This window comes from Gadus morhua, chromosome 8 (genome assembly GCF_902167405.1).
Source record: "Gadus morhua chromosome 8, gadMor3.0, whole genome shotgun sequence".
NCBI classification, from domain to species: Eukaryota; Metazoa; Chordata; class Actinopteri; order Gadiformes; family Gadidae; genus Gadus; species Gadus morhua.
The window spans coordinates 4,602,452-4,715,061 of record NC_044055.1 but is presented as its reverse complement, the minus strand read 5'-3'; the positions used below and the strand labels follow the sequence as shown (position 1 = coordinate 4,715,061).

The 112,610-nt window shown below is 42.7% G+C and overlaps 2 protein-coding genes and 2 long non-coding RNA genes across 5 annotated transcripts in view; 2 read left to right on the top strand and 2 right to left on the bottom strand.

Moving 5' to 3' along the window:
* The first annotated feature begins 10,580 nt into the window (after positions 1-10,580).
* LOC115548203 (neoverrucotoxin subunit alpha-like) lies at positions 10,581-84,937 on the top strand. 2 transcript variants are annotated; one of them, XM_030362671.1, is made up of 2 exons: positions 10,581-10,688; positions 82,894-84,937. In XM_030362671.1, the coding sequence occupies exons 1-2, from the start codon at positions 10,589-10,591 to the stop codon at positions 84,891-84,893; spliced, it is 2,100 nt and encodes a 699-aa protein (XP_030218531.1). In that variant the 5' UTR covers positions 10,581-10,588; the 3' UTR covers positions 84,894-84,937. The 2 variants fall into 2 exon arrangements, with proteins under 2 accessions (XP_030218531.1, XP_030218532.1); XM_030362672.1 differs by lacking the exon at positions 10,581-10,688 and adding an exon at positions 77,874-77,978.
* An 18,253-nt stretch (positions 84,938-103,190) lies between these two features.
* Positions 103,191-103,951, bottom strand: LOC115548238 (uncharacterized). The gene is made up of 2 exons (XR_003977559.1): positions 103,336-103,951; positions 103,191-103,235 (listed from the first exon to the last, which is right to left on the bottom strand). It is a non-coding gene; the product is annotated as an uncharacterized LOC115548238 (long non-coding RNA).
* A 5,877-nt stretch (positions 103,952-109,828) lies between these two features.
* LOC115548228 (uncharacterized) lies at positions 109,829-111,966 on the top strand. Its single transcript, XR_003977549.1, has 2 exons — positions 109,829-109,925; positions 110,968-111,966. It is a non-coding gene; the product is annotated as an uncharacterized LOC115548228 (long non-coding RNA).
* Positions 111,967-112,096: 130 nt separating this feature from the next.
* LOC115548215 (uncharacterized) overlaps positions 112,097-112,610 on the bottom strand; it is a 3,366-nt gene continuing 2,852 nt past the window's right edge. Inside the window, exons 5-6 of the mRNA XM_030362691.1 lie at positions 112,595-112,610; positions 112,097-112,502 (exon numbers count right to left, since the gene is read on the bottom strand). The exon at positions 112,595-112,610 is cut by the window's right edge and continues 298 nt beyond it. Of these exons, the coding sequence (XP_030218551.1) occupies positions 112,284-112,502; positions 112,595-112,610 (235 nt within the window). The 3' untranslated portion in view covers positions 112,097-112,283. The remainder of the gene's footprint in view (positions 112,503-112,594) is intronic.

The following is a 112,610-nucleotide window of genomic DNA, read 5'->3' as shown; positions in this document are numbered from 1 at the left end:
ACACACACACACACACACACACACACACACACACACACACACACACAGACACACACACACACACACACACACACTCACAAATGCTCACGCATGAAACCTTGTGAACAGACTGTGACTGTAATACATTTTAACACAAATTCGCCACATGACCCCTGCTAGATCATGAGGAGCCATGGAAGAAGCCCACAGCTGCCATGGTAACTGTGGTAGTCATGGCGGCACTCCTGTTTGCCGTATTCTGGTCTGTCGGCCGCTGCAAGGCAGAAGGCTGCCACGCCCACTTCCAGAAAGAGCCCCTCCCCTTCTCGCTGGTAGGTCAAAGATGGTGAAATAAGTGTTTTCTGAAAAGCAAAGGTTTTATGATTGTGTCACTCAGTGCCACACTCTATGTGGGAAGAGAAAACAAGTCAACCAATATGACCCCTGTTGTCAGGGTAGATTAAAAGTACACTTGACTTCATGAAAACAGTCTGATGGAAACCGACCTAAATGAGTCGAAACTAGGGAACTTATGCTGGGTACCCAAGAGACAATATAAAAATAAATAATTAAATAAAATAATAAAACAAAAATAGCGGAAGACGGTCAGCAGGAACATGCTATGCTAGCTTCATTTATCTTTTTTTCTGACAATTTTACAAGCTGTTCCTCAATTTCAGATGACCAACCCACTTCCGCCATGGCTTCAGTTATGGTGATTTAATGAATTGTTGGTAGCCTTAAGTATGTTATGTCCGGCTCCCAAATGGCTATCGATTGTCTGCGTCCACGGCTTTCATTGGGGTTTCCCCCACACTACAGGATATCGGATTGTAAAAAGTGAATATGTTGCAAAGTAAACCAGGCTAATTATCCTGATGTGTGAATCCTGTATATTGAAATAATGGAACATAGATGAACAGAATCACTAATTAATACAATTGACAAAAATGTCACTAATGACACAAAGGAGAAGTGGGTATTGACGCTGTTGTGGCAGGATGCTACAGGTCGTCCTCAACCATGCGACCAACCCCACACCTTCTACATTCTAACCCGCCCTGATGACCAGTTTCCCTCAAATGTCACTACAGAGGCGAGACACACTCAGAAAAGTGCTTCCATTGCTTTTGGCATTAAACCAAATACAGTAAAGTGTGGAATGTTTATTAGCAGAAATACTTTGAACAGAGCTGCCACAGTACCTGTTTCAAAAGAATATCCCTTTAATATTGTTTTGTACATAGTTTCACTGCAAACATAACAAAAATCGAATGTTATTGAAATGAGGCTAAACACACTTTTATTAACAAGGATTTTAACTAGATGCTCTGTTGGTTTTCAGCGGCAACCTAATCGGCCGATGGAGCAACTGCCGTATCCTGAACAGGGGGAGATATGTGAGCCAATCACAGCCCTCTTTCTGTTGGAGCTCACGTGAGGACGTTCCAGTCAGTTAGCGCCGCAGCCGTTACCACCACAGCTCCCACAGATAAAGACTACATAAAGTATTACAGCAAATCCATGCCAAAATCCACCTGATTTAACACATCTGTTGTACTACCTGCTGTACTTACATCACATAACAAAAGGAAGAGGAAGATTTCTGAACAACGGTAATGTTTTACCACCAATGTAAATAGCGAATAAGCTACCAGGAGTTTGGCTAGTAGGCTAAGTCTTTAATGTGCTTGTTAAAGTTTTTGATAGTTTCTGCCTCAATAACTGAGGGATCTTCTTAAGGCCGCCTTAAAAACAACTCGGAGGTTGGGAAGCTCTTACGTGTCTTTACGTAATCCTTCCCTTCTTCCGAAATAAGAGTGTTCAGGAAACACCCCTCAGAAGTTCTTAGGCTATGACATAAAACCTGAAAACGGATCGTTCTGGAGACAAGACTCATAACAACTACAAGTATGGATGCCCGCAGGGACCTCTTGATGATGAGTGACATGAGTGACAATTTATCACGTGATGTTTATAATTGTAATCTATAATGTATAGTAATGCAAATGTTACAATGGTTGTTAAGTTTGCCTCTTAGTGCTAGCTGTAAGTTCACTTTAGTCTATAAATGAAATGGGCAGCCATTGTTGTGGCATAAACTTGGTGGACTCGGGTAGCTCTCTACATCCGCACGAACCTCGAGCGAAAACTCAGACCCAACGGAGTGTTCAAAGCACTTTCCTCTGAGCTTAAGGTCTGAACCTCCAAACCTCCTGGAAACTCATACCGTTTCGAAGCCGGCATACGGCTCAGAACCTGTGATGACCACATTAATGAAGCTGGTAGTGAAATCAGTGAAATTGTACACCTTGTTGTTCATGTGAATATTCGTATTAATCCATATGCTTTCTTACATTTCTGTTATAAATATAAACACATATTAGAATGATAGTTAAGAGGTCGGTCATAGTTAAGGGATTCAACAGGAGTTTCATCTGTTTTGGCCTCTGCAATATTAAGCATCTATGACATGACACTCACAACAGCTGTTTTACTCGAATGCAATGTAAATGTCAATGTCTGTGTTTATACAAAGCTAACAATAAACCCCTTTCTAACTGTTGTTGCCCCCTGCTGGTGGTTTCATGACCATGTTTGAACTGAACCGAAGTGGAATCTTTTTATCTATTTATCCTGCAAAGGATAAATAAACCAATATTTAAACAATAGATCACGACAGGCTGTGGTATGTGCTCATTATACCACTGTTAAGGGGCGTTGTCCGGCCCCGACGCACAGCGGAGGGCCGGCGACCCCCTTCACAGTGGTATAATGAGCACATATGCCTCGGTTATAGTTGCCGCAGTCAACTATAACCGCCTGAACAATGCCTGGATTATTATTATTATTATCTACATAACGGACATTTATCATCGCCCTTCATAAATTTAATTTCAACCTGTATTGTAGAGTTAGGCAGTTGTAACTCGGAAATAAGTGAGGAGAGAGGATTCCAGCGTGTGCTCTTCAAGCTCGACTTTATTCAACTGCTTGTTCACAACCTCCACCGCCTAACCACCAGTGGGCGACATCACATCCTGTGTCCAATAAATCCATTAACACTACATCCCCCTTTCTAGGATCAGTTGTACTGATATCTGACTAACAACACTAAACTGTAACAGACTATAATGAAAAGGTTAACTGTTCCCAGTCTCGAATATTCCTGTAAAGTTATTAAACGGACTATGTTTCATGAACAATAAGCATATGAACATTTATTGGCAAAACTGAACTAAGAAGGTGGGGTAGACTGCCCAAACCTCCTACTGAGTGTTGGGGTTTATTCTGCCCCGTAGAAACCACCCAGTCTTTCCCGGGGTACCTCCTATTTAACCACAAAGTCCTTCAGGTACCCTGGGGTTTGTCTCTCTCTTGCAGGGTAGCGTGCCGGACTCTCAGGATTGCCTGGCCCCGCTCTGTTTGATCTGGAGTCACTGGCTGACCAGTGGGTTGCTCCGGCTCTGGTAGGATGGTCTGCGCTGCTGGCGCCACTGGAGTAGTGACGAGGTGATTTTGATTGTGGCGCAGGACCCCTCTGGGAGTGTCAATGACGTATGACCTTGGTGCTTCCGCCTGTCTTATCACTGTCCCTTTCTCCTTCGTATCCTTTATCCAGACATGGTCCCCTGGTGCCAGGCTTGTGACATGTTGAGCTCTGTGTCTTTAGATCCAACTCAATCTCTGTCGCTTCATCTGCTCCTCCTTTTTGAGTTTGGTTATGTCAGTCCAGCCAGGGTTCAGAGATGACAGAGTGACCGGAACTGTTGTTCTGAGCTGCCGGCCCATAGACAGCTGGGCTGGACTGTATCCATTGCCCTCATGGCTCTGTAAGCCATGAGGGCTAAATAAGGATATTTTTCCTTCTGGAGGAGGTCTTTAACTGTACGCACAGCGCATTCCGCCTCTCCATTGCTCTGAGCGTATCTTGGGCTGGACGTTGTGTGTGTGAGAACCCCCACAGTGTAGCGAACCTAGTGAAGTATTCAGACGCAAACTGGGGTCCATTGTCTGTCATGACCTCAGACGGTATGCCATGCCTGGCGAAAATGGACTTGCAATGTTCCACTACTGCTACTGAGGTTGTTGATGTCAGTTTAGCTACTTCAATTAAACGGGAAAAATAATCTATCACCAATAGGTACTTGTTATCATTCCACTGAAACAAGTCAGCACCCACCTTTTCCCATGGTCTGTCAGGGAACTTTGTAGGAAGCAGTGGCTCTCTGGGGTTGACTCTTTCCTTGGCACATGTGTCGCAGCCCTCGACCACTTTCTGGAGCTGTGTACACAGTCCCAGCCACCAGACAGATTGTTTGGCTCTTTCACGACACTTTACTACGCCTTGGTGTCCTGCGTGTAGTTTCTGAAGTATGTCTGTCTGTAGTGGATTGGGAATAACTAGCCTACTTCCTTTTAGTAGTAAGCCGTTCTCCACTGATAGTTCCTCCTGGACCTGTGTGTATGGAAGGTAAGCTCTGTCTATTGTGGATTTGTCTGGCCAGCCCTGACTACAGTACCTTTTCACTTGGCTCAGTATTTCATCACGTTCTTGGTGTTCCCTTATTTCTTGTAGCCTCTTTTCTGTAGCCGGGAGGGCTGACATGACCATGGTTACATACAGGTTGACTTCCTTCTCCTGCTCAGGCTGCCCTCTGTCCCTCAACGGCGCCCTAGACAGCACATCCGCCGTGGCCAACTTCTTGCCGGCCACAGTGGAGATGGAGTAGCAGAAAGCCATCAGTCTCATTCTGAGTCTTTGAATGCGTGGGGGGAGCTCATCCAGGCTCTTTGAACCTAGTAACGGAACCAGAGGCTCGTGGTCCGTTTCCACATGGAACCTGATGCCCACCAGAAAGTCTGAGAAACACTTGCACGCCCATGTGATTGCTAAGGCCTCTTTTTCAATCTGGGCGTACCTTTTCTCAGTGTCTGTGAGTGATCTGGAGCTATATGCGACTGGCTTGAGGTGGCCCTCCTCCTGTCTCTGGAGTAGCACAGCTCCTAGTCCAAACGATAACGCGTCAGCTGAGACGACTGTCTCCACCTTTGCGTTGTAGAGCGCCAGCCCTGGTGGTGAGCTCAGCACCTCTTTGATGTTATTGAATGCTGTTTGTTGATCATGCCCCCACTGAAACAATGTTCTGCTTCTTCAACCGGTCCCGGAGTGGCCGTGTCTTCTCTGCTAGATGAGGTTAGTACTTCCCCAGGTGATTCACCATTCCGAGGAACCGTCTCACTCCGCTCACGTCGTCCGGCTCCTCCATGTCTGTCACTGCTCTCACTTTGTTAGGATCTCACGCCGGCTGCATCTATGATCTGTCCGAGAAATTTAAGTTGGCTTTTTGAGAATTCCCATTTCTCACCTCTCAGTGTGACGCCTGCCTCTTGCTGCCTCCCCAACACCGCCAGCAGTCGTGTGTCGTGCTGGGCCTGTGTGTCTCCGTACACAAGCACGTCGTCCATTTGGCACAGGACACCGTCAAATTCCTCCAGTATCTGGGACATTCTTTTCTGGTAATGTTCAGGTGCAGCGGATATGCCAAAGCAGAGGCGATTACAGCAAAATCTCCCGAAGGGAGTGAGGAATGTTGAGAGGAGGGCGGACTCCTTGGCAAGGGGAATTTGCCAAAACCCTGAATTAGCATCGATTTTTTTAAATACTTTGGCGCCCTCTAGCTGTCCAAGTGTTTGTTCGACTGACGGGAGCATGTGTCTCTCCCTCTTGACGGACTCATTCAATCTCAACAGATCAACGCAGATGCGCACCTCATCCTTGCCTGGCTTCGGCATAGTGACCATTCCGGCGCACCAGTCTGTGGGTTGTTCAACCCTTGATGTCACCCCTATCTCTTCCATACGTGAGAGTTCCACTTCCATCTTCACCTTAGACATGAGAGGCAGCGGGATTCGACGTGGGGTTGATATGGAGAACGGTTTGGCGTCTGCTTTAAGCTCTATCTTGTATTCCCCCTCCATCTTGCCTAGCCCTTTGAACAGTTTAGGGAACTGCTCCCTGACTCTTGACTGAATCCAGTGCCACTGTGTCTACTCTAGCCACTAGCCCATGTGCCTGAATAGCTAGACGTCCCAGCAGGCTAAACTTCAGACCTGGGACTACATACACTTCGTGTGTAGTGTTTCTACTGTCAGTTCCTTCCCAGGCGTCTGACCTGGACCTTGCAGCACTCTCTTTGCGCTCTCTAGCTCTGGAAACTGCCCCTTCTTAAATTCATCTTCTGATAACACTGTTACATCAGCCCCCGTATCTATCTTGAATACTGCTGTGTGCTCATTCACATTAAGGTTCATCAGCCAGGGTTCACCCTCTGAGCTGACTGTGCCTAGCAAAGCGATTCCCTCCTCATCTGACTCAGCTGCGTTAACTTCGTTGAGGACCCCTGATCTGCACACCTTTGCATAGTGACCCTTTTTCTGGCACTGGTTACATGCTACATCTCTAGCTGGGCACTGGTTTTTGCTGTGTGCTGGCGTTGTACCACACCACATGCACCGTGTCTGGTTACCTGGCTGCGCATGATAACTGCTTTTGTCATATGTTCTAACCTGCATTTTCTGCTGTCTCCCTCTGCCTATGTTGAACTTGTGGTTTGTTTGAACACTGTCCACGTCTGTGGTCTCTGCCTTGAAGTTACTCTTCAACAGGTCCTGTTGCTTTTTCACACTGTCGATCTGATGCGTGCGCATCACCGCTCTCTCCAGCGTCAACTCCGAGTCCAACTGAAGTTTCTCCGACAGACTTTTATCGCGCAAGCCTACAACCAGTCTGTCCAGAATCATTTCGTCATGCAGCTGCTCATAGCCACAGTGCTCTGACAAGCAGTGAAGTGAAGTGATAAAACTGTCCACCGTCTCTCCTTGTTCCTGCTATCTCTGGTTGAATTTAGCACGCTCAAAAATAACATTTCTTCTCACCACGAAATGTCCCTCCAGCTTCTGCTTCACAGTGATGTACTAGCTTGCTTCTTTCCCCGTCATACGAAGTGAAGTGACAATGTCTTCCGCGTCATCCCCCATAGTATAGATTAACGTGTTCACCTGGTTCTCCTCCGACTGAAGCTCCAGATCTGATGCAATCCGAAATCTCTCAAACCTCCGAATCCACTTGGGCCACTCTTCCGGCTTTGTGAAGTAAAACTTGGGTGGCGGAGGAATCTGGAAGCGCTCCATTTTAGTTTCCGAACTGCCGCAAACGTTAGCTATGCTAAAAACATAAAAAACTCAAAACTGACTAAAACGGACGTGAGTTCTCTCCAGTTAGTTGGGCTAAACCAAATCTCATGTTCACCCGAACTGAGAAACCGAAGTCTTCTGACACAATGTAGAGTTAGGTAGTTGTAACTCGGAAATAAGTGAGGAGAGAGGTTTCCAGCGTGTGCTCTTGAAGCACGACTTTATTCAACTGCTTGTTTACAACCTCCCCCGCCTAACCACCAGGGGGCGACATCACATCCTGTGTCCAATAAATCCATTAACACTATACGTATCATGCGTTAAATCTATGTAATCAGAATAATTTAAGTCAACTTCGTTATTTCTCAGTTATAACTCCAGAAACATCTCCTTAGAATAGAAAAAAACCTCTATACTTATTCCCGTCACTCCATACTGTCCACTGACGACGACGCGACTGCATGGAATAAAGCATCTGTCCAACATGTGTCAATAACATAATATTTTTATGTGACACTGTAAACACATAATCAAATGTCAATTAAATCCCAAGTGTGGAAAACCAAGCCACACTCTTCATCACAATCGTTGTCCGTTACTCTTGATGCTTTTCATGACAAATCAGGCATTAAAAAGGGGTGATGTTCAAGAACATTTTACGTGGGTGATTACAAACTGATTATCCAAGGTGTTCTCGGTCAGTCTTATTACCGTAACCCTATGAATACAGAGGTGAGCGCCGTGGTGCACCATATGGCACTTCTGGCGGACCATGCAAATGGCAGGATTCGGAGGGAGAGGGTCTTTAGGGACCATAACGATTTATTATTATGTCAGACCACTTATTTTTTAATTCTGGGACTGTGTGCTCCGTGCTACTGACAGAGTTCACTGCTGCAGCAACATGTTGCCACTCACCCTGCTTTTTGTTGTTGGCGATCCCAATCCCTAAGTTGACCGCTGAACAAAACTACTTTTCGGGCCTCCATCTCACCCACAAGTGTCTCCACTTCCACCTCCGTGAAATTTCGCTTTTTTGCTTTCTCAGTACTTCTGCCATTGTTTCCGACAAGACATAATACTTGCATCTGAGTCTGTTTTATATGCAGATCGCATTCATGAGGTCATTTGCATTGACCATTTATGGTTAAAAAGGGGCGTGTACAGGGCGGAACGTGAAGCTGATTCAGCTGCCCGCGCACACTTGTAGGCACTCTGTGATTTATAAAGCAAAGATTGCGTACAGTGTGCGTAGGCAGGGTTTTATAAATGAGACCCCAGAGCTTCCTCCCTGACTGACCTGGTGACTCACTACAATAACTGCCTCTCCTCTTCCCTCACCACCCTGGCCCCACTGAAAACCCGCTCAGTCTCATTCACCCACACTGCTCCCTGGTTCACTCCTCATCTGCGCCAGCTCAAAGCCACTGGTCGTCGACTGGAGCGACTCTACAATAAGACTCAACTCACTGTGCACCGCCAAATGTATTCGGACCACCTCCATCACTACAAGAATGCCCTCACCACTGCCAAAACCTCATACTACTCCAACCTCATCAACACTGGTACAGGCAACAGCAGAGTCCTCTTCTCAACAGTCAGCCACTTACTTCAGCCTCCTAAATCCCTCCCTCCAGACATTTCCACCACCCAATGCACTGCGTTCCTGGACTTCTTCAGCTCTAAAATCAACACCATTCACCAACAACTGGCCTCATCTCGCACCCCCTCTGATAACCCACCGTGGATCACTGGCCAACCTCTCATCAGCTCCCTCTCTGACTTCACCCCAGTAACAGAACAGACCGTTTCAGAACTCATCCGCAAAGCCAAAACCACCACCTGTCAGCTCCTGTCAGATCCTCTTCCCACCTCCCTTGTCAAAGCATGTCTACCGTCCATCTCCCCCATGATCACCAACATAATTAACTCCTCCCTCACTACTGGTACTGTACCCCCCACTCTCAAGCTGGCTGCCATCACTCCCATCCTGAAAAAACCTGGTGCTGACCCAACTGACCTTAACCATTACCGGCCCATCTCCAATCTCCCTTTCATCTCCAAAACACTTGAAAGGGTGGTTGCCGCGCAACTACAGTCCCACCTTGACACAAACAATCTCCACGAACCGTTCCAATCTGGCTTCCGTCCAAAACACAGCACTGAAACAGCCCTAGTCAAAATCACTAACGACCTCCTCTCCTGGACTACTATGTATCCCCACATCACGACTCACTACAATGGGTGCCCGGTCATTCAGCTGTTCAGCACCCAGGCTCTGGAACTCCCTCCCCCCACACATAAAACAGTCAGACACCATTACAACCTTCAAGTCACAACTCAAAACTCACCTGTTCAAAGTCACACACAACGTCTAACTGATCACTGTTTTGATTGTTTGTTTGTTTTGTTTTGTCTTGTTTTTTTAAAATTAATTAATTTAATTTATTATGTTTTTTTTTTTTTTTTTTCACAATGTCTTTTTATTTTATTTTTTTAAACAATTTAATAATGACTATATGCTCTGTAAGGTGACATTGGGTGTCTTGAAAGGCGCCTCTAAATTAAATGTATTTTTATTATTATTATTATTTTTATTTTTACGACACACTAGAGAGCCTACATAGTACGTCCAGCAGAGGGAGCTCCAACACTTGATATAGGAATGTATCCTGTTGAAGATGCCAATGTATACATACTTACGGGTTTTCTGGCGAATGTTGGATGTACTACCTGATAAAGTAGGAGAGCGGATTTATTTGACATTATGTTGTTCGGATTTTGCCCTGCAGGAGTTTATACAATATAGAGTTACATTGAGGTTGAGCAAAGGCCTGTTTATATGATTTTGTTGTTTTATTTTTTCTATTTTCTTTCGAAGTTTGTATAAAACAACCTCCTAGTTGTGTTATTATGGGCTATGGTGAGAAGTCTCACTAAATTAAGTTTTAATTGTATTTGAGAAGTAAGATCATCCAATGAAAATAAATGTAATGGAGTTTATTATGTTGAAATAATCTGGAAAAAGGCTTTTTTGTATTTTAGTTTATATCCGTCTGCGATCTACTGAAATCATTAGCAGCAAACTTAGAAATGCTTCTTCACCTCCTCCCAATTTCCCTGCTTTGAATAACACCTTCAGGTAACTAGGCTGCTTCTCTAAGCTCTGGGCCATCTATGCCCAAGTTGCACATCTATCGTTTGTACGATTGCATTCTCAAGAAGCAGCCAGAAACCAGTCCTGGTTGTAAGCTACTGTGTGGCTAAAATATGTGTGTGTGTGTGTGTGTGTGTGTGTGTGTGTGTGTGTGTGTGTGTGTGTGTGTGTGTGTGTGTGTGTGTGTGTGTGTGTGTGTGTGTGTGTGTGTGTGCGTGCGTGCGTGCGTGCGTGCGCGTGTGTGTGTGTTTTCAGATGGCTGGGGAGAGTGGTAAGACCGTAGTGCTGGCAGCACTGGGCCGGCCCTTCAGTCTGGGGATGCTCTACGACTGTCGCAACGACTCACTGATCCCTGGTAAATACAATGTAACAGAGTATTTGTGAGTGGTGTTTTGGTTGAACCCTATGGATCTGGCAAGATGTTAACTTTTATTCATCCTGGTATATAACAGATTGAGATTAAACATTGACATTACATTCACATTGAAATGTACATTTAGGGCATTTTGAAGATGTCTTTAACCAAAGCGACTTACAATAAGTACATTTTTCAGAAGAATGAGAAACAATATATCGCTGTCGGTACAGTAAGAATGTTCATAGAACCAAGTGCCAAGCACTAACAATCATTAGGTTAACCCATTCCCCAGTGCAACAAAGATAGCTATGATTAGATGCTACACAATGCTAAGTACTATGTTTGTACTTTTAGTATTCTAGTACTCAAAGGACAATTCCTGTATTTTGAACATTGAGCCCCCTTTCTGGTTTGTCTAGGATGAAATAGAGTGGTTGACACCGACATTTTGACGATTGTTCCTGTCTCGGGTATTTGGCTCATTTAGAATCACCCCTGCTTGCTCAGACTGTCTGGCTACATGCATTCACAAACCTGTCCTTAAAACAACCCTAAACTTTAGTTTTCAGAAATGTGCCACTCACCGAGTTCGGTTGGAAGACTCATTGCTCGTTGGCCGGAAACGGAAAGTGGGGCTGTTGACATTTGGTTGTAGTCTTTTTGCTCGGTTCTAGCCCTACTGTTAAGATGGAGAACCGAGGGAAAAGAATCAATGGGATTTACAAAATGCTAAAATGTGCTATGAAACACGATATAAACTGTATTTCGCTACGATATTTCATTTGGAACATCAACGAACACCACTCAGTGAGTTGCACATTTCTAAAAAACTAACGTTTAGGGTTGTTTTAAGGACAGGTTTGTGAATGCACGTAGCCAGCCATTCTGAAGCAGGCAGGGGCGATTCTAAATTAGCCACCTTCGCAGGTGTCTGGTCACTTTACGGCTCCACAGTAAACATCACAAAGCGGACCAGTAGATTGTCTCTGAACTAGCTCATTGATGATTTTGTGATGATTTTTCAAAATGAAACGTTGGTTAATACGGAGCAAAGAAAAGACAGAGAGGCCAGCGGAGGAGGCAGAGAGGCCAGAAGAGGAGGCAGAGAAGCTAGAGGAGAGGGCAGAGAGGCCAGAGGAGGAGGCAGAGAAGCTAGAGGAGAGGGCAGAGAGGCCAAAGGAGGAGGCAGAGAAGCTAGAGGAGAGGGCAGAGAGGTCAGCGGAGGAGGCAGAGAAGCCAGCGTTGAGGGTAGCAGAGGAGAGTGGAGGATCGCCTTGGCCATCGACCTCTGGCGCGGGAAGAGGTGCCCGCCATAAGGGGGTCCATGAGCAGTCGGATCAGCCTTCCTCCAAGTGTCGCAAGTATCGAGAGGAATATTTACAGTATGGATTCACATGCGTCGTTGTCAACGAAATACAACATCCCCAATGTGTAGTGTGTACAGAGGTGCTTTCACATGAGAGCCTAAAGCCCGTATCAAATTGTGCCCAGCTGCTTGTTTTCGTTAATAATAATATTAATAATAATAATGAATGAAATTTATATAGCGCTTAATATGGTACTCTAAGACGCTTTAAACCTTTTCGCTAGACGCTAAATATATATGTGAGGAATAATGTATTCAGGCCTTGTATAATGTAGGCCTACAATAATGTATTGTAGGCCTAAGTAAAAAAATTGTACAAAGTTACACATGTATTATGTCGGGTTGAAATCGGGCTCAGGCTCATAATTACAGTTAATGTGTCGTGCCGGGCCGGGCTCAGACAGAACGTGCACGGGCTCGGGCCAGTGCTTGGTGAATAAGTTCCAAGACGATACAACAGTGATAGGCCTGTTCACAGACAACAACGAGATGGCCTGCAGTCTGTTTAGTAGCTACATAAGCCGAAGTACAATCCACACAAAAAGAATAACCGGTTATTCTAATCTCAACTATTTTCCACCCATCTACTTGTGGCTACTTCCTTCTACCTGTCAGGCCATTTCTCAGAAACCAAATTGTGCTTGTTGAAACTGGCTTTGAATGCGGATGTTTTTACCTGTCACCGTTTTCCCCTCTCAATTAACCCTGAACAGGCCGGCTGATAAGGGGCCAAATCTTTTGGAATTCTTTATTATGCCATCATTATAAAAATCAAATATAAAAATTAAAATACACCAGCAATATTAAGTTTACGTAAAGTTGAAAACCTTCCATTACCATTATAGTCACTTAAATTGACCCAGAAGACATTTAAATTTTTACAACAATAAAGACTGAACATGCTTTCATGAACCGTAACATATTGGCCGCCGTTTTAAAGTTATTTTTGGTAACATAAGCGCACATTATCCTTAGGCCTAATAGTCAAAATATACATTATAGGATTACTGTAAACAGCTGCATACAAGACAGCCGAATCTGGTGCCCTCGTTACTGAGATGCTTCTGCCAGGAAAGAGTACCATCCGACTCCATAGGAAATGGTAGTGACCTTTTTACTAATCGTGGCGTTTGTAGCCACGATTTTGGCTACAAACGCCAATGAGTTGCATAGTACAAATATCGGTTTATGTGTGTACTTGCCTTATACGTCCTTGCTTTGTTTACTCACAACCGATGCTTTCATCGATGTGAGTGTATGTACAAATCCAGGACATTTGGTCAAAATAGAGATAAGGCAAAATAGAAAGGGAACAGACATCTATCTAAAATTTTGTTGGTCAAAAACATGCATTGGTTGGGTGTGTGTCATCCTCATTTTTATCGTGTAGCCAGGTCCGTTGTCACACTCCACCTAGGTTGGTTTAACTCGGCTCCTCCAGAATCACGATATGTGATGATGAGGTTTAAATCGGTTTATTGCAGAGTTCACGGTGTGTGAAGACGGCTGATTTAACCTGTACACATTGATTGCCATAGTAGAGGCATAAAAGGTGACCAGACGTTTTATTTGATCACTGAAGTCTATTAAACTTATAATTCAGAAGAGTAGTTACATAAACAGAATCCCATGCCACACATAAAGAATAAACGGTTAATCTAACATCAACTATTTTCCACCCATCTACTTGGGTGGCTACTTCCTTCTACCTGAACCAACTTGGGCGTGGTGAAACTGGCCTTGAATGCGGATGTTTTTATCTGTCATGGTTTTCCCGTCTCAGTTAACCCTGAAATGGCCCGCTGATAAGGCGCTAAATCTTTTGGAATTCATTATTATGCTATATGTATGAAAACAATCAAATACACCAGCAATATTTAGGTGATGTTTAGTTAAAAATATTCCATTACCATTGCAGTCACTTAATGTGACCCAGAAGAAGTTTTCATCAGTTTTCAGCATTACTGTAAACAGCTGCATACAAGACTCACGAATCTGGTTCCCTCGTTACTGAGATGTTTCCCCAGGATAGAGTCCCATCTGACCTCCCCGGGTCCTATGTTCCCCACTCGGGGAACATAGGACCCTTTTAAAAAGTCCTATATTCCCAAAAAGGGTCCTATGTTCCCCTGTAGCAATACATACCGAGGAGCATAGGACCCTTTCTCTGAAAAAGGGTCCTATGTTCCCCACTGTTGCGGGGGAATATAGGACCCTTTTCTGGAAAAGGGTCCTGTGTTCCCCGCATTCTATCAATCTTTACGGTAGACTCTCAGCATGGCCAGCAGGCCTAGTGTCGCATGGCCCACCTTAGCTCAAGCAGCCCAAAACAAATTTGCACAGCAGCTACTTTCTGGTTACCTTGCAGTTCATTTTGTTGCTTTCAAAATCTTGCTTTTTAAATCGAGGATTGCTCATGTTTGTATATTCCCACTCCAAGTCATATTGTCTTGCATCGAGGCTTTGCTTTTACTTTTATTATCCTACCTGTTCTCAATTGTATTGTGCACCCTTGTGGAGAGTTTAAAACGAAATGTCATTATACATTCACAACTAATAACCTTTCATTTAATTTTTTTAATTAGATCTGTTTCAGATATGAGTGCTGTACGAAATGTATAAATATCTGTTTCAGATATAAAGTGCTATACAAATATAAATATATATAATAGGCTACATCAAGGCAGAACAAGAACCCAACTACCTTCATTAGAAAGAAACATAAAGCGACCAACGACCATGTATGCTTATAGGCTAAAGAACGGAAACTATTGAGTCGCTGATCTATTGAATAATCACTGGCACACTTTATTAACAAAACATATATTTAATTGTCAGCTTAGTCTTGTATTGGACTTCAGGAGGGGGATCCTTAGAAATGTGGGAACATAGGGCTTCACAAGTCGCGAACCTGCCACCCCATCAACTACAACACACCCATGGCATGGAAGACAAACTCTAAACACTGAGCAAAAAGCCTAGGTTTCCAATTCAACCAAGGTTTCCAACTTGGAGTAGTGGTTAACGTCCTCGACTGACATCCGGGAGACCGGGGTTCAAAGTTAATTTCGCTTTCCCAAAGCGTCTGCTAAATACCTGTCTTTAACCTTTTAAACCTTTATTTTTTGAGCGTTGTGACACACCTCAACTATTGCACATTCAAAGCAAAAGGAACCATGGTGGAGCCTGCTCTCTCTGGGTGTGCTTATAAATTAAATAATGAGTTTGTTATCCAAGTTTTATCATTACTGATTGAACTAACATTCATTGAAAGGATCCCTTGGTCCAAGATAAAGTGACATAATTAACAGAGCTCCTGCAGCTCGAGACCTGCAGGTTTGCCACCCCTGACCTAATCTTCCTTCCTCCACGCCTATTTGTATATGCGTGTCAAACAGCCCGTAGGCAGTGTTGGGAAGGTTGCTTTTAAAATGTATCCAGTTACAGAATACATGCTCAAAAATATAAGATGTAACGTATTCCGTTTCATCACTCAATCTGAGTATTGTATTCTGAATACTTTGATTACTTCCACATTGAATTGCATTTTATAAGTCTAGGAATGCGGCATCAAATCCTGCTTGCTAAACAGGCAGGCCTATTCTGGTGTGTTCTTCTTCGGTGTTAGGCCCAAGTCTACCTGAAAGTAAACTATTTTATATAATTTGCTGTAGTGGAACAAAGACTATAAGGGTATGTTCATGAGAAAGATATTTGTTATTACATCACTACATTCACTGAGCTAAGTGCATAGGTGTTGCCTATAAAATCGCAGAGAGAGAGAGAGAGAGAGAGAGAGAGAGAGAGAGAGAGAGGGAGAGGGAGAGGGAGAGAGAGAGAGAGAGGGGGAGAGGGGGAGAGGGAGAGAGAGAATCGTTCAACCATCTGCATTTTTATGTGTGTTATCCGCGTACATTTTACGTGGGTGTCTGTCCAAATTCCCAGACGGTCCGACAATTTGCTGCTAGTCTTGGAGTTACCGCTAATCAAACAATAATTCCCATAATCCGCACGGCTGAGCGGGTGCCTGTTACGTCCAAAGAGGCATATGCTTTGTAGAACTTGGTCAGACTGAGGTGCGTTCGCTTTCACATCTCAAGCGAACCGTACCAGGGTTCGTTTGGAAGCGAACCGAGACCAGCTGTTCAGGGAGGTCTCGGTCGGCTGATTTGGTTCACATCGAAGTGAGGTGGTTGCATTCACAACAACGCAAACGTACCGAACCAAGGGACCAAACTCGTTTAGTGCACACTAAATGCTGTTGGTGTGAAAGCACGAATAAACTGCTGAAACAGAAGTATCGTCATGTAATCCATTGATTTCAACAATGTAACTGTATTCTAAATACCAACTATTTAAATTGTAACTAACGGAATACAGTTAGCTATAATTTGTATTCTGAATATGTAACGCCGATACTCCCCAACACTGCCCGTAGGCCTACATAGGCCTATTTGCCATGGAATTTGGCAGTAATGGTGGAAAAAGTAACAAACCGGGGACCAAAGGACCCCTTTTTTAAAAAAGGGTCCTATGTTCCCCGGTCACATACATATCGGGGAACATAGGGCCCTTTTTGGGAAAATTGGGGAACATAGGACCCGGAGAACATACACGCTCCCCTTCCATCCATGTAAATCAATGTAAAATCTTAGACAGTTGGTCGAAATAGAGATAAAGCAAAATAGAAAAAGTACAGACTTCTATCTAATAATTTGTTGGTCAGTATCTTGAATCAGTTGGGTGTGATTTTTATTGTGTAGCCAGGTCCGTTGTCACATCATGCCATTTAGGTGGCTTTACCTCGGTTCCTCCAGAATCAGGACACTTGATGATGAGGTTTAAATCGGTTTAGTGTTAGGGGCTAAAACTTTTGGGATTCATTATTATGCCATCAGTACGAAAACAATAAAATAAACCAGGAATAGTAACATATTGGCTGCCATTTTGAAGTTATTTTTGGTCAAATACGCGCACATAATCCTTAGGCCTAACAGGCAACATATCAGTTCAAGGATTACTGTGAACAGCTGCATACAAGTCAGCCGAATCTGGTGCCCTCGTTACTGAGATGCGTCTCCCAGGAAAGAGTCCCACCCGGCTCCATAGGAAATGGTTCTAACCTTTAACTTTTGGCTACAAACGCCAACGAGTTGCATGGTACAAATATCAGTATATGGGTGTACTTGGCTTATACTTCCACCTCTTTGGGATTGGACCGATATGCTAAGAATAACCGGTTGAATAACCTGATGATGTATGCAAGAATAACCGGTTATTCTAACCTCAACTATTTTCCACTATCTACTTGTGGCTTCTTCCTTCTACCTGTCAGGCCATTTCTCAGAAACCAATTTCTGCGTGTTGAAACTGGCTTTGAATGCGGATGTTTTCACCTGTCATGTTTTTTCCCGTCTCAGTTAACCCTGACCAGGCTCGCTGATAAGGGATGAAATCTGCAAAGTTTTACAGAGATAATCAATGAGACAGGACACACATTGAGTTATTATCTCCAGCAAAGTAAATAATTTCTGGTAAAGCAGTTATGGGGTGAATGTGCTGCATCCAAGATAAATCTCCAACAAAGTAAATAATGTCTGCCAAAATATCCTGTGGAATGAAATGTTATGCCATAAGAAAGAAAACAATCAAATACAACGACAATATTAAGGTCATGGATAGTTAAAAACTTTCCATTACATTGTAGCCACTTAATCCAACCCACCCATCTTGAATTTAATAGACCACTTCGTTTCTTCAAGGAGGTCTGGTGGTCTACGTATATAATAGATAAATACATTTAAATATGTATGTATATATATATGCATATATAGATACCTATTTATATATATATGTATTTATTTATCATATACAGAGACCACCTCCTCGAATTACCAAAATAAATCAATATATTGGCCCATTATGTATAAATATGTATGTGTGTGCGTGCATATATATATATATGTACACATGCATATTTATAGATATTCATTTATTTCATCATTTTATATATTTATTTATTTATTATAAACAGAGACCACCAGACCTCCTTGAAGCAACAAAAATGGTATATTAAATTCACGTATGGGCGAGAATAGGGATATAGTGCCATACCATCAATATGAATTTCATCCATATCTATATATATATATGGTCATTTCACGGATCCCTGTGAGACCAGTGCCGTGTTCCAGTATCCATACTATCCGTACTTACTAGCCTTAGTTTGAGTACGTAGGGCATTCCGATTCAGATCTGGCGAAAATAAGTGTACTGAAAGGACCCGGATGGTGTACTCAAAACGGTCAAATCACAAAGTGTGGATCGCCGTACACTTTTCGGACTCAACGGCAGCCATCTTAGCTGAGTAGCGGAAGAAGGCGGAGCCAGGCTGAGCCAAAGTCGCATTTTCCACGTAGCCTGCATTAATAGAGTCTTTTTGTAGTTTTTATAGCTTTTATAGCTTTTTATAGCAGCTAGGCGTAAAGTTTTTACTGTTCAAAGCGCAATGTTTATTGCGGGAGAAGAGCTGCGGCGGCAGTCGTGATCGTGATTTCCGGTTAGTGCACCACAAAGTATATGATTTTGAACAACACTGACATCTGAAAATTAGCGCACGTAGTGAGTGCAGATAGTGTACTTTGTTTAAGTGTACTCAGGCAAGTATGGATATCGGAACACGGCACAGGTTGACTCGGTCGTTGAAACGGGGATCTCTGTGTGTGCAACGGAATATGAGTGTCAATAACTTTCTAGTCCCTCGCGAGGGAGTTCACTCCCGTTGGTGATGCCATCCCGGTGATTCGTGCCGTGTCGGCTCGCGTCGTCCTGGCGTGCGGTCCTCTCGTGGCCACTGGAGAAAGTCTGTTATATCCACGAGCCCGCCTGTCCGTATCGGGTCCTGGAGGTACTCTGCTCCGCTTGGACTCCCGGTCTCCGTCTCTGGGAGAACAACAAACAGCCTTTTAAAGGGTACCTGGTCTTCTGCCGCAGGTGTTCTCCATTGCGTTAATTGGGGTTACGCAAGGGATGCTCTCGGCTCCGGCTGGTGGATATCGGCGGTATACGCCATCCACCACCTCTCCCTCTGGCTGCCTGGCAGCCAGAGGGAGTGTGTTTGGGTGTTTGGGGCCGGGTTGCAACATTGTGTACTTGCCTTATACGTCCACCTCATTGGGATTGGACCGATATGCATTGTTTGCTCATAATCAACATAGTTTTTGCGTTGTTCACTAACTAATTATGCATAATTTAAATCCCCATAAATGACCCAACCTCGTCTCACAGGAATCCGTGAAATGACCACGGACGCTTAACTCGAAATCCGTGGCCACATCATGGAAACACGCTGATTTCCGTGATGTGGCCACGGAATTCGCTCCAATGCAAGTAAATTACACTGATGTTCCTTGGGACACACACGGATCCCCGTTTCAACGAGCGAGTCGACCACGGGCGCTTAACTCAAAGTCTGTGGTGGTCTCACGGAATCATTTAAATTGTCCGATGTGGCCACGGAATTTGCTCCAATGCAAGTAAATTACACTGTTATTCAGTGGCTCACACACGGATCCCCGTTTCAACGAGCGAGTCAACCTGGTCGACTCGATGTGCTCATGCGCACAACCGTTCATTTTTTTAATCGTGTCCCAGAGCACGGTTGCACCTTTTTCGTCTTCCACAGAACGGAATGTCAAATCATTCATTTTGAGAGAGAGAGAGAGAGAGAGAGAGAGAGAGAGAGAGAGAGAGCGCTTCAGAAGGGGTGTGCGCAGAAAGTACAGTGCACCCTATGTTGGCTATGTGTCAAAACCCCAAATGCAACAAAGGGTCAATGCTTTGTTTTATGGAATATGGATTCTACAATTTTGGCAGCAGATAGTGTGGTACACATTCTATTATGTATCGTGCTCATGCTCACGAAAATAATCTATTGAACTGTGTCCCAGAGCACGGTTGTCTGACATATTTTGTGCTACACAGAACACAAACCATAGCCTTTCAATTGGGATATTTTATTCGACTACAGAAGGGCTGTGCGCTGGTACAGGGCACCCTCTTATGTATGTGTCAAAACGGTGCCATGCCGTAATTCCAACGCCTCATTGTTCCGAAGTCTCAATGGTCCGAAATATTTCCCATTAGATCGACATGCCACTATGCCGACGGTTCAATGTTCCGAAAACAGAACCCATTGGTCCGAAGGTCCGTTTGTCCGACTTTTCAAAAAGGAGGCGCATTAGGCCGACGGTTCAATACACCGAATAGGGAAATGCGCGATTCCACATGTGTGATTATGAAACCAAAAATAAAAGACGATAGGCTAAGTTCCAGCAGTGCACTTCACCAAGCCAGACTGTTGCTGTGGGCTTGAACGGTCACAAGAGGTGAATTTATGAAGCGCACGTTATACAAGGACTAATACTTTTCCCGTTGTGTGTGTGTGTGTGTGTGTGGGTGTGTGTGTGTGTGTTCGTGCCCGTGTTGAGAATTAGACCTACGCTCTCTGTCCATGGGGCTGAAACACCCTGTCGAAATGAAGTGAAGCGTTGTCACTTTGCTCTCCAATATTCATTGGAACGTGATAGGCCTATGTTGTATTTCGGAGAGAGAGTGAGAGAGCGAGAGCTCGAGCGAGGTATAAAACTCTTTATATGTAGGCCTATTCGTTGCCATGGCACCGTCGAGGGTGGCTGCCTGTTGCAGTAACTCTTGCAGTTCCTACTTATTTTTTCTTCTAATTGCTACTATTATTTCAACTTTCAATCTTTCTGGTATTCACTGGAAGGTGCCTTTAATCTTTTAAACATATTTGATCATTAGTTTAAGTTAGTGTTAGTGTCGTTTTTAGCGTAATTTGTGATACTTGTGGACCAAACAATGATTACCCATACGAGGGAAGGGCTGCTGATGTACCGGCCGGGACCAACGGCCGGGGCCGTTGGAGCCCCACCCGCGGGCATACCTGCGGAGCTTAGGAGACACCGGAGGGGAACGAGAGCCGGAACGAAGGCAAGGTTGAGACGGGAGACGCACAGGAGATTTAAACCTTGCCTTCCATCTATCGTGATGGGGAACGTGAGATCGTTGGCCAACAAAACGGACAAACTAACGGCCTTGGCGAGCGGTCAGTGTGTGTATCGGGAGTGTAGTTTGTTGTGCTTCACGGAGTCAGGGTTACATAGGAATATACCGGACTGTGCTATCGAGTTGGCTGGCTTCACGCTAGCGAGAGCGGACAGGGGACGACTGAGCGGAAAGAAGAAAGGAGTGGGTCTAGCCGTCTTTGTGAACACAAAATGGTGTAACCCCGGACATGTTACCGTGAAGGAGAGCATCTGTACTCCAGATATCGAACTGTTAGCTGTGGGATTGAGGCCATACTATCTGCCTCGGGAGTTCTCTCACGTCATCGTTGTTGTTGTGTATGTACCACCGTCCGCAGTGGCAGCGCGCGCCTGTGACGTCATCCACTCTACCGTCGCGAGACTACAGACTCGGCACCCCAAAGCGCTCATGATAATCAACGGAGACTTCAATCATGTCTCTCTCTCCAAAACTCTGACCAGCTTCACACATTATGTGAAATGTAAAACCAGAGGAAATAAAATCCTGGACTTGATTTATGCCAATGTGAGGGAGGCATACAGCTCCTCTCCCCTCCCACCCCTCGGCCAGTCTGACCACAACCTGATACACCTTACACCTGTGTACAAGCCTGTAGTAAAAAAGCTGCCGGCTACCACCAGGACTGTGAAGGTGTGGTCTAGAGAGGCTGAGGAGGCCCTGCAGGACTGCTTCCAGAGAACAGACTGTGATCTGTTTCTAGGAAGACCACGCAGAGGACATTGAGGGACTCTCCCATTGCATTACGGATTACATCAGGTTCTGTGAGGACAGAGTTGTACCCATCAAGAAGGTCCGCTGTTTTCCTAACAACAAACCCTGGATTAATAAGAACATTAAAATCCTACTCAACAGGAAGAAGAGGGCTTTCATGGCAGGAGACAGAGAGGGGGTAAAATCTGTTCAGAAGGAGCTGAGAAGGGAACTAAGGGCGGCCAAAAACCGCTATAAGGAGAGGCTGGAGGGCAAGCTGGAAATGAACAGTGCCAAGGAGGTGTGGGATGGGATGAAGCAGATTACGGGAGACAGACTGCCAGGTCCAGCTGTGGGGGGCGGGCACGAACGCGCTAATGAGCTGAACCTATTCTTCAATAGGTTCGACTCAACCCCTGCCCCAGTGAGCTCAGCGAGTCAGTCTGTGCCCCCCTCCTCCACCACCCGTACCCCCAACCCTGTCACCTTCCCTCTCTCCCCCCCTCCACTCCCCCTTGCTATCAGTCTTTTCATTACATCAGGCCAGGTGAGGCGGGAGCTATCTAAGCTCCAGAGGAATAAGGCAATGGGTCCGGACAACATCAATCCCAAGGTGCTTAAAGCGTGTGCCGGACAGCTTGCTGGAGTGTTCCAACACCTCTTCAATCTCTCCCTGAGGCTAAAGAAGGTGCCCCAGTTGTGGAAGACCTCCTGCATTGTTCCGGTGCCTAAGATAGCTCGTCCTAGCTCTCCCAACGACTACAGGCCAGTGGTGTTGATCTCGCACATCATGAAGACCTTCGAAATACTGGTTCTATAGCACCTCAGGCCCCAGGTGTGTGACTCCATGGACCCACTGCAGTTCGCGTACCAGGCCCAACTCAGCGTGGACGACGCCATCATTTACCTGCTGCACAGGGCTTACTCACGCCTGGAGAAGCCGGGGAGCTCAGTGAGAGTCATGTTTTTCGACTTCTCCAGTGCGTTTAATACCATCCAGCCTCCCCTGCTTGAGAAGAAGCTCTCAGAAATGCAGGTACACCCCGACATGGTGGCCTGGATTGGTGACTACCTTTTCAGCAGGCCACAGTACGTGCGGCTGCAGAGCAGCCTGTCAGATGTGGTGATGAGCAACACTGCAGCACCCCAAGGAACAGTACTTTCACCCTTCCTCTTTACCATCTACACCTCTGACTTCAGCTTCAACTCTGGAACCTGCCATCTCCAGAAATTCTCAGATGACTCATCCATCGGGGGCTGCATCAGTGAGGACAGGGAGGACGAGTACAGAGGTGTGGTGGAGGACTTCGTCAGATGGTCTGAGGAGAACCACCTCCAACTCAACATTGGCAAGACCAAGGAGCTGGTGGTGGACTTCTGCCGGAAGAGGAAGCCCCCAACCCCTATTACCATCCAGGGGGTTGAAATTGAGACGGTGGATTCGTATAAGTTCCTTGGAGTACACATCAACAATAAACTGGACTGCTCTGACAACACAGAGGCCCTCTACCGGAAGAGTCAGAGCAGACTCTTCTTCCTCAGGAGGCTCAGGTCGTTTGATGTGTGTTGCAGGCTGCTAAGGACATTTTATCTGTCTGTGGTAGCCAGCACGCTGTTCTTTGCTGGGGCGTGCTGGGGAGGAGGCATCAAGGCTGGGGAGTCAAACAGACTCAACAAGCTGGTTAGGAAAGCCAGCTCTGTTGTGGGACTTGAGCTGGACAGTCTGGAGGTGGTGGTGGAGAGGAGGATGAGGGACAAATTCAAGTCCATCATGGGCAACCCCTCCCATCCCCTCCATGCTGAGCTGTGGCAGATGGGGAGCACCTTCAGTCACAGGTTGATGCTCCCCAGGTGCAAGACGGAGCGCTTCAGGTGCTCCTTTGTGCCGGCAGCCATTAGGCTGTTCAACAGTGCCTGATGATGATTGTGTTTGTGTATGTCTTTGTGTTTGCATGTGTGTGTGTTTAGGTATGCGTATATATGTGTATATGCATCACCCATCTTGATGTTGGTTCTGTTTGTCTTGTTTTTGTCCCTGTTTTTAACTATAAGCGTCTACTTATGCATTAGCACTTTGTATTTATTGTATTTATTACATTGTTATTTTATCTTGTGTCCTTCCATTGCTGCTGGGCTGTTCTGCAACAGACAAATTTCTCCTACGGGGGATTAATAAGTTGTATCTTATCTTATCTTATCTTATTCGGCATATTGAACCGTCGGCCTAATGCGCCTCCTTTTTGAAAAGTCGGACAAATGTTGGGCAAAATAACCTGCTGAGTACATCACATGTACATTACAAATATAGCTAACTCCTACCCTAGCCTGATGAGCACATCACATGGCAGACACATTACAATATAGTCAACTCTTGCTCTAACCCAACGAACACATAACACAAACATGATAATATAGTCAGGTCAAGGCCGGAGCCGAAGGCCCCATTTCCCAACCAGGCAAATGGTAGACAATGCACCAGTCATCCTCAAGAACGGGAGAGCCACATTAATTTATCACACAGGAGACACTTCGAGGAGCTCTCCCCCGTTAGGAGGAACACAAGAGATACACATGCATATACCAGGGCCTGGGAGCCAAGGTCAAGCAAAAACACACAGAACCACACACACCTCAAACGCACACACCTCATCGAGAGGAGGATACAGCATAAGACTGTATCACACAGGGACTCTTGATCTTCTTCTGAAGCAGACCTTCCATGGAGGCGAAGCTCTGGACGAACCATCAGCGCTGATTAGGGACTTAGACATATTCGATCTCTCACACTTTATGACTCTGTATAACCGTTGCCACTTTACTTAATAAATCCAAGGTCCTCGTGCCGACAGACTTTATTACCTCTCCGTCTCATTTCATCTGGTCCAGTAACTAGACAGACCGTTTTTCCCCTCACAAACGGACCTTCGGACCAATGGGTTCCGTTTTTGGAACATTGAACCGTCGGCATAGTGGCATGTCGATCTAATGGGAAATATTTCGGACCATTGAGACGTCGGAACAATGAGGTGTCAGAATTACGGGCAGGCCCTGTCAAAACAACATATGTATCAAAGGGTAAATGTAGTATTAGGGATACTCTGATATCTCCGTTTTTTTCAGCAGACCTCCTCAAATACATTTCGTGCCTATGCTCAGGAAGATTAATCGATTGAATCGTGTCCCAGAGCATGATTGTCCGACTTTATTCGTACTGCAGAACGAAATGTAAACCCATGCCTTTTGGATGGGAGTGTTTCTCACAACATAAACAGGTATATATATATTTATATGTATATAATAAAAATATAATTAATTAATAATAAATATATATATTTATTTATTTATTTATTTATTTATTATATACGGACCACCAGACCTCCTCGAAGCAACGAAAATCGTTAATAATGAATACGTTAATTTGGTAATCTCATTACATCGACATTTTTTTAATCGCTGTCCGGTGTCTAAATACGTCACTCTGACTGTGTGTTCACACCAAACGCAATTTTTTTCGCCCGTTCGCGTTGTCGCCGAAGTTTTGTCGCGCCAAACATCATAATCTGTCGCTGTGCAAGTTTTGTCGAATTTGTCCCGCCACAAAAAGATAACCACCATTGCATGTCTTTACCTTTTGTGGAAGAGGGAGAGACGTCGGAGGACCCGACGCAGTATATTCATAATATTGTAATGACCACGGAAGAGGCAGTGAATGAAGCATTGAATAGACAGAAATGTATTAGATAGGCCTACCTAATAAACCGTTGGAACACACAAGACCAGAAACATAGCAGCACCGGTAAACAAACCCCGAGAAGCCCAATCCCTATGAGAGCTCCCCGCGCTACGGCCATCCGGAGGCGCACAGAGCTTTTGGCCGTGATATTATGCATACAAATATTATATTATATACCATTATATTATATATAGAGCTCTGGGAGTCGTAAACAGCAACATTCACTTTCCCCTCCATGCTGCAGTTCACCCCGGTCCCCGGACTGCAATGCACTGATTTTGACGGTTGAACGCTGATTGGCTGTTACGTTACACATCTGACTCAGTGGCCACGCTGTTGAACGCTGATTGGCTGTCATCACGTGAAATTCGCGTCAAAGTTCAAATATTTGAACTCGAGCTAATTTTTCTCGCGACAAATTCTCGTGAACGCGCTCGCCTGGGCACAGTAAAAGTGTGGCGCGACAAATCAAAACTTGTCGCCCGTTTTCTCTCGCGAAATATTCGCCCGAAACGCGTCTATGCGTTCACTTTTTTATGGGATCCTGTCGCCCCGTCGCGTTTGGTGTGAACACACAGTGAGAGATGTGCACGGACATATATTGACACAGCCGCGAAAGCAAAACACCATGCTCATTGATTTAACGAGGCAGGGTTATTTTAATTCATCCATTCAGTTATCATGTCATTCCTCTTCCTGAGTGTTTATTGACTATTCCTGGTGATTGAAATGCTCATTGCAAGCTTCCTATTTATGTCTAGTGTAGGCCTACTGTCGACAAGCACCCTCCCCGCCCGATATGGATATGAAGAATTGTTCCAACGCCCCAGTGGTGGTGGTGTCATATCTATGAAAGAGGGCATTCAAATATGTAACGGATAATGTCTAGAATAACATATGAATTAAATAATTAATTAAATTAAGGGTGGTTAATTTTGTTTGTTAATCTCAAAATAATTAATTTTCATTGTGTTAGAAGACTTTTTGTGTAAACCGAAATCGTATGATTGGCCCCAAAACCAATTTAAATATCCCAAAAATAACTATTTTGTTGCTTGTCCATTTACAAACTCTTCCTATCGACTTCGGTTAGGCCTACAATGTTAAATGTTAAACTGATATTGCGTCATAAAATGTAGCCTAGGCCTATGTCTTATTTTTATTATGCAAAAAAACTCAAAATAGTTTTGCAAACCATTAACATCATTAATATTCGGGAGATTCTGTTGACATTGTGGCGGCGCAACCCAGTCTCACCAATTTGCGTACAGATCGCACGGTTTGACACTTACAAAATGCGTGCAGTATATACGCCAAATGACCATTTTGCGTGCAGATGGTACTCAAAACCCAGCATTAACTTCTGTGGAGGGCAGATGCGTCCACATAACATGCATCACTTTACACGCATACCGACGTCACCAGCGAGAATTTCCGACGAAAGATGGGTACCTTTTTCGTCGTTTTTCAACGCGGGTGTCCGTCAGATAGACATTCATGTTAAACCTTTTGCGTCGACTCGTTTTTCAACGCGGGGACAATCAGATAGACATTCATGTTAATCCTTCACCGTCGGATATAGACGAATGGATATCATGGTCCATCAACGGTGATGCCGTCACGTTATGCAACTATTGATTTGCTTGACATGATGCAGACCATGAAACAACGCAGACCATCAGAGCCATCATTAACAAATCATAATAATGACGATGATGATGATATAATAATTATAATAATTAAATATTTATCTCACTTTGTGTATCTGGGAGACCCAGTCGCCAAAAGCGACGTCGCCACACACACACACACACACACACACACACACACACACACACACACACACACACACACACACACACACACACACACACAATGCATTTCGCTGCTAAAACAACAAAAAAATATTTTTCCTCAAACATTATTACTTTCAAAACCTTGGCCAAAATGGAATATATTTTTATTTAGGATGCTTCTAGGACATTTTGGGTGGATTTTGAACGGTATGTGGGCAGCACGTTTTTTGCAGGACCTGGCAACCCTGCGCTGTTGCCCGAGGTGCTGAAATGCTCCGGAACAGATCTGGATCCACCATCCCCCCCCCTAAATAAATACTATGGCAGAATAAAGAATAAATTCATGCATTATCATTCAACTTGAACATTTGTTTTTACAGTATAGAGTGGTAGAGGGATGACGTATGTTGTCCAACCCGGAAGTGAGCGTCGCCCTGGGTTCTCCTGACAAAAAGCCAACAGGTTTTGCCATTGGATTTTGGATTATTGCAGAAAAATTATCATCTTTGAAGCACATCCTCAAAAACTGAAAATCAATCAATAAAAAAAAATAACCATGCTCCAAAGAACGAAATGTAAACCAATGCATTCTGAATGGGAATGTTTCTCCGATTTTTCCCTGCTACACAGAACGAAATGTAAACCCATGCAAATAAAGACTTCATGGTCATAATAATTTAAATATCATTAATCTCCTGAGTGTGTAGAATGGTATTCTATTTTTTTCAACGGGGCTGCATCCAGTCACCTGACCGTCATGTTTGCTATAGTGGTTGCTATAGACCGCCCCCTCTAATCCTTACATGGCTCTAAAAACCACGCGGCAAAGGAGCTGCCGTCAATTGTGTTGTTTTTGTCGTAAACTGGGGTCCGACGGTTAAAAAATAGACAGATATTCGGAGGTATCCTTAAAAGGCAGCTTGGAGGTTTTTATTTTCTTCAGACTTCTTCTATAACCTATTTTTGAAAGCAAAACACCAAGCTCCTTGATTTAACGAGGCAGGGTTATTTGAAACAATTTATTAAATGAATATTTGTGAGAGGTCCATCCTTCTCCTGAGTTTGCTTCCTATTTATGTCTAGTGTACACCCCTACTGTCCAAAAGCATCCCCCCCCCCTCCCCATATGGATTTGGAGAGTTGTTGCCACGTACGTCCCAGTGGTGGAAGTATCATATAATATGAAAGAGGGCATTCAATTATACTACAATGATCAATTAGGAGGCCGAAGCCCTAAAGGAAGTGATGCAATAGGTGACTGAGTCGAGAACATTTAAGTAAACTGTATCTTGGGGTCTCTTATATATCAAAGGGGGTATATCAACCTGTGGCTCCAGCCCTACAGAAAATGACTCAACAAGTGCTCCATCTCGTTGCACCTCACCCAGCGGCTTGCTTGCAAGATTTTGGCCTGAAGTTCTTCCCAGACCTACACCCTAAAAATCCAACATGCATATCTGAGAATCAGGCCTCTCTTCAATTATGACAAAAAGTTATGAGAGAAATACACATTCACTTTTTGTTATCTCATAAGCGGCGTGGTGCCGGCTCCTTTTGACCTTTTAACCCCAGACTTCAAAGACGTGGCCACAGGCCAGCTGTGTCTACACACATTAAGCCACAAATGTACACCTCCATCCTACAAAAAATGGGGCCTAGAAACTAACCTCTGTCTTATGTACATTGACTGTACTGTTGGAGGTCACGCCCCTTTTCCGGCCTTTTCGAGATAGCTAGGGATAACCTATTTCAAAAATAGGTTATAGAAGTCTAAACTGCAGAAAATAAAAACATCCAAGCTGCCTCTGTCTATTTTTTAACCGTCAGACCCTAGTTTACGACAAAAACAACACAATTGACGGCAGCTTCTTTGCCGCGTGGTTTTTAGAGCCATGTAAGGATTAGAGGGGGCGGTCGATAGCAACCACCATAGCAACCATGACGGTCAAGTGACTGGATGCAGCCCCGTTGAAAAAAATAGAATATACCAGCCTACACACTCAGGAGATTAATGATATTTAAATTATTATGATCATGAAGTCTTTATTTGCATGGGTTTACATTTTGTTCTGTGTAGCATGGAAAAATCGGAGAAACTCACTGCTGGAACCCATTCAGAATGCATTGGTTTACATTTCGTCCTTTGGAGTACGGTTATTTTTATTTATTTATTTATTTTCAGTTTTTGAGGAGGTGCTTCAAAGATGCTAATTTTTCTGCAATAATCCAATGGAAAAACCCGTTGGCTTTTCGTCAAGGGAACCCAGGGCGACGCTCACTTCCGGGTTGGCCAACATATGTCATCCCTCTACCACTCTATGCTGTACTGTGGGAATGGTGGATCCAGATCTGTTCCGGAGCATTTCAGCACCTCGTGCAACATCGCAGGGTTGCCAGGTCCTGCAAAAAACGTGCTGCCCACATACCGTTCAAAATCCATCCAAAATGTCCTAGAAGCATCCCAAATAAAAAAGATATTCCATTTTAGCCAAGGTTTTGAAAGTAATAATATTTGAGGCAATATTTTTTTTTGGACGTTTTAGCAGCGAAATGCACTGTGTGTGTGTGTGTGTGTGTGTGTGTGTGTGTGTGTGTGTGTGTGTGTGTGTGTGTGTGTGTGTGTGTGTGTGTGCGCACATGCGTGCGTGCGCGTGTTTGTATAACACGATATTTTATGTTGAAATGCGACGTCATCCAGTGTTCACGAAAATGTACACTGTCAACGTATGCTTTTGGCGACTGGGTTTGCTCTCAGATATACGTGTTTCTAACAAGATGATATCATTAAAAGTTACATAAAGTAACGGTTTAATAACACAAACGCAGGAAACACGAGAGCTGCTAGTTTAGCGAAAGCAGCGTCCCTAGCAACCTGACGTCGTTGAAACATGCGATTGAGCCGATAAAATCTTCCTAATAACTATAAAACTAAAGATCAGACACAGTCACTGACTGAAGATTATTCAAGTAAAAAGTATATTTCTCGCTAGAAATGTTATTAGAAACACGTTTAACGGTGAATCGGTCCTAAAATATTGCATTTCCCATTCAGATGATAAAGATTAATAAAGATCATACCCATTCACTGACTGAAGATTATGCAAGGAAAATGTACATTTCTCGCTAGAAATGGCATTAGAAACACTTTTAATGGTGTATCTGTCCTAAAATATTGCATTTCCCATTCAGTTAATAACGATTAATATGGCTACGTAACAATTTCACCAAATGCTAGGAGAACGTATCGCCCCCTGTTGGTGCTATTCCCCCATTTATTTCGGATGGAGAAGAAAGCGTCTTCAGGGTCATGCTTTGCTCGAGCAAAGCGTGACCCTGAACACGCCTTGCTATGTGGACCAGTGTATCTATTTTACGCCTTGGCGTGATACCGGGTTGGATCTTCTGCAGTTAATCTAAACAATGGGGGAATGTTGGTATGCCTTGGCCCCAGACTCTCTGGCGCCGTATGAGGCCCTCCTCTGAATCCAGGTGTTTTTGCTGCTTTCCACCATTAATGTATATACCTGATATGTAGGCCTGATAATACTCATAGTTAATGTAAAAGTAATGGTTAAATACTCCCATACTCGCTTCGTGAGTGAATATACGATTCCCCTCCTTTTGCTTCATAGTAACCATACCGAAACCCGGCCAAAAGTGAGTTAAAAGCGATCCTAATTCGAGTACCTTTTCTAAATAACGCAAATGTGTTTACCCGGCTTAAACGTCCACCTCTTTGGGAATGGACCGATATGCTTCTGTTGCTCACAATCGATACTTTCATCTATGTCAGTGGTTTTCAAACTGTGGGGCGCGCCCCCCCTGGGGGGCGCCAGAGTTCTTCAGGGAGGGCGCGTCATGAGAAACCCGAAAGAAAAACTGAAAGCCGATGATTCAAATCATCAGTCGTACTTCAACTGTAGAAGTAACATAACTAAATCAATTTTCAACCGTTTATCTTCGTGCAAACCATTTAACAAATCTACACACTTGTATCTTCAATAATATCGAAACAGAATTTCGATATCATTTAAAATTTCTTCAGAATCACAGTTTTAGTTTCATACCGCTTCGTTTTCAGCTGTTTTCATTGAAGACGTCAGCCCATTCTGATACACCTACTTCTAGACATCGTAACTCATTCATTTTTCAACCGTTTACCATCGTTCAAACCATTAAACAAATCTAGACACTTGTATCTTCAATAGGCCTACTATCTTAACGGAATTTTGATAGCATTTATACTTTTTTCAGAATCACAGTTTTAGTTTAAAACCGGCGTTTTCAGTTGCTTATAATAATTTAGGTCACCATAGCAACGCCGGTAAACAAACCCCGCCGAATAGTCGAATCTCTGGACTGAAAAGGCAGATCTGATTCGACTCAGAAAATTCAGATTCGGGGACCCTGATTGAATCTGTGTAAACTGGCAGTTTACACAGATTAAGATGTTCAAATATATTTAAAAAAGGTTAAGCTAAAACATGCTTAGATAAAGTTGTTAAATTGTGTTAAGAAATGTGTTTAAAAACGCACAAAGATGTTGTAATGTTTCAGAAATATTTTTAAAATGTTTAAAAAATATGTTTAAAAAATATGTTTCAAATGTTTCAAAAGTATGTTTCAAATGTTTTAAAATTATGATCAGAGATGTTTAAAATGGGTAAAATAATTAAGATAGCATTCAAAACACAGGTATTGGGACATTTTTCTTTGGGGGGGGGGGCTCAGATGAATTTTTTTCTCTGAGGGGGGGCTGACTCTCTCACACTTTGAAAACCCCTGATCTATGTGAATGTATGTAGAAATCCAGGACAGTTGGTCAAAATAGAGACAAAGCAAAATACAAAGAACAGACTTCAACCTAAAATTTTGGGAGTGGGGCACCGTCATAATCTGACTCTATTTAGATGTCCGCAGACTTGAAGTTTGCTTAAGGCGAGACACGGCAGGCAAAATCATCGATTTTTCAGTCACTGGTCAATTTTGATATTTTGGGCTATTTTGCACGATTAACATGTAATGTTTCGCACAAAAGAAAAAAATAAGTCAAAACAAAACATTTAGGTGTTTGTTTTATTATAGTTTGTCAACTTGCGCCTCTGAATTTTACAGAAGATTCACCAAAAGTTTCCTTTATTAAGCACCGTTTCAAATTACAGCCGGTCTCTGTCATATGTGTTCCGTGGTATCGTTGGAAAGCACTCGATCTGCTGCACAACATAAAACTGATATCTGATTGGCTGGACTCGATTTCCGACCGGACGATTGGTTCGAATGTATCACGTGGTATGCTCTCAAGCTTCCTGGTTAGCTTTTGCCATAAGAATCTTTAAATGCGGTTTTCTCAAAATGAGTGTTTTTCCATTTTTAGGTGCACATTGCTCAGCCTATGTAGAACCTAGGTACACCACACTTTCCAGTGTCACACATAGCATTGTTATGAAGACATCTACACATGGATTTATTTATAAATTGTTCCTGGCCAGATTTATGGGTCATTTTACCTGGAAATCATGGCGAAAATAGGGTTTTTAAGGCCATGGATAATATATTTTGATTTCCCAGGTCATAAAAGCAGATATCCTAAAATCCATGTGATGGTTTTTTTGTCATTTGATATATAAACAAAATAAAAAAAGAATTTTGGTCCTGGCTTTATCACAGTTTAAGATTCATGCACCGGAAATATATGCAAAAACGTGCATATTTAATGAGATTCAGCCTAATTAGCATAATTAAATATGCAAGATTCAATTTTTTTTACCCTATTCACCTGCCATGTCTGGCCTTAAAAGATCCTGCCACTCCAATCTGCCACCTACAATCTCTTCCCCATATACACCTGTTCACCTATGTTCTCCTTTGTCGGTTTGTTATATTGTTGTCAGATGCATTTTTTATCCTAGTTTTGAAATTATAATTTAAGTATATTCTGTGCCAATTTGGTGAATAAGTTCCCAGACGACAACAGTGATAGGCCTGATCACCGTCAACACCGAGATGGCCTGCAGTCTGTTTAGTAGCTACATAAACTGAATCACATTCCACACAAAAAGAATAACCGGTTATTCTAACCTCAACTATTTTCCACCCATCTATACTTGGGTTCTTCCTTCTACCTCTCAGGCCATTTTTCAGAAACCAAATTGTTCATGTTGAAACTGGCTTTCAATGCCTCATTGGTTTTCCCATCTCAACCCTAGCCCCTAGGTCAGTAGCTGTACGCGGCCGCTTGAGGAAGGGCTCAGATATTGAGGAGATGAGGTTTGGTCCAATAGTTGAACTAAGGACACAGGTAGCGTTTGCTTTAAATAGCCTGGCCGACGGTAATGCTAAGTTGTTCTGACCAGCAGCACATTTAAGACCCAACACAGCTTTAGCTAATATGTCACACTTGATTAAAGAAGTTTTCTCTTTCCCTCCTGAATTGCATGACAGTGTCAGAGAGTAGCAAGCATAAAGCAAATAATCGAGACGCAAAACAAGGTTTCCCTTTTTCTTTGGTTTTCTTTTACTTTACAATCCAAGAGTATTACAAAAAAGGCGCAAATAAAGTGGTGTTACATAAATACAAAAATTATCTAAAATATCAAAAGGTAGCTAAATCAGAGATTATAATTGGATGGCCCAAAATCGAACTAAGCGCCTCTCCGCCAGACGGGGGTGGCATACGCGGAGCTTCCTAGGCACAGCGTTCACAACGGTAAGTCCGGATGGAGCAGGATAGCAGAGTAGGCGAGATGACAAAGTTTTACACAGCGGGCTCACCAGGGGAAAATAAGCGAGGACAGCAAAAAGAGCTCTTGGCCAGAGAGAGAAAGAGAAGTTCCTCCATGTTGGAATCGAACTGATATCAATTTGTGATACATGAGGTTACATTGGAATACATGTGGATTTTATAACATAGCGACAATGCACTGATACATTGTGCGATCACCGATAATTACAGCAGGCAACATACAAGGCACACATATTAGGATAATATAAGGCAAGTTACAGAAGCCTGTTTAGTTTACTTAAGTTTAACAACAAAAGCATTAGTTCTGCATGAAGATGAGGAGCTGTATTTATGCATTCTGTGTTTCTGGATTCAGACTAACATGGTTGTACATTGAGTCACATTAGAATCAGCATTCACAGGGATTTTGGCAGGTAATTGTAGCGTGTCACATACAAGCATCATGGAGGGAGACATTATGGCGAACGCAGTTGGTGGAAGTCGGTGCTCTGCTTTAAAATGTTTCGCGGCCTCGCGACTGCCGGATATTTTGGATAATGTCCCCCCCTTTTCCCAATTAAGCACGTTTGCGCTGAGATAGATCAACCGCTATATTTTCCACTACTAGGGTTCTCATCCACAACAAGTGGCAGCATTGTACTTTGAAAAATGGTGGTTGGCAGTATGTCCTGGAAATGGACTAGACAAGGCCAGAACATTGTATTGCCACTGTGTATGAAATGTGCGTTCTAAATAGATTTGCCTTGCCTTGCCTTGATTTTAAGTCACTTCTATGCTGCACATTTATTTATTTAATGTTTCCTTTATTACCATTTTGAGCTTTGCCCTACAATTTAAGCTCATTTTAAATGCGTTGCGTAACACATTTGGTTGGGTATCAGTAGGAACTATGATCTGAGCCAGTGTGGTGCTCTTTCCTTTGGTTCGAGGACCATTCTTCTGGATTTGCAGGTTGACAAAAATATGATCTACCTGCCCCTGGTTGTCAATTCGCAGCTCTTTCGATCTGATCAAATTAGACTTGGCCTTTGTATCCAAGTCACAGGCTTTCCAGTCATCGATTAATTCGAAAGCATTATCACTCATTCTTCTGGTGATCTCCATTATATCTTTTGTTTCCGTTACTGTGAAAGATCTTCCTCCTATTTGGCAGATACCCTCTATCTTAATTGGTCGTTTGACGAGAGATGGAAGGGAGGATTGGACCTTACTTGTCGGGAGAGTTTGAATTTGAAATTGAATTTGTCCACAGTAGTCATAGTTATTGTTGTCTTGTGTGTAGCACCAGCTATAGCTGTAACCATAACTCCCACATTTATGATCTGACCGACAAGGTATGCCCTGATAGGTGAAGTCTTGCATAGGAGAGCAGTAGCCCCAGCTGTTTTGAGTTTCACACTTGAAGGATTTCTTTTCCCTGTCAAACTTACACTCGCCAATGCACTTTTCCAAGTTATAGGTTAGGTGAGTGACTTTGTTTTGACATGATCTAGGAACCACAAGTCCACTGTAGTCTTTGTTGTATGTTGTGTAGTGCCAGGTTTTTATATTTCCATAATATCCACATTTCTGATCTGACAGACAACATTCATCTTTGTCTGTCTTGACTTGCTGTTGAGAGCAGTAACTCCAGCCATATGGAGTGTGGCACCAGTAGTCATCCCCAGTATCTGAATCTCCAGAGGCGGGCCATGGGGACAAGCAGAGCATGAGGGCGAGGAACAGTGTAGGAAATCTTTCATAGGCCATCTCAGCTCGACTAGAGAGAAGGAAGTGGAGGAGAAAAAGGAAGAGAACACAGTGAGATAACTTCATGACAACTTCAAGCAGGGTTATTGTATGAGGGTAATTAGTCTGTAAACTCATAGTGAGGTGACTTATTCAACAAAACAGAGAATTCCTTGATCGGTTGGATTAAAGCACCACCGTTTACATGGTGCTTCTTTAGGACTTACTGAATGAGTTTGCCTATGTGCCAAACAAAGATTTTGAAAAACATAAACGTTTTTTCTGAAATTATATGTTTAAGTAGAAAACGCAATTCCAAGGAATTACCATCGCATATGTCTGATGATGATGTGAAACAACTGTTTTACTGTACGTAGCTAGGATGGGGTGGTTTTGATTAGTTAATTCATATAGACACAAAATTTGAGAAAGAAATAGATGATAGAGAAAAAAGAAAGTGCCGTTGGCGTTGAGAAGTTACCTTTTATGGGTTCAACTGTTAAATAGGCCTACCTACAGATAGATACCTCTTAAGATCATGTAAGAGAGAGTCCAACTAGTCACCTTTACTTTAGGTGGATCAGTGATGTTGCTAGGTACGCGTCCTGCGTCCCTGACGCATTAAAATCTGAAAGGACGCACTAAACTCACTATCCATGCGTCCCGGGGACGCATCTCATTTTCCCCATGAAAAACGATACATTGTGAACATTAAACAACTCGTGTTTAATCACAGTAACTGGCCAAAGAAACCTTCTTGTGAGCAGATCGGACAAGCGCTGTTTCAACCCTCTGCGCATGTACTCGGCGCAGATGTGATCCCCTGTACAAGGTATCGCGACATGCTAATTTAGCCGCTACCAAAACAACTAGCTCGTCACCGCTGATTTCATTTCAACAATTAAAAATACGAACTTCATAGTAAATAAACCCACGTTTCCACTGCTCGATGCTGTGCTCATTCGTGTCGAATGAGCAAATCAAACAGGATTTTTTTGCAATCCTTCTGATTGAATATATGTACATTTATGACAAAATCGTGAGGACTAGGCTTGTGACACACACACACACACACACAAATGTGGCGCTCGCGCGGTAATAGCTCATTGGCGCCACCTAGTGATCATTATGTGCAAATGCACAGCCTCTCATTAAAATGACTTAGGGGTCATTTGACCCCTCTTGCGGCGCTAGGAGTAAGTAAAAATGGCCCGGCGTTTCTAGTGTTAAACATGAACGGTTGAGTACTCCAGCTCTGACCATATCATACCACCATCAAGGAGTTTAACACTATTAATTTAATTTAAGAAATAGAATAATAATAAAAAAGAAACACATTTTTTAAACTGGGGAGTCGGGACCCATTGAATTTCTCAGGGACCCACCCAACTCGCCACCTGTGGGTCCCGGGGACTCACTACATTGAAAACCTATCAACATCACTGGTGGATGTCGGAGGTTTAATTTCTGGTGGATGTTAATTGATATTGCACAGATGGATATTGCACAGATCAGTGGCGGCTGCTGGTCTTTTAAAGAGGGGAAGCTCATTTTTGGCCTACATCAAAATAGTTGTCAATTTATTTATACCTCAATTCGGCCCTCCATTCCTTTTCAAGAAAATGGTCTGTGACCCTGTCGTACCAAGTAGGCGTCTTTTCCAGGGACTTGACCATTGTCCTCTCAATGGCCAGCAGAGCTAGGCTGCTTAGACGGCCTTGGCCCATTGTGTTGCGGGTGTAAGATTTAAGCCTTTTTAAACAGGAGAAGCTCCTTTCTACACCCGCAGATGTAACTCCAATTGTTGCCACTAATGATAACAGTTTTTACAACTGAGGCATTGCACTGTCCAACTCCATGTCTTTTAGAAAAAGCAAGAAATCACACAGCTTTCCCCTGTTACCCTGCAAGTCCTGATTTGAATACAGGACTTGAAGTTCAGACCTCAGTCTCCCAAAATCAAAGTATTGGCCATAACTTTCCAGGACACTCTGGAATGCCTCCTCTGGAAACACTTCTCTCATTTCATCAAACTTCCCTGGATTGACTAATTCTAAGAAGCGCAAACTTTCCAAATTTGAAAAACGCCGAGGAATCTGCTCCATCAGATTGTCAAGGATGGCCATGTACAGATTTCTGTAGCGCTCCTGGGGATCTTGGAATTGGGATTGACGGCGCTTTCTCAAGGGCTCATTTCGTGGGTCGGATGTGAGACCTGCTGCTTTCTCATAAACAGCCTGGAAATCCCCCTCTGACCTCTTCTCTTTGACAAAAGCAAGAAGAGACTCAATTCTTTTCTTGCAGTAAAGAACATCCATGGCCCTCTGCTGGACGATATCAAAGACCACATCAGTCTCGGAGAAGATTTTTTCATATGTGTACAACATGAACACAAACTCAAAATCCTCCAATTTCCTCACAAAACCTTTGGCACAATCCAATGTGTGATCATCCATTGTCTTATCTGCAATGATGTTATCAAAAGTCTGCAGGAGGCCATCATAGTTGTTTGCCACAGTGTTCACTATCCGTGATGTGAAATTCCATCGAGTAGGAGCGTTTCTGGGCAACCTTGAACAGCCTGCAGACTCAAGAAAATTTGTCCTCTTTGTGGATTTAGAGAAAAATGTGGCAAACCCAGAGAGTGATGCAAAAAATACTCTGCACTCAGACAAGCATTTAGCCCCTTGTGACAGCACCAGATTAAGTCTGTGTGCATAGCAATGCACAAACATTGCACTGGGTGCAATTGCCTTCACTTTGGCCTGCAGACCATTGAGGGCTGAAGCCATGACAGCAGCCCCATCGTATGTCTGTGACACAAGTTTATCCCTAAAATTGTAGCCCTGCATGTTTTCATTTAATACCTCAAAAACAGACTGAGCATCTCGCCCCCCGGAAACATCAAAAAACCCAATAAAGCGCTCCTGAATTTTACCGGCATGGTCAACATAGCGAACAATGACAGAGAGTTGGGCACGGCAAGCAATATCAGTTGTTTCATCCACTTGCCATCCAAAAAAGGGAGCAGCTTGAATTTCATCTCTGATCTCATCAGAAACAGTGGCTGCAAGGGCAGAGATCAAGTCATTTTGGATGGAATGAGACATACCAGAAAACACAGCTGATGACTGGAATTGTGTGGCCAGGACAGAGTCATATTTAGATAGTGTTTCTGTGAACTCCCTGTAATTCCCCTTGTTGGATGATTCACTACTCTCATCATGCCCCCTAAATGATAGCTCCTGCCGGCCAAGCAAGGAAGTTACATCAATAAGGCGGTTTAGGAAGGCCCTGTTTTGTTTGACTGCCTCATTGTGTTTTGCCACTTGAATGCGAGTACCTTCATTGAGTGCATGTTCAACCCTGACCCTGCCCAGGCAGCTTAACCTTGCACATGCACTCTCATGTTCATTGCTCTTTTCATGCCTTTTATATGCCCTGTCAAAGTTAGACAGATCCCCAAAACCAAATTTTGACCAGACAACACATCCCTGAGATGGTTTCATCAAGATGCATGGCCAACAGTACATTTTCTTTGTTACAGCACTTCCAGTCAGCCAGCTAACTTTCTCATACCAGGAGAGCTGAAAAGACCTGTTACCTTTCCCTACTTTTTGCACCAAATCAATCTTAGGTGTTGATCTGCCCTGCTGTTTAATCCTACATTTCTCCTCGTAAGGAAGACTGTCAAATGGCTTCGCCAAAATCAGGTCGACGATATTAGCATAGTCTGCCATCGTGTGCACCTTACTAGCTGGCTAGTTCACTCCGACCTAGCCAACAGTATAAATGAACGAACTAACGAAACGATATTAATCTCGGAACAAGGAAATGCGGAAAGTATGTTAAACTGAAACAAGGAAATACAATAAATGTGTTTTATTCACAGTGTAAGAAATTAATAATGGAAGCAATTTCGCCAAGCAAATACCAAGAAATGTGTTGCAGTTTGTCATGAGACTTCACTTGCAAAATCCGCGATGGGACTGAACTCAGATAGTGAAGGGACTGTGTATATCTCAAAATAGCTGTCAATCAAAAAGTGATTCAGACTTTCGACTGATCCTCCAATCATAACGCGGAAGCCCAGCGTCCAGGCTAGCCCAGGCCAGCCCCCTGCTCCATCCACCCCCAGAGACGCTGAGCGTCCGGGGGCGGGACAAATCTGGGCATTTATCCAATGACCGTCGAGTTTCGAGGCAATAAAAAAAACTGTTCCATGCAGTCTCATTGAAGTGAATGGACGCTCGGCTTCTACGGTCTAATGCATTGACATTACGGGAATGTATGAGAAGTTAACAAAATCGAGTCAGTCTTGGATAAGATTCTTATCGAACTCGTCTTCGACATGAACGTATTTTAACTAATTTGTAGTCAATGAAATGTTAACACAACAATACATATTTGACAATTTAATGTTCGAAATTTTAGGGGAAGCTGAGCTTCCCTTGCAGTCTTAGAGAAATCGCCTCTGGCACAGATACATCTTACTATGAAACTACTTCTTCGAGTTTAACTCCCACTGCATCAGCAATCGACGAGTCGGCGATCAGGGTGAGGTTACTTTGGTTGTCCGTAGCCATTTCAGCGAGCCTCAGAGCCTGACTCATTACCTGCTATGGCTGCTAGAGCCAGAGTAAGAGTAGGTTACCATGCAAGTGACGTAGCTGATTGTTGCAATCCAACATGGCAGCGCCCTGTAACACTTTCACCGAACAATTTAATCCCTTTTAGCAAGTTCAGCCATTTTTAGTTATTGTACCAATGAGAAGGCAGACAATACATCTGTTATATCAAGTAAACTTAAAATTTCAGTTCAGTTCGTCTTTAAATTACGCAAAATGATGATTTCTCCATAATTTAAAGCAGGAAGTGTAAGGGGGGGGGCTCTAAAAAACTCCAAGCACTCCTCATTTTCAAACCCGCCTAGGGGGTCGGACCCACTGATGCTACAGACCTATTACAGATCAGTGCCAGTGGTTGGGACTTAGGGGTGTATGGTATAAACGGTATAGCGTACACCGGTGGGATTTTTTGCTTTGGTCTTCTGCAAATTTTATAATAAGGTTGGAGGGGTGGGAGGAGGAGAAATCTACGGAAGAGGATTAGGGCCATACATGTAAAAAAAAATGAAGTTCTGACTTTATTCTCAGAATTCTGAGAAAAAAGTCAGAATTCTGACTTTAATCTCAGAATTCTGAGAATAAAGTCAGAATTCTGACATTAATCTCGGAATTCTGACATTAATCTCAGAATTCTGAGATAAAAAGTCAGAATTCTGACATTAATCTCAGAATTCTGAGATTAAAGTCAGAATTTTGACTTTAATCTCAGAATTCTGAGATAAAAAGTCAGAATTCTGACATTAATCTCAGAATTCTGAGATTAAAGTCAGAATTCTGACTTTAATCTCAGAATTCTGAGAAAAAAGTCAGAATTCTGACATTAATCTCAGAAATCTGAGAAAAAAGTCAGAATTCTGACTTTAAAGTCAGAACTACGGGTATCTGTAAGGACCAACCTCCGTGGGAGAGACACTTTGCTTTATGCAGTAGGAGGAACCCTATGGAAGTCCAAGAAAGCCACAATCCGGCCCTAGAATGGCGCGGTAAATGTGCACGTCCCATAGCCAACTCACCAAGCTCACCAAGTCCAGTATTCAGAATTCAAAGCATTTATTCACAAATACGTTCTATTTTTTTGACAAGCGGAGCCGACAGTCCTGTGCAAGTATGCACATTAGCCATGTGCGCCAAACAGAAGATAGACGCAATGTATAGAACTGATTGTTGTGCATTGTTGTTGATATGTAGGCTGGTTAGTTGTGGTTGTTTGTGGTCTTAGTGAAACAGCTTTGCCTTGGAGTTGGAGAAGTTGGAGTGATTGTGTGAATGTGCGAGAGAGAGCGCACCTGCCGTGGTGATGTTGGGCTTGTTGTTGGCTTATATGTGATCAATGATGTATCTGTCTGATCGTATTAGCTGTAGATGGATGGTTAAATAATGTCACAAGAACGGTCATACTGCAGGCTCTTATTTGCAAATGCACTGATTGTGTGCCTGTCTCCGATATGCTATATACCTGGCATTTATTCAGTTCATGTTCTTCTGAGTGCGCAAGAACTGTGCCAATTATTGTCGTGTTTGCATTGTAATGCACAACTTTGCCCCTCCCTGTTATAAAATAACGTGCATCCCAACAACTTTAGCCAATGCAGGCTCCTATTGCTATACCAGTGTGTTTAACGTGTGTGCGTGTGTGTGTCTGTGTGTGTGTGTGTGTGCGTGTGTGTGTGTGTTGTCATGTAGGCTATAGATATAGATTTATTGTCTTGGCTTGCTTGCATCCATGAAATATTGTAATGTTATGGCCTAGCTGGCTACTGCATATCGAGAACAATCTGGGGATGAGGGCATCCCCGAATATTGACGGGTATTTCGAACACTGCCATCTCAATATATAGCCTAACATATACAAATATATCAGTGTACTAGACACAAATGTATTTTCCACTAGCTAGTGGTGGTCATTACATTGTAGTGAAACTAGTAAAGACAACACAGCTTTGTGTTACGGCGAAACATGGAGGCACTGCAGCTCTAGTCTCGACAATGCGTTACTTTAGTCTGGTATTTCTCTTCACTGATTGGTTAGACAGCCTTCAAACTTAGTGGTCAAGCAAAGAAGAGGGAGGGCTCGTTCTGCATACCTAATAGCCGGAGTGAATAACTAATAGCCGGAGTTAATAACTAATAGCCGGAGTGAATGACTAATAGCCGCGGCTATTAGTCATTCAAAACCGTACGGAATTCTTGCCAAACCGCACAGGTTTTGCACTTTTACCGCGCCATTCTAGGGCCGGATTGTGGCCTTCTTGTCTTTCCATAGGTTTCCTCCTACTGCATAAAGCAAAGTGTCTCTCCCACGGAGGTTGGTCCTTACAGATACCCGTAGTTCTGACTTTAAAGTCAGAATTCTGACTTTTTTCTCAGAATTCTGAGATTAATGTCAGAATTCTGACTTTTTTCTCAGAATTCTGAGATTAATGTCAGAATTCTGACTTTAATCTCAGAATTCTGAGAAAAAAGTCAGAATTCTGAGATTAAAGTCAGAATTCTGACTTTTTTTCTCGGAATTCTGAGATTAAAGTCAGAATTCTGACTTTTTTCTCAGAATTCTGAGAATAAAGTCAGAACTTAATTTTTTTTTACATGTGTGGCCCTAATCCTCTTCCGTAGAAATCAGATGCATCAAGATCACAAAAAATGGTTGATTCATGAGTTTGATTTAAGAGCAGTAGTTGGTGGAATTTTTGTAATGACCTCATAAACCTCGGAAATCCGGTTGATTTATTTTATGGGGGGAGATGTGACGGCTGCAAGGTCTTGCATATGATTACCCCGTCTCCCAATTAGGACTGGTGTGCCTGTCTCCCAATTAGGACTGGTGTGCCTGTCTCCCAATTAGGACTGGTGTGCCTGTCTCCCAATTAGGACTGGTGTGCCTGTCTCCCAATTAGGACTGGTGTGCCTGTCTCCCAATTAGGACTGAAGTGCCTGTCTCCCAATTAGGACTGGTGTGCCTGTCTCCCAATTAGGACTGAAGTGCCTGTCTCCCAATTAGGACTGGTGTGCCTGTCTCCCAATTAGGACTGAAGTGGGGCGGGGTCACCTTGTTTGCGGCCTATGTGATGCACCCTGTTCCAGCAGTTCACCCCTTCCTTTTTGGCACCTCCATCTGCTTGCCACGCTGAAATTGTTGTTGTTTGATCACTTTTCATCAAGGGTTATCAAATAAACCTTGAATATTGTTAAATAGAATAGCGCCTCCATCCTCCGTCATTGTCTGGTTACCCTGGGGCAGGGGTCGGCAACCCAAAACTTTCAAAGAGCCATATTTGGCCAAAAAAAACAACAACATACCTGTCTGGAGCCGCAAAAACCTAAAAGCCTTATATGAGGCAACATAGCCTACATAAGCTATATGCCTACTTTTAAAATGACAAAGTAGGCCTTGGCTACAATATACAAAATTAGCATTCAACTTTAAATGTTTATTTTCCCTGCAGCGCATCCTGGAGAGAATTACGCACCACGTGACTACAGTACATGTACGATAGGCCAGATGCTGCTTCAAGTTTAGCCTAACTTCCATCACAATATTAATGTGTTATGTTTTGTTGCACTGATTAAATTATAGATATACAAGAATAAATACATATTTTTGGTAGTCATCTTTTATTTTTAGGTCTCCAGAACCAAAAAAAAAGTGCATATAGCCTCAGGCTATTTTCAGACAGTGTGGAAAGTTAATTCTCTTCAAACGTCAATATAATTCCCTGTTCAATAACAATCAACAGACTGCTAAACACGCAGAATGTGTTTAAGCTTGCAACTATAAAAATGAAACAGTAGTGCAAATGGCTGGTAGGCTAAATAAAAGAATCCCCGTTACTCAGCGTCAGACATTTAAAAAGTGGCTACAATCGCAAAGCGCAGGCTGCAATTAAAAGACAGCTTGCTTAAAAATTCAACCACAGTCGAAATGAACAAAATTAAAACCAAACAAAACAGATAAACTTCTGTGCATTATCCTCTTCTCTTTAGTTCGCCAATGCCACGGTCAGCGCAACTGTGACACACAGCAGCATCCTTCTCTTCCCCAGCTTGACACGTAGGCTAACATCGAACCTGAGTGATAAAACACAATAATTGTGTCATTCCAAATATACTGACAAAAGCAGAAAGCCATTCATAAAAACAGCCACTTTGTTAGGTTTAAATATGCGCCTATATGTGGGGATGGTTTTCTCACCTGTTCAATGTGACTTCTGTTTTCGGACATCACTGGACAGCTTCTCCACATCGGGCATGTAGTTTGTAACTTTAATCTTGATGCAGGACTGCAAGCTCTCATCTGTGAGGCGGGTGCGGTATTTGGATTTGATATAGTTCATGTTTAAGAAGATCTGCTCGCAGAAATATGTTGATCCAAACATGGATAACACTGCAAATGCGTATTACTTCATGTTACCATAAGTTTCGGGTAGAGCCTTCCATGTTTCAAACACAAGTTTCTCGGGTGTTGGGAGGCTTTTGATTTCGCTCCACTTGTGGCTTTGGGCAGCGTGGGCTTTCTGGCGGCTGACGTCTTCAAGCTCTGCTGTCAGACGTTTGAATTTGGCAACCCACATTTCTTTGTCGGCTATATCGGCCATTTCCATTTCAAGCTCAGCTGGATCAATTCCTGGGAATGTTTTCAGCAAGGAAGGGTCAATTTCCAGGGGTGTGACAGGGAAAGACAGAGTCACCTTTTCCTTTCGGAATTCACTAAATCTGCCCCCAAATGCAGCTTGCATGTCAACGATTGCACCTTGCAAATAATCACTATTGAGTGTGTGATCGTGATGGGCGTCCATCCCTGGCCAATACTGTCAGCTTGCGCTCGAATGACAAAACGGCTTCCAGCATTTGAAGCGCAGTGTTTCCCCACTCTTGGAGACTTTTGTTGGGCGTGTTTAGATGACATGTCATGTCAACCATGAAATGCAGTTTTTCCAGCCAATTTGTGTCGTCCAGTTGTGGGTAGTTGAGGCCTTTGGTTTTCAGAAAGGTGTTAACGTGCTCTAAACACGCAACAAAGCGACGCAAAACTTCGCCCCTGGATAGCCAGCGGACCTTGTTGTGCAGCAGGAGATCCGCATATTCGCTCTCAACTTCCTCTAGCAATGCACGGAACTGGCGGTGGTTTAGTGCTTTTGCGAGTATTTTGTTGACAATTTGAATGACATGGTTCAATACACTCCGCTGGGAATGTTTGCACACACAGCGCCTCTTGGTGCAATATGCAATGGAATGCAAGCAGATCTCGATCCAATGCTTTCTGTAGTAACGTCACAAACCCCTTTTGCGACCCTCTCATACTCGGCGCGCCGTCTGTAGCGACTGAAATCAGGTGGCCAGTGTGTATTCCTTTGTCATTTAAACACTGTAGCACAGCGTCGCAGATGTCCTCCCCCCGTGTTTGGCCTTTTAGTGGTATCAATTCGATCATTTCTTCTTGCGGCCCATCAGAGTTCATGTACCTGCATAGCAGAGCTGTCTGTTCGATATCCGTCACGTCACACGACTCATCACAGGCAATTGAGAAGGCTGGAGCTGAATTGATGTCCTTGATTTGCTGATCGGTGATATTGTTTGCCATTTTAATTGCCCTCTCCTGTAAAAAAAAGTATTTTTCCATTTTCACACATTTTTGCAAAGCTCCAGGGAGCCACAAGGGGGGTGCTAAAGAGCCGCAGGTTGCCGACCCCTGCCCTCGGGCCTAGGCCATGACAGGCCTAGGCCTGTCATGGCCATTGACCTTCTTTCATCTAAACTGACATACAATAAATCAGGGCGAAGTGTAACTACTAGAACATAAAAGTGTAAAAATAATTTAGTTTTGATGACATTTTGAGGGAGGCCCCTGCTTTGGTGTTTTTTTCTGAGTAAAACCTTGTACTCAAACGTTTAGGTCATTTCAGCATTGTACTCCAATATAACCATCTTTATAAAATATAAACTGGAAAATGCTGCCACCCAGAAAAGCCCCCACTCAGACATGCCCCCACAAAGTGTGACCCCAGGGGGCGCTGTTGCATATTTTCTGCAATATGCTTGAGTTTAAAGGCCCGCTATGCAACTTTTTTAGCCAAAATTACATTAAGTATGCAGGTTGAGAGTTATGCTGATGGTTCTGCATCCATTTCTGGGTCGATTGGTGGGTGTGTCATTTACCCATGTCGCCTCTCCAGTGAAAAAGCGCATATGCAACTTGCTCTGTTCGGCCCGACACAATCCGGATGTGACGCAGCGGAAGTATCCTCGAAAATGTAGTCAGATTGTAGTTTCGAAAATGCTTTACGGCACAGACACACACCCAAACATGGCACCGGCTAGATATAAACAGCCAGTTGCGAGGCAATTGTTGCATTCATCATGGATCAATCGACTGATAAGGGACCCAAGAGGCGACCGTCGGTGGAACAAAAGAAGAATGGACCAGAAAAGAGATCAGACACGAGTGAAAGGGGAACTATGCAACTTTTTTGGCTTGATTTACCTTAATATAACAGGCTAAGAGTCATTGCGATGGTTCTATTTTACATTTTTGTTCGATTGTTCGTTGTTTCGACTCACCCTTGCGCATCTTGACGGAGAAAAGGAATATGTTTCTGCCGGCGACCCGCCGCCCACTCTAGCGGGAGTCTCGGGTCTCGCGAAGTAACAAATTGCTTTATGGCACAGACCCCCAAACACGGAACCGGCTCGATATAAACACAAGTCACTAAGGGATTGTTATATTCATCATAGATCAGCCGACTAAAAATCGAGAGAGAAACCCAATGTCGGGACGAGTAAACGTTGGGCAAGCTTTTCAGAAATAGCGTGAACTGAAAGAAAAAGAAGACTGCAAATCAGACGCCGACTCGGCCGTGTTGCTTTTGAAATTGAAAGTACCCTTGGGTGGCCTTTATCTTCGTGGTATTCTTGATGTTGATAGTCTCTGTACAAATGTGTTAGCTCAACCATTTTGTTGTGAGCCCTGTAAAAATTGTTTTCTCTATCGTTTTGTTGTGAGCCCTGTATGTTTCTAGCTTGCTTGGTTGCAACCATATAAACCTTTGTTTCCATGGGTGTTTTGCTGTTCGTCTGTCTCGTCCCCCAGATACAGACTGAATCCCCGAATCCAGGTTCTTGTTTATTTAGATTATTATGTTGGCCAAACCTCTTACACTGATTGTTCTGTTCAACCTAAGATAAAACAATTATAATCTAGGATATAAATTCTCCCCGTCAACTATAAAAAAAGGATGGATTTATTTTTATTGCAATACAAATACACCTTTTTAAAAATGTATAACCTTGCCTACACTTTATGAACATCTACTTCGGACATGGCTCCACGCATTCGCCGGCTTCTTTGAAAACAAATGCACATGGCTCGCGTAGAAGTGCATGGGGAAGGGTCGTCAACGAGTTGTTACGACAGTGTTGTGAAATATCTACTACGAAGCTGTAGGGGGCGCTGTGTAGAGAAATGTGCGTTCGAAAACCAAGAAAACAGCGAAGAAATGCCCGAAGTTGCATAGTGGGCCTTTAAAGCGTAGACAGGCATGACAAAAACATACATAAAACATAAGATCCCCCCCCCCAACCATTTACCTTTTTATTAAAGGTGCTTAATAAATACATTTGATTGATTTGATTAGCATTTTACAGACCCATACAATGGATAGGGCGTTTAGTATGGTCCTTCACCGTTGCTTCTTTACCCATAAAAAGCTACAGTCAGTGTTAAATTACGCTGATTTACCTTTGAGCATTTCCTATTATAGGCTACTGTGTAAAATGCTGTTTGAATTAATGTTAATATCAAGAAAAGAAAGACCCACAGGAGATCTTATGTTTTTATGTGTTTGTTATAATGCACACGTACATGTTGCAGAAAATGTGCAACAGCGCCCCCTGGGGTCCTACTTTTCGGTGAGTCGCAGAATTCAGTGAATACTGGTAATGAAAGGTTCTGAAAAACGGCATACCGATGTAGCTAATTACTAAGGAATAAAATGTATACAAAATTTGTCTGGTACGTTTTATGAAGAATAAGTTTCCAAAAAGCATCGGACATATGACCCACTATGTTCTGCTCCAATGTTGACAACGTGACATATGGCTAAGCTAACAACATAAACAAGAGGAGCTAGGAAAGGAATTTAACTGCGTGTTTAAGTTCAGAAGGGCCAAATGTGTGGCTACACAAAGCACTACAAAAGTCGTCAAGATTGAAAAAGAAAAAAATATTTTTGTTGCACAGCTGAACGCTGTATCACATCATGAGCTGGCTGTTTTCAATTCACAACACGCATTCCATCAAAACTAGCCTACATCAGGCATACTGGCCAAAACTCATGCACTCCAGGATACAAGCAAAGCAAGAATGACCGAAAGTCACTTTGTGTCAACAAGAGACTGGCTCCACCGACTATCAATTGCAAGTTAAAACAGCCGACCACTTTAATACAAAAAACACAAAAGAACTTTTGACAGCACCAGCAAATCTTAATCAATAAATACCGCGTCTGAGCTTTATTTATGTGTCAGTGGTCTGCAGATGCATCCCGTTGTGTAGCCTAGTAGTAGTAGTCTGATACTGTCCATGGTAATAGCAACCTGCTCTTGTGCTTCTTACCTATGTATTCAGGCTAAAATGACTTGATTGTCTGATGCCTCATCATCCCAGCCAAAGAGTATTGGTATTATTAGTAATGGCTACTTGCCAAATCGAAAAAACAACTTCACAAAGTGTGTCTTTTTCCCATGTATTTGTTATCATTCGTAGCGTTGATCAGCAGAGAAATAGTTTGCCAAAGGCTTTGACGTCGCTTAGCAACCGAATACGCTAGGGTTGATAAGTTACCGGACTGCAGAGTGATACAGATAATGTGAATCAGAGGCAAAAAAAATCACTTCCCTTGACAGCGGTCATTATGGTGGACGTGAGCATTCCACTGCATTGAGAAGAGCCACAAAAATAATCAAAAATAATTGACAGCCAAACGTTAGGAAGGCACATGCAAGTGAATGGAGCAGTCTACAGCATTAAGAAGAGCCTTGTAATAAGTAAGGGATAATGTATAGAATGCCGGTCATTATCGGGAAAATAAGCCCCGCGAGGGCGAACAGGACACCGACGCGCAGCGAAGGTGTCTTGCTTCCCAATGAAGGGGCTTAATTTCGATAATGACCGGCGACGTTCTATACATTATCCCGCTTAGTACACGGCTACGTGCCAAAAGGAAAAAAATACTTCACATGGTCTATCTTTTTACAATTTATTTGTTACCAGCATTCATAGTGTTGATCAGCAGAGACATTGTCAGCCAAAGACGTTGACGTTGCTTAGCAACCGAAGACGCTGGTGTTGAAAAGTTACCAGACTACTTGAAGAGTGATACCAAAGACATCATAGGCAAAAGTCCTTCGTTTTTCTATGACAGCGGTCTATTATACTTAGCAACGGTGCCGGAAGTTGTGCAGAGCCCATGCAAGTGAACGGAGCGTTCCACGGCATTGAGAGGACCCGTGTAATAATCCATCATTAAAAAAAAAAGAATATATATATATTTTTACAAATATTGGGTACAAAATGAATCATGACGAAATCTGGTGGGGAGGTGTCCCCGGCGTCCCCGGCGTAATCGACGCCTATGATTATATAATATATTATATATAATATCACTGCCAAAAGCTGTGTGCGCCTCCAGATGATATTATGAATTAAATACTGCGTCCGGTTCTCGGACGAGTCTGGTACTTCCACAACAGGTAAAGACTCATAGTGGGGTTATCTCGGCCAGAGTCCTGCATGGGTTCAGCTACCCGATGGGTGACCTGCACAATTTGGATGAAATAGTTGAAAAAGAATACTGTGTCGGTCACCAGTGCGGGTCGGGTCAGAAGCCTGAACAGCGCGGGTCAGTCACGGTTTTTGCGATTACGAGCGAGAGGCAACCGGTGCTGGATATGTTATTCAGGAGCGGAGGAGTCAACTAAAACCGTCCACAGTGGATGATGTGCTTTTTTTTCACACCAATCTAAAGCACCAAGCCAAACACCAGATAGTGTAATTCCCCGGCGATATTATGAATAAACGACTGCGTCTCTGGTACATTGCTTATTTAGCACTCCTTTGATCTACCGGTCACACGGTAACGTCAAAACCCATACCGTAGCGCAATTTCACACCAGTGTACTCTCTACACCCTTTATATCATACACCCCTTAATCCCACCCACTGGCACTGATCTGTAATGTGCGTGTAGTTTTTTAGAGCCCCACCTCCTTAAACTTCCTTCTTTAAATTACGCAAAATTTTTAATTTTACAATATTAAAGCAGGAAGTGTTAGAGGTAGATACGGATGACTCCCGTGTCAGGGGAAAATGAGGGAATGAAATATATGTATATACAAAAAATTTGGCTGGGTGAAGCGTCCCTTTAAGAACGCCGAAATATAATTTTTTAGAAGGATAGGCCTACTGTTGCTTTTGGATTTGAAATGGCTGACAGTAGGCCTATAGTCATTAATTAATGGTCGTTAATCAATGGCCTTGGTGCGCAAAGACGGGCAGAATTTCTGACGCTCCTTTAACAGTAAACCACTTCACAAGGAACGTTCAAATAACCCAGAGTTCAGTGTCCATCAGGGTGTTCAAAATGTGTGCGATATATTGTAGTTGCCTAATTTGCATTTCAGAGGAGAATGCATAGCCACGTGCAGCGCATTTGGCTTGCCTGCAGGTTGGATGAACTCAATTTACTACGCAATAATGTAGGCTAGGCCTATATATTTTACATGCCATAGGCCTGCGTCCAGTTGTTAAATTGCCCATAACATGTTTGCATGTTATGTCTTCTTTTTCTCGACTCTGCCTCCGTTAACACTTAGGCTATAGCGCATGCATGCCCTTTAATGGCCTCGGTGTGCAAAGACAATAACCCCCAGAGTTCAGTGTCCATCAGTCAGGCCCGCCGCTCCCTATATGCAGAGTACGCAGAGTGCATAGGGCACCAAGTACCTGAGGGGGCACCAAAAATTAAGGTTTGTAAAAAATAATACAAAAAAAATACATTATTGCATTAAAAAAATATGTCAATTAATTATGAAGAGGCCCACCGTTGTTTGTTCTTAATTAACTAAATAATTAATAACCAATCACTCAATTTCGGCAAATTAGATGTTTTCGGTGCGGGAGTCGGCCAGCTCTTCCAGGGAGGGCAGTGTGTGATCTTCTGAGCTGTACCTACGACCCTCTACAGTGCCCTCCTGTCTGCCGCCGAACTCCTAGCATACCACTCCGTGAAAGTTTACTATGATTATAGTACTGACATTTATATTAATGCAGTAATTTCCCGCATATAGGCTGCATCATGCATATATGCAATATATAGGCTGCACACATTTCAGATGGGCTAATTATGTAATGAATAGGCATATTAAACTCTTCAGCCAAATGGTCATAGCAAATTGATGTTAAACTTGAACTTGCTTTTTCTCCTAATCACAACGTTAACAACGACTAGGCCTACTGCATGGCACGCGGGAATTTTTGTACAGAATGGCGACAGCATGCGTAATAGCTATAGGACCCTTCTTTATTCACTGTCTCCATACATTTTTAATGTCAGCATTAGAGGAATTGACGCCAAGCTAAGTTTTCCGACGGACAGATTTAACTTACCTGAACCCTGGCTGCATAGATAGCATCACACCGTAAATTAATAGTGTAAAATGCTTTAATATTCAGATTTCATGGTCAGTTGTCTACATTTCACAGGCACGCAAATGCTGGTAGGCTATAGCACACACGGTTTGACGTCTCACAAACAATAAATAAACGTAAGATATCTTTTGCCTTTATCTAACTTTAGTCGTGTGCTCAATTATCTAAGCTATTGTCGGCAACATTGTATATTACCCAACCAGTGGCAAACCTCGAAGTTGGATGATTTACTGAACATGGATTTTTAGAAATTGTCAAATTGTCCCATGTATTTGCCGCACCCATGTATAAGCCGCATACCTGACGGAATTTTGGAACATTTGTGTAGGCTATATAGTGTTGTTTATAGTCTGGAAATTACATGTATAATCACCTTAATTAATGTAAAGTACAATGATAATATTACTGACATTTATATTAATGACCTCATGTCGGAATGGCAGGACGTTTGAAAAAAAGTAAAGTACCACCCCTCCGACAATTAGACGTCAATGTCGGATTTGGGGTACGTCGGATCGGAAGGCGGTCCCCGAACACATATGGGACAGCTTTGAGAGTTGTTGGCTTTGAATTTCTAATTTAAGGTGATTTAAAGGGACACTGTATCGTTTTAAGTAATTTATTAGCTGAAATCAATGTCATCATGCATAAATATGTCCTCATTGGTGTAAAATTACCTAATCTGATTTATCCTTGTGAGTGAAGAATTTGTTATCTGTATTTACCGTATTGGACCGGTAAGTCCTGTGGAGGCTTCCATGTCCTTCCGCCTAATGATATCCCGAGAGAGACATAAAGCACTACCTGATACTAGCTACTGCTAAATGCGTTTTCGCTCAGAGCCAGCATGACTGAAACTGAGTAGGAGATTTAATTCAAATGACATAACTACAGGAGGTAAGGACTGTATCTTTGCTGTACGCTTAAAACATGCCTTGATTTAGGCCGGATATTTTTTAATTCTAGATGGTATATCATTTTACAATGTCTGATAGTGATTGCCCATTAGTTGTGTTTTATTACTTTGGTTGGGTTTAAGATGTTCTCACCCGTTTTAACCAGCAAAGCATATGAAAGAAATCATATTTCGCCCGACATAAGAGTATTACTAAAATTGTCCAGCTTGGAGATGCCTTTTAAGTTCCCCTTTTGTTCTCTGCTGCCAGTGTTATTTCCCAGATACAAAGGGAGTAAACGACAGCTATCAATTTAAAGAATCAGGCAAAGAGGAGATCCAGGCGAAATGTCAAGCTGCCTTTATTTCTACTTCAAGAATTACTGCTACAATGGAAAAATACACAACTCAGAGTCTACAAACTGTTAAGAAATAAGTTGATATCTAACAGGGTCGAGTGCAGGTGAACCTGTCGCGTCAGTGCTGCTTGCTGCATTCTGCCCAACACGGAACATCCGGTCACCACATAGTCTCACGCTACACAGATTCAGGAGGAATACGTTGGAAACTAGCTCAAAGAAAATGAAATGCACTTACAACCAAGACCGTGAAACTCGTGAAACTGGGTAAAGCCGGTGCAAGGCGGTTCTCATAGAGTTACTTGATTTCAACGTCTTACACTCGATACTATGTAAAGCAACATCTGAGAATGTATATTTCTTAAGATCGAATCATAAAACCTGTTTGTAGACGTATCCCTCATTGACCCACACTAAGACACCCTTTGTCACATATGAGGTTTGTTGGGATCTACCCAGTGATGAAGACTTTGTTCAAATATAAAGAGAGCTATGATGTCTAGAAGCTCAGACACAAAGACCAAGATACAGTGAGAGGTTTTAAGAATGCTACAGTTCAAACATGTATGTAATATTTAGTAACTCTTTTAACCATACGTGTTGTCTGAAAAATAGTATTCTTCCTATTGATATGATGTATTAGTTATGCATATTTATGATTATTCATGGATCAGAGTGGAGTACAGTACCTTAGTCTTCTTCCTTTTGCAATGAAGTGAGCCACACCAAACCGTCCAACTCATTACAAGGAACTAATGTTATGAACCAACCAGTTGGACCATTTCCTCTCCAAGTTAACACTCCTCTCAAACGAGCCTCCTATTGGCTGCTGTTCCATGACTTCACTCAGTGATGAAGAATAATAACTTTATTGAAATATGAATGCTAGGCAGGGAGCTCTGATGTCTACAAGCTCAGACAGAGGAAAAAAAGGAGACACCTGACAGTTCAAACAGCACGTAGAGAGACTAAGTGAGTGGTTTTCAAACTGAGGCGCGCCTCCCCTGGGGGGCACCAGAGTTCTTCAGGGGGAGCGCGTTGTGAGAAAAAAATAAACCAGAAAAAAATTCAGCTAAAACTAACAGTAAACAATATGGTTAGCTAACTTCAGCAAAATGTATCGGTTTTTACTAACTAAAGCTACAGTGAGTAAGGAGACAGAGGGTGCGTCCCATTTCTACCCCTTACCCCTCCCCCTTACCCCTCCCCCTTGGTTTGAAGGGGTAAGGGGAAGGGGTAAGGGCTAGAAATGGGATTGGGCCAGAGTCTGGGGCAAGCAAAAAAAGATTCGATTTTTCTTTCGATTTTCATGGACTGGATCTGAAGATGCTCCACTGCCACAGTGTGTGGTTTGCAAAGAGGTACTAGCTAATGATGGTATGAGACCATGTCGACTCCGGCGTCATATTGAGACCAAGCACCCAAGTCTGGTGACCAAGCCCCGGGAGTTTTTTGATAGGAAGCCAAACGAACTGCGGTCACAGAAGAAAGTAATCCAGACATTTAGCAATGTAAATGACAAGGCAACTGAAGCATCATATCACGTGGCGTTACGCATAGCTACGTGGCTATACGCCACGTACGCATAGCACAGCATCGGAGAAACATTAATCTTGCCTGCTGCCAAAGATATGTGTTCCGTGATGCTGGGAGCAGCTGCTGTCGCCAAGCTAAATGCCATCCCGCTATCTGACAACACCGTCCAGCGCCGCATCTCAGACATGAAATCTGACGTGAAAGAACAGGTGCTGAACGGTGTTCGTAAGAGCCCGTTCTTCTCCATTCAGCTTGATGAACCTACCGACGTGGCTAACTGTGTTCAATTAATGGTGTATGTGCGCTATATTGAAGAGCTCAGTGTCCAGGATGAGTTTTTGTTTTGTCATCCTCTGCCAACTCGCACTACAGCAGAAGAATTATTCAAGGCTTTGAATGAATTCATGCAGGAGAGTCATATTGATAGGAGCCGTTGTTGTGGAATATGTACTGATGGGGCAAGGGCAATGACAGGCCGGACAGCGGCCTGGTGAAGAAAGTGCAAGCAGTTGCCCCGGCCGCTGTTTGGAAGCACTGCATCATCCATCGCCAGGCCTTGGTGATCAAGAAGATGCCAAAAGAGCTGCGCTCGGTCCTGGATGAGGCAGTAAAAATTGTCAACCTAATTAAATCGCGCGCCATGAATTCTCGTCTTTTCTCCGTCATCTGCAATGAGATGGGCGCTCACTTAAAACAGCTGCTGTTCCACTCCGAGGTCCGGCGGCTGTCTCGTGGCCTAACTGGGACCCCAGCACCGAAACTTGGCCCGGGCGGACCCCGAGGGCAAGCCCCCCCTTCCTGCCACGTTCAAGGTATTCTTGTTATAGGAACATACGGTAAAGCAACTCCGGTTCCGTCAATATATGTAGGTTATAACAGAAAGGACAGTTGGAGTCTGTCGGGGACGGTAAAGGGAAACCCCTTAAGCGCTGTTGGTGTCATATATATATATATAATAATAGATATACATTCATTGATAAATAAATATATAGATATATGTGTACTAACAAGGAGGTTACGGTGATATTAGATAATAGTAAATAACAATTAATAGTGTGTACGGATCTAAAGCATTGGTAATAGATCGGAACTAACTGAGATAACGGGGCCTATGACAGCGATAGAATTCAAGCACAAAACTTAAAAATTGAACCCCAAAAAGCGTAAACATGAAGTATGCAACAATGTTTTTCAGAGATAAAGTAGAGGGTTTCTGGTGCGCTCCCGACAGTAACCCATGCTTACAGGCCTGGGGTCTGATTTATAAAACTGTGCTTGGGATCGTTACTAAAAGTGTACGTACGCCCAAAATCCAAGTATTGCGTGCGGCAAAAAATATTTAGACTTATAAAACCCTGCGTACGCACACCTCTAAGCAATCTTTGCTCTATAAATCACGGAGTGCATACAAGTGTGCGCAGCTGAATCAGTTTCACGTTCCACCCTGTACACGCCCCTTTTTAACAATAAAAGGTCAATGCAAACGACCTCATGAATGTGATCTGCATATAAAACAGACTCAGATGCAAGTATAATGTCTTGTCGGAAACAATTGCAGAAGGACTGAGAAAAGCAAAAAAGCGAAATTTCACGGAGGTTGAAGTGGAGACACTTGTGGGTGAGATGAATGCCCGAAAGGTAACAAAAAGCAGAGAGAGTGGAAACATGTTGCTGCAGCAGTGAACTCTGTCAGTGGCATGGAGCGCACAGTCCCACAAGAAAAAAAAAAGTGGTCAGACATAAAGGTACATATTTGTATGTACCATTAAATCGTGACGGTCACTAAAGACCCTCTCCCTCCGAATCCTGCCATTTACATGGTCCTCCAGCAGTGACATGGTGCAGCATAACGCACGGGGCTCACCGCTGTATTTATAGGGTACAGTCTCAGCATTATATATTAAGCTAAATAAACTATTCAAAATTCAGTTTTCATTTCAAAATGTCTATTTTTCTATTATTTTTTTTAAATCAGTGTAGGCTATTTTATGTTTTCCTATGGTTAAATAAATGTTTAGGCCTACTAGAAGGATTTCGAGCAATGTTTTATTCACAAAGACTGCAATATTTTTTAGAACACTGGACACTTGATGATGATTAGGTTGAAACCGGTTTATTGCAGAGTTAAGGGTGTGTGGTGAAGGCTGATTTAACCTGTAGACAATGATTGCCAGGGTGGAGGGAGAAAAGGTGACCAGACGTCTTATTTGATCATTGAAGTCTTTTGAACTTACCGCTCACAAGAGTAGGTACATAAACTGAATCAAATTCCACACAAAAAGAATAACCGGTTATTCTAACCAAAAAGCTAGTAAGGCGATGGCAGCATATTCGGCTATTGAGAAGCTGCCCGTCATTGTTGGATTGTGCCGGGATGCCGACACACAGACTCATGCAATGTGCGAACACAATCGCAAGTTGGATACCGTTCTGGTGAAGTTGGATCGGGCTTAAACGGGCCAACGAAATTCGGCAGATTCGACTTTTTGGATTACTAGTATCAGAGAGACTTAAGGTTGGCGAAAAATCGCAGAGTCGGCCTGACCCAAAGCAATCGTTATCTTTATTCGGCTCCCCGACTTCAGCCTTGGAAGGCTGATATCTCTCCACTCCACTGGTTGTTATGCAGACAGATGCCCTGCCTACCCCTTCCCTATCCTCCACCTCCCGTGAACTTTGTCTCTGGTTCAGAACTCTTCGTGGTCGTCTCCACGGCGACGGTCGTGTCCTCGTCACCAGCATCAGACGGGAGAGACACTGTTGAGTCTGGGTGGAGATTGAGTCCTTGGGCTCACACACACACACACACACAAGACAGATAACACACACACCCCCTGGACCCACCGCCTACTGGACTCCCTCTATGGAGTCAGTTTCCTGCCATAATTCAAACCTGAAAAAAAAGTTTCAAAGGCTTGTAAGTCTGGGTTTGAAAACTCAACACCTTGTAATAAAGGTTTTGCAACACTGAAAAAAGAGATTATAACCTGAAAAAAAAATAAAAAAATAAAATTCAAACATCTGTAAACATGATTTTGTGTTCTATTTTATCTTCTTCATCATTTTCACCAACAGATTTTCAAAGTTCAAACAATTTCACCAGCGCATTTGCAGAGTTTCAAATCTGGCACTGTTCTAACAGTGTATTTCATTGTTGCCCGGTTTTGAAACCTTGTAAATGGGATTCTGCAAACAGGTGTTCATACATTGAGAAATACGTTTTGAAAGGTTGAATATTTAGTTTTAAAAACTTGTAAAGGTGTACGTTTACGACATTGCAACGTATTTTTTCAGAACTGACCTTTCAGCACTGACTTTTCAGAGATTTGACCACACAGGCGCAAGCTTTGAGTCACGTGAATATTGGCAGTGTTCTGACGCCACTCGTTTTGAAACTCCTGACAGTCGAATCTGAAAACGTTCCTGGGGGCGGGACCATTTAGCTCTAAACCTATTGGTTGCTCTCAGCTGACGTACATTCCAATAACATGTGCCGTTCACCGGGCTGTGCGTGATTGACAGTGCTCTGCCAATGACACAAATAACAAGCGACTTTCGCGGTTGATTTTGATTTCCATTTTCTGGATCCATGGCTGTTTCCCAAAGTGAAGGCTGCAGCCTTGCTAGGACGCGTCCTTGCTAGTCGCGTCCTATGGAGATGAGACTCTGGTTCCAGAAAATGGAAATCAAAATCAACCGCGAAATCAACCCGTTGTTATTCGTGTCATCGGCAGAGCACTGTCAATCACGAACAGCCCGGTGAACGGCAATCTCTGAAAAGTCAGTGCTGAAAAGTCAATTCTGAAAAAATACGTTGCAATGTTGTAAACGTAAACCTTTACAAGTTTTTAAAACTAAATATTCAACCTTTCAAAACGTATTTCTCAATGTATAAACACCTGTTTACATCAAACCATTTACAAGGTTTCAAAACCGGGCAACAATGAAATACACCGTTAGAACAGTGCCAGATTTGAAACTCTGCAAATGCGCTGGTGAAATTGTTTGAACTTTGAAATTGTGTTGGTGAAAATGATGAAGAAGATAAAATAGAACACAAAATCATGTTTACAGATGTTTGAATTTTATTTTTATTTTTTTTCAGGTTATAATCTCTTTTTTCAGTGTTGCAAAACCTTTATTACAAGGTGTTGAGTTTTCAAACCCAGACTTACAAGCCTTTGAAACTTCTTTTTTCAGGTTTGAATTATTGCAGGAAACTGACTCCATATCCCTCCCCCTCTCCGTCCCTCGTTACAGTACAGAATGCCAGCATCAGACGGGAGAGACACTGTTGAGTCTGGATGAAGATGGAGTCCTTGGGCTCACACACACACACACACACACACACACACACACACACACACACACACACACACACACACACACACACACACACACACACACACACACACACACACAAGACAGATAACACACACAACCCCTGGACTCACCGCCTACTGGACTCCCTCCCCCTCCCCTTCCCTCGTTGCAGCACAGTATGCCGTGAGTGATGCGATGCGCCTGTTGGCTGCGTCCTCCTCCCGGTGTCTGAGCTGTGACACCTCCCCTCCCCGATACCCTTCCCTCCTCCCACATGTGTTTGTGATGTTTTTGATATTTTGCTTATGTGCAGAGGTGTTTTTTTTGCTAATCCCTACACTTTGCCCCCCTTAGAGGAGCATAGTTTAGGTATTCACTTTTTTTCCCTTGTTACCCTCTTGTTTAGCTTTTTTAGTTTCTTTACGAAAGAGGGCAGCATGTTTCTTATCAAACGAGCGCCTGACAGTCTCTCCGTCATGTCTCCCCACACTGTCTTTTATGTTTCTTGGACTGAATGTAACTGGTAATTTCTTTGCTCTGTAACATATGCAATGACATTAAAGTTCTATCTATCTATCTAAACTGTTACTGAGATGCTTCTGCCAGGAATCAGTCCCATCCAACTCCATGGCAAATGGTTCTCACCTTTAACTTAAGGCGATGTTGGCTACAAACGCCAATGAGTTACATCTGCTTGTGGCTTCTTGTCTCTACCTGTCAGGCCATTTCTCAGAAACCAACTTCTGCGGGGTGAAACTGGCTTGAAATGCGGATGTTTTTACCTGTCATGGTTTTCCCATCTCCACCGACCAGGCCCTCTGATAAGGGGCTAAGTCTTTTGGAATTCATCATTCAGACCTGCAAACTCCTCAGAGTAAAAAGGTGACGATGTCACAGGGGATTTTTTTTTATGAATCCGCAAATGACACATTTCTGAGCGTGACGTAACAAAGATCAGCATACACTATCAAATATAAAAAATTAACAATAGAACTAGTGTTTTCTTAATTAAGGAAATTGTACTAGGAAACAACTAAACCATTGTAAGATACGAGTGAACGTAATAAGTGGTCGAAAGACTTTATGCAACCACCGCCTCTTGACGTTTGGTTTTCACCCGAGAAACAAACACTGGCTGGGCGGTGCACAAAGCCCGCAAACACAGACCCCTACAGGTAATAAAAAAGCAAAGCAGTCTCAGCATTAACTGTATTATACAATGAGCTAAATTAACTATTCAAAATTTAGTTTATTTCAAAATGTCTATTTTTCTATATATTTTTTTAAATCAGTGTAGGCTATTTTATGTTCTCCTATGGTTAAATAAATGTTTAGGCCTACTAGAAGGATTTCAAGCAATGTTTTATTCACAAAGACTGCAATACTTTTTAGAACACTGGACACTTGATGATGATGAGGTTGAAACCGGTTTATTGCAGAGTTCAGGGTGTTTGGTGAAGGCTGATTTAACCCGTCGACATTGATTGCCAGGGTAGAGGTAGAAAAGGTGATCAGACGTCTTATTTGATCCATGAAGTCTATTGAACTTGAAGCTCACAAGAGTAGTTACATAAACTGAATCCCATGGCACACATAAAGAATAACCGTTTTTTCTAACCGAAAACATTTTCCACCCATCTGCTTGTGGCTTCTTGTTTCTACCTGTCAGGCCATTTCTCAGAAACCAATTGTGTGTGGGGAAACAGGCTTGGAATGCGGATGTTTTTACCTGTCATGGTTTTCCCATCTCCACCGACCAGGCCCTCTGATAAGGGGCTAAATCTTTTGGAATTCGTCATTCAGACCTGCAAACTCCTCAGAGTAAAAAAGGTGACAATGTCACGGGGGATTTCTTTTTCGAATCCGCAAATGACACATTTCTGAGCGTGACGTAACAAAGATCAGCATACACTATCAAATATCCATGTGAAAACATCCTTGAGGCTTATAACAATTATTTTATTTACAACTGTCAGAACAATTTATTTTATTAGTCTCTTAGCCTGGACGAGTGTTTCGCAAGCTCTCTTGCTTGTTTGCTTCAGACCAACCTTACCAACCAACGACGTACGAAAGAGATTCGTAGCAAAGAACGTTTCGGGAAACACGGAAAGAACTTAAAGAAGAGGTTACGTATGACGTAGTTAAGAAGGTTTCGGGAAACAGTTTGCATCCGTAGCCAATTGAGGCCAAATTAAACGGCATGTTTGAATTACGGATGTTGTCTCGGCTGTTCTTTGTTTGGGCCGTGGGTACAGCAAGGTGAGGTAGCTTTCAATAATTTCAAAAAATCACAACTTAAAAAAGATATAGGTATTTTACAAATAAAAAATGAAGAATAGAACTACTGTTTTCTTAATTAAGGAAATTGTACTAGGAAACAAATAAACCATTGTAAGATACGAGTGAACGTAATAAGTGGTCGAAAGACTTTATTCAACCACCGCCTCTTGACCTTTGGTTTTCACCTGAGAAACAAACACTGGCTGGGCGGTGCGCAAAGCCCGCAAACACAGACCCCTAGAGGTAATAAAAAAGAAAAGCAGTCTCAGCATTAACTGTATTATATAATAAGCTAAATAAACTATTCAAAATTTAGTTTATTTCAAAAAGTCTATTTTTCTATCTATTTTTTTAAATCAGTGTAGGCTATTTTATGTTCTCCTATGGTTAAATAAATGTTTAGGCCTACTAGAAGGATTTCGAGCAATGTTTTATTCACAAAGACTGCCATACTTTTTAGAACACTGGACACTTGATGATGATGAGGTTGAAACCGGTTTATTGCAGAGTTCAGGGTGTGTGGTGAAGGCTGATTTAACCCGTCGACATTGATTGCCAGGGTAGAGGTAGAAAAGGTGATCAGACGTCTTATTTGATCCATGAAGTCTATTGAACTTAAAGCTCACAAGAGTAGTTGCATAAACTGAATCTCATACCACACATAAAGAATAACCGTTTTTTCTAACCGAAAACATTTTCCACCCATCTGCTTGTGGCTTCTTGTTTCTACCTGTCAGGCCATTTCTCTGAAACCAATTGTGTGTGGGGAAACTGGCTTGGAATGCGGATGTTTTTACCTGTCACGGTTTTCCCTTCTCCACCGACCAGGCCCTCTGATAAGGGGCTAAATCTTTTGGAATTCATCATTCAGACCTGCAAACTCCTCAGAGTAAAAAAGGTGACAATGTCACGGGGGATTCTTTTTTTCGAATACGCAAATGACACATTTCTGAGCGTGACGTAACAAAAGTCAGCATACACTATCAAATATCCATGTGAAAACATCCTTGAGGCTTATAACAATTATTTTATTTAAAACTGTCAGAACAATTTATTTTATTAGTCTCTTAGCCTGGACGAGTGTTTCGCAAGCTCTCTTGCGTTGTTTGCTTAAGACCAACCTTACCAACCAACGACGTACGAAAGAGATTCGTAGCAAAGAACGTTTCGGGAAACGCGGAAGCGATTCGTAGTTAAGAAGGTTTCGGGAAACAGTTTGCATCCGTAGCCAATTGAGGCCAAATGAAACGGCATGTTTGAATTACGGATGTTGTCTCGGCTGTTCTTTGTTTGGGCCGTGGGTACAGCAAGGTGAAGTAGCTTCCAATAATTTCAAAAAATCACAACTTAAAAAAGATATAGGTATTTTACAAATAAAAAATGAACAACAGAACTACTGTTTTCTTAATTAAGGAAATTGTACTAGGAAACGAATAAACCATTGTAAGATACGAGTGAACGTAATAAGTGGTCGAAAGACTTTACTCAACCACCGCCTCTTGACCTTTGGTTTTCACCTGAGAAACAAACACTGGCTGGGCGGTGCGCAAAGCCCGCAAACACAGACCCCTAGAGGTAATAAAAAAGAAAAGCAGTCTCAGCATTAACTGTATTATATAATAAGCTAAATAAACTATTCAAAATTTAGTTTATTTCAAAAAGTCTATTTTTCTATCTATTTTTTTAAATCAGTGTAGGCTATTTTATGTTCTCCTATGGTTAAATAAATGTTTAGGCCTACTAGAAGGATTTCGAGCAATGTTTTATTCACAAAGACTGCCATACTTTTTAGAACACTGGACACTTGATGATGATGAGGTTGAAACCGGTTTATTGCAGAGTTCAGGGTGTGTGGTGAAGGCTGATTTAACCCGTCGACATTGATTGCCAGGGTAGAGGTAGAAAAGGTGATCAGACGTCTTATTTGATCCATGAAGTCTATTGAACTTAAAGCTCACAAGAGTAGTTACATAAACTGAATCTCATACCACACATAAAGAATAACCGTTTTTTCTAACCGAAAACATTTTCCACCCATCTGCTTGTGGCTTCTTGTTTCTACCTGTCAGGCCATTTCTCTGAAACCAATTGTGTGTGGGGAAACTGGCTTGGAATGCGGATGTTTTTACCTGTCACGGTTTTCCCTTCTCCACCGACCAGGCCCTCTGATAAGGGGCTAAATCTTTTGGAATTCATCATTCAGACCTGCAAACTCCTCAGAGTAAAAAAGGTGACAATGTCACGGGGGATTCTTTTTTTCGAATACGCAAATGACACATTTCTGAGCGTGACGTAACAAAAGTCAGCATACACTATCAAATATCCATGTGAAAACATCCTTGAGGCTTATAACAATTATTTTATTTAAAACTGTCAGAACAATTTATTTTATTAGTCTCTTAGCCTGGACGAGTGTTTCGCAAGCTCTCTTGCGTTGTTTGCTTAAGACCAACCTTACCAACCAACGACGTACGAAAGAGATTCGTAGCAAAGAACGTTTCGGGAAACGCGGAAGCGATTCGTAGTTAAGAAGGTTTCGGGAAACAGTTTGCATCCGTAGCCAATTGAGGCCAAATGAAACGGCATGTTTGAATTACGGATGTTGTCTCGGCTGTTCTTTGTTTGGGCCGTGGGTACAGCAAGGTGAAGTAGCTTCCAATAATTTCAAAAAATCACAACTTAAAAAAGATATAGGTATTTTACAAATAAAAAATGAACAACAGAACTACTGTTTTCTTAATTAAGGAAATTGTACTAGGAAACGAATAAACCATTGTAAGATACGAGTGAACGTAATAAGTGGTCGAAAGACTTTATTCAACCACCGCCTCTTGACCTTTGGTTTTCACCTGAGAAACAAACACTGGCTGGGCGGTGCGCAAAGCCCGCAAACACAGACCCCTACAGGTAATAAAAAAGCAAAGCAGTCTCAGCATTAACTGTATTATATAATAAGCTAAATAAACTATTCAAAATTTAGTTTTAATTTCAAAATGTCTATTTTTCTATTTTTTTTGTGTTCTCCTATGGTTAAATAAATGTTTAGGCTTGCTAGAAGGATTTCGAGCAATGTTTTTTTCACAAAGACTGCAATATTCTTTAGAACACTGGACACTTGATGATGATCAGGTTGAATCCGGTTTATTGTTTATTGTTTATTTTTCAGGGTGTGTGGTGATGACTGATTTAACCTGTAGACAATGATTGCCAGGGTCGAGGGAGAAAAGGTGACCAGACGTCTTATTTGATCATTGAAGTCTTTTGAACTTACAGCTCACAAGAGTAGGTACATAAACTGAATCACATTCCACACAAAAAGAATAACCGGTTATTCTAACCTAAACTAATTTAAGAGCCAATTTTAGTTAATTTTCAATTTGTAAAGGTTTGTTATTTTTATTGCTATATCTATACGTAAAGAAACGTTTTGAATAGTATTTAATGTTTAGTTTTGCATTTAGTCCGTCTGCGTTGTCTATTATTGTTTTATGACCGATTAATGCCCTAACTTGTGGTTCTGCGCTTGACTGTTAGAAAAATGTGCACAACGTTGGTTATTAGATCTGAGAAGTTTGTGGGTGTGGATCGAAATAAGTTTTTGACCGTCGTCGTCATCGTCGTCGTGTTCCATGGAATGTTTTATTGGATGAACATGTAAAAGCAAAAAGGATCGTAACTTTGAACATCTATTCGGTATTGGACCGGAGAACATGTGAACTTGGATCACCTGATGTTTTTTTTTTTTGGATAAATAAAACCCGTACAAGTTATCCTGCCTCCTCGTGAGTTCTATGTTGTTGTTGTTTTTTTTAAGCATTGAATAACAACAACTTACAAGCTATATGGCCTTTAAGGTTAGTCGGCCATCACAACTATTTTCAACCCATCTACTTGTGGCTTCTACCTGTCCGGCCATTTCTCACACACCAATTTGGGCGGGGTGAAACTGTTTTTGAATGTGGATGTTTTCACCTGTCATGGTTTTCCCGTCTGAGGATGATGATGAGGTGAGGAAGGCTGTCATCGTGCACCGCACTGCGGTCACCGAAGGCTCTGATACTTTGGACGGGTTAATGAACCACTATTCCAGCTGGCATCGTTTAAAAGGAGCTATAGCATGGATGCTCCGACTCTGAGAAAATCTGCTGCTTTTGAGCAAAAAACGTCAAGAGTTGGAGGTTGCAGCTTCCCAGGATGATGCTGACTCAAGCAAACAAGTGAATGATAAGAAAAGCAAGATGCAACAGTATAAGTTGTCATTGAACAAAGGGCCACTTACAGTGGAGGACTTGAACATAGCAGAATTTGAGTTAATCAGTTACTGCCAACGCCGCAGGTTCCAGACAGAAATCTCAGTACTGGATCAAGAGAAAGGGCTAGTGAAAGGGAACAGCCCAATCCGCAAGATGGACCCAGTGCTACTGTAGCACACGTATGGTTGGATTAATCAGACATGGTATGATCTTTCATCGCATTTATTGTCGTCGGTCTGTAACACATTAAACATACGGTCGGATAACCACACTTTTCCATATGCAGCTCTCTAGCTAAATTTCTCTGCAGTCAGGACCACGAAGATACATGCAAAATAATGATAATAATCAGGGCCGCTGACAGGTTTGGCTGGGCCCGGGACAAAATTCTCTCAATGGGCCCCCCCCCCCCCCCCTTCTCTCACTGGTAGCCTGTTCTTCCTCTATCTCACTGGTAGCCTGTTCTTCCTCTCTCTCATCCTCTTTGGTAGCCTGTTCTTCCTCTATCTCACTGGTAGCCTGTTCTTCCTCTCTCTCATCCTCTTTGGTAGCCTGTTCTTCCTCTCTCTCATCCTGTTTGGTAGCCTGTTCTTCTTCTCTCTCATCCTCTCTAGCCTCTCCTATAAAGGTGAACATATTTTGATAAAAAGGGCTATATCTAAATTAACAGGGGTCAAAATGAACCATTTAAAAAAGAACAAATTGAAAACCCCTTAATTTGACGATTTAACACAGAAAATAATAGACTGATCAACTTGGCTAACTCTATCCCAAAGACTACAAAAGTTTAAAAATCTAAGGTTTTTTTTTTTGTTCCCAAAATTGTCAAACGCCGAAACAAAACCACAGAATTCCCTTGTGCAGCTCCCAAACACATGACGTCGGGATGACAAGCCCATTTATTACGGATAAACCAAAAGGATTATTTACAACTTTAATTGGATAGGCTATGGATATGGACTGAGTGAAGTTATGGCTTTCAGAATCAAACCACAATAAAACTCACGCTATTGTATTCACTTAGAGCTCATTAACTGCACATTTCATCGACCATTTTTCACTTGACCAAGGGGAATCATGTCAAGGGTACTTTTATTTATCGCCAGACCCGCGTTTATGTCCGCTGAACTTCCAGAGAATGTTTGGGGAACAAGGCGGAGCCCATTCATCTGGCGAGTTTCAAGTTAACGGCAATCAGAAACTAAGTTACAGGCTACCCCAAAACGTCACGTTTATAACCCATTCGTTACATCCAACTCTATCTAAATGGCAATTTCACATGTTGCCATGCCACTGGCTTATTTTAAACCATGAGCCGCGTTACACTGGCTGTAATTCAGCTGACTGGGAATGATTCTCAAATCAATTCAGCCTGATTGGAGTGCGCAGCGCGTGCCTGCCTGAAACATTTGATTTGGACATGGGCCTATTTGCGGGGTAATGTGCATATTCTAAGATTCAATTAGATATAGGCGTATGAAACACAGTGTAATAAAGCCGTTGTGGTTATCAAATTATTCAATGCCCCCTGTCTGTCTGATATTGATCTCCGTGTGACTTGCTCATGTGGTGCTGGTCTAATATGTTTGACACGCCGCCTGTGCCTGTGTTACTTGACGACGGGGCTGGAGAAAGTTGGCCGTGTCTTACCTGGCTGTGCTGCACAGCTGCCTTTACTGGTACCTGCAGCATCACCTGAGTCTTTTCTGAAATATTTATAAAGAGATCCCCTCAGGCTTTCGGCTTCTTCCTCTCTTTTTCGCCTTTCTTTTTTTTTCCAGGGCTCCTGACTTGTGCATGTTGAATCAACTCGCGCACTGACCACTAATGGAATGATGTCGTCTTTTTTCTTCTCCAAAGACCAAACCATTTTGGCATAGGGGTGATAGGGGGTTATTGGCCGTTTCTTCAAGGGCAATGAAGGCAAACAATCTAGGAGTCATTAATTGAATGCAAATAAAGCACTTTTCTTCTCTAAATCAACACATTTTGAAGAATACATACAATAATTAATCCCAATTTCATGGGGGTCCAGTTATGGGCCCCCCCCATTCCAGGGCCAGTCCAGGGCCCGGGACAACGTACCCGTTTGTCCCCCCCTGTCGGCGGGCCTGATAATAATGATGAAGAATACACAGTCAATTGTCATATTAGGCTCACCTGTAACACATTAAACCTACGGTCGGATAACCACACTTCTCCATATGCAGCTCTCTAGCTAACTTTCTCTACAGTCAGGACCACTAAGACCCCCCACGGGCTGCCCCTATGTGCCTGTGTGTAGCATCCCCCTAACTCCTGACAATTCTACCATAACGGTCTTAATTCCTTTCATTCTGCATGTACATTGCTGAGTTCTTTCGAAGAAAGTAGTCCAATCCGGATCGCTTTTAACTCACTTTATTTGTCAAAGTGTTTCGGTATGGTAACTACGGAGCAAAAGGAGGGGAAGTGTGTCGAACACGTGCTGAGCGACTCCCAACTGATCAAAACTCCACAACCCGCAAGTCTGAGCTACCGGAAGATTCTGACCTCCAACCTCTGTCGAGATTGATCGGGTCAAGTGGGCGTGGCCTATGTGAAGTGGGCGTGGCCTATGTGACGTATTAGCCTCGGCTTCCTCACCTATCTAAAGGTGCAGCCTTCAGTAAGGTCCTGCTCCCCTTGTGGCTATGTACAGTATTTACGGCTTATATGTTTGGTCCTGCTTCCTAGTGGTTATGTGAGGGTAATACAGCTTGTGTGTTTGAATCTGCTTCCTAGAGGCTATGTGGGGGCAGCTTATGTTCTTAAAATACGTAACAACATATTCAGTCTAAGCATAGCTTAAAATAAATCCATAAACAAAAAAATATACAAAACCTCAAATACAATATACAGTGTGGTAACCCGGTACTCGTTGGTGCGGGTTCCAGGTATAAACGAGTCGTGTAGTCGGGGTTCAAGCCAAACTCAGCATTTATTATCAGAAACCGAGGAATACAGGGTCGGGCCCGGGCCGAGGTTTAAGGGGCGGGATGCCACAACAGGGGGTGTAGATGTTTCCCGGCACTGGACAGTGCACCTTTTCCCATCATGTCCAATACTATAGCCTAACTTAACCAGAGTCCCACACCTTTACTGAAAGATGATTAACTTGTTCCTATCCCATAACCCACCCAACGGACTCGGATGTGGTTATATTGTATGCCTCACATACCCATAGCAATACCACAATATGTGTTAGCAGTCTGAAATCTGGTACTGTTTGCAAAATAAGTAAAAAATACGAATAAAAAAATACTAGCAGCTGCTTCTATTTGCGTGTGTAAAACAGTTTGACCTTTTTAACCTTTGAACTAAAGTAACATGTAACCCTCTTTAACAACGTACTGCATTGTTATTTTTTTCTGTGTGTAATGGAAGGCTGGCCTAAGGTGGTGTAAGTAAACAGTTTAGATGGCTTTCTGCATCTGAAAGTTAAAGTTATGCTGGCGTGTGGTCGTCTGCTTCATCCGATGATACTGCAGCTGCTCCCGTCTCGTCCACCATTCCGCTGCCATCTGCCTCCTGCTCTTCCTCTTGTAAACAGGCGCGTCGTTATTCCTGGGCATTCGAGGCTATAGCCCCGGATCTTTTGGGAATAGCCCCGGATCGCTGTGCCGTAAAAAACAACAACATAATGCTGAAAATAGCCCCGTAGAGTTTACTTCTTTGTGATTGAATTACCAGCAGCCACAGATGCAACATTGTAGCAAGTGAAAACCGCAAAATTCTGTCGTGTACATGTATGGGCAGATTTAGAATAATTTGTTGCAAAATGTTGCAAATTCAAGGTCGGTATTCTTTCTTCTCTATGCATAGCGCATCTCGTCAATATTGCTGTTTCGTGCTGCTAGCCTTTTAGTGAGATCAGAGAGTGTTGAGAAGGACTGTACCAAAATATCTTCTAACTACGCACAAACACGCCCCTTTTCCTCGGACGGCGAACTTGCCATCTCGGTTGAACTCAGTGGTTACCGAGCAAAATTCCGAGACAGAATTCAAGATGGCTGCGCTCAGTGTGACTTGAAGCATGAACTGTTTTCATTGTGCTTGGACCACTTTGGTGGTTTAAATGGCAATTTCAATCACTCGTATTACTGCAATACCTTACTGCGTCCGTATATCTGCCTATGGCCTATAGCCTACTTATTTTGGAGCGCTTGGTCCTCTGCCAATGCTACCGCGACAACAGCTTTCTGGGTGGCGTCCATGTTTTCCGAGCGAAATAATAAAACGCTTGAAGTGTGGGCGTGGCGTCAGATCCGAGATCCGAGTCGGTTCGCAGAGAATACTCGAACGCAGCATTACTGTCTCACTCCCTACTCGTCAAATGTGTGACGCATGGCCAAGGATCCCTGGCGTCAATTTCCGACGAAAAACCTTTTTCGTCGTTTTTCACGCGGGGTCCGTCAGATAGACATTCATCATGTTATACCTTTTGCGTCGTTTTTCAACGCGGGGGTCAATCACATATACATTCATGTTAATCCCTCACCGTCGGATATAGACGAAAGGAAATCAATGTCTAGCAACGGTGATGCCGTCACGTTATGCAACTATTGTCTATTGATTTGTTTGACAGATTCACCATTAAACGTGTTTCTAATGACATTTCTAGCGAGAAATGTACTTTTTCCTTGAATAATCTTCAGTCAGTGAATGTGTATGATCTTTAGTTTTATAGTTATTAGGAAGATTTCATCGGCTCGCTCGCATGTTTCAACGACGTCAGGTTGCTAGGGACGCTGCTTTCGCTTAACTAGCAGCTCAGGTGTTTCCTGCGTTTGTGTTATTAAACCGTTACTTTATGTAACTTTTAATGATATGATCTTGTTAGAAAGACGTATATCTGAGAGCCAACCCAGTCGCCAAAAGCATACGTTGACAGTGTACGTTTTCGTGAACACTGGATTACGTCGCATTTCAACATAAAATAGCGTGTTATATACACACACACACATATTATTTTTGATGACGTCAAAAATAATAAGTCCGATGATGACGTCCATCTTTGTCTTTTACCGGCGAGTTCTCTGATTGCTAAATAGCCCAATCCTGGATCCACAGGCTCTGTTGCAGGTGGGGCATGTATACATGGTATTGGTGTTGCTGGCAGTCATGGGTGTGGGTGTGTTTCTCCTGAGCCTGATCTTTGATGTCTTCTGGCAGTCCTTTCTTCCTCCAATGTATTGGTCCCATCTAGACACAGCTCCCGCTAGGTGTTGCGGTCAGCAGCCATGTTCTCCAGGTCTCCAGGTTTTATTTTGCATTTTTTAAGCGCCACTTTCATCTGGTCTTTAAAATGTTACGTTGGACCTCCAGCAGAGCTCTGACCTTGGTGTAGCTGGCCATATAACACTCTGCGGGGCAGACGGTTGTAGGGCATCCTTGTCACATGCCCCAGCCAACGCAGTTGGTGCCGAGTGATTGTGGCCTCAATACTTTTGCAGCCTGTCCTCCCAAGGATCTCAGTGTGCGGCACTCGGTCACGCCAAGTGATTCCTAGGATGTGCTGCAGACAGCGGATGTTAAACTGTTCCAGGGACTTGATGTGGCGGCTGTAAGGCTGCGGAGGGTGGTGATGCAGATTGCTTGGTAGACACTGATTTTTGTCTGCAGCCTCCTGATGTTAAAGAGGTTACCATCCAGCCTATACTCTACTGCACCCCACTGTTTTCTTCAATCCCCTTGTGGAGAAGCTCGGTGACGCATAAGAGGAAGATGTTAAAAAGCATTGGTGCCAATACACACCCTTGTCTTACCCTGTGCACACTGGGAAAGGGCTCGACTCTGGACCTCTTATGGACACCCTAGCAGTCATTCCATCATGAAATTGACGGAGGATGTTGACGAACTTGATGGGGCAACCAATCCACATTAGGACATCCCACAAGAGATCTCTCTTAACAGTGTCGAAGGCTTTGGAGAGGTCGACAAAAACCATAAACAGGTCTTTATGTTGCTGCATCAGAATTCTGATACAGCAGGGTGTTAAAATGCTCAGCCCACCTCCCTAGGATGCTATCCTCGTCTTTCAGGACTTTAAGCCCATCTGCTGATTTCAGGGGAGTGATGCAGTGACTTCTTGGGCCGTAGATAGCGTGTCACACACACACACACACACACACACACACACACACACACACACACACACACACACACACACACACACACACACACACACACACACACACACACACACTTTTTTTTTTTTTTCTGATGACACTGTCATTCTCAGTCTTCTCACTAAAAACACAGACATCAGTGTTCACAAAGCTGCTGTGGACACATTTGTTAATTGGTGTGACTCACACCAACTTCATATCAACACAAAAAAGACATTAGAAATGTTGGTGGATCCCAGATCAGTTGGTGACAAAAGCACTGTGACCATACATGGTTCTGGCATTGCACAGGTGTCCTCCTTCAAGTACCTAGGGGTACATTTCGACTGTGACCTGAGCAGGCGCACACATGTGGCAGATGTGTGTGCCAGAACTCACCAACGCCTCCATTTCATGCGCAGACTTAGGGTTTTTGGGGTCAGTAAAAATATCATGATCATATTCTACAGGGCGACAATTGAGTCCATTCTCCGATACGGTATTACCAGCTGGTTTGGGAACATAACTGTCAAGTCAAAAACACAGACTTTCAACCTAGTTAAGACAGTAGGCAAAATCATTGGAACACCAGTACCTCTCAACCCACAGGAGCTCTTTGAACAAACTATAATAAGACAGGCTCAGACTATCCTATCTGACAGCTCCCATCCTCTGCATTCTGAATATACACTGTTAAACTCAGGTAGGAGGTATAGGGTTTCTCTGTGCAAACACAACAGGTACAAACACTCATTCATCCCTCTCTCAGTCAAGCTCATCAATGAAAAACAGTGAAAATGACTGTATGACAACATGTGAGAAGCAATGTCTTTTTTACAGTGGAATGTGCACTTGCCCATGTGATGAACTGTTTGTATGTTGTATGTTGTATGTTGTTTCATACTGATGTGATGCAGCTATTGCCCAGATCCAAACAAATTTCACAATAAGACACAATAAATTGACTTGACTTGACACACACACACACACACACTGCATTTCGCTGCTAAAACAAAAACAAAAAATATTCCTTCAAATATTATTACTTATTATTACCCCCCCCCCCCCCCCCCCCCCCCCCTTAAATAAATAATATGGCAGAATAAAGAATAAATTCATTCATTATCATTCAACTTGAACATGTGGGCTTACAGTATAGCGTGGTGGAGGGATGAGGTATGTTGGCCAACCCGGAAGTGAGCGTCGCCCCGGGTTTCCTTGACAAAAAGCCAACAGGTTTTTCCATTGGATTTTGCACCTGGTCAAAAACTGAAAATAAATAAATAAATAAAAATAACCGAAAGAACGAAATTTAAACCAATGCATTCTGAATGGGAGTTTTTCTCAGATTCTTCCATGCTACACAGAACGAAATGTAAACCCATGCAAATAAAGACTTCATGGTCATAATGATTTAACTATCATTAATCTCCTGAGTGTGTAGGGTGGTATTCTATTTTTTTCAACGGGGCTGCATCCAGTCACTTGACCGTCATGGGTGCTATGGTGGTTGCTATCGACCAGCCCCTCTAATCCTTACATGGCTCTAAAAATCACGCGTCAAAGGAGCTGCCGTCAATTGTATTGTTTTTTTGTCGTAAACTAGGGTCCGATGATTAAAAAATAGACAGATATTCCAAGGTATCCTTAAAAGGCAGCCTGGATGTTTTTATTTTTTGCAGTTTAGACTTCTTCTATAACCTATTTTTGAAAGCAAAACACCAAACTCATTGGTGTTTTTTATTATTATTATTAAATAAATATTTGTGAGAGGTCATTCCTTCTCCTGAGTTTGCTTCCTATTTATGTCTAGTGTACACCCCTACTGTCCACAAGCATCCACCCCCTCCCTATATGGATTTGGAGAATTGTTGCAACGTCCCAGTGGTGGAGGTATCATATATGATTATACTACAATGATCAATTAGGAGGCCGAAGCCCTAAAGGAAGTGATGCAATAGGTGACTGAGTCGAGAACCTTTAAGTAAGCTGTACCTTGGGGTCTCTTATGTATCAAAGGGGGTCTCAAAGGACGCATACGCTTCAACCTGTGGCTCCAGCCCTACAGGAAATGACTCAGCAAATGCTCCATCTCGTTGCACCTCACCCAGCGGCTCGCTTGCAAGATTTTGGCCTGAAGTTCTTCCCAGACCTACACCCTAGCCATCCAACATGCATATCTGAGAATTAGGCCTCTCTTTAATTATTGCAAAAAGTTACGAGAGAAATACACATTAACTTTTTGTTATCTCATAAGCGGCGTGGTGCCGGCTCCTTTTGACCCCAGACTTCAAAATCGTGGCCACAGGCCAGCTGTGTCTACTAGGGCCAGACCGATATTGATTTTTGAGTGCCGATGCCGATTATTTTCAGAGAAAAATTACGATTACGATTTAATCGGCCAATTAAAAAAAAAAAATAAAAAGCATATAAAAGGTAGTTTTTGATACCTTAAATACACTTTAAACACTTTTGACGAATATGTGAATTGAATGCAGAACCTTTGAGTGTTTTAGAACACATTTAAAGTCAAAAATTAGTGTAATTTAAAATGTAAAATAAATAACTAACTCCCAATGTGCTGCGGTCGTGAGCAGTGACTAACACGTGCGTGCTGAGCAGTATAGTGTCACCGTTAGAGTCTACAGTATAACACATTAACATGGCCTGGGACCTTAAGAAAAACCGGCAGAACATGCTCAAACAACGCGTCTTGTGTACATTCGTGAGGTGGGCGCGCAGCTGCCTGAGCGAGCGTGCTTTCATGTTGTACGGTAAAATTCAATCTCCTCTTTTTTACTCCAGCTAAATTTGTTAGTTAGCTAGGCGAGAAGGAGCGCAATCTGGATACTAAGTGCAATAACATTTCTAAAAAAAAAAAATCGGTTGTGATCGGCGTCTTTTTGGCAGATGTCGATTATTTTCAAAAAGGCTATAATCGGCAGATTAAATCGGCAGGCCGATGAATCGGTCGGGCCCTAGTGTCTACATACCTTAAGCCACAAATGTACACCTCCATCCCATAAAAAATGGGGACTAAAAACTAACCTCTGTATTATGTACATTGACTGTACTGTTGGAGGTCACGCCCCTTTTCCGGCCTTTTCGAGATAGCTAGGGATGCTAAAAGGTTTACACACATTTCCCGGGGCCCCGAGAACGACATATCAGATATTTGGAGTTCTAGCCCTTAGAGAAAAAGGTTTTCCCAAATGGACTGTCATTTGGACAAAGCCCCTCAGAAGTGTTGCCTGCAAGACCTAATGGTTCAGAATTCAAATTTCAGGGCGGTAGGACCTTCCTGTCTCAAAAACTGTTTTTCCACCAAATTCTGAACCATTAGGTCTTGCAGGCTCATAGGGAGGGGTAATTTGTCAAAAATAAAATATAGCTGCTACAACTGATAATATAAACACCCAATATTAATAATGTAATCATAGCTGAAATGCAAGACAAGCACAACGAGGGCTCCTAGTGGCGAGGTGGAAATGATAGAGGGGTAGAGGGGTAGAGAGAGAGAGAGAAAACGCGGCTACTGATTACAAACAGAGTGTCCTCTGTGTAAGGATGGGTTCAATACAGATGATGATTTATCCAAGGGGATATATATAAAGTATATCTTCTCATTCTTAATGTATAACACACACACATTTATAAACATAGATGTTTAATACAGACTTGAGTCGTGGAAATTTGGATTGTTCTGCTGTGCAACTGTCATTTTATGACAGTTGCTGGTGAGTAAAGGGTTAACTTCTGGGGTGGAGGCAGGTTCGCCTGAGAGAGAGAGAGAGAGAGAGAGAGAGAGAGAGAGAGAGAGAGAGAGAGAGAGAGAGAGAGAGAGAGAGAGAGAGAGAGAGAGAGAGAGAGAGAGAGAGAGAGAGAGAGAGAGAGAGAGAGAGAGAGAGAGAGAGAGAGAGGAGGGGCCACCGACTGGAGGAAAGTATAAAATTTGAGGTTCCTGTCGACTGTCTCTGAGAAATGAATGCGACGTCTCTAACGTGAGTATACCACCTGTGATTATTATTAGTTGAGTGCTGCATGCAGCGCTCAACTATGGTTCTTTTTAAGATTAATTCTTGCTTTCTTTCTGCATTGTTCTCTACAAACATTGTGACCTATCTCCTTCCACAATCTTTCACCTAGAGACTCCATTCCAATTGTAAAATGTTCTAATTTTTTACAATGACCCATTCTCTGACACTTCAACTAATTCAGACTTCGTTACTTGGTAAATTTGTAGCCATTAACCTTTGTTCAAACATTTAACAAATCAACACACTTGTATCTTCAATTCGATCAAACCAGAATTTCGATATAATTCATATTTTTTGCAGAATCACGGTTTAACTGTTTATTTCAAACTCGCTTTGTGTATTTTCAGTTGGTCTCATTGACTTGCGTTGTGGCTAGAGTGTGTGGATGTTCTAGATGGCGCTTTAGCCCAGGGGTCGGCAACCTTTTATTTGTAAAGGGCCATTTTGGTTAGAAATCGTACGTGGGTAGCTGTCTTGGGCCGCTTTTATTTTTTTAATAGATTATTTAGCTACTTTAGCAAAAAAAATGCCTGTATAGGCAAATACAACAATCAAACAAACGTTGGGGTTTCAAGCAAGGTTTTTAAGTTGAAATTAAGTAGCCCTAGTTCTGCAGTTCAGTCCATGTTTATGAAAAGGAAATGAATATCATTGCATCATAGAAAATATCAGCCTAACCCTGTTTTTCAAAATGAAACATCATCTTTAACTTGTACACATTTCGAACAATTGAATTTTGACCGTCCAGTTAAGTGCTAAGTAGTCTTGTTGAATTCCCAGCAACGCTTTGGGCTTGCAAGAGCAAAAAACAACTACCTGTCCAATAGTAATTAGGGGCGAGGGATGGCCGTCAGACCTGTCACTCAAACTTCTGTGCCAGTCGTAAAGAGATTTGATTTATGATGTATAAGATGGCGTTGATTGTACATAGTTCTCCGGTGTATGTTCTTTAAATTCTTGTGGGATTATTTCAAATTAAAGTTCTATATAAATGTAAGATCATTTTATGACTAGTTGTTTTAATTAAGCTCATGTACCAAACATAGATTTTCTGTGGCAGTGTCCCAGCACACGGAGCATGCGCGAGTCTGTGTGTGTGTGCGCGTGTAACGTAAAAGTTATCAGTCAATTCAGTTGTTTATTGTGCACACAATCGGTCTTTGTGTGTTGTTTATGAATGTCATCTCATAGGTGCGTTTCCATCCCCCCGATTGAAGACCCAATTTCTGTTGCTGTAAGTATGTTCTTTACACAGATCTTGTGAGGTTTGTGTGTGATGAGATAGATAAGAGGTAACCATAACCCTTGTATACCACATAACGTCATAGTTAATAATTACTAACTTATTAATAGATTTTCTGGCAATTATACGTTTTGGGCGGCTTTTTGGTTGACCACACACACACACACACACACACACACACACACACACACACACACACACACACACACACACACACACACACACACACACACACACACACACACACACACACACACACACACGGCTATTCAAATGTATTCAAACTTGATCACATTGGCTATTTGTTTAACTTTATTTGTTTCTAGCCATTATTTTTTTTAAATGGTTTGCATGTTTACATTGTTCCACTTTATTTAGACTGTTCTAATCCCTTCACATGACTTAAGCCAACATTTCTTCACGTCTTTTACTATGTGGCTTTACTAAAACATATTTCAACCACACTTTGCACTACAGCACTAACCATCTATATCTAATGTTTGCTTAACTAATTTATCTTTAAATTAACTTTGTTATAAGCTATTGTATTTCTAAAATATATTTAGAGAAGAGGGGTTACTGTATGTGTGTGTGTTTGTGTGTGTGTGTGTTTTCAGATGGCCGTGGACAGTGGTCAGACCATAGTGCTGGCAGCACTGGGCCGGCCCTTCAGTCTGGGGATGCTCTACGACTGTCGCAACGAGTCGTTGATCCCCGGTAAATACGATATTATATATACGATATTACGGAGTCCGGAGTCGACAGATCTCTTCACAAGATCTCTTATTGTCATTACTGTCGTTACCCTACCTCATTTCAATTTTACAAACCTCAAACAAATTTACAACATAACACAAGCCTGAATGCCTAAAGAAACATGTATTATTATAACCAGATAAACAAGCCTGTGTAGAAACAAGCCAGAGGATGGCTTTTATTTTTGATAGTGCTAACTAGTTTTCCTCGTGATTGATTGTCATTGAAACCGTCAGGGTACGGCAGGTGTCTGTGTGGGCGGTGTCGTCCCATGGAAACTGTGGTGGAGAGCTTGTGTTGTAGGGAGGTGAGCGCGTTTTTGTCGCTGGTCGAAGAGCTTTTTGGTTGACCACACACACACACACACACACACACACACACACACACACACACACACACACACACACACACACACACACACACACACACACACACACACACACACACACAGATACATGCAAAAGCACATCAAGCAGACACACAGTGAGCCCAGACAACACCGCACAGAGGTTGACAAGGCATAGGTAAAATGATTGGTCAATTATTTTGAATTACATACAAAGAAATGTCATGCAAATAATAACAACTAAATCATTGGACTTGTCCGTTGAAAAAAATGATAATGTGTAATTAGGTTTTGTTGAAGCGTGACTGCCGGGCTAGGTAGAGGCTGACGGCCTCCTCCTTAGAAATCTGTTCGAAAGATTTGGCGATGGGGGCGGGTGCATCGGAGGACAAATTGGCGCTAACCTCTCGAAGAACCGCGGGTGAATTGGCGTAGCTCTCCCGAAGGGCCTTCATTAAGGATTTTGCATAACCTGCAGACATAGTAATAATAATATTAATTATAATAATAATAATTATAATAATATTACTTTATAAAGATCATTGTCACCGATCATGATGTCTCATTCGCCATTTCAAAATATGATCGAACTGCATGACACTGCAGTGCTTACCGTATGAGGCTGCCTCTTTGATGGGACGCACCACATGGCCACCTTTTCTGAAGCGCGGATACCGCAAGCAGTACTTCTCCGTCCCGTCACATCTCCGTGCTGTCTCGCGATTGGCATTATGATTATAATGCAGCGCCGCTAAGAGAAGCCTACAAAATAACACATTTGAGAAAACCTTTGAAACTTGGTGTATGTATGACAAAATAATACAATAGGCATTTTAATAGGTACTATTATTACTATAAAAGGCATAATACAGGGTATCTGCAGGTTTCAGCAAGTCAAATTTAAGACTTTTTAAGACCTTTTTAATACCACCTTGAATGAAATTTAAGACCTTAAACCCGCGATGGCGGGGGGATCCCGCTGTATTACAACCCAAGCATAGCATGTGTGTCACTCGATGAGACTCATTCAATTTTACTTTTTGTCTGTTTATTGAACATAAAGTGATACTCCAGGGCTCCGGACTAACTTTTTCCTTGGGTGCACTGGTGCGCCTAAATTTTTAATTTGGGTGCACCAGCATGTATTTATGGTGAACCCAAGTTGTAAGTTGTTGAGAGGAGGGTGACAGCGTCTGGGCTGTAGTTGCACCGGGCAGCTGCACAGGTTGCACCGTCGATATTTACGCCACTTATTAATAATATTTTCACCATTAAATAAATGCCTTCAGTAAGACCTGGGGGGTATACCACGAACCTCGTTGAACATACCCAGGCTTTCTTGGGAAAACCTGGCTCGACAGAGCCGCAACTCGCAATCACAGTTAAATGGTACCACGACGCTCACTTTAGATTCAATTAGTTGAACCAGGTTTTCCGCTTTAGGTTCAATGCGCGTTCACATAAAAGGGGCGTTTCTCGCGTCATTTGAATCACCCTTATGCAAAATAAATCGCGCAAGAGCGTTGTATTTCATCCAAGGCGAGCAATGTATTATTATGAACTCCTACGAGGAATTCAAAGTTCAAATCACAGCCAAGGGGAACACGGTTGCCCATAATATGTCTAGGGTGGCGTGCTGGCAAAAATAGCCAACCGTGTTAATTCGTAAGTGAAAAGATTCTGCATATTGTCTACAAAATATTATGTATCATCATCCCTTTTACCCCCATATATGTGGGGCCCCATGAATTGCGAGCCCAAGTACCGGGAATGCACTCGATCTCCGACCCAATATCGAACGTGCACGTCAAGTTGCTTGCTTTTAGTGGCGTGGTTCAACGTCTCAAATATCAAAACAAAATCAGCCTTGTTGACGCTGCAGATTCGCTCGTTTCGGATGAAAGGCGCTGGTCCGAAGCGAGTTATATACGCCGTTTTGTCCCTTCCAGCAGTAAAGGTGCTCGCGATTTGAGAGTCAGGGAACATCAAACCTCCTATCCCCTCATTCGAGTTGTAGGACTAGTGCTTGACCACTGTGTTTAGAATCCACAACACCTCCGCTTTCAGTGTTGGTGTCGCACCAAATGCTACCCTCAGGTCAGTGCCAGCAGCGCGGACCGTCTGCGGCGGTGGCGCCGGGGCAGAGATGCAAAACGTAGAAATGGCTGGGGTCTGTGTGTGGTTCCTGGCAGAGGTTTTATGTTTTTGGCTCTGCATATGGCTGACGACAGCCTTAATCCCCATGGTGCCGAGCTTGAATGTAGGCTACTTTTGCACGGAATGCATCTGGCCTGTACTGTGTTGGCAACGGACGCTAGCAAACCTCGGAAACGGACGTCTTCCAGCCAACTGAAGTTGAACTTGCATTTACCCATTGTTGCAGACTAGCTAGCAAGCGCGCAGACATCCGTTTATATATGCAGCTAGCAAGAAAGTAGCCCCTCGTACATCTCCTTCCTGAAAAGTCCCGCGAGAAAAATAAAAATTGAATTACCCTGCCCCGACAAATTTAAGACCTCCGAGTTATAAATTTAAGACCAGCAAATGACATTTTAGACGAATTTAAGACTTTTTAAGACCTTAAATTTAGAAAAATGAATTTAAGACTTTTTAAGACTTTTAAGACCTCCGCGGACACCCTGTAATAATTGGCATTGTTATTCCATTGGATAGCACTGACCTGCTATACATCCCAAGGTATGATAACCCTGTGTGCTTGGGCGCGAAGTGCAAGATGAGGGAGTGGTAAGCCTCAAGGGAGAAGGTCTGGTGCTGTGGAGACAGCTGTCGAACATCTTTCAGTAAGGCAGTCCTCATCATTATGTTCTCCAACTTGACTGCTGCCAATGAGACTGAAAGACAGGACCAAGACAGGTAGGCAGGGAGGCAGACAGACACACAGACGGAAAACGCACAAATAGACAGGAAGATAGATAGACAGACAGAATTCCTTTTTTAAATAGAAACACATATGAAATTGTCCTGCATATGAATTATAGCAAACATAAACAGTAAACAGAATGTTATGAGATTGCCAGTGAATGAAAAAATAATTTCATCACAAAGGTCACATGTCAAAGCATCCAGACAATTACTCAGAGACAGCAAATACAACAAAACTATGTAGAGAGTGCATAATACCAGTACTGTTCCTGGGTCCAGCCACTCTTTGTTGCGCTGATCTCCGTCTAGAGGGCCATGGGCACAACTGGAGAAGGCAGGGGTCCATTTGGCCTCCAGGACCGCTGGGTTGCCATCTGGGGTTGAGTTGTTAAATTGTGTTAAGAAATGTGTTTAAAAACGCACAAAGATGTTGTAATGTTTCAGAAATATGTTTAAAATGTTTAAAAAATATGTTTAAAAAATATGTGTCAAATGTTTCAAAAGTATGTTTCAAATGTTTTAAAATTATGATCAGAGATGTTTAAAATAGGTAAAATAATTAAGATAGCTTTCAAAACACAGGTATTGAGAACATTTTTCTTTGGGGGGGGGGGGGCTCAGATGAATTTTTTTCTCTGAGGGGGGGCTGACTCTCTCACACTTTGAAAACCCCTGCTTTAAACCAAGTCAGACCATCTTGGCATCCCCTGAGTGTGCACGCTGCATATTCTTGAGTACGCGGTAACAGAGCTAGCTGAAAAATCTGCCCGCCTAACCTTGACAAATTGCACCCATCTTCGGAAGATCCCTTTGTCCTTGGGGAAGCAATGGACCCTATGTCCACTTTTGCTGGAGTTGTTGCACCCGCCACAAATACAGTAGTAAACCATTTTATCTATTTATAGATCTACTCTCTCTCTATTTATCTATCAGCTATCTATGTTATGCTATCCCTCACTATCTATCTATGTTATGCTATCCCTCACTATCTATCGATGCTATGTTGTGTAATGTTATTCTATCTATCTATCTATCTATCCATCTATCTATATCTATCTATCTAGGCTCTCTATCTATGTATTTACTTATATAATCTGACACTTTCACTCTCTCACTAGCGGCTTCGGCTGTGTCTTCCCAAAGCGGAGCACCTCATGTGACGTCATGCAATGCATTGTGGGAGAAATAAGAATCATCGCTAACCTGTTGCTAACCGCTAAAATATCATCTACTTTACCTTATTATATTTATTTTTTGTGATACCCTACAACATCAAATACAATGGATAATTGTTTAAATGTTTATTACCAACTAGAAAATTGCCAGAAAATAAAAAATAAAAACCTGCACCATTGGCTTTAAGTATTAGTGTGAGTTAAAGTAGTGATGTGTTCAGAATATAGACCAGCATTTCATCACACATCAGGACCATCCCACACCTACATTTATTTGTATTTAACCTTTATTTATCCAGGTATATAATACCTTGAGATTCAACACCTCTTTTTCAAGGGTGACCTTACAGCCTTCAAAGGAAAGCATTTACTTTCAGTAGGAAACCATACGCTGGTATATCAACAAAATATATTTTTTAATCATTTCTCTGACCGCAGATTCTGATTTTTTTTTCTCTGTCTTCTTCTGAAGCTCTGACACTTTGGGACCAGGAAGCCTTAGAGAAAGAAGCAGATGAAAGACCCCAACCCAACAGTGATTTTGAGATAGTTGCATCCGACTCAATCGATTCCAAAACTACTGCATTGAATGTTAATGCTTCATTGAAAGCCAGTTTTATGTCTGGAATGGTTGATGTTGAAGGCTCTGCCAAATATCTCTCCAATTCCAAGACTTCCACAAAGCATGCTCGAGTAACACTTAAATATAGTGCCACCACCAAGTTCCAACAGCTTTCAATGAATCTGATTGGTCCAGGAAATATGAAGTATACAGATGTGTTGACGTCTGGACAAGCAACACACGTAGTGACAGGAATTCTTTATGGGGCACAAGCCTTCTTTGTTTTTGACCAAGAGGTGTCAGAAAATGAACATGTGCAAGACATCGAGGGCAATCTAAAGGTGAAGATCAATAACATACCCGGCATAACGATAGACGGTGAAGGTTCTCTGAAAATGGAAGGCAAGGAAATTTCAGATGTTGACAAGTTCTCCTGCAAGTTCCATGGGGACTTTTTCCTTGAGAAAAACCCTGTTACTTTTAAGGCGGCAGTAGAAGTCTGTCAAATTCTGCCTACGCTGTTGGGATCCAATGGAGAGAACGCAGTGCCTCAGAAGGTCTGGTTATTGCCACTGAAGTCTCTAGATGCTGGTGCTGCTGGACTGGTTCGACAAATAAGCGAAAAATTTATCAATGATGCTACGAATGCCCTGGAGGACCTCAGCGAGCTGGAAAGGAGATGCAACGATGCAGTGCGATGCACAACAATCCAGCAATTCCCACAGATTAAAAAAAAGGTGAAAACTTTCAAAGAACTTGTTTCTCAGTATAAACTAGAATTCATGAATATAATGGCAAAGAAACTCCCATTGATCCGAAGCGGAAAAGAGAAGGAATATGCTTTCGCAAGGATCCTGGAAAAAGTACATTCCTCTCCCTTCAAAAATGATGAACTGAATGAGTGGATGGATTGCAAAGAGACAGAAACCAAAATCATCAGCTCTCTGATTGACAATACGCCCAACATGACTATTGTCAGCAGTCGGAGCACTCTGCAACTGGAGATCAACAATGCAGATATCACATATGCTGTGTGCTTTGTCTTTACCTCCCTGGAAGGCCAAGAGCCTTACCTTTCAGCTCTGTCAAAATACTTGGAAGCAACCCAACCAGACAGCGTGCAGTGTGCTGATGATTTTGGGGAAAAGGAACCATGGTTCTTCTCACCTGTAGCCTACAGGAAAATAAAGCTCTTCAAAGATTTTGCTATGGCCAACAAGGAGAACAAAAGCATCAGGTTTCTAGCAACTGCAATAAGTGATAATGAGAAGAAAGGTGCAACTCTCCACCTCTACAAGGATGGCTCCTTAGTCACCGACAACTTTGAACCCCCTTTGGAGCCAGAGATGACCACTGATGAAATCACCCATAACAGTGTAACACTGAAATTTCCTCCACCTCAGACGAAGGACACCGACTACGTTGTTGAGTTCTGTGTCCATGGAAACGATGTTTGGCATCAAGAAATGGAGAGCAAGGATGGAAAATTCGAAGTGACCGGCTTACAGATGAATGAAGAGTATCAGTTCAGGGGTAGAGCCAAATGCGCAGTCGGCTTAAGTCCGGCCTGTGAAGCTTTAATTAAAACCTTACCATGCGGTCCACCAGAAAACCTACATGTGGAATGTGAATCTACAGAGTTAACAGTCAGCTGGGATAAAACAACTGAGCTTGGAAGTGGAGTGGAGATCGTGCAATACATCTTAGAATATGTTTGCACAGAAAGAGAAGGTAATAATGAAGAGCGCAAACTCACATTACCAGCCACCGAGCCACAATTGACACAAGTCATTGAAGATTTGAAGGGTTCGAAGGAATACACTGTCCGGGTCAAAAGTGACTGTGGAGTAGCTGGCCTTGGCAAAGATAAATCTGTCTCTGTATGGACCAGGGCCGTCGATAAGGGGTGAAAGGTGATGACGATTCTAGGGGCCCAAAGCCCAGGGGGGGCCCACAAAAAAAAAAAATATATATATATATTTTAATTTTTTATTTTACTACCAGCCCATAGTACTACCATAGCGCCCCCCCACCCCCCCCCGTCAACAATTGTTCCCTTGTCAACAATTGCTCTTTCCACCGCCCCCCCGTCAACAATTCAGCGCAGGGGGGCCCATCAGTAAATCTTGTCTAGGGGCCCAGGAATTGTAGCAACGGCCCTGGTATGGACAGACGAGGATCCCTGTATGAAGTTATTTGACGAGCTGATGAAATGAAATTTATAGAAATTAAACACGTTGGTAATTTTTCTTTTCTTTTTAAACTTTCTGTATTGGCTATTGGCAGGGGGAATTGCATAAAACTGCTATCATACGTGAATTCATTTTTCCTGATTAGAATAGAGTTGTGTTCTTTTTTGCTTCACTGGTTTGTTTAGCATAGTTGCTGTGTGCGAAAAAAGGGGGAGTTTATTACCCTGATTGTGATTTTGCTTTTTGTTCTGTGTACTTTATATGCTTTGCCGCACTCTCAAAGAGCTGGAACACTTAGTGTATTGGCTCACTGCTTCTTTGTCCTCATTTTAAGTTAATTGTGCAAATTCTTATGTGAATTTAACACACACATCAGCACATTGGATTATGGCTGTGATGTTCTTTAGATAACGACATAAATACATACCTTATCCTTTTTTAATCATAGTTTTTTGTGTTCTTTATCAATAGCTTATAAATGTAGATGCTATGGCAGTTCATGATGCATTCTAGTCAAGTGTTGGTCCCAGGGTGACCCCAAATGTCTCTTTTGGGTCTCGAAGGGAAAAGGTTTGGAACCCCTGTATTAGAGGACAACAACAAAGGCTCTAAAAACAATATTTCATCATCAAAGTAAAATCATGTTGACGCATGCGTGTTACCTTAATGAGAATTAAAGATAATTACAATGATCTGTGTTGACTTTAAACCTTTTTATTTGTATATTCCCAAATATTTGTTTAAAGTTATGCTTTACAGCCAGCCCCTTCTGTTCAGTTTTAAAAAAGTTCAAGAAACCACTAGCAAGTGGCTTGTGGCCTGAGAAAAATATTCTCAGGAACAGAAATAGTAAACAGTAATCATTAATTACAAGATATATATCATGAGATGAAACAACCAATATACTTTCTGTAATGTCATTATATTGTGAGAGCAATGTCATAGATGCTTTGTAGGTCAATCAAAACCGTCTAAACTAGGTAGAATAAAGAGTCATCCAAACTTCCAACAATTATGCACATCTGGGTATTAAATATATGGTGACATTCTATAAACAAAAGAAAAACTGAACCTAAAAGAAAAATTCAGAAGTTATCGGTTGAAACAAATGTTATTGTAAGTCAATTATAATAAACAATTTCCAAATTATCCTATAGTTTTATTTGAAGTATGCTTTCAATATCCCCTCGTGTATGTAAAACTGTCGAGTATCCTCCACAATCTTGGTGGCTCTGACACATACGAGAGGACATTCACACATGGTATATTTATCCTCCATTTGTTTTTATTTTACACTTTTACTTATTTTTATTTTCATTTGATCTTTTATCTTTATATACACATTCGTAAGAAAAGTATGAACGAAGATGCATCATAACATGCATCAACAGACCATAAAAAATAGGCCGATTATTCAGTAATGTGAGGCCTCAGATGGAATTTCTCTCTGCGGAGCCCTTCATTTTCTAAAAGGTCCGCAGAGAAGTCCGCTGAGTGGCCAGGAGTTCTTACACACTCAGAATGGGTTTGTTGAGGGCAGCTGCCTCCCAACAAACCAAAAGCCTTTGTTAACCATATGGTAATTTAAGTTCCTTAAGATGTCATAAATAAGGGGTTGGCCGTTCCTTATCACTTGCGTCTCTGCGCTTCCCTGGGGATCAAGGATAACAGGCCCAAACCAACACAAGATAACAAAGGAACAGAGTGAGAACTGATTGACCACTAACCTCAAAGGATTACATTTTAAACGACCCTGCAGAATAACAGGGTGACAAGACCACATGGGAAGACACAAACATACAAAACTTAAATTTGTAACATTAACTAAATATCATAATATAAAAATCTGCATTTTCAATATTAGGCAACACACTTCTGTTGTTACCGGAACGTTGTCAGTCGGGGACAGTCGGGGTTATGTTATGGCTGTGCGTTTTGGTTGACCATTAAACTGGTTGTGATATATTTTAATAATCGAGTTTCCACTGTCTACATAGCCCGTCGTGCAATGAAAAACGTAACACCTATATTGACAATCACAATTAGGATGAATTCTGGATAACATTTTATCCTACTTATTTAATTTAATTGTAAATATTGCCAATTATTAACCATGACTTTTATTGAAATGTCTGTTATTTTCATAATTTGTGAGGAAATATATATATTTTTTGTTTCATTTTGGTAATCGGACCTCGTCAGGTCTGTTGAACTATGCATTTCTACCGCTTGTCCTCAGGGTCCTCTATTGGGGGGGAATCTTGCTTTTTCCATTCCGAGTCTAGCTTCAAACTCGTGCATGTTGCAGAAAATGTGCAACAGCGCCCTCTGGGGTCACACATTTCGACGGGTCGCAGAATTCGGTGTAACACTGGCACCTGCGGCTAAGTGAAGAAACCCAAAGCAGAAAGGTATGATATCATAATTAGGGGTCCAAGCCAACAGGTTGGATCCCTATTGTTTTTGTAAGGATTTTTATTATTATTATTATTATTATTTCCTGCTAGAAGTGGGCCCACAGCCCAAACCGTAAATGGTGCCGACACGCCAATTGCATGACTAGATCCAGGTCCGTGAACATTACGCAGACCACAAAAATACAGACACGCCGGCCACTAGGTGGCGCTATACCAAGGGAAAACGCGTTTGGGACTATAACTCCCACACCGAACCTCCCACAGTCAAAAACTTGTACCCACTTATTCACTGGAGTCTGCTGCATCTTTTGGCATAGGCCACGCCCATTTGCGTCTATAATTTTTTTTCCGCAAAATCGCGAAAACCGCAAAACAGTTTTTTCCCTACTCCTCCCACATTTCTTGACCAATCGACACCAATCTTTGCACACGGCATCTTCAGACCTACACGAAAAGAAATGCTGCATTACTTTTTTGATCCGACCTTCGACGACGAAACGGTAGCGTTTTGAATATTTGTTTATTAGCTAAATTAGACGTGGAAAATCAAAAATCCAAAGAAATCCAAAATTAGACATCGGAACGAGTCCAAATTTTACACACATGTTGGTGCTAACCTTAATGTCGTACGATAAAAATTTCGGAAAATGTCGCCATTAGGGGGCGCCATAAACGAGGAAATTGTATATCTTCTAATTGGCCAAAGGAATGTTCTTCAAACTATGAGGGAACCATCAAGGGGCAAACCCGAGTCTATATAAAGATTATGGTCAAGAATTATTAATGTGGGCGGGAGTTATTTGGAAAAGGAAAATTGTCTTTGCAAAATTTCGCCACAAGAGGGCGCAAAAAAACGACGAAATAATACATCTCCTAATCGCCAATGGAATGTTCTGAAAACGCGTTTTGGGCAATTACTCCCACACCGAACCTCCCACAGTCAAAACCTTTATATCCACATGTTGTTCACGGTAGCGTTTTGAATACTTGCTTCGCGTTCTGCCGGCGAAATGCACATTTCTTGTTGCGTTGTGCCGGCGAAATGCACACTTCTTGGACCCCTGCATAACTGCTTGCAGTTCTAGTGGATGTTGTTTTTGTCTTCTAATAACTGTGACTATCCCACCCATGACTATCTATTTTGCGAAGTTTAGAAGCAAGGTAGATCGGAGGAGAACATAGTAAACTGTTAAAATTGCTATATGCTATGCTGTATTTGATAACTATGTTGCGAGATTGTGTACAGTGTTTTAATATAATCTCTCTCTAGTCTCTACACGTATTTGTTTTTGCAACTTCGGATCGACTTTCGATCTAGTTATTTGCTGTTAACTGCTATTGTTGCCAGAACGTGTTATGATTGTGTCAGGTATATACAGTATTTAAAGTGTCATTAAAGAGGGAAAAATAATGAAGAGGAAGAAGGCAGACATAGCGTCCTTCTTCAGGGCAAGTGGAAAGAAGTCAGCGAGGATGAGGAGCCCCCAGAGAGCAGCAAATTAAATGGACCTCCAGGTATACAGTATAGAGACTCACATATAGTACAGCTTGGTATGAGGTTATCTTATTTACAATTGCAGGACAGAAGAGTCCTACCTGAGGAGTGGCCCCAGTGGATCCCCAGGTAAATTGTCAATCTTACATTGTATGTTGTACTCTTCTGCTAACTTTTCCATCGATATTGTCCACAAGTTTATATTGTATATGTTTAATGCTGTAGAAAATGAATTTTAATCTTTTGTATCTGTGAAATACTTGGATAGTGGATCATTACACCTTGTGGAAAATACTTTAAACACCTATTAATGTTTTTATATATATATTTATATTCCAACAGAAGATTCAGACAGCGAGAGAGAGGAGCCTCCAACAACGAGTGGCGGCCCTAGTGGACCTCCAGGTATACTCACTCTCTCACACATACTGGACACTTTAATTCCACTTCAGTTTTGCCCAATCTGATACAGTGGCCTGATAATTCATAAACAGGTATGAGTCATACCAATCACCTCAACTGGAGTAGAGTTGGATGAATGGCCTCAAATCTATAACGTTTTTAAGCAGATTATAGTGTTCAGATAATCCATTAGATGTAACATGGGATAGTACACTCCAATGTATGAGTTTATCTCGATTGTTATTAATCTCTGCTGTAATTTCATAATTGAATATGCCTTTTTTTCCATTTTTAAACAGACATTTCCAAATCAAGAACCGATAGATCTTTAAGGACAGTCATTGAAGTGTTCAGTTTTCATGAGATGTCACTGTTTGGATTCTCTGTCTGATATGTGTAAATGTGGCTTAAACTTGTATCTAATCTTGCAGAGTCCGCCTAATACCCATTGTGAACATGATGTTTGTTATTATGTGTTTGATAGATGTTTATGGATCGAATTGAAGAAAAATTGACACTGCTTATTTAAACAGGCTGTTAATGCTTGTCATATTTACATTTGTTGGAATTCAGCAAATTGTATTCAGGATGTTATTTTATTTATTTTCATATTTCTATACATTAGCTCAGTATTTTATACTTTTGGTTATTTAAAGATAAATCCATATTGCGATCAGACTTGATTAAAAAAACATTGCACTTCTAATTTTGTATCCTTGTTTTGTATTCCTGATGATACACTGAGAGAATTGACTTGGCTTGTCACCATAAACTGAGGACATCTCTACTATAAAATAGAATACCTTGCTGTCAATGCATATCTGTACAACCATTGTCGACTCAGTCGTACAAAACAAATAAAAACACAAATAGCAATCGGTAAATAAAAACAGTTAAAAAACAAGGATGAATACAGAATAAGTGTATATTCTTTTTTAAGTTTTAGCTTCTTTTTTACTTTGCCTTTAGGTATAAGAACAATTTAAATATATTGAATACTTTTCTATTGCACCTTCACCTGAATTCCGAATAATGTTGAGATGTTTGCTGTATGTGTCTTAAATAGCTCTGCATCTCCTGGTGAGACACATGCTTGCCACCCAAAAATTATCACTGGCCCCGTCCTGGCCATCCCAATGGAAATTTCCTGGCTCCGCCACTGGCGTGGTCATCAATGATTCTGAGTTATAAGCTGATATAAGCTTAGCCGTTTAGATATTGAGACAGAAACTATCAAAAGAAAGAGGTTAAAACACCAAAGTACTTTTAGGATATGTAATGAATCCGTGTATCTTCCGTTCAATCCATATCCGTTTGAAAATCAAAACACGGATAACGAAAAGCTACCTGTTTTTTTCAATAATCAACCTTTCATTTGCATTAAACAAAAGTACCACTTTGAGCAAGGTAAGTTTTATTGCTCCGTTTTCTGGGAATAATTGGCAGAATGAGTGAAGCTTTGTCACTGTACAGAGTAGACGATGATTTGCTTGTACAGGGTATCTGCAGGTTTCAGCAAGTCAAATTTAAGACTTTTTAAGACCTTTTTAATACCACCTTGAATGAAATTTAAGACCTTAAACCCGCGATGGCGGGGGGATCCCGCTGTATTACAACCCAAGCATAGCATGTGTGTCACTCGATGAGACTCATTCAATTTTACTTTTTGTCTGTTTATTGAACATAAAGTGATACTCCAGGGCTCCGGACTAACATTTTCCTTGGGTGCACTGGTGCGCCTAAATTTTTAATTTGGGTGCACCTGCACCAGCATGTATTTATGGTGCACCCAAGTTGTAAGTTGTTGAGAGGAGGGTGACAGCGTCTGGGCTGTAGTTGCACCGGGCAGCTGCACAGGTTGCACCGTCGATATTTACGCCACTTATTAATAATATTTTCACCATTAAATAAATGCCTTCAGTAAGACCTGGGGGGTATACCACGAACCTCGTTGAACATACCCAGGCTTTCTTGGGAAAACCTGGCTCGACAGAGCCGCAACTCGCAATCACAGTTAAATGGTACCACGACGCTCACTTTAGATTCAATTAGTTGAACCAGGTTTTCCGCTTTAGGTTCAATGCGCGTTCACATAAAAGGGGAGTTTCTCGCGTCATTTGAATCACCCTTATGCAAAATAAATCGCGCAAGAGCGTTGTATTTCATCCAAGGCGAGCAATGTATTATTATGAACTCCTACGAGGAATTCAAAGTTCAAATCACAGCCAAGGGGAACACGGTTGCCCATAATATGGCTAGGGTGGCGTGCTGGCAAAAATAGCCAACCGTGTTAATTCGTAAGTGAAAAGATTCTGCATATTGTCTACAAAATATTATGTATCATCATCCCTTTTACCCCCATATATGTGGGGCCCCATGAATTGCGAGCCCAAGTACCGGGAATGCACTCGATCTCCGACCCAATATCGAACGTGCACGTCAAGTTGCTTGCTTTTATTGGCGTGGTTCAACGTCTCAAATATCAAAACAAAATCAGCCTTGTTGACGCTGCAGATTCGCTCGTTTCGGATGAAAGGCGCTGGTCCGAAGCGAGTTATATACGCCGTTTTGTCCCTTCCAGCTATGGCGTCACATTAGTGCCATAATTCACTAATGTGATAAAAGATGCATTCGGGCGTATTACATTATTCCACACGCGTAGATATTAACTGCGAGCGCGCAAATGATCTCTGCACGCGCAAAACAGCCTCTCGCGCGCGCAAATTACCTCAGCGCGCGCAAAACAGCCTCTCGCGCGCGCAAATTACCTCAGCGCGCGCAAAACCTCTCGCGAAAGATGTTTTTAGGCTCTCGCTCGAATTTAATTTTGGCACTATGGGGGAGGGAACCAAGGCAGGGCGATACGTGAACTGGCCAAACGTGATTGGCCGTTTCTGAAGCGCGATATTTGATTGACAGCCCTCCTCACATTCAATTCTGAATTGTACAGTAAATGGCTGAACGTATTGTAACTCCAGATTTCTATGAGTATAGGCGCAGCCTTTGAAGTGTCGGCCTCATTGTCCTTTAAATAGCTGAAGAAAAGCTGTTTATTGGGAGCAGAACGTCCGCCGGCGCCCGACTATATCTGCGAAATGCGGACGTCGTTGAGGCACGCCGCACGCGGACGTTATTGAGGCCCACGCTGTTGGTGGTCGGGGATTACAAATTTTCAGTGCTACGGCTCACGCCTAGGGATAACCCAATATCGATAGCCTTAAAAGGCTGCCCCTATACTCATAGAATCTAGAGTTACAATAAGTAACTATCGTTTCAGCCATTAACTGTACAATTCAGAATTGAATGAGAGGAGAGCTGAGGAGGGCTGTCAATCAAATATCGCGCTTCAGAAACAGCCAATCATAGGAAAGCCCGCCCTGCCTTGGTTCCCTCCCCCATAGTGCCAAAATTAAATTCGAGCGAGAGCGTAAAAACATCTTTCGCGAGAGGTTTTGCGCACGCTGAGGTAATTTGCGCGCGCGAGAGGCTGTTTTGCGCGCGCTGAGGTAATTTGCGCGCGCGAGAGGCTGTTTTGCGCGCGCAGAGATCATTTGCGCGCTCGCAGTTAATATCTACGCGTGTGGAATAATGTAATACGCCCAAATGCATCTTTTATCACGTTAGTGAATTATGGCACTAATGTGACGCCATACCAGCAGTAAAGGTGCTCGCGATTTGAGAGTCAGGGAACATCAAACCGAAGAGATCTCCTATCCCCTCATTCGAGTTGTAGGACTGGTGCTTGACCACTGTGTTTAGAATCCACAACACCTCCGCTTTCAGTGTTGGTGTCGCACCATATGCTACCCTCAGGTCAGTGCCAGCAGCGCGGACCGTCTGCGGCGGTGGCGCCGGGGCAGAGATGCAAAACGTAGAAATGGCTGGGGTCTGTTTTTGGTTCCTGGCAGAGGTTTTATGTTTTTGGCTCTGCATATGGCTGACGACAGCCTTAATCCCCATGGTGCCGAGCTTGAATGTAGACTACTTTTTCACGGAATGCATCTGGCCTGTTCTGGGTTGGCAACGGACGCTAGCCAACTTCGGAAACGGACGTCTTCCAGCCAACTGAAGTTGAACTTGCATTTACCCATTGTTGCAGACTAGCTAGCAAGCGCGCAGACATCCGTTTATATATGCAGCTAGCAAGAAAGTAGCCCCTCGTACATCTCCTTCCCGAAAAGTCCCGCGAGAAAAATAAAAATGTAATTACCCTGCCCCGACAAATTTAAGACCACCGAGTTATAAATTTAAGACCAGCAAATGACATTTTAGACGAATTTAAGACTTTTTAAGGCCTTAAATTTAGAAAAATGAATTTAAGACTTTTTAAGACTTTTAAGACCTCCGCGGACACCCTGTTGTACAGCACCTTAAAAAACTCACTGTAGCCTATATTCATACGCACACCCAGCCTGGCTTTCAATATAGCACACACTCGCATGCTGTAATCACCATCAGTAAGTAATATGAAAACAATATAAAATATCTTTCAACAAGAAAAAATATTTTTTTTACTGTAAATGGATAAAGGTCAACATATGCGCAATTTCCAGCTGTCAGAAATGTGTTGTGATTACTTGTATTCCTCATAGCACTCAGGCTGTGAGAAAATCAGCAGCCCGCGATCGCAGCTCCTTTGATGTGAACGCGCACAGAGCGCATAGTTCAGAGCCGGACAATGATGTCGTAGTAAAGCCCTCAGGTCTACTCTGCATGTATTAACTGTGGCTAAACATCAACTGCACTGAAGTCATCATTACCTCATAAGTTCTCATTTTTAAATAAATATGAATACTATTATTGTTATTTGAAGCCGTGTCAGTCTTGACTGTGGGTGGTGTGGTCCTCTGTGTCTGCTAGTGTCTATAATACAGTAATATTTTTGTTGACATTATCAAACGGAAGAACTTTTATTTTGAAGAGCACAGGGCAACGAAGCACACTAGCCAATAAGAGGACCCGCCCACCGAAGGAAACCAAAGTAATAAAACGTACCATGCTCCACTTTCCTGTTTTTTTAAACACAATGCATGACCACAATATCAAGTATGAGATTAAGGGCCCAAAAGAGGAGCAAGGTACGTTTTGTTACTCTGTTTTCTAGGAATATTTGACACAAGCAGAAACCAGAAAACTAGCCGTTTTTTCCTTTTTTTGTTTTGTCAAAAAAACGAAATTCAAGATCTCAGTTCGTTTATTCGTTCCTACTTAACAAAACGAATTTACCACTCAATATCTGGTTTACGTCGGTGGGCGGGTCCTCTTATTGGCTAGTATGCTTCGTTGCCCTGTGCTCTTCAAAATAAAAGTTCTTCCGTTTGATAATGTCGACAAAAATATTACTGTATTATAGACACTAGCAGACACAGAGGACCACGCCACCCACAGTCAAGACTGACACGGCTTCAAACAACAGTAATAGCGTTCATAATCATTTGAAAATGAGGACTTATGAAGTTATGATGACTTCAGTGCAGTTGATGTTTAGCCACAGTTAATACATGCAGAGTAGACCTGAGGGCTTTAGTACGACATCATTGTCCGGCTCTGAACTATGGGCTCTGTGCGCGATCAAAGGAGCTGCGATCGCGGACTGCTGATATCCTCACAGCCTGAGAGCTATGAGGAATACAAGTGATTACAACACATTTCTAGCTGAACATTGCGCAGGCCTCTCCGTGAGACACACGCAATTTAACCCATCCACACGCTCACACGCCACACTTCGTATTTCTCACGCAGAGGAATTACCAGGATAGCGCCCAACAACTTGCGCCGTTATTTAACAGTGGAAGGGTTGGAATCAAATGCGTCCGGTTGAAATTTCAAAATTTGATTTTATTAAAGCCTCAATACATGTTCACATTTAATTTGCGTTGCGTTCCTCTGGGTCGGTCACAAACTAGTTGGGCTACGCCCTCCCCTACTCAGTTCTGTTCGCTTTACATTGGTGGAAGTGAGTAGGGGGAGTGGTTAAGTAGAGCCTTCAGATTTTACGGTTTGACTTTAAAGGTACCGTCATGTTTTGAATTCATTTTTTTACCATTATTGTTTTATAGGGACAAACATTAACACATTTCTCCCACAGGGGATTGATAAAGTTCTATCTATGTAACAGAAAGAAACACTTACTCATGCTCCATCAAATATTCATACTCATACTTTGCACACTTTACCACAGCATTGGCATACTGAATAACATAGATATATTTTTAAGCATTGGACTGAATGCCAAATCAATATATAATTATGTTTTGCACGTTTGCAACGATTAAAAGTTCAGGGAAAAGTATATACCTCTACTAGGGCTTTGACTTCGAACTTCGTGATTCGAATATAATTCGAATATAAAAAAAATAAAAATTATTCGAACGAATATTAGGCAGCCCTTAATATTCGAACCTGTTATGGGCAGGCCAAGAGGGAGAGACGTCGGAGAACCCATGCAGTCTATTCATAATATTGTAATGACCACGGAAGAGGCAGTGAATGAAGTATTGATTAGACAGCGATTTATTAGAAACATAATAAACAGTTGGAACACGCAAGACCGGTAACCATAGCAACGCCGGTAAACAAACCTCGCAAAGCCCAATCCAAGGCTGAATCCGAATACTCATACTTATAGTATGCATTTTGTAGTACGCCACAAATATAGCGCGTCCGAATGCTCAGTGTGCATTGTGTAGCACGGAAAACGTTTCCGAATGCGTACTACCGCCACAGTATACAACGGTAGGTCACTACGTTACCAGACTACGGGTGTGGTAACGAACGAAGAAGAGATGGCTGACCCGACACTACCAACAGCGGCTTAGAAAGACGTCATAGAAAGCGGCGAAAAAAAGAGACATTAAAAAGAGTAAAAAAGTAAAGTAAGTAATTAAGTAAAAAGAGACATTTTTAATTTAATAGCAACGATGACAAGATGGAAAACAGGTAACTTATCAAGGTAATTTTGCCGGCATGGCAAAATTGCAGAGGGGAGACACGTCATCTCCAAACATCCGGTGGAGTTACGGCGGTGTTCGGAAGAGTTCAGAGGCGTTCTACGCATAGCTGTAGACCGTTCTAGGCGTTCTACGCATAGCTGTAGACCGTACTACAAGTGTAGTACGGTCAAGTAGTAGACACTGAACATAAATAGTATGTACTAAGTACTCGGATTCAGCCCAGGTATTACTGAAGGCATTTAATGGTCATAATATTATTAATAAATATTCGAATATATTCGAATACTAATATTAATAAACAAACGAACTTCGAATATGATTTTTGGCCAAAAGTCAAAGCCCTAACCTCTACTGGTGTTGCTTAGGCCAATATCCTTTTGAGGCAGTGTTGTTTCTGAATATTAGTGTTGAGGGCCAATAATGCCTACTATCATTAGTCACTATGTCTGTGGACAAATTTGTATGCAGTCGCATATTAATATATCCCTCCCCCCCGCCGACAAAATCTCACTCTGAAAACTGGAGGGCCCTGCATTGCGCATCTGTTGACCTTTATCCATTTACAGTAAACTAAATATTTTTTCTTGCTTGAAGATATTCTATATTGTTTTCATATTATTACAGAATGCGAGTGTGTGTTATATTGAAAGCGAGGCTGGGTGTGCCTATGAATATAGGCTACATTGAGATTTTTAAGGGGCTGTACAAGCAAATCATATTGTCTACTCTGTACAGTGACAAAGGCCCTCATTTATCAAACGAGCGTACGACAGAAAACGTGCGTAAAATGGACGTACGCTCATTTCAACGTTGAGCTTGGCATTTATCAATTTGAACGTGAGCGCAGGCTGCGATGAAATCTCACGTCAGGTCTGAGCTCGTGTACGCAAGTTTTTTTGGCGCAACAGACGGGTATTTCAATGATGAATAGTGCAGCACAAGTAGCCCATGTTCATGTATTAATTACTAAATAAATTGGAATTAGCCCAGCCGTTCAAACAATTACAATCAAGTCAGGCTTAATTAAAAACAGTATTGCTATGAAAATAATTAGAATGTGACAGGTGAAATGTTTATTCAGCTGTCTATATTAACAGGAGCTTTGCCAAATAGGTGGTCGTGTCTCAGCGATGGCAGATCTGGCTCTGTTAAGGACCTCAACGCACAGACGAGAGAGTTTTTCGAGACCGTGCCGATTTTTTTAAGGAGGGCGATGAATGGCTCTTGAGTCGTTTTCGTCTCCCAAGGCATCTCCTGATGGAGCTATGCAATGCTTTGGAGCCACAGTTAAGGCGAGAAACTAGGCGATCAAACGCAATACCTGTGCAGGTTTGCTCTACCTTGGGATTTTTGGCCACCGGGATCTTGCAGCGGGAGATCGGGGACAGGTCTGCTATTTCCCAGCCAAGTATTAGCCGAACCATGCCAGCAGTTTTGGCAGCTAATGTCCCTCTCCGAACGTTATATTAAATTCCCATAATTATAATAACGATCAGTAAACTGGAATCAAACGGGATTTTTATGCTATTGCTAGGTTTCCAAATGTGATTGGTGCGGTTGATCAGTACCGGTTCTTTCAATACGCACACTACGCACGTTGCGTAGGGCCCCGCAAATTTATTATTTATAATAAAGGCCCAGTAAAAAAAACAAAAAAAAAAAACCTGACAACGTAACTGTCCGTCGCGGACGTCAGATAGCTACCCATGCGCATCATTGCATCATCAGTGTAGAAAGATGAAGCGGAGCTATCCCTTGGGGAAAAAAAGAAAAAATCGCTCCATACCCCCCCCCCCCCCCCCTCGTCAACAATCGCTCCATACCCCCCCCCCCCCCCTCCCCCCGTCAACAATCGCTCCATACCCCCCCCCCCCCCCCCCCCCCCCCCAAGAATTCTGCCTAGGGCCCCATGGAGGTCTGAACCGGCTCTGCGGTTGATTGTACCCATGTGCGTATGAACCATCTATTAATGATTACGCGTACATCAACCACAAAAGCTACCCTTCAGTTAATGTTCCGATTATTTTGCGATGCCAGAATGTCAATCCTGAACATGGTAGCCCGATGGCCTGGGGGCCTGCACGATTCTTTTATTTTCCAAAATAGCAACGTTGGGCATCGTCTACATCAGGGCGCACTACATGGTCAGAGTCATCTCGGTGAGTTACGCTGCAGTCGCACTGCACCGGCCTCCTCCCGTTTCTTGCTTGGCCGGCTTCACAGCCGCAACACGTTTTTTGGTGCTGAGCTTCATGTCGGACCATTTTTTCTTCACCTTATTCGGAATTAAATAACGGAATGCAAACAATAGCATGTGAAATGTTTTAAGCTGGATAACAGAAGTTGTACATTTAATTTATTATTTAATTAATTTAATTAACAAACCTCTTCCGTAGCCCGACGAACATTGGAAACACTAGTCACTGCAACAGTTATTTCCTTCCATATAGCATTCTTTTGCTGGCCTTTAATGCCAGCTTTTAGGCTACCAAATAAAACCAGACGGTTCGCATCCACCAGTGACCCGAGCGTCTCCATTTGGGTCTCGGAAAAATTCCTCTATTTTACCGTTGGACGTTTCTCCATGTCGTAAAAGTTAGGGGCGAGACTTCTGAAGACGTGCTTTTATATGGGCGTGTTACGTTAATTACGATCGATCTCAGCCGCCGTATTTATCAACACCAAGATCCTTCGTACGCTGGGATTGGTGTGATACGAAGGTTTCGTAAATCTCACGTGGGTCCTATCGCAAGATGAATCATGCGTTCAGATTTGCGCTCATTTCTACGTTCGTTTGATAAATGAGGGCCAAAGAGTGTACAGTAACCTACTTCATTCAATATCGAATAGGCTACTGTAGCCTACGCAGATTTCCCTTTCGTAAACGGTCGTTGCCATCTGCAAGGGTCGATGCCCGACTATGACGTATTGCGTCAAAACACACCGCGTACATCACAGCGTGGTAACTATGGTTACTATGATGACACAAAGACTGGCTATGATGGCAGACACAAACGGAATGAAAGAACTTATAGAGTCGGCAATTCAAGATATAAATACAAAATATTCGTACAATACAACAACGATTAACGATAATTATGTTCTTGCGTCACTACCAGAAGATTGTTTTTACGAAGTAAAGTCCGTCAGCGGCACAGATCATAAATGGAAAGCCCACTTTGTCACTGAACTAAAAAAGGAACATGTCAACGAATGAATCGCTGCATACGAACAGAATAACAACATCACTATAAAAATCCAGACAAAGAACAGAAAAAGGAAGACTGGGAATGGGAGTCGTCAAGCGGTACCCAAAGGACGGCCAGTGCAGCTACATGAGCCCAAAAGAAAACGCACACACACATTTACTACAGCAGTGCAGTCAAATACCAACACTAGTAAGAAGTCTGGGACCCATGCAATCAAAGACAAAGCATTTAAAAAGAAAGAGATAAAAGAGAATGGGCAAACTGGACTGGGGCATCAACGGTAGAATTTAATAGGGAGAATGTAAATACTCAATATTTTGTAAATGTATACAATGAATTCACTTTTTCGTGCAGGCATTTGCGTGTCTTGCCAGGTTTCTTTTTTCAGCAACGTTTTTTTTGCAGTGGTCACATTGGTATTGTTGTTTGTGGTTCTTGTTTTTGTGTCTCTCCAGTTTTTTTTTATGTTGAAATGTTTCATTGCAAATGTCACACACACATTCATGGCAGCCTCTTTGATGACATTTTAAATCCTTCTGTCTTGTGAAGGTTATTTGGCAATTGGGGCATTTATTTGGCTCTGCCAACCCTGTGTCCCTGTCCTCCCGCTCTTGTTGGGCTTTGTCTTTCCAATCCTATAAATATATATATCAAAAATCAAGGTTTGCCTTTGCATTTGTTGCCTTTTCTACAATACTGAATTTCTCTCTCAAGACACATACATACACCAACATCAATTTACTTCATATCTTACTTGTGAATCTATTATTATTATTATTACATTACACTTAGCTGACGCTTTTATCCACTTACAACCCTCTGATGTTAAGTCCACCTTAAACATTAGGCCACGGCTGCCTAATGCATGTGACAATAAGCTTATACTTGTGTCCATTTCATTATTTATTAAGAAATTATGGTAGCAGCTAGTGCATACAGAACCTTGCGTCTTTCCGAGGGCAAGTTTTTCCACATTCTCCCAGTCACTTTGGAAATGTCTGCTTCATTTCCCCCGTTTCCAAGCTCTTTCATGACATCGGACTGTTAAACATAGCAATGGCAAACGGTGTTACATGGCAACCATTCATATGGAGGGAATATATTTCTTGGCGGAAGAATGATTATCTATGAATATATCGATACATTTTTCGTTGCTGTGCCTTTGTTTAATGAAATATTGCTAGATCAACGTAGTAACCGTTTAAGAAAAGCAATAAGCCACTCGAGTCTGTGCTTTGTACTGTATAATAAATCCCCTTAGCTGTTCGATTCGCCTACAGTATAAAGCACGGCCTCTCGGGGCTTATTGCTTAAATATAATATAATTACTTACTTGGGTAATACATACAATAATACATATAAAAATACAATATAATGCTAAATTATACCGCAACTGCCTGGAAAAATGTATTCCATCCTGTCGGCTTTTTAATGGATTTTTTTTTTGCACCTGCAGAGTCATTAGCAGCGCTATGTTCCGCCATTTTTTCATAATAATAACAGGACCGACCTTACGTCGTGACGTCAGGAGCGACGTTGAATGGCATCGACCCTTTCAGATGGCAACGACCGTTTACGAAAGGGAAATCTGCGTAGCCTACACTATGCATAAATGTTTTTGCTCTTTGCTCATGGCAGTTGTGGCAGTCATTTTAACATGTCAGCAGGCAAGCTTCACTCATTCCAGGATGTATTATGCTTTGTCCAATAGCCTAATTGGAACGTGTTTTGAAATGGATTTATAGTAGCCTATAGAAATTTGCCAGCTGGAATACAAAGCAAACTCTCCTTCAAATGCACATTCATGAAAGTCTTGTATTGTCATCCCCAAATAATGCTGCAATGTAATAATATACAACTTTAAATGCACAATAATGAGTAATTATTATGACTTATCAAATATGTTTACTGGCTCCCAAAATGCAGGTCTGTTAGTGACTCCCAGTATCTCTAAAAACAGACTGGGAAGTAGAGCATTCAGTTACTGGACTCCCTTACTGTGGAACCAGCTCTCCCCATGGGTCAGAGAGGCAGACCCCCCCCCCCCCCCCCCTCCCCTCTCGCACCATGTAGTTTGGCCTTGGCGTCTCTCTGTGTTTCCAAACGGTCGTTGCCATCTGAAAGGGTCGATGCCATTCAACGTCGCTCCTGACGTCACGACGTAAGGTCGGTCCTGTTATTATTATGAAAAAATTGCGGAACATAGCGCTGCTAATGACTCTGCAGGTGCAAAAAAAAAAATCCATTAAAAAGCCGACAGGATGGAATACATTTTTCCAGGCAGTTGCGGTATAATTTAGCATTATATTGTAGGACCTAAACTCGGGGAGGCGCGGCCACCGAGATGCACAACAAGCTCTTCGCAGGCCACACACGTATTAGGTAAGCAGAACCCATTGTCTTAAAGTTTGAATCTTCAATAGAATTAGTTATATGAACATTTAGGTGAGGAGCTTGTAGTACCTCTGTCTGATCGCGGAGCTCCGTGGTTTCGGGCCTCGGGTTGAAAATCATAACAGCCGTGTAGTTGGACGGCCGCGGACAACGCTAACAGATTTAATTAAATAATTATATTCCAGGAGCAAGGGGCCAGAAGTGTGTTTTTTATGGGAATATAGATAGAAGGTATCAATTCCCATCTAGATCTAATGTTTGTACCGTTTGAGACATAATACATGCGGTTTAATTGTTACATAGTGAGGGGACGAAGTACTCACCAAGGTATTATTTATAAACGACTACTTGGGTTGATCGCCGTTACGGAGCGGTTCAACTGGTCGGATAGTCTAGTTACTCTATTAATTGGTTGCATATTCTCCCGTTGGCTTGGGCTTTGTTTGCCCTGAGGCGATACCTCATGTTATATGAGCGGTAGGGGCTCGAATGGGATCGGTTCCCCACAGCACGGTAGATGTAACTCCATTCTGCATCTTTTTATAATCTCCCTTCCGTAGAGGCGGCCTTGCGCAGTTTTAACCCAACTGCTTTGCATGCTTCACTAACCCGCCGTGGAAACAAACTTGCAGGCATCTCATACTTCCTACAGGGATCTACGGAGCCCCCCAAGGGACATGGAGGGAAAAAAAAAAAAAAAAAAAATTGGTTGAAAATAAATAAATAAATAATGTTTTGCGAGATATCTCCTACATTCACCATTCATAAAATCCCCCCTGCGCGCTCGCGCTCTGCCCTGTCTGTTACGAAGCGCGAAGCTGCCCCTGCATCTCTCTGCACGTTAGTTGTATCCACTCGCCATAAGTTGGCGGGCCGAGCCCCTCCTTCTCGCGTGTGTGTGTGTGTGTGTGTGTGTGTGTGTGTGTGTGTGTGTGTGTGTGTGTGTGTGTGTGTGTGTGTGTGTGTGTGTGTGTGTGTGTGTGCGCGTGCGCGTGCGCGTGCGCGTGTGAGGGGCTCGGCCCGCCAACTAACGTGCAGAGAGATGCAGGGGCAGCTTCGCGCTTCGCAACAGACAGGGCAGAGCGCGAGCGCACAGAGTAACCACTGTAGCTCCTCCCGGTAGTAAAGCATGAGACTCGAGCTCGTTTAAGAACAGGGTTTATTCACAGTCACCGACCGACCCGTGAGAACTAAAGAAAGTGAAAGTTAACAAATAGTCCGGTAAATACATGCTAATTCAGCACTTGCAGCTTAATGTTATTACACATACACACCAAATAAAAAACACACCTCGTAGGCTGCACACTACCAAAAGGGCTGAATCTTGTATTTTCTTCTGTCTTCGTCTTCTTTGTTTACATGTAATGTCTTAACTCTTTATCTTAAATCAACTTTACCGAGTGTGGAGACAACCGACCGTGTTGCTTCTCCCTTGCCATGCTCTGCCAGGTGGTGTGTCGCTAAGTTGTGCCGTGTGGAAACAAATACAAAACAATGCCCCCTCAAACTGAAAGGCAGGTAGGAACTAAAAAATAAATAAATGAGAATTAATTAAACTGACATGTAGGCAGTTACACTCCCACCAAATCACCAGTGATTTTCTTTGAACCATTTATGGGAGACATATAGTGTTTGTGAACATTACTTTCAAATATTATCATGTAACAAATCAATAATAATCAACAAGGCCAGCTAATAACACAGAGTGAGAGAATGGTACACTGTGGTCTTTAGTCTGCTTCCAACAGTGTGACCGTCTTCTGAATAGGCCTCTCCAGGTAGACTGGTTTGGAAGTGCGTCTTCCCATTTTATCCAGCGTTGGATCACTGAGTAATAACTTGAGTGTCCTCACTCTCCCATCCTTCCCAGGATGCACTTGCATGACCTTGGCCAACTTCCATTTGTTTCGTGGCATCCCATCATCCTTCAGAAGAACAATGTCGTTGACCTGTGCATCTGGGGGGGGGGGTCTCCTTCAGACCACTAGGTGGGGGGGAGGGGTCTACTTCAGACCACTAGGGGGGGGGAGGGGTCTCCTTCAGACCACTAGGGGGGGGGGGTCTACTTCAGACCACTAGGGGGGGGGGTCTCCTTCAGACCACTAGGGGGGGGGGGGGTCTACTTCAGACCACTAGGGGGCGGGGGTCTCCTTCAGACCACTAGGGGGGGGGGGTCTCCTTCAGACCACTAGGGGGGGGGGGGTCTACTTCAGACCACTAGGGGGGGGTCTCCTTCAGACCACTAGGGGGGGGGGGGGGTCTACTTCAGACCACTAGGGGGGGGGGGTCTCCTTCAGACCACTAGGGGGGGGGGGGGGGTCTACTTCAGACCACTAGGGGGGGGGTCTCCTTCAGACCACTAGGGGGGGGGGGGGGGGGTCTACTTCAGACCACTAGGGGGGGGGGGGGGTCTCCTTCAGACCACTAGGGGGGGGGGGGGTCTACTTCAGACCACTGGGGGGGGGGGGGGGGGTGGTCTCCTTCAGACCACTGGGGGGGGGGAGGGGTGGTCTCCCTCAGACCACTTAGTAATTTGTTCATGCAGCAAGCTGTTTGGACACTCTTCACTCAGCACTCCTTTAGCATCCTTAGTGACTGCTTTCCCCTTGTCGTTGCTCTTGATGAAACGGTGTTGAACCCTTGTAACTTGCTCTTTGTGCAACTCTTGGCCCTTTTCCGTCAACTTGCGAGCTCTTCTTTGTGGCTCTGGCGAAGAAGCCTGGTTAGCAGCTTCGATGCCTTCAGATGCTTGTGGTTGCATGTCCGTTCCATGCTGCTGTATGTCTTCACCACCACCATTTCTGTCACTCTCAGAGAAAGACTGAAGGCCTATTTAGGGTCGTTTTAGACGCAGAGACGTAAGCACGTAATTTACACAAGGGACTTGTTTTAGACAAGTTTTGATTTACGGTTCCCGTAAGGTTCCTTAAGGACTGCGCGTGTTGCAAGGGGATTCTCCGCCAGAACAGTAGGGGGAGCAACGAACGAATTTGTGGGCGTGGAAATGGAAATCGCTGGCTTGTTTATATTTATAATCATAGCCGCGGAAACGTATTAGGGGGTGCTGGAAAAAAAACCTCAGCCTGGACTAGACTCGCAACTCGCTACATTGATAAAAAAGATATATAGCAGCGCAGCTCAATTACACCAGTGCATGCGCGCACAGTCGAAAATCGATCGTTGTGTTTACACCATGGTTCACATCCAGCTGCTCACAGAACAAGTTTAGCGCGCCACCGCTCCCCTCACACTTTTTCATATAACTTGGACAGCAGCGACGATGACCCGCTTTGCCACGGGCCGAAACAGTGCGGAGCGACCACAGCCAGAGCGAACACAGCGGGGCAGAGGAGTGTCAGGAATAGTCTTTTGTGTACACATCAGTACGGCCTATTTGCACTACTGTTTAGTGGCAATGCAGTGTTTTATTCTATGCCTTTTAATTTTCGTATATTATTTCAATGAATGCAATTTATTTATTTATAAAAACAAGATCTGTTCTTCAAATCTTTTTTCCAAACATAGGTCGGGTTTGTGTTTATATTCGGACCAATACGGTACAGCGGGCGCTCACATGACGTTAAGCATTTCCTGGTGCATAATGTGACGCTTCAGAACCTAAAATCCCGTTTCTCCCCGTTGACACAACACATAACCGGCGTTTTCAGAAATCTCCACTTTGGCCGGAGTTTTTAGAAATAATCGTTTTCTGTGATAAGACAGGGCCTCAGACAGGGCAGCACCCCCAGCACCCCTACTTCCCGCGGTACTGTTTATAATTATCATAACTCGTTCTTGTGTTTTCTTCTTCTCCTTCTTCAAAATTCTTCATTCGCCTCTGTCACGGCCTTTTAAAAATGGCGCTATTATGCTGTAAAACCGGAAATGTGAGACTCCTGAAAGGATGTGGTTAGCTGGCCAATCACAGTCTTTGCGAGCTGCGTAGGGCCGTAGTGTTTTAGTCGCATAGTCAGGAATTTGGCGTGACGCACTTAAGCACGTAAGGGGGGATATTTTACCGCGCAAGGGGGGGTTATGTATCTTACGTGCTTACGCGTTACGTCTAAAACAGAGCATATATCGGCCTTAAAACACTACGGCCCTACGCAGCTCGCAAAGACTGTGATTGGCCAGCTATATCTTTTTTATCAATGTAGCGAGTTGCGAGTCTAGTGCAGGCTGAGTTTTTTTTTCCAGCACCCCCTGCTGAGAATACGTTTCCGCGGCTATGATTATAAATATAAACAAGCCAGCGATTTCCACTTCCCACAGATTCGTTCGTTGCTCCCCCTACTGTTCTGGCGGAGAATCCCCTTGCAACACGCGCAATCCTTAAGGAACCTTACGGGAACCGTAAATCAAAACTTGTCTAAAACAAGTCCCTTGTGTAAATTACGTGCTTACGTCTCTGCGTCTAAAACGACCCTAAATAGGCCTTTAAGGCGGCTGCATGCTTCAGCGTTGGTGTTACGTTGTTGCGCAAAATTTACTCAAAGCAATTCATGCTCCCTTTTAGGTTGCGCGTGTTGCCAAGCAATTTACCGCCAGAACAGTAGGTGGAGTAATATGTGGAGTAAAGTTTTTCGTTGAAGACGACCTCGAGAATGACGTCTTTGTCTGTGGGAGTCGTTGGTTTGTTTATGTGCCAGATCGTGTTCTCCCCATACACAGTGAATGATGGCAACAGACAGAGGAACAGGGGTGATGAAGTTGTTGATCATTGGGGTTGTATAAATGTGCATATCTCTCTACATTTTAAAACGAAATAATGTGTTGGCAGCAAAGTTAACTTCACTTCACGTTAATGCTTTTGTATATGAGCCTGCCGGGTCGTCCTTGCCTTCTGGCTTTTAAAAATGGCGGTATGAAAACAGGAAATGTGATACTCCAGACAGGAAGTAGTAACCAGACCAGCAGACCAATCACAGCCTTGCAGGCTGCGCGGCTCGCGTAAAAGCTTACGTAAAAAATGACGCAAGTCTAGAAAAATCGCCCGACGCACGCAAGGGCGCGCAAGGGCCCCTTGCGCTTGCGCTTACGTAGCTGAGCATAAATCGGCCTTTAAGGCCGATTTACGCTTACGTAACTGAGCATAAATCGGCCTTTAAGGCCGATTTATGCTCAGTTACGTAAGCGTAAGCGCAAGCGCAAGAGGCCCTTGCGCGCCCTTGCGCACCCCTTGCGCGACTTCTCACGTCTTGCGTGCGTCGGGCGATCTTTCTAGACTTGCGTCATTTTTTACGTAAGCTTTTACGTGAGCCGCGCAGCCTGCAAGGCTGTGATTGGTCTGCTCGTCTGGTTACTACTTCCTGTCTGGAGTATCACATTTCCTGTTTTCATACCGCCACCTTCCACCCTATCTGGCACATAATTATGCGAACCCTTTATGCGAACCCTTCCACAGGGGCAAAGTGCTATTTTGATGCGCAACATCAAACAGCTGATGCGGGATTGTGAGCCATTTTAATGATCTTGTCACCCGATATTCGTTCTATTAGGCCTACTGGCCTTATTAGTTTTAGTGTTAGCCTATTTGAATTAATTACGTAATGTTTTGTGTTCACGTTCTATGTGAAACATAAGTGTTCATGTTCTGTGTGAAACATAAGTTCAGTAGCCTCTTTGAGTGAATGAAATTTGAAAGCGTGAGTACTGTGTAGTGAATGAAAAATGTGTGCGTGTATGGTGGGACTATTTTCTGTATTTGATAAATAAACCCCTTTTCTCTAATAATGCTGCCTACCATATAATTTATGTGGACATTATGCGCTATAGCTTAAAGCCTTTGGCTATAGGCCTACACTTAAATAATTCATTCATCTGTCAAGCCAGTAGCTGTTATATAAACATTTGATATGGATATGAATTAATGAGTTTGACGTAAACCAAATTAGGTAACTTGTGTAACATAACTAATGAATCAAAAGTCATGCTGACCAATGTATATATATTTATTGGTCAGTGCGCATACCCAATCGTAGCACATTGTACTGGTGGGGAAACATGCCAGCATCTGACAAAACATAATCTGCCAGCTGCTCCCTGACAAGGGCCGGTTTTGGTGAGAGTCGGGAAGATATCGGATGACTCGCGAAAGGAGATCATCAAACTTTGGCACATAAACAAACCAACGACTCCCACAGACAAAGACGTCATTCTCGAGGTCGTCTTCAACGAAAAACTTTACTCCACATATTACTCCACCTACTGTTCTGGCGGTAAATTGCTTGGCAACACGCGCAACACGCGCAACCTAAAAGGGAGCATGAATTGCTTTGAGTAAATTTTGCGCAACAACGTAACACCAACGCTGAAGCATGCAGCCGCCTTTAAGGCCGATTTATGCTCAGTTACGTAAGCGTAAGCGCAAGAGGCCCTTGCGCGCCCTTGCGCACCCCTTGCGCGACTTCTCACGTCTTGCGTGCGTCGGGCGATTTTTCTAGACTTGCGTCATTTTTTACGTAAGCTTTTACGCGAGCCGCGCAGCCTGCAAGGCTGTGATTGGTCTGCTGGTCTGGTAACTACTTCTTGTCTGGAGTATCACATTTCCTGTTTTCATACCGCACCCACCTCCCGATCTGGCACATAATTATGCGAACCCTTTATGCGAACCCTTCCACAGGGGCAAAGTGCTATTTTGATGCGCGACATCAAACAGCTGATGCGGGATTGTGAGCCATTTTAATGATCTTGTCACCCGATATTCGTTCTATTAGGCCTACTGGCCTTATTTGTTTTAGTGTTAGCCTATTTGAATTAATTACGTAATGTTTTGTGTTCACGTTCTATGTGAAACATAAGTTCAGTAGCCTCTTTGAGTGAATGAAATTTGAAAGCGTGAGTGTGTAGTGAATGAAAAATGTGTGCGTGTATGGTGGGACTATTTTCTGTATTTGATAAATAAACCCCTTTCTCTAATAATGCTGCCTACCATATAATTTATGTGGACATTATGCGCTATAGCTTAAAGCCTTTGGCTATAGGCCTACACTTAAATAATTCATTCATCTGTCAAGGCAGTAGCTGTTGTATAAACATTTTATATGGATATGAATTAATGAGTTTGACGTAAACCAAATTAGGTAACTTGTGTAACATGATAACTAATGAATCAAAAGTCATGCTTCCAAGTGACCAATGTATATATATTTATTGGTCAGTGCGCATACCCAATCGTAGCACATTGTACTGGTGGGGAAACACGCCAGCATCTGACAAAAAATGATCTGCCAGCTGCTCCCTCACAAGGGCCGGTTTTGGTGAGAGTCGGGAAGATATCGGATGACTCGCGAAAGGAGATCATCAAACTTTGGCACATAAACAAACCAACGACTCCCACAGACAAAGACGTCATTCTCGAGGTCGTCTTCAACGAAATACTTTACTCCACATATTACTCCACCTACTGTTCTGGCGGTAAATTGCTTGGCAACACGCGCAACCTAAAAGGGAGCATGAATTGCTTTGAGTAAATTTTGCGCAACAACGTAACACCAACGCTGAAGCATGCAGCCGCCTTAAGGCCGATATATGCTCTGTTTTAGACGTAACGCGTAAGCACGTAAGATATATAACCCCCCCTTGTATGGCGAGTGGATAGTGCCAAACCTAAGGATTCCCTGGAAAAGGCGAAGGAGCAGCCTACCCTACGTCGCCGTGGGAACGTGTGAAATTTTGAATGGGATTGATTGGGACTGCAGACGAGAGACCAGCAGCGACGTCACGGCGACGGCATGGAAGATCCGCCCACCGGCGGCGGTGTCACGGCGACGTACAGAAGGAAATTCAGACAAAATGTACGTCTACTCTCGACGTGTGGATAAGTTCGTCGCCACTCAGACGCCTGCTACCCTACGTCGCCGTGGGAACGCCTGAACTTGGTATGTGCCCACAAAGCGCTTCAGTGTGATTTTATGACGTAGTTTACGATTAACTAGTGTTTTATACAACCAGCACATTTATATCACTTGGAACAGCAATGTATAATGTAGGACAGATAAACTGTTGTTTAAATGTAGGCCATTTTGATGGTGCCTGTTTTGATACGGTTATTCACTCTCAAAGTAGACCTATTATTGTTTTAGTTGAGATAATGAATTGCTCATTTGTTTGGGTAAAGCGCTTCCGTGTGATTTTATGACTTAGTTTAGGATTTACTAGTGTTTTATACAACCAGCACATTTATATCACTTGGAACAGCAATGTATAATGTTGTAGGACGGATAAAGTGTTGTTTAAATGTAGGCTATTTTGATGGTGCCTGTTTTGATACGGTTATTCACTCTCAAAGTAGACCTATTATTGTTTTAGTTGAGATAATGAATTGCTAATTTGTTTGGGTAATTTACTGTAATTAAAATGGGTAGGTCTACAGACTTGGCATTAAACACCACTGAAAGTGTTATCTTTTACTACAGTATATCTGTTAAGAGTCACATTTATACTTAATATTTATATTAATGTAATTAGATAAATGAATTTGATTTGAAGGTTTATTTTGGTTATTGGTTATTGGGTTTATTTAATCAGAGTCATACAGAAGAAATTGTGTAGATTATTCATTGATTGAGATAACAATGCTAAGAATATCTGATGTGGTGTAAAATAAAGGAGATGACAATGGCAGCCAACATAACCAGCGTTAAATCTCCTCTCTTGCCTGTTTTCATATTTCCTTGTACACACAGGAGACTATAGATCTACCAACACAACAATTTATTATCCGTACAATACCAAGAATAAACAGATTTTCACGAGTATATGATTACAATCATGAATACAATTTGAATTAAGCTCACATTCACAAACAAATATATTCTAAATGAATACTCTGAGCAAGCATGACAATACTGCAAGGCAAGCCATTACATCATGTCTTGTACTACACTAATGCTACTCAATACCTTTGCAAATACTTTGCAGGAGGGAGAAGCCCAGCACAGTGACCTGACTGCAATCGTGTGTTTGAGGCACTTTTCATCCAACTCTACGAGCAGTACTGTGGATCAAGGCGCGTATGTGGAGTCAGGCACCATTGTTTGAGCCATACCCCCACATCCGGCAAGTCATTATTATTAATATCATGGTGATGGAGAAAAGCACCACCCGGCTCCAAGTGATAAATACTGCGACAATCACAAGATGTTGAGTTTATAAACACTTTACCCAGCCAGTAATAACCTAGTATCTGTGCCATTTCCTGTGTAGCCATGTTGTCATCTGATATTATGCTTTGTTATACAAAAAAGGTAATACTTTTAGGCACTGCACAGGGAGAACTGTCGCGAGCCCATAGAGGCTCCATCTTCTGTTCTGAGGCCTGCTCCTGAGCTTCCTCTCCAGTCAACCAAACCAGCTCTTCAACCACTTGCCCACACCTCCACTTCTCCTGCCTGCCTCCCAGATTCTGGTTCCTGTGGTTCCGGTTCTAAACCTGCAGAAGCGTCTCTGATGTCCCTTACACCACCCAGCGCTACCACAAAAATGAAAGACAGGAGGCAAGGAGAAGACTGGCAAAATAGAGAGGAATTACTCTAGGGGCCAGAGTGTATAAGTGCATAATTAATTCTGAATGTTGAGCATATTCATGTGAGAAGTGTATTTTAGACAAGTACACCCCTACAGAAACTTACATAATTGTATTGTCTAGTCATTATTTTTGCCATTAATTGTTTAAGTCATTTTTTCTTGTTGTTTGATTTCATTGTGCAGTATACATTGTGCTCCACTTATTTTTACACAGGCATAGTATTGATTTGTGTAGTACCACAGGGTGGATTTGACCTTTCTGTCCTCTGAAACCTTAACACTTTGTAGTTCAGTACTGACATGAATGTTTATCAAAAAAGTGTCGTTATTAATGTGTCGTCTTTGTCCGTGTATATTTGCAGAAATGTAAGTAAAGAGAAACTCTTCAAAGCACTCTGACTTTCATTATTCAAGTGTGATACATTCACAGTGTTTCGGTGGCATATATGAACGACACGAGGGCTGAGAATATTAATGTAATTATTTTCTAGTTTCTATTATTTAAAAATGAAGAACTTGAACAGTTATTTGATGTCATTTATTTTTCACAAATACCAAACAATAATAAGACAATGCATTTATAAAACTGGAAATATAAAAAAGGCTTCTTTTTTTTTTGCAAATGCATAAATGAGCCAACCCCAAATTGGATGCATCAACCCAAACTGTCACATAAATAGTTTGCTCACTTATGGCACAAAATAGCAGAACTAGTCCGGTAAGTGAAGCTGTGCAACAAGTGACAAAGCTTGCCAGTAAAGGTCCATGCCGAAGACGTCACTGGTCATGTATGGATCAATCGTACCCCTTAAATGCTCCTCAATTGTCTGCTGCAGGTCTGAATGGACTGGTAAAACCTGAACCACAGCCACTGGGTCAGGTTCTGCAACAGGTCCTTCCCAGTCAATGCCCCAGTTTGTAGCATCAGCCTGTGGAAATATGGACCACATGTTGTAAGAATCGTAATATTGGATATGTTTGTTTTTTATGATCAGGTGTTTTACAATGAAATCAGTGTTACCAGATGAAGATCCTGT

Bases quoted from the DNA above. Each gene is read 5' to 3' on its own strand.
- LOC115548203 (XM_030362671.1), top strand. From the start codon at position 10,589: ATGGCTGGGGAGAGTGGTAAGACCGTAGTGCTGGCAGCACTGGGCCGG. The intron at 10,689-82,893 runs GTAAATACAATG...CTTCTTCTGAAG, and splicing joins CAACGACTCACTGATCCCTG to CTCTGACACTTTGGGACCAG.